At 36.4% G+C, this 144,179-nt stretch overlaps 1 protein-coding gene across 1 annotated transcript; it reads right to left on the bottom strand.

Moving 5' to 3' along the window:
- Nucleotides 1–70,992: 70,992 nt before the first annotated feature.
- LOC311605854 (prolactin-7A1-like) lies at nt 70,993–141,848 on the bottom strand (the record flags this gene model as incomplete). The annotated part of the gene is made up of 5 exons (XM_084796711.1): nt 70,993–71,211; nt 72,801–72,980; nt 74,744–74,851; nt 77,933–78,105; nt 141,818–141,848. The coding sequence occupies 5 exons, from the start codon at nt 141,846–141,848 to the stop codon at nt 70,993–70,995; spliced, it is 711 nt and encodes a 236-aa protein (XP_084652837.1).
- Nucleotides 141,849–144,179: the final 2,331 nt, after the last annotated feature.

The following is a 144,179-nucleotide window of genomic DNA, read 5'->3' as shown; positions in this document are numbered from 1 at the left end:
GACAGCAGAAGACAGAAGAAAGATTGTGGAGAGAAATGAGGGTGGAGAGAAGACCTAGGGAGAGTGGGTCAGGCAGACAGTAGACTTGCCGAGGAAAGACAAGCTGTGGATCGAAGCATCTCTGTTACAGGCTTGAGACCTACAATCAGAATAGGCACCTGGGAGTATATGAGGGGGACTCTATCTGCGACACCTGGTATCAAGGGCCACAGACCAAAGAGGACACCCTCTAACTAGACAAGACTTCTAGTGGAGGGAGAACACCAACCCACCCACAAAACTTCGACCCAAATTTTACCCTGCCTACAGTACCTGAAGGGACAAAGATATAACAGATAGAGTAGAGACTGAGAGAATGTCCAACAAATGGCAGCTCAAATGAAATCCACTCCATTAGAGAGAACCAACTCCTGACACTCTTATTGGTACCCTGCTATGGTTGCAGATAGTAGCAGAGTTGTCCTGTGATGGTTTCCACCCAGCATTGGTTTGAAACCGATGCTAAGGCTCACAGCCTAATATCATTTTTAAATATTTTTATTGAAAGCTACTGTACAAGGGTATGAGACAAGTTGATTAATAGTTTCAACATCATTTTTTGAGACATGTTGCAATGTTCAAAGATAATCTGAGTTGTCTTCTCTATAGAAGTAAGAGAAGGAGGAGGAAAGTGTTACTGGTAACCAATGAGTAGAAATGATGAGAATCATTAAACAGCCTCCAATGCATTGGACCCCTTCTAGAACAAATAAGACAGCTCAAAAGGATTCTGTTTGGGAGTTTGAGAAATTGGAAATTACTGAGGATGTAAAGTCATTGGGTCCAACTCATCTTACCTCAAGGCAGAAGAAACAGAATTTTGATTGTCAGTATTGTATATGAGCTTTCTTATTGGAATAAATCTGAAGAATCTGTAAGTTCCAAATCCTAAAGTAGACAAAGATAGCAGATTGTGTCTTATATTGTTTTACAGTTTAACACAAACCAAATGATATCAGAAAAAGAAGAGCAACTGGGTACTCACAAGTGATTTTATTGTAGGAGATATTTACTAGAAAAAAAGATGATAAAATATGTTTAAATGAAATAGGAAGACATTTTATGGTTGGTTTTTCAAGACAAGGTTTTTCTGTGTAACCTTGGTGGCCTGGGTTCACTTTGTAAACCAGGCTAGCCTCAAACTCACAAAGATCTGCCTGACTCAGCCTTCCTGAGTGCTGGGATTACAGGTATAAACTACTGCGCCTAGTTCATTTTGAAGATTTTAATGTTGTTTTGAAATTTTCATGCATAAGTATTGCATTATATCACTCATCCAACTCCTCACAAACCTTTCCTATGGTCTCTCTTATGTTCAGGATCTTTGTTTCTTTAATCATTACTGTTACATTTATATATAAATATAAACATGTAAATAACCTGTTAAGTCCATTCAGTGTTACTTGTATGCCTATGATTTTAGACTCTCCTTCTGGGTATTAATAAGTAATTACATGTTCTTGACTGCTAGCTCTTATATTCATTCTTCATCTTGCTCTATGATGTTCCCTCAGCCTTACATGTAAGGCTCATGTTGTCATGTTTAATGAATAGCAATTTTGAGGTTGAAGCTAACCCTGATCAATTCCAAAACTTTTGAGAGGGAATGATTAAGAATGAAAAGGAAGTAGATCAAATCAAGATTTTAAAGCTTCTACTATGGTGTGCAGCATTCTCTCTCTGACAATGTGACAGACAAGGTACTGATGTTTGGTGTTCTCATTTCTACATAGGCCAATAATAAGCCATTAGAAAATCCTTTTCACCATGTAAGCCTTCTTCTTCATGAATTTATTCAGATTACAATTATAATAATCTCATCGGTCCATAGAATTATTATGAAGACCAACTTTAAGGAAAATAATATGAATTTTTTGATGAAATTATACTGTGTTGAAAGTTTATCTTAGCTAACAATTTCAAACTGGCACCATATTATAGGACAGCATTCTCTGTCTTCTGTATTAGCAATCATCATGTGTTTACTTATCATCAAACATGTAAAGGAAAAAGCCTGATAACCTAACCTAACCTTATCCCATTGGTGCTGTCCAAAATGCTGACATCAGTCATGAAGTTAGAAGTACACAAATTCTTCTGCAGACAGAGCCTATCACAGTTGTCCTCTAAGAGACTACATCCAGCAGTGGATCCAAACAGATGCAGAGACTCACAGCCATACATTGGTCAAAGAGCAGGGAGTCTTGTGGAAAATTAGGAAGATTGATAGGAGAACTTTGAGGTGACAGGAGCACCACAAGAAGACCAACAGAGTCAACTAACAAGAGCTCAGAAGGGATTGTGGAGACTGAAGCACCAACCAAGGACCATATGTAGACTGGACCAAGACCTTCTACATAAATGTAGCAGATGAGAAGATCAGGCTTTATGTGGGTCCCTTAGTAATTGGAGCTGGGGCTCTCTCTGACATGGACTTGATTGCCTACATTTTGATAACTCCTCCAGCCCAGCAGGGCTAACTTGCCACCGGGGAAAATGACATTCTCAGTCCCGATGTGATTTGATCAGCTGCAGTGGGTGGGTAGGTGGTCCCTTTTCTAAGGAATAAGGTGGGGGGAGATGAGAAAGAGAGAAATGTGGAGACCAGGAGGAGAGGAGAGAGGAGGCTATGATCAGAATGTAAAGTGAATAAATAAACTAATGAAAAAGAGTAAAAAAAAAAAATCAAGAAGTTTGTAACTACAAATAAGATTAAACTCCAAAATCACCAAACCATCTTTTAAAATGGCTCAAATATACCAGTACATACTTAGAGTTATAGACATTTGTAAAATTTAGATGAACTTTTGAAACAATAAATGAAATGGAAAATCACCAGCTTCCCAAAATGTTATAGGGAAAAACATAATTACTTACTTAAATAGTCACAGTAATTTTATCTGTCAGGCCAGATATTTAATACCAAGTGATGTAGTAAAGCAAACTTTGGCCAAATAAAACTTTGCTGAATCAGTTGAGCCTTGAAAATCTCAGATTAATGCATCATCCCTAAGTGGCTCTTGTTTCTATGTATCAGGGACACTCCTGCTGCTGTAAAGCTGCATCAATGCATGTCAGACTGTGTGCAGGCCATACTGAAGAGGGAGGCCATAGGGTGCCCCTTGCGGAAACATGTAATGATGCATAAACAGAGCTGAAACCATCTGTAATCTTGCTGATGGAATATGTCCAGACTTTGTAAGTACTTCAACCTTCATACTAATGCTTGAATTTATTATAATGGAACAAAGTAAGCGTCATAACTCAAATATAAGAAAATGTACCCTAACTGGTAAAGGACGCATCTACTACTGAAACATGGACAGAGCCAACTGAACAGTTTCATGAAATTGCAAAGAATATAATGATTTCTCTACATTTTCTACATTTTTCATTTTAAAAAATACTAAAATCTGTAGTAGAAATTTTAAAAATGCATCCATATGAAGAACTGTCATTTCCTATTCCTCCATTCAGAGTCACCAATTTTCATTGTTTTAAGAATCCCCTAAATACTACCTATTGTGGTTTAAGGAACGAAGGAATTTCAGGGCTAGAGTTTGTCCTATATCGGAGAAGGATTACAAGTTTATCTATTCCCTTCTTGGTGATTTCTATATATCATTTCTCAAGGTCAGAAAATATGAGAGAAAATAAGCAAGCTTTTAATACAATGGGCATCAACAGACTGTGTCTCTGTTTGCAATAAACATGTCTTCATTTTAAAAAATTAACTAGATGTTATAATTTCCCCCTTAACATGACTCAGTTCTGCAATGAATTCTCTTCCATATAGTTTTTAGATATTGTAATTACCTCACTGCTTTCCAGCTGCTTCACAAAAGGAACCTCATGTCATTGATTGCAACTCAGATGCGGAAGCATTACATAATATCTTTATTTCCTGTTCTTAGCTGACAGTTTTTCAACATCCTAATAGTCATAATAATCTACCAACTTTCATAAATTCATTGATTATTATAAAAAGAAGATAGCTTAAGTTATCTATTTAAGAAAATTTAATTTATTAATCATAAATCAGTAATATACTACACAACATTAATATTTTTATATTTGGTTGACTTAGAGTTTACTTAGACTTTATTGTAAATAGTCTATTTCTTTCCAGTAATTTTATCACAACACGTACAATTTCATTCTAAAACTATTATTCTCTTTATAAGACACATACATATATATGTATATATACACACAGCCTTATATATATGTGTTGATTTATAAATTTATAATTCTGATATCTGGGTAAGTAGATATCAGCATTTATAGACAGAAAGTAAGAATGTTGACAATTATGTGCTTTGGCTTTATGCTAAAATAGTATAAAAAGATCATAATTAAAAACTTTAGTTCCTGATAAATTTACTTCTTTCATATTGTGCCTTCTAAATAGTAACTTTTAGGAAAAGTCATAAAACAGGAGAATAATAGAGAAAAGAGTTCATAAGTTAGTGAAAAGCCAAATTTATTTGTAAATACATAATGTAATACATTGGGTGATGGGCACTCTTTAAATTCCTTAGTATCTGTTTTTATAAAGTCCTTATTGCTAAAATTACATATCCATCAAAATGAATTAATATTGTTGCCATTATGTCATTTATACAATTTCTGAACTCTAACTGAAGTTTTGCCTTAATTTGCAGCTTTAAAAAATGACTAGGTTTGGCTTTGAAATCCTCGAGCACTTTAGTCTAGCTGCTCTTAATTTGAAAGGAGAGTGAAACAGCTATGATCACAGAAATTCCCTTCGGAGATGATCCAAAATGGCAGCACCAAGTACGGCAGTATCTGATATGCAAGACGGAGACTAGGGACCTGGTTGGGAGTTCTAGACCCCAAGACCTAGAGATCCCTCAGTGAGAGGGGTCCACACAGTGCGAAGCACAGGTGGGTCTGATCTCTGGCCATCCAACTGGGCCAGGAAGGTGAGTGCTCAGTCCCCAACATCTGGCCCCATACTTGCATGTGAGCTGTAGCTGTGCTTTGTACCACGAACTAGGTATCTGAAACTGAACTACTGGTGGTGAAGCACCAGAGTCTGGATATGCTGGCCTGGGGAGAACCCAGAGAAACTGGTAGATCTGACCTCAGACTGCCCTGCCAGTCCACAGAAATCCCCAGGGGCCTGTGAACATGTGGGCACAGTATCCAAAGCCCAGCACAGCCTACCATGTCATGCCAAAGATGTACTGTTTCTCTCTCCCTCTCTAACTGATCTGTGGGCTACAGAGAAACAGTGTCAGTGCCTGCTGGCCAGGGGTAGCCGAGATCTGACTTCAGATCATCCTGTCAGTCCATGGAGAGACCCACGGCCCACACGGGGGCCCAGGAAACTATGGACATGTTCTCCACCTACAGCTCCATAGCCACACTCTCAGGCTGACTGATCTAAGGAGGCGCTGAATGACCTGAATGGATGGGTCAGAAACCAGCTGTCACAACCCAGAGAGGGTCCCTGTGCTCTCCAATGGGACTAAACCAGCCTGAGCAGATCTGACAGAAATGCAGACAGCCTCCCCAACCCAGGGAGCTGTTCTCAGATTCTCAGGTGGGACTGAACTAGCCTAGCTAAGCACCACAAGCCAGCAGGGCTTCTGGCACTCTGGGGCAGACTGAGCTTAGGCCACCAAATCCCCAGTGCCCAAGGGCAGAGTTTTCTAAGCCCAGCCAAAGGCGGGATAACGAGCTATACCTACACTACCTCAAACTGATCCTTGGGCTGCAGAGCATCAGCACCTGCCAGGGCTTACCCAGTAGGGAGCCCAGAGTGTGGTACAAAGTTCCCTGGATCTGAAACCAGGTCACCTGCCTGATCCAGGGAAGGATTCCCTGATTCCAACAGATAAGGGTTCTCAACATGTAGACTCTCACCAGTAACTGCTCTCATCTACCAGTGAAGGACAGCAGAAATTATCTCCCAATGTCAGAGACAGCAAGAAGACTAAAGGCCAGCGTAAAAAACACAAACAACAAAACCCAAAATAATATGGCATCTCCAGAACCCAGCGATCCCAAGAATTCAACCCTGGGATCTGAAACACACTAAAGCACAAGAAAATGACCTCAAATCCTTAGTAATGAAGATGATAATGGAAGAAATGAGTAAAATCCATAAACAAATGCAGGAAGATGCAGCCAAAGAGATTGAGGACATTAAATAGAACTATATAGAGGAAACGAATAAATCACTGGAGGAAATTAAAGAAAACACAAACAATCAGATGAAGGAAATCAATACAACAGATCAAGATCTGAAGATGAAAATGGAAACAATGATAAAAGCACAGAAAGAAGAAAGCCAGGAATGAGAGAACTTAGAGAAGGAAACATGAAATGAAGAGATAAGCTTCTCTAACAGAATTCAAGAGATGGAGAAAGGAATATCAGAAATAGAAGATATAATTGAAGAACCTGATGCAACCATCAAAGAAAATGTTAAATCTGAAAAATTCCTGAAACAAAACATCCAACAAATAAAGGAACCAGGAAAAGACAAAACCTGAAGATAATAAGAATTGAAGGAAGAGAACATGCCTGGCTCCAAGGCCTAGAAAATATTTTCAGCAAAATCTTAGAAGAAATTTTTTAAAAAGGAGATGCATTTAAGCATAGAAGAGACCTACAGAACACCAAATACAACAGTGCCGAAAAAAAAAAATCCTCTCACCACATAACAATCAAAACATACCAAAACACAAAATGTGTAGCACAAAGGTAAAATATTAAAAGCAGCAAGGGAAAAAGGCCAAGTAACATATATGACAAACCTATCAGAATTACACCCACTTCTCAGCAGAGACAATAAAAAGCCAGAAAGGCCTGGGCAGAGGTACTGTAAACCTAAAGAGACCACAGATGCCAGGCTAGACCACTATACCCAGTGAAACATTCAATAGCCATTTATGGAGAAAACAGGATATTCCATGACAAAAATAAACAAACAAGTTCAAACAGTACCTATCCACAAATCAAGCCTTACGGAAGTTACTAGAAGGAAAACTCCAACCAAACATGACAAAATAAAACCAAAATTACATAGGAAATAGATAACTGTTGCAAAAAATAACCCCAAAAATTCTCTACTGGAACCCACATCAAAATCAAGGGACTCAACAGTTACTGGTTATTAATGTCTCTCAACATCAATGGCCTCAATTTACCAATAAAAAGACACAGACTAACTAAATGGATGCCTAAACAAAACCCAGAATTCTTCTGCATTCAAGAAAAACATCTCAGCAACAATAATAGACATTATCTCAGGATAAAAGCCTGGAAAAGGGTATCCCAAGCAAACAGACACAAGAAGCAAGCTTGTGTAGCCATTTTACATCTAATAAAATAGACTTTCAATCAAAATTAATCAAAAGAGATGAGGAAGGACATTCCATACTCATCAAAGGAAAATTCAACCAAGATGACATCACAAATGTAAACATCTATGCTCCCAATACTAGGGCCCTCACATTTGTAAAAGAAATATTAACAAAGCTTAAACTACACATTAATAGTGGGAGACTTCAACACCACACTTTTAACAAAGTATAGATCAACAAAACAGGAACCAAGACTAAAGGAAGAAATAATGACACTAACCAATGTCATGAATCAAATGGATTTAACAATATCTACAGAACTTTTCACCCAAACACAAAAGATTATACCTTCTTCTCAGCACCTTATGGAATATTCCTCAAAATTGACCAAGCAAGCATCAACAGATACAAGAAGATTATAATAATATCTTCTATTCGATCATACTACCATGGACTAAAGCTAGACGTCAACAACAAGAGAAATAACAGAAAGCCTATACACACCTGGAAAAAAAATCTCTACTCAATGACAACTGGTTGAGGGAAGAAATAAGAAAGATAGTAAGGACTTCATAAAATTCAATGAAAATAAAGATACAACATACCCAAATTTATGGAACACATTGAAAGCAATGCTAAGAGGAAAATCCATAGCACAAAGTGCCTTCATAAGGAAATTGGAAACATCTCATATAGGCAAATTAATGACACATCTTCAAGCCCTTAGGAAAAAAAAGAAACAGAAACTCCAAAGAGAAGGAAATGGCTAGAAATAATCAAAGTCAGGGCTGAAATCAATAAATTAGAAACAAAGAGATCAATTCAAATAATCAACAAAACCAGAAGCTGGTTCTTTGAGAAAATCAACAAGATAGATAAACCATTAACAAAACTAACTAAAAAGCAGAGAGACACTATCTAAATCAACAAAATCAGAAATGGATGGATCATTACAAACTCATTCTATGAGGCCACAGTCACTTTCATACCTTAACTGCAAAGAGACCCACCAAAGAAAGATAATTTCAGACTAATTTCTCTTATGAACATTTATGTGAAAATACTAAATAAAATACTTGCAAACTGAATCCAAGAACACATCAAAGATATTATTCACCAGGGCCACTCAAACTTCATTCCAGGCATGCAGGGATGGTACAATATACAGAAATCCACCAATGCAATTCACCATATAAACAAACTGAAAGAAAAAAAACCACAGGATCATCTCCTTAGATGCCAAAAATGCATTTGACAAAACCAACACCCATTCATGTTTAAAGGCTTGGAGAGATCACAGATACAAGGCACATATCTAAAAATAATAAAGGATATATACAGCAAGCCAATAGCCAACATCAAATTAAATGTAGATAAACTCAAGGAAATTCCACTAAAATCAGGGACTGGACAAGGCTGCCCACTTTCTCTTTATCTCTTCAATATAGTTCTTGAAGTTCTACCCAGAGCAATAAGACAACAAAAGGATACTAAGTGGGAGAGAAATGGGAAATGAGGAAGTTGAATAATCCCTATTCATAGATGATATGATAGTGTATACAAGTGACCCCCAAAATTCCAGTAGAGAACTGCTACAGCTAATAAACACCTTCAGCAAAGTGACTGGATACAAATTACTTCAAAAAAGTCTGTAGCCTTCTTGTATACAAATGACAACCATGCTGAGAAAGAAATTAGGGGAACTACACCATTCACAATAGCCACAAGTAATATAAAGTATGTAGGAGTAACTCTAACAAAGTAAATGAAAGCCTTGTTTGAAAAAACTTCAAATCTCTGAAGGAGGAGATTGACAAAGACATCAGAAGATGGAAACATCTCCCTTGTTCATGCATCAGGTGAACTAGCATATTAAAAATGTCCATCTTACCAAAACCAATTTACAGATTCAGTGCAATACCTATCAAAATATCTACACAATTCTTTAAAGACCTTGATAGATCAAATCACAACTTCATAGAGGAAAAAACCTGGAATAGCTAAAATAATCCTGTACAATAAAAGATGCTCTGGTGGAATCTCCATATCTGATCTCAAGCTGTACTATAGAGTAACAGTAATTAAAACAGCATGATACTGGCATAGTAATAGGCTGGTTGATCAATGGAATCAAATAAAATCAAAGACAAAGAAATAAATCCACACACCTATGGACACTTGATTTTTGACAAAGAAGCCAAATCTATTCAATTGAAAAAGGATAGCATCTTCAACAAATGGAACTGGTCTAACTGCATGTCTACATGTAGAAAAATGCAAGTTGTTTTATATTTATCACATGCTCAAAACTCAAGTCCAAGTAGATTAAAGACTTCCACATAAAAACCAGAGACACTACATTTGTCAGAATAAAAAGTTGGGAAGAGCATGGGAGTCATTGGCACAGGAGACAACATCCTGAACAACACCAACAGCTCAGGCTCTAAGGTCAACAATTAATACTCGTGAGGCTGAGAAGTTTCTATAAGGCAGAAGACACTGTCAACAGAACAATTTGATACCATACAGACTGTGAAAAGATCTTCACCAACTCTATATTTGAGAAAAGGGTAATATCCAAAATATATAAAGAGCACCAGAAATTAAACACCTCCAACCACAGACCTTGAACCAAAAAATTATCTATTGTCAATGCTCTTGGTTATTCTCTAGAACTTGATGGTAAAACAAAATCACTATGAATGTAACATTTATATAATTCCTGATTTTTCATTGTTCTTCTTGCTGTACGGAGTTTATTGTATGTATGTGTGATAATATAAATGTATATGTAAAGAAAGAAAAATAATTTTAATAAATTCAAAAGTAAAAAAGTAAGAAAAAAACACTATTGCTGAGGAGACCATGTGGTTTATTCACAGAACAAGGAAATATCAAGCTGTGGACCTGGGTGTTTCATCTCTACTGTCTAATGTTCATAGTGCTAGAAGGTGCTATGAATGATACAAGAGGAGAAAAGTATTGACCAGGCATACCCACATATGAAAATTGTGAGCTACCATAACAGCCTACCTGGAAAGGTATGCCAATTTGTACAATGATGGCATAAATGTCATGAGATTACCTAACCATTTTCTGGATGAATGTAAAGATTACTCCACATTACAGAAACAATGCTGGTGGTTATAATAGCCATCAAGGCCATAAACTTATAAACCGACAAGTCATATTCCTAGGGAAGAACCCAATACTATTTTTTCTTAAAATAAAATATAATATTACAATGATTCCCAATGACTTAATGTTATATGCCCAGATTAGTGTATCTTTCAGCCCTCGTCAGAGAAGCTTACTTTGTATAAAGTAGAGGGAAATCAACACAAACACCCATAACTGCAGGTGCTGAAGTTAACTGACTTTGTCATCTACAGTCCTAAATGAGGCATGTATATCACAGTTCCATTTCCCAAGGCTCAGGGACCATTAGGGAAGGGGATGGGAAGAAGACTGCCAAGTCCTGAGGCAGTATCTGGCTGCCAGAAAATAGTATTTTTAGCACATAATAGTATAGTTGTTGACATGACCTCCATAATGATTGTGACAGGATGGAAAATGCCAATAGGGACTCAAGAGAGACAAAATCACAACATGGAGAGGTGAGGTGGGCATGTGTCTAAAGGAGGAACCATTTATGACTGACAACTATCAGAGAGAGAGAGAGAGAGAGAGAGAGAGAGAGAGAGAGGAGACAGAGACAGAGACAGAGACAGAGACAGAGACAGAGACACAGAGAGAGACAGAGAATTAGCTTTCTTTAAAGGTGTGGCCCCTGATAGGCTTAATGTGCCCCACTTGGCACTATACAAATGAGTACATGGGCAACACTAATAGGACTGTGGGTGTTTTAAAAAGGATGACATAAAGTTAAGTGTATATGGATGACTGTAAATTTGGAAGGAATTGGTGCTTGAATATAATCAAAATGGAATGTAGGAAATTCTCAAAATCTAACAAAAGTTTTTCCACAAAGCAGGATTTTCTCTGCGTAGCCTTCACTATCTCAGACTCACTTTGTATACTAGACTGGCCTCCAAGAAAAACTGTCTCCTTAGTGCTGGGATTAAAAACATGTGCCACCATGCCTGACTAATGTGTGCGTATATATATATATATATATATATATATATATATATGTGTGTGTGTGTGTGTGTGTGTGTGTGTGTGTGTGTGTGTGTGTGTGTGTGTTTGTAGTTATATACAGTTATAGTGTATATATATATTTTTTCTGAGTGCTTGGATTAGAGATTTATGCCACCACACCAAGCTACCATTTTGGTTTTTATTTGAGTCTAGACATAGATTTTTCTTGGGCTAGACTAGCCTACTTTTCCACTGTCTCATGGAAGAAGTATAAACTATCCAAACTCTTGTGGAATCAAATATGTGCTTAAAATAGCATTGATTATTTATTGACTTCTCATAGCTCTATATATTCACTAAAGTTTTACTTTCACTTGTTCAATATTTAGTATATAAATACATTATAGTGTAGATTTAGATTAATTGATACATATTAAGTGTTTCTCATTTATCTAAAATCATCCTGTAAGATCATCAAAATCACATTTCATGGTCAAGCCCAATCAATAAGTTTTCTACTAAAATGAGCAGAAATATATCAAATCATGAAGGATAGATGGAGTTAATTTTCTCAGGCATTAAAGGAATAAGGAGTAGAGACTGGAAGGACCACCGCTTTGGGCTTGGCTATTCTACTGATAACAACATTGAATCTTGAGTTGCACAATAATGTGTTTTAGGAAACCACTAGTTCACCTCCAATATAGACATTGGGCACTTCCAAATAATATATTTTGGGTCATAATCAGAAATAAGTCTTTACTATTGTGTTATAAATCAATAATCGTGTAATTTTCTGTTTTCTAATCTCTAAGTCTCAAAAATGCAAAGAAATATAAATGTAGAAGGAAGGGGAAAAATGCTGTAGGATCTGTTCATCTCTGCCTTCCCTGCTATCTTACTTTAACTACCTGAAAGAGAAGGCAAAGTACTAAATACTGCCAGTGCAATTGAAGTTGCTACAATCTGGAAAAACCTTGTTCTATCCAACATGACTTGAACAACTGGACTTTTTCTAACATGATGCCAAGGTGGCTACAATTCAGAGGGACATGGTTAAAGATAGCTGTAGAGAATATCAGAGCCATTTCACATATGTGTTCTAATACACTTCAGATCACTGAATCTTCACAGTGGCTGTGGATAGTGCAATTGAACATTGCCTGCATTGTCAGTTGGTGTGCTGCAGAGTCTGATAAAGACTGATTGGCTTCCAATGTATTTTTATAGACATCAGGGACTGTAAATCAGTAATATTATTTTTGATTCTAGCAATTTTACATATATCAATATTCTGGGAGTATAAATTGAGTTGTGTAATGTGTTATTTGCATGCTTAACTTGTATTATTTGTGAAATATTTTGATTGGAAGGTGTCAGTGTGGATAGATTTTACACAAAATCAACAAAAGAAAGTTGAACCAATTACCTAAGACGTTAGCACTTCCAAAGAGTTTTTATTTTTAAAGAAGAGAGGAGAAGATATAAAGGGGGCTTTGTAGTAATGTCTTATCAAGGGGCATCTCTGAACCAGATGGTATAAATATGCTGTTAGCAGTTCATATCATTGGTTATTTGGTACTTGACGATCTCAACGAAAGTACTTATTTTTCGAACATCCCTGAGTACACAGCGTATCAGGTTATAAAAATAAAGAGTACGTTCGTCTGCATTGTGCATCTGCAAGGCTGACTCTCCAGACCAGGGAGCGAAGAATGCATTATTTTGTTCTTCCATCTGAACATGAAAATCAAAAGGGTAGTTAGCTATATATTAATTGTGTTTTAGATGTTTATTCCTTCTAAAAATTAAATGTAGATTGGTAAAAACATAGTCAATGTTGTAAAATAAATGTGGATTTTTTTCATGAATAGGCCTCTGTACATCCCAAATGAATACATTTTCTGGTAGATGTGAAGTCCTTAATAAAATGTTTCTTATGTATTTGCATATGTATTCTTAAATATAACCTGATCAGTCTATATAATGTTACTTGTATGCCTGTTTTATGGGTGACCATTTGGTTTTGGAATAACATTTGATGGGCTTTTCCTTGGAGAAGCTTGTTTCTCCTACTTTCACCATTCCTATGTTGCTTGTAGCTCTTTGTGTAGAGCTTTGTGTAGTCCCCATGGACCTTCCTCCCACGTCTATTGGTGTTTCCCTTGTTCATCTTATGTGTAAAAAGTCACATCGGTAAGAATCTATGGGCAACCTTCTGACATTCTTAGGGCACATTCTTAGAGCAAACTCTCTGACTCTCTGGTTCTTAAATCTTTCCTTCCCATCTTCTGCAACAATGCCCCAGTCTTAGATGTGGGGATGTTTGTAGACGTATCCACTGGGACTGGACTTCACAATAATGCATTTGACGGGTTGTGATTTTCTGTAATGGTTTGCATAACCTACATTGTTTTTATCCTTTTTTTTCAAATAAAACATTTAAAAATATGTTTCTCATCACACCCCACTGAAGCAGGAAGAACATTAAGAACTGTCAGTAGAATACTCACCACGATAAGCATTATTTTAATGCCATACATGAGGTCTATAAATTTTAGCTGAATCTGTCTGGCTTTGATGAGAAGAGCAGAAGTGTCTCCTTGCATGATGGACATTTCATCCACAAGCTGATGCAGCGTGTCATTGTAGGAACCCAGGATACTGTATGCCAAATTCAGCAGTTCTTTTGGCTAAGTAACCATAATTCAACAATCATATTAGAATAAAAGAAATGCAGTAGGATTATATACAAGGAGGTTTCCCTACAAAAGAGTATAAAGTAGCTATTCATGTTAATTTATAGATAATACAAGTTTTATGCTTGAAAAGTGTAGCCATTGACATTGTTCTGTGAATTTTTGCTGAAAACTAAACTAAGAACTGTCAGTAGAGTGTGCTATGAAGATGCTGGCAAAGTAATCTCTCTCAATAAATTAGTTTAAGTCTTTATTTCCTTCATTCAGATCATGCAAATTGTGTATATATATATATATATATATATATATATATATATATATATATATATATATAGAGAGAGAGAGAGAGAGAGAGAGAGAGAGAGAGAGAAAGAGAAAGAGAGAGACAGACAGACAGACAGACAGACAGATCAATTATACTGTATAGATATATAAGGGTATATGATAATGTTCAACTCAATTCTGAGATGAGTTATGGCAGAGAATCTTATATGAGAGATGATAACAATTATAAGTTGGAGGTGACATGATATGTAGACTTTTCTTCAGAAAGAGAGGATGATTGTATCCTGAAGAACAAGGTATAGGGATCATTGGACTCTTCTCTCAGGTGGCTTTCAGCAATAAAGAAGAGGTAAAAGAATCAGTTAGGGTTCAACACTTAGTAAAAGAAACAGATTAGAACCAGGAACTATTTGACAGTCAGAAATGAATAGATCAGTATGTACTATGTGACCAACTCAGGGCCCATCAGTAATCAATATAAATACAACTATCTTTGTACCACATATATTTATATTAATGAACATTCAACCATGAATGTTATTGTCAATTTAAATTTTTCTATAGAATAATAAGTACAGGCCCAGAGGTTTACAGTGGTAGAAGGATTTTTCTCCAAGCACAATTATAAATCATCTAAAACATGACTTGGCAGATTTCACTTGTAATTTACTAAGCCTGCAGTATGACTTCTTTATTGCTTATAAATCTCCCATTGTTGTGCCTTTGGCCTATATTTGTAGATATACTCTATATTTCTGGTGTTCTGGTAAAGAAATACAATGCATAAATACTTACATTGGTTTCTAGAGTTTCGTCTTTTGTGTCTGGAGTATCAAAAGCTTCAGTGTGGCAAAAGTCAGGCACTATGTTACTGAAACCCCTGCCCTGGACATACTCTTGATCCTGGAAATGATGAAATATAAATAATTTATATATTAAAATTTTATGAATGAGTCAATGACTCAAATTCTGATGCATTTAATAGATATTTAACTTAAATTCAACATAAGTGAGCTGATGCTTGGGAATATAGACCTAACCAACTATCTGTAGATGGAGAAATCATAAAACCTATTATTATCAGTTCTCATACCAAAATATTCTATAACTGTGTTGTAAATAACTCTCCATATAACTACAGGTAAGAGTAATTCTCATCCCTCACCAAAGTAAGTCCTTCTTGAAACAGAATAAGACTATTATAAAGATGCTATTATGTAACCAAAATGCAGAGAATCAGTGGCTTTGAGGTTTTCAACCCCCAATTGATATATCTTCAATGTAACCCTTAAATCTGACTTGTTGAAGTTATTAATATTCAATATTGATTCATATAAGTATTAAGGCAACATTTATTCCTTAATCTGCTACTTTATAAATAAAAGACACAGAAATCTTAACCTTTTAGTAGTACTTAATGTGCTGGGGCTGGACAGATATTAACCCTCTAAGCTGTCTTGTCCAAAATCCCCATAAACACTTGCTCATGTTTTCCATTTGACCTGCTTCTTTCCATCCTGCCTATCCACAGAGAAAGCTCTTCCTGGACAAGTGCTTCTAGTTTAAGCTAACCCATGGCAATCTGCTCCTTTCTTCCTTTCTCTGTCTCTGTCTCTGTCTCTGTCTCTGTCTCTGTCTCTGTCTCTCTCTCTCTCTGTGATCTCTCTTATTTGCCCAGTACAAACTGTATGTGACTTTATTTAGCCAATCAGGGATAATTTGGGAGGTACGGTTTGCACCTGGATAATGAGAATTTGCTCTTAAGGATTTGAAGGAGGGGAGTAAAACAATTCAAAATTGAGTATGTAATAACTCCAGATCAATCTCAACAAAAATCTTAAAGGGAAAATGTCAAGAGAAGAAGAGATAGAAAGCTTGTAAAAGCCTGATTCCCAAGAAATATGTTGCCAGAGGCCTTCCCCTAGACATGCAGGACAGGTAAAATGAACCCGTGAATTCTCAACAATATGATTGAGTAAACTAGACCAGCATAATGGCAATAGTAGTTAAAATGCCAATATGGTCAGGATAAATTCCACATAGTCCTAATCTTAGATAATGAACTACAGGGTTTCCATGGTGCTGAGAGAAGCAAACCATTGTTTTCTGGAAGGTCTCACATAGGTTTTATAACCCTAGGTGGTCAAGTAGGCAGCCAGACAAAAATGCACAAAAGCGACGTTAAATATGCACGTACATGTACACAAATATATATGTGTATATATACACACATATATGTATATGTATACATGTATATTTATTTAACAGCAGTATTAAGAGACCATGAATTTTGGTTGGAAGAATACTGTAAGAGTTAGTGGGGAGAGAGAAGGGTAGTATTCTCATAGACGCAGCATTCATGAAGGAAATTCTCAAGAAAATGTTATTAAAAATTGAAATTAACGTATTAGGAGAACAACTCTTTTGTCTACATTTTAAAACTTGTCAATATAGTGTCATTTTTCCACTAACTAACCCACAGATATCCCAACTTCCTCCCCTGTCTATTATTGTCAGACTTCTTAACAGTTCTTAAATCCAGCACCAAAAATAGCAAAATTACAAAATACTTAGTGTCATATCATCTTTGTCTGACACTTGTAGTAAATTCCATAGTAACTAAGTGTGTATATTCTCTAACTTACTTAGTTTGTTAGACATCTTAATATTATAACTTTCTTACAATTACTTCTGCATTTATAGAACTTACCAAGATCACTTACCAAGGTCATAATGAACTTGGAGTTCTATTTCACTGATTACACCAAGTCATAAAAACCTTGGAATAATATTATTGGAAGTAAGAAGCCAAGAGCTAATTAACATAGAAAACTATGATTTTCACTTATCATATTTATTCATTAATATACTACATTATAAGTATTTCTTGTAATCATTGTGTAAAACTTTTATTAGTTAAATTTTTGAGAACTTGAAAGGACACAGGATGACTTCAAATATCCAAGGCAGCACATAAAAGCATAGGAATGGCAGAAACAACAGTGTATCAAATGAGTGTTAGAAGTATGTGTGTATGTATGTGTTACGCAAGTGTGACTTATATTTTCATTGGTCATTGATTAGTATAAAACAGGTAATATAATGTTCAGCTTCCAAAGTGTCTGCATTATGAAGACTAGACCTGTTCCCATCTTTACAACAGACCTCCTTGTTATTACAAACACATAAGTTTGAATTATTAAAATGTATTCACTCAATTTTAATATTTGTCAAAAGAAAAATAGAAAAATTCTGTTTTCAATTTGCTGGAAAGAAATTCTCCTTTACTGCTTATCAATAATACGCTAAATAGAAAACACTATTGGAGACCAACCCACTAAATAAAAGCATAATAATCACACCCTTCTCTGTCTCATAATTTTATGCCTTTATGTCACAAAGTAAACTAAAATAAGACCAAAAATAGAGAAAATATTAACATTATATGATGTTTGGAAATAACTGGCATTTCTGGAGATTGTCCTTTTCTCCTGTTACAGAGGTTAATAGCTGTTGATTTCCTCTCCTTATAATGGTATATTGTTTGAAATGTGGTTCCTGATGCTTCCCTATTTAGGCTCTTCTACATCCCAACCAGTAGCATCAAGGGCTGTTTTAGAAAGAAACCATAAGTCAGAGGGGTACTTACAAATCTCCTGAACAGTTCTCCAACTTGACTAGTGAGGATGTGAGACAGATAGGTAGTCTTCTGAAGCAGTTTCTCCATGTACATCTCTGTTTCCTTATCCATGCTGACACAGGTGGGTGCAGAGGTCACATTCTGCCACAAAAGCAAGTAGGACACCAGGAGCAGGAGCAATTCCCTTGCTAAAGAAGAAGAGAAGCCACTCATATCTCTTCCTCTGAGATTAGCAACTTCACCCTTTCAATGGAGGCCCTATCACAGTGGCATCTTTTTCAGATTTTGGTAAGTTTAGGTGTGTTGAGTAATGAACATTTTCCACAGTGCAAGTTTATTTACATAACTATATTTGCACAGAGTTACATTTTGAGATATGGCTAAGATTCTGAATTTTTGTGTTATTTAGAGATTTTTTTTTAATGTTTTGTCCCCACACTTGGAGCTTAACATATATCAAGTCAGCATGATCAAATAAGATTTAGCAGGTCATTTAATATCTTGCAAATTTCTCTTGGTTTTCAGTAATAAGACAGTCAAGAACTTGTAACTTGTAGCTCAGTGTTTTATATTAGCATATTTGACTCTAATCTGGCAAAGGCAGCATGGACACATTTGTTTTATCTTCATTATTTATGAAAAGCATTATTTGATTTTTACTAATATAAATGATGAAAAAGTGTAGTCATAAAAATTGAGCCACAGCCTGATACTGTAAACTCAACTCCAAAATGCCATGTTCTTATTTCTGGGTGAAAAACCAAATTAGATATTTTTCTCTCAATTTGATGTTTACATAAGCCTGTGCAACACAGTTATAATGAAAACATAAGGAATATAAAAGCTGTATATGCAGCTCATGTGATTTTCTTATAATCCCATTGTTAGCAATTTTAGAAGGCAACACACCCACACTGAGGACTTTGCCCATCATCCAACACTCTGTATTGCCAAGGATTGTTGTCATTACATCGTCCTTGGTGACATGTCACCAGCTCCAAGAATTGTATTTTAATTATTTCATCTGCTCTATGTTTTTTGACTTCATCTCTAGTCCCTTTTAGTAGAAACCATGAAAACCTACTTCTGTATTCTGGCTCTACATAAAACATACCCACAATATGATCTCAAAATATCACATGTTCTTTGTGTCCATTCTTTTGTTTTGCCTAACTTCATTCACGTCTTTAGTAAAATATAACAGATTGCTTTAAATGTTTTTTGAATGCTTAGTGTTGGCTTCATCAATTCCTTTTCATTTGTCCTTTACACGAAGAAAAACAAAACTGTTACACATCAGTAGGTTGTGTTTATAACAGGGTGACACACCTTTCATTTATAAAATTAAAAGGCTAGTTACCTTTATAGAAATAAGTCTGAAACAAATTAGGTCATAAAATTTGACTTTCAGGACTATATTTCAATAGATCTTTTGTTCTAAGATTAATTCTCCCTTTGAAAACGCTAATCGCAGAGTGTATTTTCATCCTACAGCAATGATTACAAAGTATGTGTAAAATCTATGTGGCTTTGCTTCTCCTGGTTAGATATTAACATATGTCAAATTATCACAGAGAGGGCTACAAATACATTGATAAGTAAATTCCCAGTAACATAATGTTTAGGCATCTTTAGAAGAAATTGAATGAAGAGTTACTTACAGGAAAACCTTTGCGTCAAAGACAGTGGCATCCTTGAAGTCATACCACAGCTTGTCTGCAGGACTCGGGAAATCTGCACCACTCAAGTCTTTCCACCTCCTATATAGCAGAGCAAATGCTGCTCGAGGGCAGAAGGAAGTAACGCCTGAAACAGGGAGTGCAGCCTAGAGTTCGTGACTACAAACATATCTTCAGTGTTTATCTCATTTCTGAGCTGTTGCTAGTGTCCAAGGTATGTTGTACATAGTATCAGCCATCTCTAGTTACAAATTACTGATGGAAGTTTTATATTGAACTGGAAATAGCTATGGCCTAGACTTTCAGTTTTTCCTTCAGGTTCTCATTTATTTCTCAAGGGTCCTGAATTACCAGGGCTTAGCAAACAGTGTTTCTTCTGAACAGCTGAATGTTTGTAAGTATTGAGCAATAGCCACGGAATTGTATAAAAGTTTTGCTTGCTAGACTGATAAAAGAAATAACCGGTAAACACACAGAGGCAATTAGTAAAAAATATTATGTCTATTGAATCAAACTGCAAAATCCATCTTACTGTGTAATATGACATCCTTAGACACAGATTTTCAACCTGGATAATGTTATCATGGGTTCTATGCTGTTGAGGTCTAAAATCCAATGATAAAAATTTTTCTTCTGAGCATATACAGGGGGAGGAAATCCCCCTCAGGAACAGTCATAGGGGAGGGGAATAAGGGGAAAATGGGAGGGGAGGGAAGAATGGAAGGATACAAGGGACGGGATAACCATTGAGATGTAACCAGAATAAATTAATTAAAAAAAAAAAAGAAAAACATGAAAAAAATTTTTTTCTGACCTCATAACAGTTGTACAACTCCTGGCCCAGTGGCTCCACAGTATTTGCTGGGTGTTACAGTGTCATTTGACACATTGGCATTTTACTTCAGTAACTAGTGCGGTGCCATGGAGCATGAAGAGGGCTGGAACTGCGATGGGATGTCCACTCATTCTCAGTCTAATTACTTCATAACATGAGTCACGAAAATGTAGTGTCAACATTAAATTCTTACCACTTAGCTCTGGAGTGCATCAAAATCAGTGGCAATGCTTCTGTGGTATAGAATCCAAAGAGTGTGCTCTATCCAATGCCCAATGGAAATTAACAAACCTGGTCTTGGGGTTTTTTTTTTTTTCCGACAACTTAATGGGATTTGGTGCTACCTATTTTTTATCATGAATTGTTCCTTCTTGCACATTTTTCAACTGGTATAATTCCTATCCTTTCAGATTATTCGACAAATATATATGATATTAGATTTTGCCGTTATGAATGGATTCGCTACAGGTGGTCAGCAAAATATCTGAAGGATATCTGTAGTACATGTGTTAGCATTGAAATTAAACCTCTATAGCGGTGGTTTTCAATTTGTGGATCACAACTCCTTTGGGAGTTTGGTGACTCTTTCACAGAGGTCCCATATCACATATGAAATCCTGAATATCAGATATTTACATTATAATGCATATCAGTCGCAAAATTACAGTTGTGAAATAGTAGCAATAATAATCTTATGGTTAAGGTTCACCATGACATGAGGAACTATATTAAAGAATCATAGTATTAGGAAGACTGAGAACTACTGCTCTAAGGGAATAGGGAGGGGAATAAGGGGAAAATAGGAGGGAGGGAAGAATGGGAGGATACAAGAGATAGGATAACCATTGAGATGTAACAAGAATAAATTAATAAAAAATTAAAAAAAATTAGGAGGTGGTATCATACCATGTAAAGATCTCATGGTTCTTTCTTTTTTTCCTGTAGTGAATAATGTGTGTTATAACATAATATGGTAGATAATAACTTATTTATTTATCAGTAATGCACTAATTTTAGTTAAGATGCATCCATAATAACTTCGTATAGAATCTCCCATGATATTGTTGTTCATAGTCTATATCAGAAGCTTACCACAGAACCTGGCAGCATGGTATATGTGGCCTTGGTTTGTAGGCATAAATATAATCCTATAGGACTTGTGGAGACTTGCTTCAAAATTCTAGAATGTCAGTGAAGCTAAGCATTATGTGGCAGGTTCATAAGCCCTTTAAGGACTTCATAAGGCTTAAAAGACCATTGTGAATTAAAACCTAATATTAGGACAATACCAAGAGTATCAGATAGATGAGCTCCATGGGTTGTCTGTCTGCTCAGGAAAGTATCAGGCATTGGGTAGAGGCAGCAACAAAGATGGTAGGTCAAGGCTAGCAACCTAAACCTTTCTGAGTTCCATTGATTTTGTCAAATGTTCCATGTGTCACAAGATTTCAGTCTTGGTTTGGTCCTATCATTTCTTGATATAGTCACCAACCCCCACCCTTTGGACTGTCAATGTTGCTTCTTACTCCTGTACAATGGCAACCTGTATCATGTTTTTTTTTTAATTTTATAGGATTTTACTGTTGCTTGAGTCTCAGAGGAGACTTTAGATTCTGAACAGGACTGTTGGAGAGCATTGCCAATCTTAGGGAATTATTTAATATATTTATTAAGAAGCCTTGAACCTTCAGGGTAAAAGGGAGAATGTGATGCTTTAAAAGTTCCGTGCGTTGATGTCAAATCAACAGAAAGTTATATTTATTACAATTAATATTGAGTGTTTATTTAACAGGGCCTCAAATTATATATGTAATATAGGAGATAGCTAATTTAAAACAGAGTTTGTGATAAATGAGGTAGAAGATGCACTCTAAATTTAAGTGGAACATTTGTTGCTCTGGAATCCAAGACTGAGCCAAAGGGCAGAAGCAAGATGTGCACAGGCATTCATGTCTCTCCACTTTCTAATGCTTTGGAGAGACGAAAGTAGCTGCTTAATCTATATTGTCATGGAGAACTGTGTCCTTTTCCCAAATAGAACAAAACTAACTGTTGCTTCTGCAAACTGCTTGTGTTAGATATTCTCTAATATCAATGACAAAATTAATTATTACAACTATAATTCCCAATGACACATTAGCTTTCCCCACCTGACAGCATTTCAGCCTACAATACTATGACTAGCTGAGGGTAACAGGAAACAAGCCAATCCTCATCTATGCTGCTCTTTAACCTCAAGTCATTTCCTGTATCTGACTGCATTCCCTGACTTTTTATCAGCCATGTATGTTTCCTGATTTCACCCAGGGCAAGATGCACACCCAAAGCCTTTCACGTCCCACAGACACATACCTTCAACTTACATTTCCTATGTTGATGTGATAACTCTGAACTCTAGTCACTTCCTGCCCTCCAGAAGGACATCTGCCCTTAGCACAGTTTTTTTCATACGGAAAGGTACACTGTGTAATGTCTGTGAAAGAGATGTTTAAGGTCAGTTCTTTTCTTGTTCCTGTCTCTGTCTCCATATTCATGATCTGCTTTTTACTCTCCCCACTGTATTGTATAACTTTCATGAATTCATGCTTATTTACCTATAAAATTTAACAATGCACTCTATTGGTGGTTAACAAATTTATAATGTAGCAATGGATCGTCAGATGATCTGTATTCCCCTTACCTTCAGGCATCACTACCCATTGCTCAAAGAACTGCCTGGAGTTATTTCTACCCAGCTAGATGTCTTTCCACATCCTGTCTTGTCAGAGATGTGCCCTATAAACACTAATTCTTGAAGCTCATAAGCATTACATCTGACTCCATTTTGATATTTAATATAAGTTGTTTTTCAATACTTCATCCTCATCCTGATGTTTTATAACATTTTTTTTTCATTTTGTCCTTCCTTCTAGATTGTGTTGGCATTTTAGAAGCACAATTTAATGTGAGCCATTGCTAGTCACTTCTATCAAATATTTTCCTGTTTCTATGTGGGTATGGCTCTCTCAGGAGAAGAAAATTTCATACAATAATGGTTGGGGATTTGTGTATTTTTTATTTTTATTTTTATAATTTATTTACATTACATCCTGATTGTGACCCCCTCCCTCATCTCCTCCCATTCCCACCCTCCTTTCCTCTCCCTCCCCTGTCCCCATCACCTAGTCCTCTGAGAGGAGGAGCCTTCTATCATCTGACCCCAGCCTACCAGACTTTATTAAGACTGCCTACATCCTCTTCCTCTGTGGCCCAGCAAGGCAGCACCACCAGAAGGAAGTGATCAACTAGTGAGCACCAGAGTCCATGTCAGAAAAAGCCCCTGCTATCCTTACTTGGGGACCTTCATGAAGACTGAGCAGCCCATTGGCTATGTCTGAACAGAGGGTCTAGGATCTCACCATACATTGTCTCTACAGGCACGCTGGGTCCATATTTATTGCCTCTGTTGGTTTTGTGGAGCTCCAATCCCCTCCAGGCGTCCTTCTATCCCCCTACTCATTCATAGGACTCACAGTGTTTTGTCCAAAATTTAGATGTGTGTCTTAACATATGCTTTGATCTCTGCTGGATGGAGTCTTTCTGAAGACATCTATGGTAGGCTCCCATCCTGTTCCCTCTCCTCAACTGCTTCCAGTGTCTATTCTATTTGCCCTTCTGAATGTGAATCAAGCATCCTCTCTAGAGTCCTCCTTGTTGTTTATCTTCTTTAGGTCTGTGGATTGTACTATGGTTACCCTGCATTAGAGGACTAAGTTATAAGTGAGTATAAACTATGCATGTCTTTCTGGTTCTTTGTTCTTTCTGGTTCAGGATGATCTTTTCTAGTGCCATCTATCTGTCTGCAAATTTCCTGATTTTTTTTTAATAGCTGAGTAGTATTCCATTGTGTAAATGTACCACAGTTGCTTTATTCTTTCTTCAGTTGAGGGGCATCTAGGTTGTTTCCAGATTCTGGCAATTACAATATGTGTATTCTTAAAATACTTTGAAGTAGCTCATTGATAATTTCAAGTTTTGTACAATGTGAAGTTATCACATTCTCTGCACTAGACAGAAACTGCCCTTCTAACTTAAAAAAAATACTTTAAATAAATGGAAAAACAAATTCTCTTGTGACCCATTTCTGCTGAACAAAAAATCATGGATGAGTGGTCGGCCTTCCACTGAAACATGTTTTACTTGCCAAGGGCTACCATCAGAGAAAGCTGACCAAATGCCTATTAGTCTGAAGTTAGTGGTAAAACTTTGTTCCTAGCTACTCTCCTCATGCTGGGATTTGGCCTCGCTTGCACAGGGCTTCTGCAGGTCAGCGCTCATAATGGGATTTCACTTTGGAGCCCTTTCTGTCTTTAGAAGATGTTTCTCCATAGTCTTGGAGCAGCTCTGGCTCCTACACTCTTTCTGCACCCGAGACTTTGTGAAATTATCTCTGAGCCATAGGTGGCATATTTATTATCTATCCTTTTGAGGTTGATCATTCTTCAGTCTCTTTTTCTCTGCACCTTGGCCAGTTGTGGGTCGTAGCATTAGATATAGTCTACTACATATAGAAGCTCCTTAGATGGTTTTGAGATATGTGTCAAACTAGGGTTACAAAATAAGTCATTGGGAGTCTACTTAAAAGTATGTCAATTTGCCAACATAAAAGGAGTAGATTCACGATTAAGGACTACGTCCTGTGTAGCTATATGTTCTTAGACTGAAAATGGGTTTTGTTGGGGAATAGTATGATGTATTTTGATGCTAATTATAAAAAGCATCCCACCTGGCCAGGGATGAGGAGCTAGAGGTGTGGCTAAGGTTCCAGAAAGAGGAGAGAGGAATCCTGGGAAGAAGAAGAAGAAGAAGAAGAAGAAAGGCCACCACAAGGAGGAAGAAGAGGTACTCGAGGAGGAGAGGAAGGCTACCAAGGGTTAGGTGGAAGAGAAACACATGGCCAGCATGGATGAAAGGTTTAGCCCAGATGAAGAACATTAGCAAGTATTTGGGATTATGGATGGGAGGTTGCCTGATAGAAGTTATTAGAAGCAGATGATATGGGATGGAGGCAGGTATCACATACCTGCACCTCTGTGGGAGGTAGTTTAGAGGATTAATGTCCACCTTGCCCCAGGTTAGCTAAGGCTATTTTAAAATGTAACAAGGTTCTGTGTCTTAACTGATTGCTAGCTGTGCATACTGATAATAATAATAATAATACGGATAATTGAAACACAATAGGGTTTCCTCTAGTAGAATGAGAATTAAACCAATCAGGAAGTAATTAGTTATCCCAATTATATTCTTGCCGCTATCGCAACGATGGGAATTTATTGAGAGATCAGTCATTATGATAGTTTGCAGAGTTCATTCTGTAATTAATTATGTTCCTGCTCTGGTCATTTCCATTGTACCTTCCAGCACTATGGAAGAAATCCAGTAAGGATGAAACTTCCAATTTTCTACTAGCTTGTTTTTGCCATGTTCTATGACTCAAGTATATGTTGTCCTTAGTAATAATCTCATTATCAAGTTCCACTGAATGACCAAGAGCGGTAGTAGATCCTGTTACTGTAAGTTTCCAAACTTAAAAGACCAGCCCCAAATTTCACTGATTGTTCCAGTTTTTATTTTCATTGGTTGTTACTTTTAAGTTTTCTATTTCCTTGTTTCTTTTCTCTTTTTATCCTATAGTTTTTAAAATTCTTCCTCTCATTTGTTCTACAGACTATCATTTATATACATCTGTGTGGGCTTGCTGCTAATTTTGAAATGATACATTGTATATTTTACTAGCTTTCCTTGCTTTTTATTCTTTTGATATTTTGCTTATTGCCAGGGACGTTTTTACAAGTGTACTATTTAATAATTGACATTAGGTTATAATATTGTTGTATTTAGTTTATAGAATTTTGCTTTTTTTTTCATGACATTCTTTATATGATTTCATTATTTTATCCATACACATACGTTGAGCACGTTACTTATCACTGAATTTAAGCCATGGGTATTTAGAGAATATTTGTTTTTCTACTCAGCTCTCAATTTATTATACGGGCCACAGTTCAGACATTCTGTGTCACAGCACAATTACCATAAGATACTCCTATTATCTTCTCAAAGTGGAGATGTCATGGCCAAACGACAGTCACAAGGTGCATTCGCTAGTGCTTTCAGTACTTAAATAACTACACCCTGGATCTGTTACACCTCTTTTGAAATTAGTGCATATGTTGAAAATAATTGGACATGGACCTACTAAGGTACACTTCATGTGTAACTTCTCTAAATACTTAGGTTTGATTCCAAGTATTGTTTGGGTCATTACTGGTGGTACAGGCCTAGAATCCAGAATATGAGTCGTAGAGGCAGATCTTGAAGAGATCGACTTCTCCTTAGTTAGTGAGCTCCCAGATAGCTAGGCTAAGGAGATTGTGCCTTTAAAAATGATGACTATCTGGACAGTGGTGGCACATATCTCTTTAATCCCAGCACTCAGGAGGCAGAGACTGGTGAACACTGTGAATTTGTTGCCAGCCTGGTATACAGAGTGAGTTTCAGGACAATCAACACCACACAGAGAAAGACTCTCTCAAAAAAAATAAAAGAAGATTATGTTCTCATGCTCAGTTTGTGTTTTTCACATTAAATAATATCACCATGTCTTTTTAGCTATAATAATTGTGTATGAAAATCTGTACATGTAATGAACATGTATGCATATGTATTACTTTATGTGCAAATGGTTGTCAAACAATTTTTATTTTTATGAGGAGGCCTAAAATGTTGATTATGAGGGTCTCACCCAATACATTTTTACCCCATTGACAGACAGGGCTTATTGTTCTTCCAGGGGTTAACCAATTTTGCTAGCATATCAGACAATAGAGGCCAAGGTTCCTCCTTATTTATCTTCTACTTTCAGGCATTTATCTATAATTCCATGTCTGGTATTGTGCTTGGGTACATGGATATGATCCAGATATTTATGATATAAGCAGTAGGTATAAGTACTATACATATTGAGCCATCTCCCTAGCTCTATAATTTAATTTCCTTTGTGATAGAATTCAAGAAATACCTAGAGTCTCATTAGGATGTCCTCACATCTATCTGAATATCCTGGTAAGTGAAGACTTACATGGAAAATGCCTTTTGGACTAGTGCCCAATTATAAGTGAGTATATACCATGTGAGTCTTTCTGCTTCTGGGTTAACTCACTCAGCATGATCATTTCTTGTCCCATCCTTTTGTCCACAAATTTCAGGATTTCCTTGTTTTTAATAGCTGAGTAGTATTCCATAGTATAAATGTACCACGGTTTCTTTATCCATTCTTCAACTGAGGGATACTTAGGCTGTTTCCAGGTTCTGGCTGTTATGAATAAGGCTGCTATGAACATGGTTGAAATGGGGAAATAGAAGGACCCAAAAGATCCTAGAAACCTACAAGAAGAACATCGTGATTGGTGGATCGGAGCCCAGGGGTGTCTGCTCAAACTATTGCACTAACCAAGGACAATACAAAAGTAAACATTGAACCCCTACTCTGATCTACCTAATGGACAGGAGTGTCTCCACAGTTATGTGGAGAGCAGGGACTGGCTCTGACATGAACTCTGGTGCTCCATATTTGACCACCTCCCCTTGGTGGGGAGGCCTGGTGGCATTCAAGGAATCAGCAGGCTACCAAGATGAGGCTTGATAGCCTATGATCATATAGTTGGGGAGAAGGTCCCCCTCTGTCATAGACCTAGGGGAGGGGAATAGGGTGAAAGCAGGAGGGAGGGAGGAATGGGAGGATACAAGTGATGGGATAACAATTGAGTTGTTATCTGAACAAATTAATAAAATAATTCATAAAATACTGATATTGCTCCTTTACATCTGCATGCACATCTAGCTTTTCTAGGAGACAAAAACTAACAATATGCTTTCTTTTTTAGTGGTTCTTACAATCTTTATTCTCCTATTTGCCATAAGTCCCTGAGTATTAGGTACAGGAGCTGCATTGTAGTTGTATCAGTTGGAGATATGAGGACATGGTGGATGGATTAGCTAGAGGAATAAAACAAAAGGCAAATAAATTTTAAGGATTAATATTTCAAGTTGAATCTGCATGGAAAATAATGAACCTCTGTTATAATTCTTGCATCTAAGGATAATTCTAGCTTAATTGCATGCCTTCAATACTTATGTCTACCCAAGTACAACACATTTTACCTCTTAAATTGAAAGATATTAAGATTGGGATGAATAGCCTGGTAGGATTCATGTTCTTTAACAAAGTTGGAGAATACCTTTGAAAATAAAACTAACGCTTATGAGTTCATGCAAAATGAGAGACTTTAGGTGTCAATACTATTCACCCAGATCTGTGACTTTCTACACACTGAGAAGGACTGGAAACAGGATGTGGCCAGAGGACAAATCTAGATAAGTCATAAATAAGGATACAGAGGAGAGGACAAATTTCTAAAGATAATAATAGCCCAGTCTCTCATTTACCCAAAGCCAGGCAGCTGCCAAGACAAAGGTGGCTCAAAGCAGTAGATGGTGTGTCTCACAGTGATGAAGACTAATGGTTCATGAATAATGACATTTTTCCAAGTTAATTTTAACTTTATCATAAATTAATAAAGCAAGTTTGCTATAGAATAGTTTATTGTGAGGTATACTGCAAAGGGACATGTTTTATAATGGTAGGAAGCTGAGAAAGCTGATCTAAGTGATTTTCCCACAATCAGGAAGAAAAGGGATATAATGCTGTTCCACTTCCTTTTTCCTGTTTCATTTGTCTAAGACACAGCCTATGAAATGATTGATCCCATGAGTGGTGTGATATAAATATTCAAATAGCCATTTAAAGGATTCTCCCCATCACTGACATCCACAGAGCTTTCTCACCTACAATATTCTAGATGACATCAAGTTGCCAATCTTTATAAACCATCATAAATCTATTGTTTCTCATATGATGCAATGACTTGAGTAAATAAGCGCCCTCATGAAGCTTCAGTATTTCAATGCTTGGCAGCTGTTGATGCATCTTTGATAGAGAGAGTGGGTCACTGGTGTTATATAATGAAAATTCATAACAAAGAATGAAATACAAACAAACAAATAAACAAACAAAACCTTTGCTTATTTCCATTTTCCCCATCCTATGTTTTCTGCTAATGTTGTGAACCACCAGATTTCTCTTCCTTCTGCCATATCACCTACTTGTTGACATACCTTCACTCTTGGGACATGGAGTTCTATTCATCTGGAACCATAAGCTGAAATTTACTCTCCCTTCCTTATGTTGCTTTTGGTCATGATACCAATGACCACAATACCAAACAGTGACTAATAGAATAACATACATCTATGACATTGTGAAACAAGAGGGATTTCTAATCCCCTCTCAATAAGCTCATAACCTTCTTATAACACATGATGTCTAGAGGTCATTAATGTGTCCCCAAAGTCTTTCTCAGTGTCAATATTGTTCATAACGTCCACCACCTCTTTTGAGACTCAAGGGAATCTCTTAATTCTGAAAATGTATAAAATCAAACCATGACATATAGTTCCCATATTTTAATATACAATATCACAAAGGAAGCAGTACAATTCCAAAAGAGAAGAATCAGGACATTTCAAGGGTGATTGCACCAAAAAAATATGGAACCCTTGGAGAGCTAAGCAGTAAGTTCTGTCAGTCCATATGTAATTTCTGTGGCTCATGGTGAAATCAGTTTGGGCTCTAAATAGCTTGGGTAGGTCAGCCCCTCAATATCTGCAGATGGAATTATACAAGCTCCCCCCTAAGGCTTCTCACACTCCATGCCTGCAACATTTCTTAGTGAACAATTTCATGTCTCATTCAAAATCTCAAAATGATTGTACCATAACAAGGTACAACCTTGGTCTCTTCTGGAACATACCTTCTGTGTGATGACCCTAAAGAAATATTTTCCAGAATACTTCACCTCAATTATGTTTGTCTTTTTCCATAGTTGGCTCTTCAGTCCCAGCTGACCTGCATCTATTACTTCTGCCAAGCAAAGGCATTACTTTAGTGGTTCTGGGATCTTGTTAATCACTCCTGTTTCTTCAGCTAAAGCTAAACAGAACCGTAGAATCTTACCTCAGATTATGTAAAGGCCCTGGCAGAGTCTGAATGATTATCAAACTTCCCTCTGGAACTTCACAAACCAGGATTCCATCCTCTGCATTTCTTCCAAACTCCCACAGAACAGCTCACCAATCTTTGCACACTCAGTGACTTCTCTTGTACTAAGTCCTAAAGTCCTTTCACAATCCTTCCAAAAACAATATGGTTGAGTCTGTCCAGCAATATCTTTACAATCCTGGTATGACGTTCTGTCTTTGTTAGGCTTACTATTGCTGTGATGAAATACTATGACTAAAAGCAACTTGGGGAGGAAAAGGTTTATTTGGCTTATACATCCACGTCCCTCTTCATAATCAAAGGGAGTCAGGGCAGTATCTCAAACAGGACAAAAGCATAAGCGCAGGGACTGATCCAGAGGCCATGGAGGAGTGCTGCTTGTTGTCTTGCTCCCCATAGTTTGTTCAGTCTGTTTTCTTACAGAAGGAAGGGCCATCACTTTATGGTTGTACCACCCACAATAACCTGAGCTCTCCCACTCTCTGATGACTATAGCTTGTGTCAAGTTGACATAAAACTAGTTAGCACAAGTACTATACACAAGAGTCTTTTGAACATGATACTATGTGTTCTGGCTGTGACATGACATGGAAATTTCTGACTCATAATAGGTGGATGATCCCATGCTGGCCTACTTTCTTAGTGCCAGATGACACTATAAGAGTACTTAGAATGAAGTACTATTTAGGGACCTATTGGGATTATTCTATACAGTTACTAAGCCAAAGCAAAAATAATTGCTGATCTAGTATTGATACAACATTTTAGGCCTGTACAATGAAAGCTTGTGGGAGGTCACCAGGGTAAGGACAGAGATACATGTTGCATAGTCCCAAGCTTACAGGGCAAGATTGGGCTGGCACACCAGGGAACTGTTAATTGTAGCCTATATTCAAGTAAGATTAAGTCTTTTTCCATTGACAAAACTTGTATTTATTACTTTGACCTTGGCTAAAAATGTGACTGGGAGTGTTGTAGGGTCCAGTAGAACGGCCTTTGGTATTATTGGTTAAATGGTGCTCACATTTGCCAACTAAACATCTTTTAAACTTCTTCTTTTGTACCCTACTGTTTCCCATATATGTCTAATTTGTGTAGAGAAACTCTACAGTGTTTTAAAGTCATGGAAAAGACTTATACCTGTTGAGCTACTCAGAATAAGTGACTGTTTGCAATGTCTTGGTATTCCAATGTTGAAACAGAAGAAGGAAGAGGAGGAAGAGGCATAGGAGATTGGTTGAGGAGAGGAGGAGAAAGACAGAGAGAAGAAAGTTAAGAAAATTTGTCATCCATGCATACATAACACAGAAAATATATTAGAAGTAGTGGGGAAAATATATGAGAATTGGAAGAAAATCTAGAAAGCTTTAGAAACCAGTTAATCTCATCTGGTCATGAATTCCCACCGGCCTTCAGGGAAAAGAGATGGCTATGGTTTTCTTTCACACAATTTGGTCCCTAGTCAAATGCAAATATGTCTTGATTAGCCTTCATGTAAATAAGTAAGAGGAAATAATTGAATCCTCAAGTTGGATTCCCAATGAAGGGAACAGAGGAAGCCCTAGGTGAGTGAAGTCTTAAGTGAATGCACATTTGGACATTGACACAGGCTCTCTAGTATTACAAGACCAGTTGACACATGGGAAATTGGTAAAGCCATTATCCATGTAGGCCAGGCTAAGTAACTCTGGCAACTGTAGCAATCTCCCCACAAAAATGCCCAAGGCAAGACTATCGTGGGAGTCAACTAACTGCTTTCTGGCTGACTTAAATCCCTCTCCACAAGATGAAACATATGTCTTGCTGTAGAATCAGAGGACCTCTGGAGGCACTGTAGACAATCCATAATAGAAAAGCAGCATTTTAGTTTACATGACCAACAGGCATAGCTTCTCCCACTTTATTCCAGTGCATACCACCCCTATGTCATGGGCTGCAGAAAGAGGCAGGCCTCCGAAAGGACTTTTGGCTTGTTTTGTGAATTTACCACTTGTGTCTCTTCCTAAGTCTCCTCAGAATTTTCAAAAGCCAGTTCTTTTGTGAACACTTCGTTAGCTGTAAGGCACCCTGAAACTTTTACAGCCACAACGTTTAGGTTACTTTGCACCACCACTTTCCCATATCCCAGAGGTTCTCAGTTAAAAAAAAAAAACAACACAGCTTGGTTAAGAAACCTCAACTACAAGGGTTTTTGTTTTGCTTTTGAATAGCGGCAGGTTGATTAAAGCCAGGTTGGCATTCAAAGCTATCACGACCTTTTCCCTCTGACTATCTGTATTTCTCAGGCCAGGTTTTGATGCTAGCCTACAATTAGCAGTGCCCTGGTACTTCAGCCCAGCCTTGCCCTGTAAACCTGGGATGCTATAACACAAGTGGCTCTGTCCTTACCGTGGTCTCCTCCCACAAGTGTTCCTCAGACAAGCTCAGGGACAACACGCCCTGCTTCTGCTCCAATCACTTAGGCTACCCGAGGGCAATAAGTTCCATCTACACTGGTGGGTCACTCGCCTGTTTCCAGGGACCCAGTGGTCTCTTTTGGACAGTCCAGCTGTTTGCCTTAATTCCATGCCTTCCAAATTCTCCTTTTACATTATTTCCAGTTGCTGTTGTTCTCCTTCGAAGTATCAGCACAGAACTGCCTATCTGTAGATTTTATACATCATGGGTAATAAAATGAGCTGCTTTTATTTTTTTCTGTTTTGTTTTAACCTGTCTTCTTCATATGCATGCCTCTCCCCAGAGCATTCCCTCTCCTCGCCAAGTTCAGTTTCAAGGTGAGGAATGTCAATGTGAGTTCTGCATGGCTACAGGAGAAGAGCCTACGTCCAAGTCCTTGAGCCAGGTGCCACTTGCCAACACCTGCGTGGCTAGGCTTACAAAATCCTGGCTAAGAGTGACAAGGGAACAAAATAGGATAGACACACAAAGCCATGTAGAGTAAAGCTGGGATTTGGTAGGGCCCTCAAACTGATATTGCTGCACGCTGGAACCTTATATTGTTTATTAGGTACAGCAGAGTGGGAAGGCTTGGCTAGTCATGGGAGGAGGTCCCTGTATGTCAGCAGTCTCAGACTATAAGCATCTTCGAGGAGGAAGTCACAATTGCTTGTTTTTGCACTCATTGTTCAATACTTCATAAATAATCATGCTCCTACTACTAAGGAAATCACCCTTCTACTTTGGGGATATAGTTGATCACTACTTTCCTGCTCCAGTAGTTTGAAAAGCACCTCCCAGCACTATGGGAGTCATGCAGTAGGAAGGAAATTTCCATTTATCTACCAATTTCATTTTTCCATGTTCTATGACTTAAATATGTGGTATCCTCAGTAATGAGTCTTCTTATCAAGTTCTGGTGGGTAAGCAAGTGTGGAGGTTGATCTTGTTGCTGTACTAGAACTTTACATGCTTTGATTTTTTTTCTCAAAGAACCAGCTCTAAAGTTTGTTAATTTCCTCCATTTTTCTGTTTTTCCACTGATAGCTGCTATTGAGTTAATTATTTCCTTGTTTTTTTCTACTTTTTGTTTCTCATACATACATACATACATACATACATACATACATACATACAAGAATTTCAAAAATCTCTTCTTTTTTATTTATGCCATAGGACTGCATCTTCAGTATATCTATGGATGCATGCGGCTAATTTTGAAATGATACATTTTATGCTTTCCTAGGTTTTCTGTTTTTTCATTGTTTAATATTTTTCCTTGTTAAGAATGTTTTAGAACTTATTTTTAGTTTATAGAGTTATGCTTTCATTGCATGGCAGTGAAACCACAATGTTTATGTGGTTTCATTATTTTGTACTTAGAGACTTATCAAGTCAATCATATTGTTTATTATTAGTATAAAATGTAGTTTTTGACTGATTTCTATTTAATGATCTGTCATACTTGGCTATGGCACTGGCCACTTGACACAACCCAGTCATGTTTTCTCAAAGAGGGAGTGTTATGACCAAACTGCTGTCACAAGATCCATTTATTAGTATTTGTAATTGTTGGTTGCTGTTTTCTATCTTTTGAATTTACTGTATGAATTGAAGATAAGTGGCCATGTCGCTTCTATGGGTACCGTATGGGACAGTTCATCATTTGGACCATTCCTGCTGGCATAAGCCTGGAATCCAAGACCATGATGGGTAGAGGCCGGATCATGAAGGGATCTACTCATCTTTATCTACTTAGTGAGTTAACTGCAAGATAGCCTGGCTAAGCCGACTTTGTCTTTTTCTTTTGAAGTCATTATTATGTCTTCATACACAGTTTGTACATTTCACATGTTCTCCTTTATCTGTAATTATTGTGTGTGTGTGTGTGTTGTTTTGTGATGAATATGTGTGCCAATGTGTTACCTTATGTGTATGAACATATATAGCCATGTGGGTGGTGGTTGTAACGTCAATTTGATTGTACATTTAGAGGCTGATGATTTGAGTATGTTACTCCATAGCTTTTTCATTGCATAATGACTGACAGGGTCTTTCATCTTTGCACAGCTCACTAATTATGCTAGTATATCTGACCACAAAGGCCCGTAGATCCTCTCCTGACTTCTCTCCTCTGGTGTTTAGCACCCTAGGTCTCCACAGCTGGCATTTTGCTTGGGTATACAGATATGACCCAGACCCTCTTGATTTGTGATAACTACTTTACTTAATGAGCCAGCTCATATACACTCTAATAATTTCCTTAGAGGTATATTTCATGATATATTGATAATATTTCTTTAAATCTACATGTAGTTTACCCATACTGTTTGTTAGTGAGGGCATTTTCTCCAGTAGACATTTAGAATACATCAAAAATGATGCTTCTGTGTCATGAGTTTCTTTCTGCATCATCTGTGTTTTTTCATAGTATACAAGTCTGGTTTTTGTACTAGTACCAAGGGTATTTTTCTTGACTGTAGCTATGGCTCATTTTACATGCAGAATGTTTGTATTGATGTACCCAGAATTGTTCTCCTTGGTTAGGATTCCTTTGACTACTCAGGATTTATGGACTAATTTATTTTAGTTGGTTTTTCTCGTTCTGAGAAATCCTATTTGTATTTCATGAAGCTGCATTGAACCTTTAGGTATATATGAAAATATAAATATTTAACATATTAGTTCTGCATCAATTATCATGAGATGGTTCACTGAATGTCTTTTTTCAACTTATTTCTCTATATTTTAGCATATCTGTTGCTGAGGTGTGCTTTCCTACCTCACTTAACATTACTCCTAGTCATTTTTTTATCTTTCCGTATACTAACAATGGGTAAGTTTCTTGTTATTGCTATAGAAGGAAGATCATTATTATTATTATCTATGAAAGCTTCCTGTTTTCCATGTTGATTTTGTAGCTTGCTAATTTTTTATGTATATCTCATCATTCCGCTTAGACTTATTCCTGATTATTCCATTTTTAAGATAATTAAAAATTTAAAACATATTTTATTAATTCTTAGAGAGTTTAATTAATTTAGTTTTCATTGTGTTCACTTCCCTTTCTCCAGCTGCTCCCAGGACCAACCTTCATTCTCTAGTCCTTCATTTTCTTTTGAAAAAATACAGTGAGTTCAGTTAGTTCTAGCAATATACTCTTAGATGTGTAACCATCCACTGGACTGTGAATTATTTTCTGTCACTGGTGATAAAATTCATATCTGTAATTGTCTTACTGTATTATAAAATAATATATTAGTGTATTTGGCCACTGCCTTAAGCTTCTACAATCTTTCTATCCCCCTTTTCACATTGGTGTTTTGGGAGAAAGAGGTGAGGTATCTCATTTAGTGCTGACCACAACACTATCTTTTATTTCGTGCAATTTGACCAGTTGAAGTTCTCAGTAGCAATCTCTATCTGTTTTTTTTTTTTAAAAGACTCTTCTATGGTAAAGCTTGGGAGGCACATTCATATGAGTGTAGTATGTTTAAGTCACCAAGAACAAGTTTAATACTATGCCCACTTGGTAGAGTGATGTTGGTTGGTCATCTTTATAGCCTAATAACTGTTTGGCTACAAGTTCCAAGACTAATAATGGTGCTAATAAAAATTCTTTCTTTATGGTTTTAAATCAAGTAAAAAAATATTTGGTAAGGGATTTTCCCTTTTATTTTCCTATGGAGTTCAATATAGAAAAGCTACCATTTTTCTATATTGACTTGTATCTTACTAATGTTCAAAAGTATTTTTATAACCTGTGATAGTCCAATTTTAGAATCTTTAGGTCTTTTAAATATAGAATACTGTCATATGAAAATAAGGATACTTTAACTTCTGTTTTTTATATTTGTACCTTTGGTGTATATTTCTATTACTTATTAATATAAAAAAGACTTCAAATATCAAATAGAATAAAGTTGAGGTAGTGCATGCTCTTGCTTTCTTACTGATTTTAGAGGGAAAAGGTTTAATTTTTTCTGCATCTGCTGCCATGTTTCCTGTAGGCTTGCCACGTACAGCTCCTAATGCTGATGTATGTTTCTTCCATTTTTAGATTTCTAGGAACCCTTTCACAAAGAGTTGTTTGACATTGAATCTGTAGATATGGTCACATGTTTTGTTTCCTTTGCTTTACTCTAATACATATATTGAGTCACAAATATTGAACAATCTTTAAGTACTTGAGAGATTCTAAGCAGAACATGGTCAATGATCTTTCTGATATATTATTAAATCTTGTTCACACAAATATTATTTTAAAATTAGCTTCTGTTTTGTTCTCAAGAAAAAATTCAATAGTTTTATTTGTGCTGCATACAACAAATAGCTTAAGGCAGCTGCAGAGTTCTTGCCATTAGTGGTGCTGTGAGATAAACTACCAAGGCAGTTTTGAGGACTGAATAGTAGATTAGTAGCTTTCTTTCTATCATTGTAAAGAGTCAAATAAATTTACATCCCTGTTACTGTGTTCATTATTTTGAAAAGTAGAAAATCTTAGACTGTAGTCTCATTGTTCTGAGGGAGTCATCAATTCCCAATCACTATGAGATTTGGAGAGAGAGAGAGAGAGAGAGAGAGAGAGAGAGAGAGAGAGAGAGGGAGAGAGAGAGAGAGAGAGAGAGAGAGAGAGAGAGGGAGAGAGAGAGAGAGAGAGAGAGATTATTTATGGTATGTCTTATCCTGCCTGGAGTACAGAATGGAAACAGGAGAGGCTTTTGTGGATCTCAGTAGCCCTGACTGTAATACAAATTGGGATTGAAATGTAACTATTCAATTGAGATGGGATGAATAAACACAGGAAAAGAGAAACAGTTGGTCAGACTTGGAGTGGCTTCAAAGCAGAGATCTTAGGGAAAGTTTGACAGAAGGCCAGATGCTACATGTGGCTTTGGCAGTCCTGACTTTAATGTCTAGAGGAGATTCCATGAAGACAGGAAGAGTTAGAGGGTTTTGCGGTGGATTTCCCACTGTGATGTAGGAGATATCATTGAATGGGAACAATTCCAGGCAGTTCCTTAAAGGAATGGGCAGTGCTGCCTGAACGTTTGGGCTTATGACACTATTAACTGGACATACCTGCTGTCAAATTATGAATGTATCCAATATTTATTTATCATTCTTAATACTTCTATTTTGTGGGATATTTCAACCAAGTATGTAGTAATTTAGCTAAAATTCATCAAACAAATGTTTTTCATGGTATGGATAAAAGACAGAAAGATTAAGATTTCAGTTCCAGGCACTGTAGTGTACACCTGTTATGCCAGTATTTTGGGAGGCAGAGAGAGGTGAATCTTTGTGAGTTTGAGGCCAACCTGGTCTACAAAGTGAGTACAAGATGGCCAATGCTACCCCAAGAAACCCTGTCTCTAAAAGCAAACAAGAAGAAGAACCAGAAACAAACAAACATAAAAGAATGAATGATTTCAGTTGAGCCACAGGTAAAGGTACGGGTACTTTATGTCTACTCAATTATAATACTGTTTACCTCTTATACTGAAAGATACTAAGTTCGGCGTGACATGCTGGTGGGATAAGTATTGGATAACAGAGTTGGGAAAATATCACCTTTGAATACAAAACTAACAGAACTTATGAATACGTGCAAAATGAGAGCCTTTTGTGTGATTATTATTCACTGAGCTCTGGAATTTCCAACACACAGATAAGGGCTATAAACAGGATGTGTCCGTAAGGCAAGCCTGGAGCAGTCAGACCTAAGGAGCCAGGTGAAATGGCAAAATTTTAAGGCTAATAATGGATCTGGAATTCCGATTACTCTGAATCAGGCAAAGAAATGGTAGGTATCAAGACAGAGGCAGCTCAATAGTAATAGATGTGCCTCAAGGTGATAAAGACTAATAACTTATGAGTAATGACAGTTGTCCAAGGTCACTTTCACTTCTACAACAAATCTAATGAAAGCAAGTTGTCATAAGGTATACTGCAAAGAGACACATTTTTAACCTGGTAGAGAAGGTTAGGGTTTTGCCCTGAGTGTTTTCATGATTCGGAAGCAGAGGGATATAATCTTGATTCACTTCCTTTGCCCTTTTTATTGGGTCTGAGACACAGACCATGAAATGGTGCTCCCCACCTGTAATATTTAGGAGTCTTCTCTCCTAAAATAGACCAACATTGATCTTACTCACATACATGCAATGTTCTCTCATAGTTGATTTAGATGGCATCCAACTGACAATCTATAATAACTATCATTAGCTAATTATCAACATAATGCGGTGTTTGAATAAGTGAAGTCTCATATATGCTTCAGAATTTGAATACTTTATTGCCAATTGGAGGAGCCATTTCAAGATATTTTTGGTGGCACAGCCTTGGTGGACAGAGTAGGTCACTGTGGCTTGGCATTAAGAGTTAAAAATCTGAGTGCCACCAGCAGGCTACCAAGAAGAGACCTATGAGCATATACAAGGGGAGGAAGTCATAGGGGGAGGGGAGTAAGGGGAAAATGGGAGGGAGGGAGGAATGGGAGGATACAAGGGATGGGATAACCACTGTGGTGTAATATGAATAAATTAATAAAATAAAATAAAAGTTAAAAATCTTTGTCCAATTCCATGTTTCTCTATTTCATGCTTCCTCATAAGACATGAACTCTTAGCTTTTTACTCCTTCAGTAGTAATATCTCCCAATTGTTGACATGCCTCCCTTCTGGTAACGTGTACTTTTTCCATCTGGAATAAGAAAACCAAGATAAACTCTCTCTTCCTTATGTTCCCTTTGTCAGCACATTAGAAAAGTGACTAGTAAACTGATGTATCACTATGCAATTTTTAAGCCAAGCCTGTCTACTTTTTTACATTCAAAACATTGTTATAACTTGTAATGTACTGATTTTTTAATGAGCCCTCAGAGTCTTTCACAGTGTTTACACTAATCACAAGTCCACTGTCTCTTTTGAGACTTAATGCAATCTCTAAATTGTAAAATTCAATAAAAACAAACAACATATATAGTTTCAATATGAGATATGACTAAGAGATCATGGGTGTTTCAAAAGGGAGGAATGAGACATAATCAAAGAAAGACTGAAAATTTGGAAGGCAAAGTAGCAAACCCTGTCATTTATATGAAGGATCTGGGGCATCTAATGGGATCATTTGGGGTTTAAATGGCTTGGGTAGCTCCTGCCTACAGCACACAGACTCTTTCTGAGGCTGCTTGCATTCCATGCCTGCACCATTCATCAATGAACAGTGCCTTGCATTTATATCTCAAAAAGTGAGGTTGCTTGCAGTTTAAGCTTCACCCTCCTAACTTCACACAATGTCTTTCCTCCAGGGCATCAAATTATCCTATGAATTGTCATCCCTTGAGGACTCTGTAGAACCTGCAGACCAGCTTCAATGAGTTCTTCAGGCTTGCCCTTTTCTTGTCTTCACAGCTAGTACTACTTGTACACTGTTGTCCTGTACTGTGGCAAGCTTGGGATATATCCTGCCCTAGTCGATTCAGAGTCCCCTAGGCTGACTATTATCCATAGCAAATGAATATCATCTAGAATGAAAAAAGGTCACATATGGAGAACATAACACACTGCCCTTAGGAGAAAACAAGTGAAACCAGCATTCTGAACTTTTCATGATTTTAATATTTCTTAAATTTTAATTTTAGTCTAAGATTTTAGATTTCTAGTAGGTGCTGATTTACAATTAAATTGTACATTTATACTTGTTTGCAGCCATGGACATTGTGATGTCAAAGACTTTGATGACTATCTGTAAAATTTATATCGTATAACAATATCATTTAGTACCCTACAGATTTGGAAAAGCATGTAGGTGAAAACTCCAGCAGTCATAATGTGAAAGTCAGGACTAGGCATAGGTGGAGTAAGTATGAAATGAAACCATAAAGCAACTGATGAATTCCCAAGGCCAACTTACTTAGCCTCTTAGGAGCTACCTAACATTAGAGGCTCAGTGGTCAGCCTTGCATTACAAACTGCTGCCAACATGGTGATGAAAGCAGTACTAAATATAGAAAATGTTTAAACAAGATCTCATGTGTTGTGGTTACATGGCGTGGAGACATTTGACTAGGGGAAGATACCATGCTGGTGGCTTACCTTCATAGTACATGACACTCCTCTGGCTACTGCAGGGAAGTGGTCCTAAAGGACCAAGTCCGTTACGAGCATAATTACTGCTCCAACGGCGGCACAAATTTCATAAGTGTATTTCCCTGTTTTCACAATTTTAAAGTCCTATTCCTTAGAAGGAACTTGTATTTGTTTGTTTGTTTTTAATATTATCTTTTTAAAATTAATTTATTCATATTACATCTCACATGTTAGCCCATCCCTTGTATCCTCCCATTCCTCCCTCCCTCCCGCTTCCCCCCCTACTCCCTTCCCTTATGTCTGTGACTGAGGGGGACCTTCTCCCCCTGTATATGCTCATAGGGTATCGAGGCTCTTCTTGGTGACCTATTATCTTTCCTCTGAGTGCCACCAGGCCTCCCCATCCAAGGGACATGGTCCAATACTGCAAATCTGGCTTAAAAAAAATTGTGACTGGTAATGTTCTAGAATCCAATTAGAAGGCCTTTGATGTTTTGGTTAAATGGTGTTAAGATTTGCTAACAAAAAAGTCTTCTCAATATCTGGTTTTTGTGCCCCACTCTTACTCTTATATGCATAATTTGTAAAGAAAGGTCTACAGTGTTCTGCGGACAGGGAAAGGGTAATATTAAAGTCCTCAGCATGGGTTGCAATGCAAACTTCAACAACACAAGTAAGCAAGTAAGAAGAAATGAAGAAAGAGAAGAAGGAAGGTAGAAAAGAGGAAAATAAAATCACCCCATACATAATACTACAATGAATATTATGAAGAGGTGACCAAAAATATATGGAAATCTGACCTGCAGTGGCCTTTTGTAGACATGAGATAGGACCTGTCCCTGCTTACATAATACTCTAGTTAAGGTGTCAGGTTATCTCAGCATTTGTCAGAGAACCCTGCCTCACCCTAGCTTTATATTACTGGTGTCTGTCTTTTCTTTGTACCCTTGCCTCTAAAATTAACATTTAAAATATACTCCCAGACAAGTGGTTCTCAGAACAGTCTTCTTAACTTGGAAGAATATGCCAATATCTAGAGACATTTTTTACTATCTTAATTCATCTGAGGTATGAAAAATAACACTTATTAGCAGCGTCTACTGCTAGAAATTAGTAATGTGTCTACTGAACCTTTGTATGTACAGCACAGATCCAGAACCTTAATTCATTCATCTCAAAAAGTCAAATTCTAGAATTTGAGGCATGAAACTATGGTTAAATTTGTCCCAACTCCAGAAAAAAAAACAAAATAATGAGGCACTTCTATCAGTTTTTGGTTGAATAAGGTGATATATATGTATATATTATATATAATATATATGTGTATTACATATATATTTGGGTATAGGTGTAATGTATATATCCATGTAATGTAATATTATATATTTTAAATTTTGTTACTAATGTAAGCGTGACTAGAAGATATGGATGTATATCACTTTTATAATTTCATTCAAGCAGAATACTATTTCAGATAAAAGCACAGCACAGCTATTAGTTGCTTTTAATTCTTTGAAGAATGAAATGGGGATTTTGAATGGTTTATGTTGAATCTATAAGTTTCTTTTTGATAGGATGGAAAAGTCATTTTCACAGTATTAATGCATGAACTTGGAAGATCTGGCCATTTACCAGTGTCTTTCAATCTCTGCCCTTAGAAACTTGAAGTTTTTACTGTAAACAATTTATTCCTTTTTGATTGGGTTTATTTCTAGACATTTTATTTTCCCAGAGGCTGTTGATAATGTGAGTGTGAGCACAATCTCTTCCTTAGTGAGTCTATTACTGGTGGATAGGTAAACAATTGTTCTTTGTAAACTGAATCTATTTCTTGCTACTTTTCTAAAATTACTGCTCATTTTAAAAAAAAAATTCTCCCTGTTCATTATTTATTTTGTTAACTTCGGCCATCTCTTCCTTTCTTTTGTGCAGTGGGCCAAAAAAAAGTCAGTCAATGTTAAAATTACTGCTCATTTTTAGAAATAAATTTCCTGGAATTTTGAAGATATCTTCATTTAGAATGTACCATCTTTGTATAATAATAGTTTTACTTCTTCCTTTTCATTTGCACCTCTTTTCTTTTCTTGCATTATTGCTCCAGCTAGTACTTCAAGAAGTATATTGAGGAAGAGTGAGAAAGCAGACAGCCTTGTGTCCTTGTGATATTAATGGTGTTGCTTTAAGTTTTATTCATCTAGGATGATGTTGGCTAATCAGTTTGTCATATACAACGTTTGTTACATTGAAATAAATGCTCTCGTCTTAATCTGGTAACTTTCATGAAGACATATTGGATTCAGTAAAATCATTCCTCTACATCTATTAAAATGGTTATATGATTTTTGTCTCATTGTGTGATTAGTCATGTATATTTACATGATTCATAGCATTTATTTACTTATGTGTATTTATATCCCTGACTATCTCGGATGAAGCAATTGTCATGGTGGCCAACATTTCAGATATGTTGGCATGTTCGCATGAAGTTTACGAATATTTTATTGAGAATTTTAGTATTTATGTTCTTCATGAATATTGGTCTGTAGTTTCTTATTTGTTGTGTCTTTACCTGACTTTTACTGTCTTACTTCTCAGGTACTATTTCTACTTCTGTTTCCTTTTTTTTTTTTTTTTTAATAACTAAATTGTAGAGGGTTGGCTTCTCCAAAAATCTGGTAGATTTCTGTGCCTGGGATATTTTAAGGCAGCAGTCTTTTTTTTTTTAAAGATTTATTTATTATTATATATACAGTGCTCTGCCTGTAAGTCCACCTGCATGCCAAAAGAGGACATCATATCATATTATAGATGGTTGTGAGCCACCATGTGGTTGCTGGGATTAAGTTCAGGACCTCTCTGGAAAAACAATTACTGCTTTTAACCTCTGAGCTATCTCTCCAGGCTGGCTTTTTGTCTTCTTCTTCTTCTTCTTCTTCTTCTTCTTCTTCTTCTTCTTCTTCTTCTTCTTCTTCTTCTTCTTCTTCTTCTTCTTCTTCCTCTTCCTCTTCTTTTTCTTCTTTTTGTTTTTCTTTCTTTCTTTTTTCTTTCTTTCTTTTAAATCACCATTTCAGTCTTTTCATTTGTTTTAAGTCTTTTTTAGGTTCTTGACCCCTTTTTTATTTAACTTTTGTAATTTGGGAGAAATTTGGAATTATCCCATTTCTTTTAAAAATTTTCAACAGATGTTAAAAGTATTCACTCATAATAGTCTGCATATTTGGAGGTCTATGGTGTTTCCCTATTCATTTTTTTGTTGTTGTTGTTAACTTGGGCCACCTCTTTTTTCTCTTGTGTAGTGGGCCAAAAAAATGTCTGTAATGTTAATTTTGTTTATCTTCTTAAAGAATCTGTTTTTAGATTCATTGATTCTTTGTATTATAGTCTTTGTCTCTATTTTATTAATTTATGCTATGTTCCTTTAGTTTTTCAAGATTACTGAGACTTGATCTTGGGTCCTCTGTAATTTTAACCACTGAACCATCATTCTAGGCCCTCTTTCTAAAAATTTTAATGTAGGCACTTGAAACTACAAATTTCTCTCATACAATTGCTTTGAATACATATACCCCAGAGGTTTTGTTTTGCTGCATTTCAATTTCACTTTATTACAAGATTTTAAAATTTCTTTTTTCATATTTCTAAATTTCTTCAACTCATTCATCATTCACTATTGAATTGTGAAATCTCTGTCTGTTTGTACCAATTAGAGAATTGTTTTCAGGTGATTTTAAGTTTTAGTGCATCATCGTTATGTAGGATATACAGAACTAATTCAAAGTAAAATCAATTGGCAACAAGCATGAAATTATTTTATGGAATATAAAATTGAAAGCTTAAGTTGCTTTGTACTCCTCTTGGACTTTGAAAGTTCTTCACATAATCAATAGGAAAATTAACTTAAACTTATTTTAAACATAAATATCTGTCACAGATAAAATAAACTTGGGAAAGTATATTAGTCAGACACTGCTTCTGATAATTTCTGTCTTCGTTGGTTTTCTAGTGCTGTGATTAAAAATTGCTACCAAAAAACTTAGGAAGGAGAGGTTTATTTCAGCTTACATTTGTAGCCTATAATGAAAAGAAGTAGTCAAAACTTAAGGCAGAAACATGCAGGAAGGAACCAGCGTAGATTCGTGGTACAAGGAAGCTTACTAGCTTGCTGCTTTTGGTTTTCTGAGTTTGCATTCTCTTATAGGTCAGGTCCATTGCACAGAGAGGGCACAGCCCACAGTAGTGAGGGCCTTCCACACCAGCTCCACACATATGGAGCAGATATGCAGCTTGGTCATCCTGTGGGTTCCTTAACTATGGGAGTAAGGGCTGTCTCTGGCTCTGTTGCCTGCCTTTGGTTCCCTTAGCCCTAGTTAGGCTGCCTTGTCTTGTCTCAGTGGCAGAGAATGAGCTTAGTCCTGCTGTGAGTTGAGTTGCCTCCCTTCTCTGAGGAAAGGGACAGAGGAGAATGGGAGAAGGTGGACCTGAGGGTAGAACTGGAGGAAGAGGAGGTAGGGGTTGGAATTGAGCTGTAAAGTGATTAAATAAACAAATAAATAAATGGGGGAATAAGAGGAAAATGTCCCACAGGTTTTCTATAGGCTAATCTGATTGAGGAATTTTTTTCTTTGATAACTCTAACTTAATCTATTGACAAAAAGATAGTCAGCACAGAAAATGTCATGATTTGGGGAAATCTAAGGTCTACAGTAAGAATATTCTGAAAATAATTATTTTATTTTATATTTGAAACACTGAGGTTTTTATTTTTGTATGTTGTACTGTTTTGACTATTTGAGGTTAGGTTATTCATTAAATGCATCTTAGCAGCCTTTACAACAGAAGATTTTCAAGATAGTGTCATTAAAGGTATAACAAATTTATTTTGATTCCACATGCTCTCACACTTTTACCAAATCTCACCCAATTGAACAGTGCAGTTGCTTTGCCATACTGCTAAACAATGCAGGCACTTTAATAGATGTGTACCCATATCCAAAGGAAAATGAAGGAAAGGTGAATAATGAAAGGAAAATCACATTAATATAATTCTTTTTATGTAAAATTTGCTAAGTTAAGTGATATGTTTATAGATCTATTAACTGTGCATAGATTCGACCCTTTCACCAATGAATACACCCAAGTATGACATTATTCTTTGTAGGAGTTTGAACTGATATTAACATCCATGATTCAATATACATTAGTGTGAGCTTATGTAATGCCTATGGACTTATATTTTTCATATGTCACTAATGGGCCCTGTGTTGGTAGCATTTATACCACTGACCAATTCACCATCTTTTCTTGGCTTTCACATGTCTACTGATTCTATTGTGTTTATTTCCCTAAGTGTTCACTCCTAACTCATTAGCTTTTCTTGGATTTCTGTATATTAACAGAAATCTGTGTCCTAAACAAAATAGCAACTTGATACGAAGTCTGGTAAGAACATATTTTGTTCAGGATTTTATCTTTCCCAGAAGATGTACTCTTTCTAGGTTTTGTGGCCCACATACTTGAAAATCACTGTATACTTAACAATTTTAACATATAGGAAATATCTTACTGAGTTTCTAGTCAACATTTATAATAATAAGGCACCCCCAAGACTAAAAATATTATTAGTACTTGACTGTCTTTTCAGTGACTAGGCTTTGATTAGAGATGAAAGAAATGAGAAATATGCTACATATGACATCGTATTTATCTCTCTGCTGCTTTTCCCCACACAACCACTAAAGATTCAGTTCAAAGCATAGTTTTGCTAGAAAAAAGCAGGTTGAAAAGAATTCCCCAGTTCACAAACACCTGGTAGAATAGCACTGCATCACTCTTGCTCTCCTCCTGGGTTCTTTATCAGTTATTCACTTGGATCCAGAGTTGATTAGAAATTCAAATTCATGTGCAGACATTACCTGAGGAATGACATGCCACTCTGTTCTGCTTTTGTTTGACCTCAGGGGTAATTTCCATAGAGTGGGCTAATAAGACACTTTCTCTCTTCAGTATAGATATAGGTAGTTGTTTGAGAAAGAATAGCTTGGCTTGTCTCCTGCCTCTACACACTGAAGATTCTATCTTCTCTCACTCAGATCTTCCAAGGTATTATAATTGACAGGCTGTCTCCCAGCATATTTCTTGACACTGAAAGATATTCCAGTCAAAATATGTGTATATTTGGAATAAGAAGTTGCAGGTAAACTAAAGTGAAATTGATTGTGGAGTATAAAGAGAAGAAATGAGAAAACCCAAAAAGATAATTAGGAAAAGACAGAAAGCTATATGCTGGTATAACATTAAATATGGTCAAAAAAGTTAAATCTACCTTAGTATTAAAGTCTATGGTTAAATTCTATCCCTTGATGACCATTCAAATACTTTATTATTCTCAATTTTCCTTAAAATTTTATTGACCAGAAGTCACCAAACAATAAAAAGTAAAACAAAGCTTGAGGAATATATATATATAATGCCATGTGTTTTCCAAGCATAAATATGTCTTCAGTTGAAGCCAAGTGGTAGAAGTCCTCTGAATTACAGTACTATTGAATTCTGCAGTGTTCAGACAAGGGGGAGTTGAGCCATGTGTGTTACACTTAGACAGAGTAACAAGAAAGGATATTTGAGACTGTCATTTCCATCTACGTCTTGGTTATTTTCATTAAGCTCTGGCTCCAGGGAGAACAGAGAGGATCCTTTCATACCATTCATTTCAGTCACTTTACGGTGAGAAGGGTTGATCCAGGCGCCCACCATATTAATCATCACATCCATAAGGACACATGCCTAGGCAAACACAACTTAAACTAACATTAAAATTACACAAATAAAGCAATTTTAGTTACATGTGATCTTTTCACAAACAGGCCAAACTAAAATAATTAGTTTTTTAACTGTGTCTGCCTAACCCATTTTATATGGATGATGCATATTTTTAAAGATAAAATCTGGGCCATTGACATACACTTTGCTGTAATAAAGTGTTTTGAGATATATTTTTAAAACTGACTTTATAATAAGAGGGTCAGTTGATCATGTATTGTCTTCCATCTAAATTCTGTCATTTGCCCTTCAGGTGAGGTCTTTTCTATTTGCATTTTTGCAGGAATAAAGTTTTTACTGTCTCTCAGTAGGAGCCCACATGCCCTGATTCATAGAAACTGTATAATAATACTGCCAGTGGCAAATGACCCAAATCATTTTTATTCAAAAATACGCACATAGAAATAAATCAAGTCACCCACTAATATATTTGTTTTTACTTTTAGATTATTTCAGAATATTTTTTAAATAAAATAGAAACAGAAAGGCATTCATGTATGTAACTTCCTGAATTCTACATGATGCCTTGTCTCTTGCCTCTAGCAAAGCAATTCAATTTTAGCATGTACCTATGAAGAACAGTGACACAACATTGCTTTTAATAACAATATCTTTGGAAATTACTATGGTGTTTTGAATCTTAATTGTGTGTCAGCTACCAGGAGTATATGTGAAATGCATGCCTGATTTAATATACTTAAGAAATTGGTGCCTGTTATCTACTCATAATAAACATGAAAAGTAGGGATGATATGAATAAACTTTGCAAATAAATATGTACAAAGGATATTGAGAACAGGAGTATGTCAAATGGGAATTAGAGATTTTTGAGAGCCTTGGGGCACATGATCAAGAGTAAGCCTCCACTTCCTTTCATACCCACCATGCAAGGGGTACAAAGGCTGTGTGACTTTTCAAAACCCCAGTTTCCTTATATAAGTCAGCTTTTATGAAGATCAAATGTAACATTGCCAGAACAGTGCTTTGTGAAGTGGATGGGAAATGAATGGACCAACGGTGAGTAGAACCGAAACTATGGTGTTTTCTGAACTATATGTTAGTGATCTACAGTTATTGACATGAATACTCCTCTTTAAAGAAGCTAGAAGGACGTAAGGTACTTACAGATTTAGGGAGATGTTTTAAAGAGAATTCCCTGATGAACCGAGGTGAAAAAACTGCATGAAGATGAAAACTCAAGAGTGAACGAACAAAATGAGCACATATTTATTGCTAAAGTGACATAATCTCTGGATACCGGTGTTATACTGAAGGCTTGTCTCCTTTTCCCTTCTTGATGTTGTCTGACATTGGACATACAACATATAGTTATCAAGAAGATAGCACCTATTTCTACCTAAACCTTACCTATTGAATAATATGCGTAGTGTAGTGCAGTAAGTAAAAACTGATGTACATTTTTGGAGCAAGTTCATAGATGTATTCAGACACAATGGCCAAATGGTCAACAGTTCACAGAAAGAAATCTTGCAGTGGCTGTCTTCAGTGTAACCCTCAGAAGTGTTCCACAGCATCAGGCTTGACACAAGGTGCAGCAGGTGTCCCTGCTAAGTAGAAACAGGAGCCACTAAAGGATGATTCATTTACCTGAGGTTTTGAGACTCATCATCTGGGGGAGGAGACTGGCAATGCATCCTTGGCAGTATGGATTGCTACAGTGAAGCTAATACAGTGAAGAAAAGTCCTCTGCTGTGAAAATGTAGATGGATGATTATAGTTGCTTTGCTATGTAGCTGAGAGAAATGGCAAATTTTCTCATTTTTTTATTACTCCCTGAGTGCTTGGAGAACATTACAGACACCTGGAGCTTAGGTTAATTCTGAGAACTCTCTGCAGATGGTTTCATATCTTGAGAGTTTATAACGATGTTTTTTTTCATTTCCAGATGCTGGAAATGTTTATAATGATTCAGCTAAGTACCTCATAGTTGCATTTTTGAGCACTGACATGACGAGAACAACACAGTTCGTCTCTTTGCTTTATCTTTATGCCTGACATGACTGATATCTGACTGTTGATTACAAACACTCAGTATGAAGAGAATCTGTCTTCAGAATGATCTCATAGGTGGAATTTTCTACTTTTAAGATAAAAATGCCATGTATTTGTCATTTTATCAAAAAGCTTTGGGTTACATTTCTTTAAAATTGATCTTAACAATAACCCTGTGAGTAGATTGTGCCTTTGTAACTGTCCTCAAATTGTCCTGATAAAAGAGAAGGTGTTCATGGGTAAATGATTTCCTCAAAGTCCTGTTATTACACAGTAGGGGATGCAAATTACCCACACAGGTCGGCTAGACACCCCACCTTGCCACATCTTACACACCTGGGAGCGTTCCCTGTGTGCCCGAATAGAAGAACATCACTTTTGTAGTCCCAATGCTCAGTGCCTGCAGAATGTGTTACCATTATTTAAAGAACTAAATTTACCTGAAATTACAGATAATAGAAGACCCAGGAAACTTGATTTTACCTCCTACCTCTGCTCTCTTTAAGATTGTTGACAGGGATCACTGTTAGTTTTATCCTCAATTTAATATTTTAGCAAATGGATAGAGACTGGCTAATATGTCAATAATTTATCCCTTCTTGCCAATAGTACTTAAAAAAAGAGAGATTCTTCAGAAAAATTTTCTGTTTCCAATATTTTTGGCTTACACCATACTCACCAAAGTTATGGCACAAATATGCTCCCATTATACAAGTAGGTTTCAGAATGAAAAGATTCCTTAGGCCTTTTCAAGAGGAAAAATAATGTATGAAATCCAGTTTTAAAAAAAGCAATAACTCTGTCTGTACTTGCACAAATATAATATCTTAATCATTTTAATGATTTATTTATTTCGGTTTTTTTTTAAAACATGCATTCATGTTTTGCTTGCATGGACCCCTGTGCAAGAGTGTCAGACTTCCCTGCAACTCGAGTCATAGTCTGTTGTGAGCTGACTATCTGAGTGCACTGTATGAGTGCATTGAGCCTGGATCCTGGGGAAGAACAGTCAGGGTTCTTAAGCTCCGCGCCACTTCTCCAGTACCTATGTCTTAATTCTTATATTCTCAATAACGTGGCTACTCCAGTGGCAGTGAAACTAGTGAAGAAGTCTGAACCTTGCAAAGGACAACACTAGAAGATCTAAAGGGAAGGGAGAGTACAAATGGTGATGGGCCCCGGGAGCATTTTGTCATATCACAGACAGTGAGTCTTGAGTTGGAAGAAGAGCAGACTCCAGTTCTTCCTGGGCATGCTTGGGGTAAAAGTTCTGTATTTACCTAACAAATCTTCAATTTACGTTTTTTTTTTTAAAGCTAGTGTAATAATATTACATTCTGTGAGGACGGTGGAGTAAAGTTAGTACAGTATTTTGGAAGTGTCTGCTGATGCATAATGTTTCAACAAATTTCATCACTCCTTTTCTTCACTTCTCATTATTACTTCAGTATGATGTTTACATAAAATCAGTTCAAAATAAGTTGCGGCGGAGAATCAGACAGGATATATTGTAACAATTATAAATTATAGCCTCTATTATAAGTTGATCTTCTCTTCACATTTAAAGGTATAATTTCGTCCTAAGGGACATGTACTATTTTCTGAGTCTATTGGTAATATATAGTAAATAAATCTGTAATTTCATATCTCTACATACTCATAATGTATACTTAAACGTAGGTGGCCAATTTAGATCAAAGTTTCCAACAGAATAATAGGTAAGCTAGGTAACAGAACATTGCTAATGTATTGACAATTAAATGGGTAATTTATATCAATGCTGTGTAATTATTTTAAAATTATATTTTGTTTTTCATTAACTATAGAAGATGACTTTTTCACTCATTCTTTTCAGACTTCCCTGAAAGAACAAGTACCACACCTATCATGACGCTTATAGTAATCTACAGAAAGACAAAGCCTGTGTATTGCTTCAGCTGTGTAGGATGAAACCACAGGCTGAAGACTTACTAAGCTCTTTTCAGATTCCTCTTTTTTATTCGGTGGGTTGAGGGAAGAAGTGTGGCAGCTCTTGAGACTCTGGAAAACTGATTCCTTACCTCTGTTAAATTGCTATATCTATAGAAGTTGAAATAGAAATCAAGTTAGTTAGAATTAAGAATATGGCAAAAGAATCCCATGACCAGAATATGAATGCTTTAAGAGATGTGTAATTTTTAAAGTGATTATTGTAGAAACTCACAATTAAGAAGTGACATAATTGTAACCTACCCATTTTTTTCATGAGATCGATAATATCATTTTGTTATTCATCTAAGTTTTTACTTGTGAACAATTTCCTCTCGTACTACTTATTATCTGGTCTTCTCACCCACCCCAAAATTTACTGTTCTGAATTAAGTTCTTCTTAAAAAGGAAGACTTAAAAAGATCATCTTATAAGATATGATCCAAAGTCATAGTACATACAAATCTATGCTTAGTTCTCTTGTTTCCTGTGGCTCAAAGCTGATGTGTTTCCTTTAACTAGGTATTGAAAAAATTGACTCTTCTTTTAATAATATTGACTATATATACTTATACCATCTAAGAATTCACATGAATTCTCAGTGAAACTGAATTATGCAAGACAAAATTAGTTGTCTAATCTTTGCATCTTGAAAAATAAATAAAATATGAAGAGTTTAAAATATAAAATTGTAATATGTATTTATTCAAAACACATAATTCTGTAGACATGTTTGTGTAACAATGTTAGTAAAAATATCTATTATTTGAAATTAATAGTCAGATTTTTGTGAAACTTTAATAAATCACTGGGACATTTAGGAATTTAAAAGATTATCAATTTAAAATAGAGAGTGAAAAGAAACATGTGACCTAAAGGGTAACATGAGTATACAATTATTTAAAATTCAGGAGCACATTCTAGAGTTGCACTTTGTTGGATTGAGGCCTTATTTATTTTCTCCTCTTTCACACTGACTCACCTAGAATTTATAACATTAAGCTATCAAGCAGAGAGAACCTATCCCATCCCAGCAGCTAAAACAGTTCCTCTCTTTGAATAACCTCAAGTAAAAGAAATCTCATGGAACAATTCCTAACATTTTGGAGCTGCTGAAAGCTACAATTTATCCCCTACCCCAAACCTAACACAGTGTCAGTTTAGGTTAGCTCTACTCCATTGTGGACTTCATTACACTAAAATGCTTGCGTCTTGGATACATGCAGTGTGCTCAGTGAAGAGTGCCAAAGAACTGGTTCCCTACAAGCACGATCAGGACAACAGAGTGTTTCCCCTATGACAACTTTTAGAATGTTAATTTACAGCATATTTATATTGATGCATACACTTAGTGAAAATAAATTAAGAGACCACTGGAGATATCTCTGTCTCTACACTCATTATAAAGCTGAGATCCCCTGAACTGACTTACTCATTTGCACAATTTGTGGCTGATGTTTCCTTTACCTAGGGAGGTGTCCTTTTGGAAATTAGGCTCATGACGCTTTCTCATCTAATCTGCAGGGCACCAAAGTCATTAGCACAAACACTTTTTTTGGAAAGAAGCTTGAAGTAAAAGATGCACTTACAAATTTAACAAACATTTCTCATGAGAAGGGATGGGATAGCTGGAATAAGACGAGGGGAACAAATGAAAACCTCATGAGTAAAAATCAACATAAATACATACTTTATGCACGTGTAAAGATACCTTTTATAGGATATCCATTGTGGCACTCCTTTGGTCTAAGCATTATATGATTGTGCACAGGGAGTGAATAATAAGGCTTTCTGAAAATCTATTAATTTTTTCTATCCTGTTTAATTAGTATAATTTAGTTCGATTCTGTTCACTGTGCCCTTCCTTATTAAATAACAACAAAGCTTTAATGAAGATGCCAGGTGACACTGCATCCTGCAAGCAAGATGAGGCAATCAGATCTCCACTGTGGCTATGCGTCTCTGGATTCTATGAAACAGCTTTAAAGGGAAATGTTTAACTTTTAATTAAGTCATTTGTTGTAAATCACTGAGAAATCACAATTGCCCCATCCTGCTTTCTCCACAGAGGTAGGGGACTTATTTGATATGTGAAGGCGTTTTACCTAAAATTTGATTTATGATGATTTCTACTCAACTATAAGGCACTACCTGTACTCGTACAGACATTCATTGTTGAAAGATGCCTGAAGCCACTGAGACGCAAATATCCTCAGTATTTCTCTAGCAAAGCTACTGATGTGTGGAGACAGCATGACAGCATCGTCAAGAAGGTCTTCCTTGACCCTTTCACTAAAGCCACATTGACTGTTACTTGTGCTTGCACAGGCCACATCCTCCCCAAAGAGGAAGTTTGACGCCAACAGCATTTACAGTGTTTCTGATACAGAGAAACAGAGCTAAGCTGAGATCCATTTATCTGAGGTTGTTAACAATATCTCTGCTTAGTATTTCACAATGCATTTTCTGCCTCTGTGTTTCTGTGGTATGATTTCACAATCATAAACTAAATACTTATACATATTTGCACAGATACATAGTTTTAAAGGTTGGACATTTTGTACATTTTAAATTGCTATCAGAAAATACTTTAAAATTTCAAATGTTTTCATTTAAAAAATAACGTTGAGTGGTCTTCATAAGCCATCAAGTATCGAAAATGTAATGTTTCTTAGTGTTCAGATTCTCCAAGACATTGATTCTAATTGAATGTGCATTTAGACAAGAGCAATACACAGTATCTATTACTGCTATCTTCATGCTTTATTGGATTAAACTCATGACTACTCTGAGCCTAATAGTGGAAATGAAGAGAATAGTGTCTGGAGAAGGGTAGCAGATGCTGGCTTTATACTTCACAATAATAAAGCCATGCAATTCTGTTTCTTTTATTTTACTTTTTATTGATAATATTCATATTGCATCTCAATTGTTATCCTACCCCTTGTATCCTCCCATTCCTCCCTCCCTCACTCTTTCCCCTTACTCCCCTCCCCTATGACTGTGACTATGGGGGATCTCCTCCTCCTGTATATGATCCTAAGGTATCAAGTCTCTTCTTGGCAGCCTGCTATCCTTCCTCTGAGTGCCACCAGGCCTCCCCATCAAGGGGACATGGTCAAATATGGGGCACCAGCGTTCATGTGAAAGTCAGTCCCCACTTTCCACTTAACTGTGGAGAATGTCCTGTCCATATCTGTTTCATGTAAGGCTTCAGATTGATTTTTCTGTAAATTTTAGTTTCATAACACCACTATGAGTAGGGTGTGTCATTGTAACATTTCCAAGCTCAACTGGAGAAAGGGATGACTAGGGTTGAATGATTGTCCCTAAATCCAATTAACAGTTGGTGAGATAGGGGCGATGCCATAATCTATGGCTGTCATTAATCACACTCTCTTACCAGTGCCAGCTACAGAGCCTTAGCACGATTAACTGTGCTAAATTGCACCATTATTTCAGTATCATTCAGTTTATTGCAGAACAGCCAAGGCTGTAAGACACACATCCACTTTCACTGTCTACCTTAGATTTTTAAGGCCAATGTTTCTTTTTAAATAAGTATTGTTTTGTTATGTATAAATAAACATATGCAATTGCTATAACTACAAAGCTATGCATTAGCAAGTATACTAGAATGATTTATAGAAGGTATAAGTAATAGACAAGTCATTGACATTTGTGTTCCCAGTAAATTACCACTTCTTAATTTTTGCAACATTGATCTCTTTCTCCTTTTGAAAACCACCATTACTTATGAATATTTTTTAACATCTATGGTTTCTAACTAATTAGATTGTATTTCTCTCTCTCTCTCTCTCTCTCTCTCTCTCTCTCTCTCTCTCTCTCTCTCTCCTTTCTCTTGGTGTGAGTGTGTATGTGTTTATGTGTGTAATCATAAGTATGTGAGTGTGTATTTAAGGCAGAGAAAAACTTCAGGTGTTATTAGTTAAATACCAACATCATTTGTATTTTATATTTTTAGGATGAAAACCCTCACCAGCCTGACACTTGCTAAATAGCTCAGATTGGCGGGCCAGGCCAAGATTCCACCTCTCTCTCCTGGCCCCACTTGGAAATTATGAACTTGTATCACTACACCTGGCTTCCACTGTCCCATTTCTTCCATTACTTCAAGTAGGACAAGAAATGCTAATTAGTTACTGTCATTTGACATAAGGAAAAAGGGCTCCCATTTTTGCAAAACAGTTTAAAATGTCTACCATAGCCTTATAAATATTCTTTCTAGATTTTATTTTTTTTTTCTAATGTCGTGTTACTTGAACAAATACAAACATCTGTTAGCACAGGAGACATGAGAGAGGATTCTGGCAAAAGTATTCCATCTAGTAGCCTGGAGAACCAACACGTTGGTCAGATCTACTCAGAGGAGTGTGTCTCAGAAGTGCTTACAGGAGCAGTGATAGCTGCATCTCATAAGAGTTCCACCACTGTCTGAGGGCCACTAGAGAATGCTGTTGAGCTGCAGTCCTGCTGTCGCTCTACTCTTTGCCGCTACACACTCTAGCAGATTGCCCCAAGGACACTCACGGCTGTAACAGGAAGCAAATAAGCTATAAAACCATATATATTTTTCCGATGATCCACATCAGATAATGTCAACAGCATCATCACTATCACCACACTAATATCTATCTACAAAGACAAGTTGATTTCATAGTTCAAGAAGAACATGTCAGACCAGGCGTTATATACCAATAACCCTGCTTCCCCTTACTCTTGAATTTGTTCTTTAACCTTTTGGACATTCCTTGCTTTTTGAAGCAGTATAATTTTTTCCTGAACATTGGACCACCATGTCACAGCATTATTCAAAGAAAGAAGAATAATTTGTGAGTCTAGTTTGAACCCTTATAAGGTACAGTTTTTTGTTTTTGATTTTCGATTTTTTGTTTTTACTCACATTATAATGAAAAGCACGAGTTCCATCCTTTAGAGTGGTCTTTAATGAAATCACAAAGTTGATACTTGCTGCCAGAACTATTCTACCAGGATTACGTTGGTCTTGCTGTGCTTGCTTCTTGCCGCATGTTGTGAGTCTTGGTACTGGTGACAGTTGTACACAAGAAGACTCCCTAGTTTCTACTCAATTTATTCCACCATTTATCTACCTGACAGTAGCCTCAACAGCTTGAATGATATGGGGAACCTGGGAGACCTTAAACCTACTCATTCCAGACACTGGCATTATATTAAATAACCTTCTGCCTTTTGGGAATGCCTTTTTCCATATAATTTTGTAACATCTTACCAATTACCCACTGTCTTCATCTGCTAACCCATCAGTTGTCTTGCTATTCACTACCAAATGAATAAGGCATTTAGAGATCAGATTTACATGTAGATTTGGAGAGTGTCAGTATCGTCCTCAAAGACCTAGATCTTCCTACTTTATGAAAGTCTAAAATGACATCTGCATTTCATATCTTTATGGATACTAAATGAAATCCTTTCAAGTACTTAATAGAGTATGAGCTGGTCCCATTCTCATATCTTTTTACTCCTCCAAAAAGAAAATTGGGGCCCCTATTTCATAATCTATCTATAGTTAACAATTATTCTTCACGAGCTGTTGTATCATGCTTTGCCATGGCCTCACTAACCCTGCTAGGTGTATTTCACATATGCCACAGACAGTTCTCTACTTCTGACTCTTAGCTGTCCCTCTTTGCAGGAGCTGTTTATCGGTAGTAATTTTCTGTTAGGGCCTGGGTCTAGGCAAGCAACCTCTTCTCCCCAGACAAACTTCTGGGGCCCCAAAGATTGTCTAACAGTTCTCAACCTCAGGCAAAAGTATTTAATAGCAGATTAAAAACTGTGGAGCGGAGGTTCAGCTGAACACCCTTGTGTAATACCCAGTGTTCAGGACAGAACTGTACACAGTGTCCTCTTTGAGGAAGGGGTCGTACTAAGGATGATGTCCATATTTAGGCTGAGCTTAGCTTTGTTCACCTTCACTGCTCTGTACCTATCCATCCGTGGTTGCCTGTAGTCCAGAGGATTTTGATTTGAGAATGTGTCTCTGATTAGATTATACTTTGGAGAGCTTTACATGTTTCCCATATCATTCTTTTTAAAGTTCCATCAGCGAATATATTCTATATTAAGTCACTTTTAGATAAGGCACACTGGAGACTTTCACTTCTTCTTTGTAATAGAAAAGTTGTGTCTGTATGTATACATAAATATATATATATATATATATTCATATATAAACGTGCTTGCCCATTTTCATCTAAGGAATTTAATAATCTAAAATTAAATAATATAGAAAAACAACTTTGTTATACATCTTATAAAATTTGCAGGTGTCACTAATTCTGTTTTATTGCCAGTGTTACCTGTAAATCGCAGGCACCAGAACACTGTTAATACCACAGTGTCATCCAGTTTACCCCAGATTGGCAAAAACTGTAATATATACACTGCCTACCTTATGATTCAACACTAAATTTTTTTTTTTTTTGGTTTTTCGAGACAGGGTCTCTCTGTGTAGCCTTGGCTGTCCTAGACTCACTTTGTAGACCAGGCTGGCCTCGAACTCACAGCGATCTGCCTGCCTCTGCCTCCCAAGTGCTGGGATTAAAGGCGTGCACCACCACCGCCTGGCAACACTAAATGCTTTAAGGTTTATTCTAGTAGGCAAATTCTCAAGACTAAAGAAACAAAAACCAGGTTTTCCTCTTCTTGTTAGAGTTGTAACAATATAAACACATTTACACTTGTGTTCGCAAATAACTACCATTTCTTAATCTAAGCAACACAAACCATTCAACTGTTTCCCTGGTATTTGAAGAGTTTTCAGCAGCAGCCATGGTTTCTAGCCATTATACACCACTATATATGTCCCCTCTCTTATGTGTTTGAGGGTGGAGAGCTGTTGATTATCACCAAGGTATGAAAGCCTCTGCTGCACACTTAAAGTTATTATCCATGATGGTATTTGTGAACAGGACTGTTAGCTGAGGGTTTTGTTGTGTTTTTTTTTTTAATGCCTGCATTGTTCAAGGTTAGGCTTTCAGGTCTTAATTAAGCTTAGAACACCAGACCAATCGATAAGTTGCCAAATTTTGAGTTTAAAATTAAACGTCGATTAAACTTCTTTGGAAATATCTTACTAGACCTCCTGCAAAGTTATCTTATAAGTGATTATAAATCCAGTCAAGTTAACCATGAGGAGTAAAAAAAAAAACCACACTTTTTTTCTATATGGAACATTTTTTCCCATGACATCAAAGCCTAAGCTGTATTTCATAGTGGTAACGTTTGTCTTGGACATTAGTCAAGCAGAGCCTGTTACATGTGTATGTTTTAGTTCTGTACTCATCACTATAAATAAGACATAAAATGGAGGTCTGTGATCTCAGTGAAGTCTCCAAACAATGGGGGAAACAGAATTACAGCTGGCCATCTTCTGTCACCAAATGTTCCAAATTTAAAAATCCAAAGGTTATTTTTGAACCATAGGACTAGGTTACATTATATTGTGTTGTTGGCCAAAGGGCTTTCCCAGAATCTACAAATAATAGTTTGTTTCTCAAATCAATAGGTTACTCCCAAATAACTGACAAGAAGGTCCCGCTGCTGAAGACACAGCTCATTGGGCAGGTAGAGGCTGAGCTGGTGCCTAATAGAACTATTGTCTCTATGCTTTAATGCCTTGGGTACAGGAAGATCCTCTTCAGGCTACCAAAAAAGAAACATAAACATCAACCCAGGAAATAACACTTTAATCTGTAATACTGCCCTGCCTGCAAAATAGGCTAGATCTCTGACATTTTAATCATATCAAACTTTGAAAATTTTCAAAAGAATACAATGGCTATGAAGGTACACCAGCAACCATGTGGTATATATGTTTTCTTCAAAGCATTTTATATCAGATAATCTCATATTCTTGAACAATAATTGTACTTTAGTGGACTCACATAATATTCAAGAACTATACAAACTATTTTATTGGAAAATATAACTCAATTTAACATAATTATTAGTTACTCAAAGGAAATACTGAAAAAAAAGAGTTACATAAGGTCCTCCATACAAAATAGCTGAAAATGCTATCTTTGGAAGAGACATTTTAATCTCTCCTGAGTGTTACAGACTCTTCAGTACCCTTAAAATGTGATTAGCTGATATTTGCTTCATTCTGAAGGATTAGTTTTGTACCGTAGAACCATGTAGTAATTAAAATACGTAGAAGTAACACAGTGACTGATAGAATCTGATAAGAAATAGAGTGCTACGATCAGATGTATTGTGCTTTAAATTTTTGACTAGACTTTTTAATTGGACTAAATAATATAATTTATTATTGCATTTCATGCATGAACATAATACGCTTTGATAATCTTCATCTGTGATGATCGTGTCCAGCTCTCCCATTCATTGGTATACGTTCTCTGCCTCTAGTGTTTCCTTCCACTGTGTTGTGTCTCTTGACGCCTTTCTTTTCCTTTATTATGATATATGTAATAATAAGTAAATATGCATATATTATAATATGTATATACATAATATACACATGAAACATTTAAATATTAGACCCTAACCCACTGAGTCTGGTTAGTGTCCCTCATATACATGTATGTATGTATCTTGGATTAATAGGTAGGGTATCATTCCATGGAAAGGCCGATTCTTCTTCTTTCAGTAGTTACTAATGGCTTGTAACTTTTAATTTAATGGTGGGACTTTTGAGATTGTTTTTCTACTTATGCTTGAATGTCAACTTTGATCATGTTTAGGCAGCAATACTGATAATATTTTATAAGTACAGAGAACCAGTCCCATATAGGAGACACAATCTCCACAGAAAACCTGCTGGTCCTCTAGATTGTATAGTCTCATTCTGCCTTCTCTTCCAAAATGTTCACTGATCTTTAATTATAGGGGTGTATTTTATAGATATATCAACTGGGGCTCCAAACCCCATGGTCTGTATTCTCTGCATTTTGAATAAGCATGAGTTATGTAAAGATCTCTGCTACAAAAACAAGTTTCTTTGATAAGAGATGAGAGCTGTACTAGACTGTGAGTATAAGAGTAAATATTTAGAAAGGATTTACAAATTGTACTTATTTAAGAGGTGACTATGGTAGGCTTCATGGCATCACGAACTGTGGGTATTTGGCTTGGCTGATGTTCTTGGTACAAATTTCCTCCTATGGAGAAGTCCTTGTGGTGATTTGAATTAGAATGGCTCTCATAGGTCATTTGAATATTCCATCCTTAAGTCATGGAATACTTTGGCATGCGTCTGCAGGTGTGCTCTCTTTGGAGGAAGGATGTCACTGGGGATTGGTGAAGAGTTTGAGGTTTCATGAAGACTTATGGCATGCCCAGTGCCCGCTGGATCAAGAGTCCTAGGCTGTTCCTTTGCTCCACTATCCTGGATTCTAACCCTCTAAAATCATAAACCAAATTTCAAAGTCATGCCTTTTATTTATTTATTTATTTATTTATTTATTTATTTATTTATTTATTTATGTTTGGTCATGATACTTTATCATAGCAATAGTAAAGTAACTAAGACTGAACTTGGTACCCAGCAGTGGGCTATTGCTCTGACGGGCCTGGCCATGCAGCTAGAGTGTCATCCTAATAGGATCTTAGAAAACTTTAGTGCTCAGGGTAATGTGGAATATGAAGGCCCAGCTCAAGAAGTTTAATAGAGAAACAATATTAGCAAGTAGGCTACAGACACATCTAGATCTATTTTTGACAAAGTATATAGTTGCCTTCTGTCTTATAAGAAACTGCCTGAGGCTAAATTTAAAAAGTTATCAACTTTTCAAAAAGAAGATTTCAGGACAGCTTAATACTAATTCTGTCATGTGATCACTAATAAAAAGAGCAACTAGGACAAAAAGAAATAAACAATGTACAATTTAAGGAGAAAATGAAGACCAGGAAATATAATGTTAGAGCCAAAACTTGTTCTAAAAGAGATTAGAATCCATGGTATGGTCTGACCCAAGACTCTAAACAGCTCATCTTCCGAACCTTGAAAGCAAGTCTACAGAAATTTTCTGCTCAAAAAACCTAAGGAAAGAATTTCCAAATGGTATTCAAGGTGGGCAGACTCATTCTCAATGAACAGATGAAATCTGGAGAGTTGCTCACATGGTTGTGGTTTTAGAATCATAAAGGATATTCTAGTAAATAGTTTGAGAAATCTTTCCCTACCATTAATGAGAGCCACTGGGGCCATTCTTTGGGTGGTAGTAGTATACCAGAATGGAAGCCCTGACATTCTGGGTCTTAGCAGTAAAATAAAACCTGGGTATCAATGGAGACCCCAAGCTGTAGAAGGTGCCAGAGCCATTCAAACTTACCCATAAATCCAGACTGGAATTATGTTAGTCATGACAACATTAGTTATTAAATCTGAACATTTACTAAACAGTTGGAAATTAAAGACAGAAAAATATTATTTAGTACATATATAATTGTAATAATAAATATACAGTATTTAATAATGTAAAATTTTAATAATTAGTATTCAATATAATTTTAAACACCATTTACTTAACTGTAGAGGCACATCTTATGGAATGCATGTGGTTGACTCAAGCCTTTTCTCTTTTCCCCTCCCTTGTCTTGATTGATTTTGACCACATCCCATAATTATCAGGAAGAGACAACTTGTTTGTTCAGCCTTACTATTATCTAAACATTTTCTACAGGCATGTACTGGGAATGTCTAAACAAAATTTCCACACGCTTAAAGGCTTCTGAAAATCTATGACTTTTATTTCTGATCTTGAATCTACTGCAACTTTATATAGTTCTATTCCATTCACCCAATTCAAGAATTAATAAGCCCAGAGCCTTAGTGAAGATGCCAGCAAACACTGACCTCCTGCAAGCAGGATCAGGAAATCATCAACCCTTCACCTATATTAGGAAACAATTGCATCTTTGATATAAAAGTATTTTTTCATCCAATTAAATTATTTGTTGGTAAATCTTAATGAATGAATGGACATGTCACATTTGCCTTGTTGTGCTACCCAGGGGCTGAATCAGGAAGGTATTAATTAGTTCATGAAAGTTGCTTCATGTTCATTTCTGTTAAACTGCAATGAACAACAAGCACCAGGGGGGATGTACCTTGTGAAAAGATGCCAGAGGCAACAGAGGTACTAACAAATATCCTGTGCATTTCTATAGGAAGGCCACTGGTTTACTAAGACAGTATGATGCTTCATCAAAAAAGATTCTTGAGGGCCATCTCACCAAAACCAGATCCACTGGCATTCATGAGTGTGGGAGCCACATTCTCCTGTAGGAGTAGGACCAGCTGTGCCCCTAATATAGAGACACAGAGCTAAGCTGAGATCCATGCAGATGAGGTTATCCACACTAGCGATATCTGCTCCATGTCTTCCACTGTATGATTTACCTCTGTACTTTTGTGATAGTAAACTACTGCATTTTACAAGGAACCTGATTATTTATACACAGCTGCAAAGATAGTTTGAGATATTGACAATTTCCTACATTTTAGACAGCTATCAACAGTGATTTTGAGTATTTCAAATGTTTTTGTTTTAAATTAAACTTTGTCTTTTAAAATCATTGACTGTAGTAAGTTTAATGTCTTGGAAAGTTATCCTTGTTTGTCAGTCATCATCTTCTCTAAGAATTGGTCTTTCAGTGGTCATAGTCTCCAAAAATTTGATTTTACCTCAGTGTGCAATATTTTTTTTTGGCAAGAAGTTGTCCACTTTTTAATCTGTGACTTGAATATTCATGCCTTAGATAATGACGCACTTGGTTTCCCTGTGACTAATAGAGAAAATCTGGTGAATAAGGTCATCTGATAGGTCATAATAATAAAACTCTGCATTTCTCTTTCACTCATATTTAGTTTACAATATCTTTGTGAATAGTTTGGTCCTATACAACATTTTCAAACTATACTGAACAATGAGATGCTTACAGTGTTAGGTGATTTTCCCTAACTCCATTTCATAGCTGGTAAGATAGGTGAGATGTCAACAACATGAAATTTTCTCTCTATAGTAATATGTCTAATATGATTTGTGGCTCTCATGAGCATTTGGATGTCAGAAACCACATCTATCATGGTGCAAGACTCAATGTCTGCAAATTTCTTGCTTCACCTTTCATCACATTATCACATGAGCACAGAAGCACTGGTAGTCATTTCATCTACATCTCTATTTCCTTAAAATGTTTGAGTGTGATCATTGTTGGATTCCTCACCAACTGGCTGATTCAACAGATAGACAGTGACAGAACTCTAACATCAAGGATCCTATTCCTAAAGTTTAGATACAGATAGCTACCATCCTTCATCAAAAAATCCTCACTTTGAAAAAAAGTGTCACTTTTTTAGTTTCAAAGTATTCAGCATTTCAAATGTATTTTCTTTCTGAAAGCCCCCACAATGTGCCAGATTTTTAAATGCCATGCATTTTAAATTAAAGGTGTTTAACCATTAGAGACCATGACTGTTGTCCCATTTCCTATCTGTATGTGTCCATGAGTTATCATGTGTTACATATGCAGAGGTGGGTAGAAGGCAGGTAACAGCTTAGGTGTTACTAATGAGATATTCTTTCTTTCTTTCTTTCTTTCTTTCTTTCTTTCTTTCTTTCTTTCTTTAATGTATCATCTCTCACTGGCCTGAAATTTGATAAATAAAGTATACTGGATGTTGAGCCAGGCTCCAGGGCCTGCCTTTCTCACAAGCAAGAGGATAAAATAAGTTACTTCACACAATGTGAGCAGAGACTGTCTCTAACTCTTTTACTTCTTTTAGGGACCCTTTTACTCCTACTGGGTTGCCTCATTCAACCTTAATTTGAGGGCAGGTGCCTAGTTTTATTGCAACTTTGGAGGTTATTTTTTTCCCCTCAGACGGTGGGATGAGACGAGAGCTATGCCGAAGATGGATCAATACACTGCATGGGCTGAGCCCAGAGCTTATCTTTCTCTGTTCTTACTGTCCCTAGGCCCAGATCTGAAAACTTTAAGCTTCTGTAGCCTGTGATTAGAAGGCTCCAAGACTTACTGCTGAATAAACTCACACTTGCTGCCTAGTTCAACGCAGATATCCTGCCTCCAGTTTCTCTCTAAGCTGACTGGTTCAATCAGGCTTCCCTCAGTTTCTGACTGAATTGCTCTGCTTGTCCTCAAACTAACTCCTGCAATACGTTCTGGCTCCTTCTTATTCTCTGGCTTATACTCTCTGCCCTGTCTCTATAAAACCGTCCCAGTAAAACTTCCACACACACCTCTACTGCTACTCTCTCTGCACTGCTCTTAAGTAACCTCTGTTTCATGAACTGTTCTCCTAAGAGTTGGGTGTATCTCATCTCTGACTCATTCTGTCAAATATTTCTTTGATTCATCTCTTCATCTGCCCCTCAATTAGATGTCGCTTTTAAACATGGGTGCTTCCTTCTGTAAACTAATCTTGCTTTCACTGATTGATGCTAACTGTGTGTACTAATGTGGTGCCTGTATTTCAGCCAGATCATACTGTAATCCAGGGCACGTGTATATCCCAGCCAGATCACATAGACCTAGAAGGTTTTAGGTGTGATCCCTTGCCAGAGAAGCCATGTTGCTGAATTAAATTCCTCTACACAACTTATATGCCATGTCTTGTTAGTATCCCCTGAAGGTCTGCCCTCTCCTGAAAGAAAACACAGGAGTAATGGATGTGGGGGAGACAGGAAGTGAAGTGAAGTGACTGAGAATGAAGAGAAGATATAGTATACGACAGAAGAGTTTTTAAATTTTATTTTATTAATTTATTCATATTACATCTCAATGGTTATCCCCTCCCTTGTATCCTCCCATTCTTCCCTCCCTCCCATTTTCCCCTTACTCCCCTCCCCTATGACTGTGACTGAGGGGGACCTCCTCCCCCTGTATATGATCATAGGGTATCAAGTCTCTTCTTGGTAGCCTGCTGTCCTTCCTCTGAGTGCTCCAGCACACAACAGAAGAGTTTTTTTAAAGGATACTTAACACTATTAGTTCTTGCAACTGGTTTCAAAGAAAGGGTTTCAAGGGTTGAAAACCACTACAAAATATCTGTAATGCGTTGTGCAGATTTATTTTAGATTTCAAATATCTGCTAAACCCTGTGTTGGATTACTTGAAGAAGGAAAAATGTCTGGTAATACCAGATTCGCAAGACATAACTTTAATGAAAAAAAATCCTATCTAGTAAGATTGAAGAACTAATTGGTGTCTCAAATAATTTACTCCGAAGAGCATGACTTTGGCGTTACCTACAAAAGGATGGCTGACTCAGTGACAGCTTTATCTCAGAGAAATCCCAGAACAGGATGTGGACCACGAGGATGCTGCTGCGTTAGAGTGCTGACTTTTGACCTCCTATATACTCCAGGAGATTGCTGCAAGCCACTCACTCATGGCCGCAACAGGAAGGAAGTGAGTAATAAAACCTAAGGTATTTTTCCATTGACTTGCCTGCTTCAGGTGATGTTAGATACAGTGTCACTGTTACCAGAGACCTGCGTGACTGCATGTTCCTGCATCTCCCAGGACATGTCCAGGCTTTCAAACATTTTCTATAAAGCCACATTGACTCCATGGTCACTGATGGACATTGTCAGATCTGGTGTAAATTGCTGTTCTTTATCTCATCCCTGCTTAGCCTTAATTTTGTATTTTTTTTCTGTAACAGTTTCTACATTTCTTTTCTCTTGGAGAGGTTCAGATATGTATTTTACTTTGTTCCAAATATTGCCCACCATGGCACAGCACTAGTCAATTGTTCTCAGAAGTTTAGGTGTAACCTATGACTACCATAAAGGGTGTTTATTTGCAAACTAGGCATAAACAGAACTTTATAAGACAGCTTGACAGATACATCTCATTAATTCAATAAGAAAACAAAACAAAACAAAAAAACAAAAACAAAACAATGATATTATCTTTGTGTTGTCTGGAATCTCACAAGAAATATGCTTTTACTTGGATTGTCATTCTAAATATATGTTGCTTCATGTAGGGTTGGTCCTAAATGAAGCAGAAAGTTGTTGGTTTCAAGCACTGTTGTAGCAGAATTACATTGGTAGGCGTTCCTTTGCTCTACTTTCTCCTGGTGTTAGTACATAACTGAGTACTCCAATTGGTGTCAGTTCGTGATGGAATTAGAACTGTGGAAGCCAATCGTCATGGAGAAAGATTTCAGTTCAATCCCTAGTTCTACACTGTGATAATAAACTATATCTTCAGCAATCTGGTCCCATCAGATTCTTCTGACAGGTATACAATACTATCCTCAATGGTCTGAATGCCAAGAAGCTTCATACAGACCACTGCTATCTACTCAATGATAGTGATGTAACATACTCCAAATGCTGCCATTTAAGTCCACAAACTTATAGGTAGCAGAGGTGCTTGTTCCAATGCAAACATGTAACCTTTCACAAATAACTTTTCCCTGCTGGCTTTATATATTAATTCATCAGTTCAGATTTCACCTGATGCTTTATTAAATGAATGAGAAATGTAGATTTTTATTTTGCATGATAGCTCTGAAGAAGGTCTACGGGCTTCCTGAAGTCCTAATACTTTCTGTTTCACGAAACTGTGAAATGGCTTCTGAATTTTTTCATCTATATGGATGGTAAACAAAAAATTTTATGACGGTTGAGTTACACATGAACTTGTCTCATTCTCTTGTCAATTGTTTTTTTTTTCTAGAGCTCCCAGTTGGGTACAGTAGGAAGGTTGACAGGCACTACTTGTTTTATCTCTCTATAACCCATGATTAGTCCTTATGATCTGTTAAGTTTGCTTTCACTGAGGCTTAGCCATGGCTTCACCAACCTGCTTTGGTGGACTTAGGTCAAGTGGTTAGGTGGCCTTACCAGGAACTAAGAAGCAGTAGGCACATTAACACATGTAGTGAGCTGTCTCTATAACTGGCTCTTAGGTAGGCCTTTCTCCATGAGCAATTTCTTTGCAGTGATTGCTTTCCGAAAAGGCCTGCGGCTGGGGAGGTCATTTCCTCCCTATAATTCACTTCAAGGAAAACAAAAATTGCCTGATTGCTCTCATCCTCAAGAAAAAAAACATTTAAAATATTGATGTCAGTAGATACCTTGCTGTATATCCTCTTGAATCATATATATTCAGGACATGTTTATAGCAGTGTTTTCTCTTAAAAGTAGCTCAGAGTCCACACTTGTGACAAATTGAACCTTCTCATGTTCTGTTCTCTGTGCCCGTATTCCTAAGAACTTAGCATTTAAAGTAAATCTTTGATTTAGTATATACTTGCGCTAATTACAGATATGTTCCCCTTTACTTTTAATTTTTACTTTATAATTTATTTTAACTGAAATGTATCATGATTTTCACCCCTACATTTCCAAAATATTCTCTTGATTCTTTGGAACCACTTTTTCATTTCTGTCATTGCAATCACTCATTCTGCAATACTTCACAGAGCCATTCTCTTCACTATTGTCTTAGTTAGGGTTTCTATTCCTTGAAGAGAGGCTATGGTCACAGCAATATTTACCAAGAAAAACCTTTCATTGGGGCTGGCCTACAGCTGCTGTGCTTTAGTCCATTGTCATCTTTGCAGGGAGCATGGTGGCACATAGGCAGACTTGGTGCTAGAGAATCAGATGAGAGTTATCCACCTGAATCCTCAAGCAGCAGAGTGTGGCTTGAGCATCTGAGGCCTCAGCACTCACACTCAGGGACACACTTCCTCCTAAAGCACAATATTCACTCCAACAAGTCCATATCTTTTAATATGCCCCTTTCTATGAGCCTATGTGTGTCATTTTTACGTTAAAATACCACTCTGATACGGTGTCTTATTATAGGCTGATCTCCTACTGGATGGTATTCAACTTCCCAGCATTTTCGCTGTTACAGAAAAGAGACTACATCTCCCATTAGTTAACAGTTTCCAATAGCTCCTTGGTTTTACTTTCTTTCTAATTCCCATTGGTATCTTTCACCATTCTTATGCATGTTGTTATAAATTATTATGTGTTCTAAGTGAAATTGCCCTGTTGCATACAGAAGATATTTTTCTCATAGTCCTCTATCTCCCATTGCCCTAAACATTCCAGTTTCACCTAATTCCCCTATGATGCTTGAGCACTGGGAAGATGAGGCGTAATAAATATTAGCAATTCTGTGCTGAGCATTCTACAGTGTTTTCTTCATTGTAGATTGGACATCTACTGAAAATAGAAGTCTCTCAGATGAGGCCTGAGAGATGATCTATAGAAATAATTAAAAATCACAGGGAGATGGTGTAATACTACGTCCATTTAGAAGAACAATAGGTTTGATTTTTCCTCCAAGTTAATGAAGTCTCTAGTCATAGAGTCTTGGTTCAGTAATGGTAAGTATTTTGGGATTCAATTTGTAGACCGAGACTTCAGTGCAATGTGAATGTCATTGGTAATTCCAATAGATGTACACAACAGAGGCCATGTCATTATTGTAGCTTCTATGAATCACAGTTGGAGAAGACTGATGCTTGCTTTCTCCCATGATACTGTGCATAGTACTTCTACCACCATGAAAGCTACAGAGTGGAGAGGAAGCTTCCAAGTCAGTACCAGCCTATTCTAAGAATCAAGTATGTGATGTCTGATTGATTAAAATGCAATGAGCTAATGTTTACAAAGCTATATTATATAAAAATATATATATTATATAAATATAAATTCAACCTTACTGGAAGGGGAATGGGAAGGAGAGCATGTGCTGTGTGGGGAGAAAGAAACGTAGGGGAAAGGGAAGGAGAGAGGACAGGAGGGGGAAAGAGACAAATGGCAAGCAGAACCAAATGTCTTATAGTGAAGGGTCTCTGAGTGAGAGGAAGCACTTCCCCTAGGTAGAGGCCAGTGCATGCCAGGCAAGCCCTGTACCAGGACCTAACATCCCAGCCTTTTGTTGATAATAAATGGGCAAAAAGTGAAGAAATCAACTTTGTCGGCTTCCGGCTGACATTGGGACATTGACTTTTGGGGAGTGGGGAACAAAGGCTAGGATGTTGGCCAAGTTAGGATGAACAGGCTGTTATATTTGCTGTTAAATATCTGTGATACCATCTGTGGCTAGAAAACTGCAGGCTCAGCTGATTCAGTCTGTGAGGTTTAGGCCAGAGCACATGAGTTCTTTATGCAGCAGCTGACAGGATGTTGGAACACATATATATTAGGAGCAAGAGATAAAATTAAGGAGTTTAGGAAGAGAAAAATTTTTCTTAGTTGTACATTTGAAACTTTTATGCCCATGGTCTTGGTGCCTCTGTACCTGGTGAGAAGATAATGACGTTAGATGACAGAATACGGTCTGGAGGACAGAAGAGGCTGATCATGCACATAGGATGTGACTCCAGATCCAAACCTGACTATTAAAAAGCATAGGTAATGCTCCTAGACTAGACTTCCTATTTGAGGATTGTGGTGAGTCCTGGTGACCTAAGGATAAAAGAGAACACATAACAAAGCTGAACCAGAGTGAGGGTGTGCTGGCCTGACAGGACCTGTTGGGAGGCTATGGCATAGAGTAACAGGATAGAATCCAACAAGCTGAATTACTTTCTGGAGGTATAATAACATTGAAATACTTCCATCTGTTACTTTATTCTCTGATTCTAACCACTTATATCAACAATAATGTGGGAAGTTGTGGATTACCCCATTTACCAAACTTCTTAAAGATATTAACACATTAAATACTAAATTAATAAAAGTTACTAACAAATTTTAACTTTGTGATATACACAATGTTTATTTTTATTTTAAAGGACACCCATTATACTCACTCATACCTTCATAATGTATAAAATGAGTCTATTTAACATGATACAGCATCATGGATCAGCCTTATTTCTTGAAGATGAGCAGATGTCGCTGTCAAAAAGCACAATACACCTCAAGAACTTGAGATAAAGGTCGACTGTATGCGTGTCAACATGTAAGCAATAGGATAATTTACAGAGAGCAACAAATTGAGATAATTCATCAGATGATTGAAAGTCTTCAAAACCAGACCAAAGGGCATAATCCACATCTTCTGTTGTTCCATTAATCTAAAGAACAAAATGATAATCAGTCAATTCTTCTTTATAGCTTATATTTTCTTTTCCATTCCTGCCTAGATGTAAAATTATAGTTAGAGAAGTAATAAAAAATATGAAACTTCTTTCAAGCAGGTGTCTGTTTTAGGCAACTTGTCTGCAAGATATACTGATCAAATAGTTCCAAAATTTAATAGGAGTAGCCATCTATACTTTGATTGGATCTAAGAACCACCTCATGAGATAGAACCAATACTTGACGCATTTAATGAGGACCGAAGACCAGATAAGTCACAGGTCTAGTGAGAAATCTACTACTATTCTTCTGCTAAATGAACATAGCAATACAATATTGTGGTGCCCATAGTCAAGAGTATTTCTCATGTTCATCAGATAAGATTGTTCTGACAGTAGCAAAGAGATCCACAACTGACCAGTGTGCAGAGAGTAAGAGACTCTGGACCACGCAGACCTAACTAAGAAGCCTTTATGAAATTTCTCTTCTCAGGGCTCTAGTATCTGCATGGAAGTGGAGGTAATAAAATTGTAAGAGGCAGACATATTAGATGACCCCAAGAAAACAGCATCTTAAGGATGTAATAGAACTCATACTTGTAAAACTTGACAGAAATTTTGACAGCATGCACATAAGAGCTACATAGTTTCAAATCAGACAAAATCACAGCACTGAAAAGGGGAAGTGAACACAAAATCCTATCGCTAACAAATACCAGATGAAAAGGATAAAAGTCAGTTTTCTCCAAAAGATTATCAACGGGTATACCAACTGTACTCTAGGTCAGGCCTCATGCCCAATAGTAATTAGCCAACACAAACCATACTCCATGAGTTTTTCTTTTTTGTAGAGATGGATCTCTAGGTTTTTTGGATATTTTTGTCTTATTGTTCCTCTTTTTATTAGTTTGCTTGTCTGTTTTGATTTTAATTTCTTCCTTTATGTTGTATTTCTTATTTTATGGGGAGGAGAGGGAAAGTGAGTCAAAATTGCATAGGTAAGGTGGTAGGGAGAATCTGGTGAAGATAAGGAAGGAAAACAATATGATCAAAACATATTGAATGAAAGGTATATTAAATATAAATTAAGAAAAGAGAACCTGTTGTCTCAAAGAAAAATAAACCAATGAGACAATTCAGTCACAGGCTTGTATTTTCACATGTCTAGCATGAGTTCTGTTAATATGTCAGCCATCTACAAGTAAAAGCAAGACCCCTGTACTTATTTTCGCATATTTATTTGACTTCACATGAATTTGTGTATTTATGAATCTGAAGATGGAGGATCAAGATTTGATATTTGAGCATAGATGAGTATTTGGCCTTGGTAATGAATACTGATTGTCTAGGAGTCATAGTGATATGAGTCTCTAATGACTTAGTCTGGAATATTTCACTCTGCCCAGTGCAATAAGAACTACTCAAAATATTGTGAAAAACTTATCCTTTCAGGTTATGCATTAGTTCTGAGAATGTCTATGAGAATAGCTGCCATTTTTTCTTGCTAAGTGAATGTTTCATAATAAGTAGCTATGGCAGAAGTCAAATCATTCATGAATTAGCAATGTAGAAGGAACCCTACTCACCGAGCTGAGTATACTCTTGGTGGCTTCAAGAAGCTCTGCATTTTCTGTCTCAATGTCTTCAACTAATGATATGACATCATCATACGTTTCTGGCATACTTCTAAGAATTTTTAGCAGGTTTGTAAGAGTGTTATTCCAAGTCCACATTCTACTGAGTAGCATTTTTGGAAAGTCTTCAAGCTAAGCAGCCATGTTTCAGCAATTACATTATGATAAGGGAAGTAAGGAGAAGAATTAGTTAGTGTGATTTTCTATGAGACAGGCTGAATTAAATATGCATTTGTTACTTTTTTGGGCAGGCAGAATTGTTTGTGGAAATAAAATAATATGAACAAATAAAATATAAACATTCAGTAATTTGCCATTATGAAATAACTTATGTAGATAACTACTATTTCCAATAATCTGTTTTATTTTATTGATCGTATTTTGTTTTCCATATAAAATTGTGCCATCTGATTTTCCAGAAAGGTCTTTCATACTTCATTATATTACTTGTCCACGAGACCCCAAGATTTTCTGGGACTTAGTAGGTGTTCTGATTCAGGAAAATTAGGTACCGCCAATCTAAGTGGCAAGACATTTAATTTAGATTGATCACACAAATATTCTACTAGATTTTTCACATTTATACTTACGTTAGCCTATTTTAAGATACTAATAACATATATTTCATGAAGACCACCGCATTAATAAATGTGGTTTTTCAGTCTACAGGACTTTCTCTCTTTGCCTGTAGCAGAGCAGCACATTTGTTGGAACACATGAGTGAAGAATAATGGAAACAATGGAATGTCATTTTTTTAAAATTAACAGCACGAATAGAAGTAACGTTGGAAATTTGATTTCCATGTTCGTTCCAGTATATTACATGAAGCTCATTTCTGACTTCACATGCTTCGTATGCTGATTTAGCTGTCACAGAGGCATATTTAGCTATCATAGAGACAATGAAAAGAGTAGAGAGAATTCCAGTGGACATTGTGATAGAAATAGGAAAAATTAGTGATGGAAAGAACCAGATCCAACTCTGTTGGCAATATAACTTCCTGGAATCATTGCTACATAGAATAAGAGTGTGAGGATCTGGATGGAGGGCAGCATTCACTCTTATGGAGAACGTGAAGGTCCAAGTTCCATAAAATCTTCCATTGACACAGTGATAGAAGTCATGGAGAATGGATGGGTAAGGGAGAAGAGGAAGTAGAATCAGAAGAGTCTTGAAAATCAAGGCGACTGAACATGGTGGTCAATATGTGAGATTTTCCACTTAGAAGCCATTTACTAGTAAGATGTAAAAGGAACACACGACTGTGTTTGAGTATACTGAGAGAAGCCTAGGAAAGAAATCATAAAACTAAAACACCCATAAAGTACAATTTAAAGGCCTGCTATAATATTACTTAACATTTGCTTATTTTTATCAATTCTCTAACATGAACATTTCATTGCCCATTATCACTCCATTTTCCTACAGTTGTGATTTCTACATCTCTTATAGTACTTACAAAAACCTGCAGCTCGACAAAGCAGAGGTAGTCTACTGTTTCAGATATTTAGGTGAAATCAACTAAAGACTCACAGGGAAAATATAAGCAGTAAACTTCGAACCCCTACCCAGGCCTAGCCGATGGACAGGACATTCTCCACCATTGAGTGGAGAGAGAGCTCTGACTTTCATACAAATTCTGTTGCCCCATTTTGACCACGTCCCCTTGATGGAGAGGCCTGGTGGCACTCAGAGGAAGGATAGCAGGCTACTAAGAAGAGACTTGATACTCTATGAGCATATACAGGGGAAGGAGGTCCCCCTCAGTCACAGACATAGGAGAGGGGAGTAGTGGGGCAGTGGGAAGGAGGGCGGAATGGGAGGATACAAGGGATGGGCTAAGAGTTGAGATGTAATATGAATAAATTAATAAAATATTTTTTAAAAGACTCACAGGGATTGTTTGGGCTTCATCCATGTTTTCTGGAGTTTTGATAGAATAATTGTGGCAGCAGGTGAGAGACTTATTCAGTAACTCCTGATCCCCAAGAAACTCAAGCATCTGCATGTATCAAATTTAATATTGACTTAATTGAAGTTTGGAAAACAATCCAATGAATCCACAATCCAAATATTAATGTACTCAAAAGATGTGTGCTTTTTACAGATAAACCACATAAATTATATGATTAAGAACTTAACAGTGTGAACACATTAGTTCTTTTCTTCCTAATTGGATCTGTAATCTCACTTACTTTTTCTTCTAAATGTCAACCCCAAGTCTTTCTTATTATTACTCTTCTCTTACTTTGTTTTTTATGTTCACTATATTTTCTGTATTGAAGCGAAGGCGTAAGAATAACAAAACTAGACAATACAAAGATGATCTTTCTTTAGAATCTTGGCCTAGTGTCATGGTATGTTATATTTATATTCATTAATATCTTGTTCCCTGTATGTCCAAGCTGATAAGGATCTTTTACCTAGATTTTTTAAGTGTAAGTTTTTTTTCTTTTCACAAGTGAATATGTACACATTTACCCATCCAGTGTTTAGTACAAACCAGACTGGAATTGTGTCAAGTTTGACAAAAGTAGATAGAACAAACTGAACTTTTTAGGGAATAGTAAGCAAAAAAATTAAAAAACAAAAAATATTAATCAACGATTATGTATTGATCAATATATTTTTAAAATATTATATTTCAAATATACTATAATAACTTACTGTTTAAAATTGATAATCAGGTAGGATGTAAAAGCTTAATGGATTACCAGGAACGCTAAGAATTTCAAAGAAGGTGAATAAAGAATGGGTAGTGAGAAACTAATTTGTAAAAATACAATGAGAACACGTCTACGCCAAATGCAGAGACACATTCTCTTGATATCCATTGTTGCACTGAAGCCTTATATTTTTTGTCGGTCACATTGACTGAATTGAACAGATGAGGAACAGGAGGAGGGAGCCTATTTTCATTTGTCAACCAGCCTCCTAGTGATTAAACTCTAACACCAGAGATCTCTGAAAGGAATCCTAGCATTGGGGATCCTAAAGATACATTGTTACATTTCTTCCCTCTTGATATGCTTTCCATTTGGATTGCTTCTACTTCCTATGCCCAACTGGCTAAAATGCACTTCCAACCTTCTTGAGCATCTGCAGTGAGCTAAGTGGAAAATGCCAATATTTTCTTCTTCCTTAAAAAGCTATGTTCATATATCAGAGCTCTTCCATAGCCACAACAACAATTATACTTTTAGTTCACAGTTGTAATTTTTAAATTAGAAAGTAAATAAATTCATAGGAAATCTATCACATGATTTTTTGCAAGCTTCTCAACTCTCATTTTTCTTTTGATGTCAGAAGCTCTCTTGTATAATAATACAAGAGTAAAGTGTCACAATAAACCTGTGAATATGTCTTACTTGACACTTGGCCTTTGATGCCTACTGTTTTAAGTTCAAGTGATGTCGTTAGCATGAAGACATTTGGGAAGAAGAAAGTGGAAATAAGTAAGATACTTACAAATTGGTCATAGAAGGCAAATGATGAATTTAGCTGAATCAGGATACAGGGAGAATGGTTTTCAAAAGTGAGTAAACCGACAACAAAATTGAATATTTATTACAATAAGAGACATTTGCTGGGTGCCCATTATTGGACTAAACCGTGTCATGTGTCTCCTCCTTGACATGAACTGACCTTGAACAGACACATACAGCCCTCATGAACAGTGAACCAATTTCTTTTCTAAATCAGTATTCCTGGTGAATAAACTTCAGCACCAGAAACCTTCAAATATGATGGAATTATTATTCCAGCATTCAGGAGTTATTGAGAAGCTAGGATGTTGTTGCTGTTCACATTTCCACCCTCTTGAATTGTCACAGTTCGGATTCATTCTCTCTAATGGACTTCTCTACTGGATATCTTCAGTGTGCTAGGGAAAGAAGTCAACAGAGACTGGCTCTGAAGAAGCAGAATCGTGGGATGGGGGTTCTTCCCTGGACATAACTATTAAAATTTTATGCTACAAGTGCAAATTTTTAAAAAAATAAATAACAATTATAAGGGGGAAAGAACCTTAGATACCATTGTATTCCATGCAAACTAGAAGTTCCCTGAAACTTTCTCATTATTGTTCTGATCTTCCCTGGCTGGCACTTCCTTTTACCCATGGACATGTATTATTGGAAACTGGCATTTGATTCTTTCCCATGACATGTCCAAGCAAAGTCATTAGCCATAAGGGTTGGGGCCTGGAAAGAAGATGGAAGTGAAGTACTTACAAATTTATCAAACAGTTTTGCAGATAACTCACTGATGGTCTGAGACAGGAAGAGGAAAATGAAACAAAAATTAACCAATTAAAAGATGACATACATGCATATTTATTACAAAACAGTCATCTGTGTGCTCATTTCTGTACGGAAACCTTGTCTACTGTTGCCTCGATGATTTTGACTGAGCTTGAGCAGAAAACATGCAGCCCTCAGAAACAGAGAACACATTTCTCTTCTATACCAGCTTCCAAGTGAATAAATTTACGCACTACACCTCTTTCTGCCTGTGTAAACAAGGACTCTCAGCTTTAAACATTTGAGAAGCTAATGTCTTGCTTGGTTGTTTTTTGTTTTGGTTTGTTTGTTTTTATATGTTTTGTTTGTTATTGGTTCGTTTTTCCTTTTTCTTTCTTTCTGATTCTGCTCTAAGAATATCATCACAGTTTAAACTAGGTTTAGTTATTTCATGGGACTCACTGCGGTGCACTTTTCCTCTTTGGCTGTGCTTCTCTATGTTAAGAGAAGATGCTGAAAGAGACTGTCCTCTGGCAAACAAGGTAAGCAAGTCAGAGCTCTCTCTCGGTTTTGTCTAATTAGATTTTTATGTCACAAATTGAATTTTTTTTTAAAAAAAATTTAAAGTAGGGAAAAATTCGAAAATCACTGAACTCTTCAAAACTTGGTATTTTATGAAGCGTATCCTATTTCTCTTACTTCATTTTTCAATAACTACTGCTTGAACTTATTATTATGAAGGCATATTATTAGAAATTAGGCTCACTATAAATGTGGTACAATATATTTTTTACATGGAGGTTGCTGTATGAAAAAAAATCAGATGCAAATAAAGTACTTACAAATATCCTGCGCAGTTCTACGTTGTGGTCACTGATGTTCTGGGTAAGTGTCATGGCGTGATCAAACAGCTCCTTGAGGAATAGTTCATCATCATCTGTCTCATTGCTGTTCAGTGGCACAGAGGCCACATTCTGCCATAAAAGTAGGTTTGACACCAGCAGCAGAAGTGACCCTGAGAACAGAAACAACGGCATTCAGTTCCATTCCTCCAAACCAATCAAAAGCATCTCTATCACTTCTGTCCAGAGCCTTTCCTGTGTGGTTTGATACTGTGTAGCAGTGGTAGTGAAAAGACAGCATGAGGAGACTTGATACCCTATGTGCATATAAAGGGGGAGGAGGTCCCCCTAGGTCACAGTCATAGGGGAGGGGGGTAGAGGGAGGGTGGGGGTGAGGGAGGAATGAGAGGATTCAGGGGATGGGATAAGCATTGAGATGTAATATGAATAAATTAATAAAATTAAATTAAAATAAATAAATAAAAGGCAGCATCTTTCACTATTTAGTTACATTTTCACAAGTACGTAGTGTAAGAACTTAGTTATTTCCCACAGTTTGGGATTGATATCTGAACTAATGCTGGAATTTTGACACAATTAGAGATTAATTTAATTGTCTGTTAGAACTTACGGTTCTTTTCAATTCTCACTTCCTCCAAGGTATCACTTGTTCTTTAATTTTTGGTATTATACTATAATAACATCATTTATCTCTTTCATTCCTTCTTCTAAACACTTGATTTGCCTTCATTTTTAAAATAATGTTCTTTTCCCTCATTAATTGTTGTTATATACATATATGTGTATGTATTTATACATACAAGAATACATGTGTATGTATATCCTTAAATACTTAAGTGCAGGCTGTATATTGTTACTTACATGTAAGAAATTCAGAGAGGACCATTTGTTATTAGTAACCAACCTAAGTGCTTTTCCTTAGGGAAGACTATTTCTCCCACTCTCATGATGCCTTATTGGCCTGCAGCAATTCATGCAGACTTGAGCCATCCTAGGAATTCCCTCATCCATGTTAGCATGTCTATTGTTTTTGTTTTTAATCAACTCATGCTTAGGCAATCATGCTTGTGATACTTTATAAATCTAGCTTCTGATGGCATTAGGAGGCACAGTTTCAGAGCAAACTCCCTTTTTCTTTTCATAAAAAACACACCTAAGGCTCAGAGATCATTCACAAGATGGGAATAATATGTCCCATTTTATAAGGATAAGCATGGTAGCTTTCATTTTATTCTCATTTCTAAAAAGAATAAATACAGGAGTTCCCATTTTTTAAAACTGAGGATGACGAGAGCCTCACTATAAAAAGGAACCTCTGGACTGGCCTCACTAGCTTACAGTAATAACTCTATGCACTTGCCAATTTACAAAAAGCATCAGTTTTTTTATATAAAGTTGAACTTTACAATAACACTCTCGATAGGTTTATCCTGTGTAATATCATCAGGTTGTATTGTGGAAAAGTGATGGCTGTTGACTTAATTGATTTTTCTCTATTTCCTGTTATCAGCTATGTAGAAAAGATTGTCAACACCTTGGGTTTTGTATTATGCATTATTTTACAGACCTAAGCTGTCTCAGTTATAATTGGGTCTCAGGGAACGCATCCACAATCTTGGGGCTCAGTGTTAACAGAAGTTATTACTTGTAGACATCAAGCTTTAATTTTAAGCACTTGACCACAGAAGACTGAGTACTCTTTATTTTATTCACTTGTATTGCTCAATCGTAACACCTCTTTTAGATGAATTTTCTTGACAATAAAGTGTTAATGTCATCATCAAATTACATTTTTAGATGTACAAAGCAAGAACTCTAACATTTTGCTAATCAATGCTCTCAGGAGGATGAAGAACTAGGTAAACAAAAAATGAGAAGTCTATTTATTATTTTTTGTGAGCAAGTCTGAAATAATGTCTTATATATAGAACATTTGCTAAATATTATTGAAAAATGTTCAAATTAACATTCAGGTACTGGTGATATTCATTAATAGAAAAAACACTAACCACAATTATTCAAAAATAACTAAAAATATCAAAAAAAGATTGCGTAGTACAAATATCCCTATCACCTATTTATAAGAAAGATTAAAATCAATTCAGATAAATCCATTTAAAGTATTTTGAGATTATGATAATTACAATTCCTTCTTTTCTCGCTTTACGCTAGACATTTCTACACGTTCCCTGGAATGAAGACTCCTTTTAGGGACCTTTGGTCCAAGAGTGTGTGATGTATTTACTTTCTATAGTAATGACTGGACAGTAAGTCTCAGCTTTATGCGATTTTACTTGTCCTGATTAAGCATGTACAAATGTCTGGTCACTTCCTATATGGCAAAAAAAAAATTACACCAAAAAATGTAAAATGTCTAACAGATATTCTAAATGAAAGCAATGTTTAAGCTTATTTATTAGAAAATGAGGAAGGAGTTACTCACAGGAGCACAGTTGAGAGAAAGACAGTGACATGTCTGAGGAGTCCTGGCACAGCCTGTTTCCTTCACCCAGCCCCAACTCCAGGAAAGAGTCTACCTCCTATATAGGCCATTGAACTGTCCCCAAGGCCAGGTACTGCTAGGAGGCAACAAAAGGTACCATGAAGAAGGAAGGTGAGGCTCATATGACTCTTTAACTCCAGGCTGTGCTAACAGCATCAAGACCAGGATGACTCAAGTGGTCAATATAACCCCTTTAGCTTATTTTTAAGCTGTGAATATGGTCCAAATTAACCGGCAAATTACTATAGACATCACTTCTCTATAAAAGTTCTTGTGAATTTCATGACTTAGAAGTGTATCCCTGCCACAAAGTTTCATTTTTCTTTAAATAATTACATGTTTCTCTTACTGATTCTATGTTAGGGGGACTTATTTTGCTCTTTTTGTACTTTGGAAAACAAAGCCGTAGGAACAGTCGTGAACTTGGACCAGTTTAACATAGTTTCTTTTCCCGGGTCCATGGAACATGCTAAAGTGTTCCTACATATTAGGCGCAATGGGTCAGTAATGTAAGGTGCAAATCCTAATGTGTAGAGTGTATGTGTGTGTGTGTGTGTGTGTGTGTGTGTGTGTGAGAGAGAGAGAGAGAGAGAGAGAGAGAGAGAGAGAGAGAGAGAGAGAGAGAGAGAGAGAGAGAGAGAGAGAGAATTGTTGTTTAAGGATTTTTGTTGATTTTTGTGGGCAAAATACTTTCACTCAACAAACCATCACGTCAGGTCTTCATGCTGGAGCTGAAACTATTCTAAGTCACAAATTTTCAGCTTGGCTTACTTATGCAAACATAGTTTCTTCATGGAATTTTGCTTTAATCTAATCAGAAGGTACTAGGTTGCACCAATAACAATTGCACTACAATTGATTGAGCATAGACAATAGGATTGGTTTGAAAGTTGCATTTATTGCCTCCATGCACGCTACTTTATGACACTGCAAAGCAGTGGCCAGAGTACCTCATCAGAAAGTAAAGCAAAAGTGTAGAATCATAATTCCAGTCACACTTAGATATCTCTTTCTCATGCAAATATAGCATGTGCCATAGCATTCCCTAGTCTATTAATTTTAGTGTTGTTTGCATCCAACACATTGTCGATAGTCTATATTACATGAATAAGCACTTTTCCAGAAAGCAATAAGGGGTCAGGTGTGAACAATTATTCATTGATTAAAGGAGACAATGCAAGTCATCATTGCCTGCTAGCATACAGAAGCTGGCACTTTGGTAAAGAAGGGACAGTGAAAAATCACAAAATTTATTTTAAGCATTGAAAAAAAGTGGGCAAATTTGGAAATAGAGCCACAAGTGTGGAAATTATTTAGCATCACCTGTGATGAAAAGTATATTGCCAAGATATTATATCGTATGCCTTTTTTTTTTTTAGTAAAAGAAATGCTGCTATGGATATTATTCTCCTGGATATCTATTTTTATGACTTCTTAATTATCTTTAGAGCTGTCTTAAGTGCTTATCGTGATATATATTTATTACTATTCATTAACTGGTAGATCTAGGCTATTTCCATTCTTGCTTATTTTGCACCAATAAATATGGATATAGGCATATCTATCTAGTAAATAGATTTTTGGGGTATACACCCATGAGTTGTATATTTAGGTCATAAAGTGGGTCAATTTTAATATTTTAAAATATAGTTTACTTTTATTTTATGTACATTGGTGTTTTGACTCCATGTCTGTCTGTCTGTCTGAGGGTTTCAGATTCCCTGGAACAGAAATTAGAGACAGTTGTGAGCTGCCATGTGGGCGCTAGGAATTGAACCAGTGTTTTCTGGAAGAACAGGCGGTATCCTCAACCACCACTGAGCCATCTCTCCAGCACCAAAGCTTTACTTTTGTTGTGTTTAGAGATCAGGTTTCTCTGTATAGCTTGCCTGTCTTGAAACTTACTCTGTAGATCAAACTCAAATTCACAGAGATCCTCCCCTCTCTGCCTCCCAAGTGTTGGGATTAAAGGCGTACACTACCACCACCACCACCACCACCCATTTCCATATTTTTGAGGAAGCTTTATATCAATTTCCATAGTGGATACACTTTATTACAGTCTAACTCCTAGGTTATCTTGATTAGAAGGCCTTCTTTAAATTTTGGAGACATCATTTCATGGACTGGGAATAAAAAACAGAAAAAAATAAAGCAACATTTATCTCTCTATTTCTTCGTTGTGGAAACAATGTTACAAGCAATGTCACAATCCCTAATGAACTGTATCCACTTGAAAAGTAAGCCACAAGAAACTTCTGTAGAAAAGCCACTCTTGTCAGGTCTTCAATCACAGTAAAAAAAAAAAAAAAAAGCGGGGGCGGGGGATGGTTACAAAGTCATTACCTAGGAGTATTTAGTCTTCACTTTCTTGAGGCATTTCCACAAGATTGCCTTGGTCCAGGAAGTTAACATTATGTGTATTTGCCAGGAGTAAATGGGAGGTTGATTCAATTTTTATCTACAGAACCTGGGTTTTTGTGCATACCTAGCTCCAGGCTACCACTATGGCAACATCCTGTTTCTCACCCAAGTCTGTCTGCTGAAACGGCTGAAGGTTTTATGAACATTTATATTAAAAGTCTAATTTCTTCTAAACAATTAATTTAAATTTAATTTCATGATTTTGCATGATATTCTCCAATATTCAATTGTGGTATATATCTTGTCTCGGAAAAAGATAAACTACACTAAAATTAATATCTTTCTTTATAAAATGTGTACTCTATAGCATATGTTGTAGTCTTGATTACCCTCTAGCTTAAACAAAATACATTTCAGCAGAATATATATTATATATAATACACATATATGTATGTGTAAAGATATTAATTAAGGAATAAAATACATTAAATTTGTGAGGGAGTTTACAGATGTACCTGGGAAGGGTCAAAGGAGATTAAGAAAGGAGAAGTGATGTAATTTTCTATCTCCATATTGATAGTTTATTACTCACTGTCTGAGCAATTCTAAGATTCTATGTGCTCTATCTTCATTTGATGATTGCTATTATTACTGTGAAAATGGTATTTAATTTCATAAACTACCTTTTGTTCATTTTTGGGATTATTTATGACTACTGTATCTTTTTATATGTAGTTTTTACTTTTATTTTTGTTCAAAGTCATCTTGTTTTCTACCGTTCAGTTCTTACCTACATTGTTTTATAGTACTGAATTACTAAACTAAATTTTGTATAGACTGAGAAATTAGATATAGATTTTTTTGTTCTACATACATGTAAAATTTTTATTCACAGCATATATTAAAGGATTTAAGTTTTCTACTATGTATTTTAATTGCTTTGTTAAATAATTAGGTGGATATATGGTATTTTACACATGACAAACAGGAACAAATAGAGGAAACAACACCCATCATAATGGCCACAAATAATAGAAAGTATCTAGGTGCAAGTCTAACCTACCAGGGTAACACCTGTATGACAAGAACTTCAAATCTCTGAAGAAAGAAACTGAAGAAGATATCGGAAGATGGAAAGAGCCCCATGCTCATAGATTGGTAGGTTTAAAAAGGAAGAATGGCCATCTTACCAAAAGCAATCTACAGATTAAATGCAATTCCTATCAACATACCAACACAATTGTTTATTTGTTTGTTTATTTGGTTTTTTGAAACAGGGTCTCGCTGTGTTAGCCTTGGCTGTTCTAGACTCACTTTGTAGACCAGGCTAGCCTCAAACTCACAGTGATCTTCCTGCTTCTGCCTCCCAAGTGCTGGGATTAAAGGCATGCACCACCACCACCTGGCTACGGACAAAATTTTTTTACATACCTGGAAAGAACAATTCTAAACTTCAAATGGAAAGACAAAATAAAATAACCCATAATAGCTACACCAATACTGTAAAATTATAGAATCTCTAGAGGTACCTCCATCTAAGACTTAAAGCTATACTACAGAGTAATAGTAATACAAATTTCATGGGCCTGGTATAAAAAGACAGCTTGATCAATCAACTCAAATTGGGGACCCAGAAATAAACTCACACTCCTATGGACACTTGATTTTTGAGAAAGGAGCCAAAATCATAAAATAGAAAAAAGATAGCACCTTCAACAAATGGTACTGGTCTAACAGGATTCTTACATGTAAAAAAATGCAAATAGATCTATATTTAGCACCGTGCACAAAACTCAAGCCCAAGTGTGTCAAAGACCTCAACATAAAATCATATACACTAAATATTTCAGATGAAAACATGGGAATCAGACTTGAACTCACTGGCCCAAGAAATAAGTTCCGGAACGGAACACTGACAGCTCACACTCTAAAGCCAACAATTGATAAATGGGACCTCATGAAACTAAAAAGCTTCTGTAAAGTGAAGGAAACTGCCAATAGAACAAAAAGTCAATCTACAAATTGGGAAAAGATCTTCATGAAGCCTACATGTGACAAAGGGATAATATCCAAAATATATAAAGAACTCAAAGCATTAAACACAAACAGAATAGCCCAATTTAAAAAATAGGGTAGAGTTAGGCAGAGAATTCTCAGCAGAGGAATTTCAAATGGCCAAGAAGCATTTAAAGAAATGCTCAATGTTGTTATACGCCAGGGAAATGAAAATCAAAAAGATTCTGAAATTCCATCTAAAATGTCTCCATTGCTAAGATTAAAACCTTAAGTGACAACACATGCTGGCTAGTATGCAGAGAAAGGGAGATACTTATTTCTTCATTGCTTGTGTGAGAGCAAACTTGAATATCTTCAGAAATCAATCTGGTAGTTTCTCAGAAAACTGACAATAGCTCTACCTCAAGACCCAGCTATACCACTCCTGAGCATACACTCAAAAATTGTTCAACCATACAAGAAGGACATTTGCTCAACTATGTTCATAGCAGCTTTTTTCATAAATTCCAGAATCTGGAAATAACTTAGATATCCCCCAATCAAAGAATGGATAAAGAAACTGTCAACTTTTACAAAGTGGAATACTACACAGCTATTAAAAATAACAACATCATGAAATTTGCAGGCAAATGGATGGAACTAGAAAAGATCATCCTGAATGAGGTAACTCTGACCCAGGAAGATATACATGGTATGTACTCATTTATAAGTGAATTTTTGTCATTTACTATGGGATAAACACTACAAAACACAAACCCAAAGAAGATAAGCAACAAGGTGGGCTCCAGGGAGGATGCTTAAATCTCAGTGAGAGGAAGAAATAGAAGAGACACAGGTAGTAGTTCAAGAGAATAAACAAGGTAGGAGAGGGAGTGCAGAGAAAAATAAAGGTGAAGATGAGAACTGGGGAAGGTACAGACAAGAGGACAGAAGGCCTACAGAAAAAAGAGACACTGTGTATGGAGCATCTATGTGACAAGCTGGAGACCTAAGTCTGGGAAGATGTGAGGGGAACTATAGCTGAGCCTCCTAGTAGCAGGGGCAATGGAGACCGAAGAGAACACCCTCTAACAAGAAGAGACTCCTAGTGGAGAGAAAAGAACACCAAACACTCACAATATCTCTGATCCAATACTTACTCTGTCCTCAAGGCATGCAGGAATAAAGATAGAACACGCAGAGCAGAGATTGAGGGAATGAATGCCCAGCCAATGCAACCTATGTACTACCTCATGGAAGAGAGCAAACCCTGACACTATTAACTATACTCACGACTGCCTAGGGGAGCCTATCAGAGCTGTCCTCAGAGACTCCACCCAGCAGCAGTTTGCAATGTGCTGAAACTCATACTCAAATATTGGGGGAAGCATAGGGAGTTTAGTGGAAAAGCAGGGGTCAGAGAAGGATTAAAGGACCTAGAGGTGATGAAAGCTCCACAAGAAAACAAACAGCCAACTCACCTGGGCACAGAGGGGCCAGGGAAATCTGAAGAACCAACCAAGAACCATCCATGGACTGGACCTTAGTCCTATACCTATGTGTAGTTGATGGGCATCTCAGGCATCATGTGGGCTCACTGGTAATGGGAACAGGGATTATCTCTGACATGGAATCTGTTCCCTGCTGGCTTGGACTTCCTTGAGTTGGTGTTCATGGGTGGAGTGGCTGATCTTTTCTGAGAAATAGGTGAAGCAGGAGGGGGGAAGGAAAAGTGGGTGTGGCAGAAGAGGGAGGGGCTATGTCCAGGATATAAAGTGAATAAATAATTTTTTAAAATGTATGTCATTTCATCAGTTCTTTTGAATCTTTCACATGCTCATAAAAGTCTGTGACATTTTTGCTTTTATGAAAATAGCTACCGCTCCAATAAAATATACCTGGATTTTTACTTTTTAATGTATTTTAACTGAAATATAACCATCTCACTTCCAAAGCTACCTTTTCAAATTATTCTATTGATTCCTTTTGAACTTTATATCACGTCTTTAATAATAGTCATGCATCTCCCTAAAACTTCCCAGATCGTCTCTCTTCACTATTGTCTTAGTTAGGGTTTCTGCTCCTTAATGAGAGAAGCATGACCACAGCAATGCTTAGAAAGAGAAACATTGCATGGTAGATGCCTTACAGTTTCAGAGGTTGAGTCTATTATCATCACTGCAGGAAGCATATGGCATGCAGACATACAGACAGACAAGGTGCTGGAGACTCAGCTGAGAACTCTACACCTGAATCCTCAGGCAGCAGAGCATGACTTGAGCACCTGAAACCCCAAAGCCCACACCCAAGGACACATTTCCTCACAAAATTCAAGACCTACTCTTCCAGGGCCATACCTCTTAATAGTATTCCTCTCCATGAGTCTACCACCACACCTACCAACCTGACTGTGTGTGTTGTTGTTTGTTGTGGTGGTTGTTAAACCCATGAAGACTTATTTGAGATGTCCAAATATTTCTGTATGACCTCCCACTGGAGGGTATTCAACTTCCAAACACTTGCATTCTTACAGAAAACAGACTCTACATCTCCCATTAGTTAACAGATTCCAAAAGCTTGTTGGTTTTAATTCCTTTCTAACTGTTGGTATTTTACACTATCTTTATGGATATTGTTATAAAATTATGATTTTTTTTACAAGTGCAGCTGCCCTGTTGCATGCAGAAGATACTTGGCTCATAATCTTCCATCTCCTGTTACCCTAACATCCCATTTTCACCTAATTCTCCTATGATTGTTGAGCATTGGGAGGAAGAGGTGTAGTAAATATCAATTTATTGCTGAGCATTCTAAAGTGTCTTATTCATTGTACCTTGGCCATCTACTGAAAATAGAAGTCGCTCAGTTGAGGGTTGAGAAATGATCCATGGGTATAGTGGCAAATCAAAGAGAGTTGGTATTATAAATGTCCACTTAGAAGGACAATATGTTTGCTTTCTCCTTCATGTTAATGAAGTCTCTAGCCATAGATTCTTGGAGAAATAATGGTAATTATTTAGGGTTTCAACTTGTAGACTGAGACTTAAATCCAATGTTGATGTCATTGGTAATCCAATTGATGTACACACTAGTATTGTGCCAGAGGATGTCTTTGAAAGCAAGTTATTAATGTAGCATCTATGAATCATAATTGGATAAGACTGATGAATACTTTCTCCTCTGGTATCATGCATAACACCTTCTTTGACCATGAAAGCTATACTATGGAGAGGAAGCTTCTGGTTCAGAAAATGCCTAATTTAATCATTTTTATATGAATCAAGTATATAGTGTCTTTATCAGTAGGTGGTATTAAACTTAAATGATCAAATGTAATAATAGTCTTCATCACTTTATTTGTTTTAATATGTATTTATCACTATATAGTAGTGTTTGTTATTCAAACATTCACTGAACATCCCAGTCTTATCTCTTTCACCTAGGAGTCTTCTCCATTTGATCATTCACTTCTATATATTCATTAGTTCTTGAAAATGTAATTGGATTTTGGTAGTTATCACATTGTAAGTAATGAAACTACAAACTGATTTTGATACTGCAGACATTTTCAGAATATAAAATCTGGCCAACAGTTATGTAGTATTCTAAGTGATTTAAATTTTTCAATGTAAAGGCATTTTTCCTCCTTAATTAGGCTTTCTCCTACATATATTTTAGGGATGTTAATGCCGTTATTCTGGCTTTGTGGTGAAAGGTAATTTATTTCTTTTCATTGATCCCATCTCTTAATTCTTTTTTTTTTACATATTTCTTGGTTAACATTAAGAACAAACAGCTCCCATGTTTCTGTATAGACTGCAAGAACAAGGTCTGTTCCAAATAATCAGATACGTGCTAACAAAGCAAACTGATGATGTGCATGCTGAAGGAAAGGGGACACTCAAGGACCATGCTTGGTCTTGAAGCCACGGGATACTGAGAAATCATTCTAGTGCAAAAATTAAGCATAAGCAAATATAATTGTTTCTTCCAAATTTGAATTTGTATCTCTTTATCAATTTTCTACACAAAAGGTCTTTTACAGTGAAAACCATAATAAGCTCACTTCAACATGTAAATAATTAAGGATTTTTCTCAGATTATCTTGGAGTTGACACTCTTCCAGAAAGGATTCTATTGTGAAATTTGCTTATAATTCATCAGTGCATGAATTTTTGATTGAGTAATATAAGGCACAATGGTTATTAATCATTTATCTTACAAAATGTATGCATTATGTAATGAAACTTGAATATAGTTATATGTTTATAGCATCAAAGGTGCTTAAATTTAAATTATATGTAAATTGTCTGAAAAACATGAAGTGTATATTTATTTATATGTGTAGGCAATGTTATTTTATAGACTTTGAACCTGAATGTTGTAGAATGGGGATTTCTATTAGCAATATAAAATGTTGTTAACTCACTTTCTGTGACTCATTGGGCTGTTAAAAAGATGTCAGTCCCTTATAATTAGGATACCCCTCATTTTCCTGGAACCTGGAATGAGTCTAAAGACAAAGAGAATTATCATACACTAATGGTTAGTATTTGCTGGTCATTTTTCATTCAAAATATTGAATGAATATTTTTGTGAAAGTTAGGATTGTAAAACTCAGACAAAGGCATGAATTCTCACTGGTCTAGGTCAGGGTAATTTAAATATTCTCGCCACCAAAGTTCTACAAGAGATAGCCTTGAATATATTTTTTTGCATTCATTGTATCATGATGAAGGGTTTTATTGTAGTAAAAGTTACACAGAGTAGCTAACAAATTCTAGTTTATGGTATATGTGGTTCTTATAAAAAGCAAGCCTTTGAATCATTGGCAAGGAGACAATTTCCTGAACAGAACACCAACAGCCCAGGCTAGGCTCTAAGGTCAACAATTAAAAAATGGGACCTCGTAAGTGAAGGCTTTCGTGGGACATGCCCCTTGAGCTAATATGCAGATATAAGTGAGTATATACCATTTGAGTCTTTCTGCTTCTGGGTTAACTCACTCATTATGATCATTTCCAGCTCAATCCATTTATCCACAAATTTCGGGAATTCCTTGTTTTTAATAGCTGAATAGTATTCCATAGTGTATATGTACCACAGTTTTTTTTATCCATTCTTCTACTGATGGACACTTAGGCTGTTACAGAGGAGAGGACATTCTATTGGGACTCTAGATGAGAGAAGCATGGGAGAATGGCAAAGTAGAAGGATCCAAAGGGTCCTAGAAACCTACAAGTAGAACATTATGATAGGCAGATTTGGGCTCAGGGGTCCCGCTCAAACTAAGGCACCAGCCAAAGACAATACAGGCGGTAAACCTTAAACCCCTACCCAGATCTAGACAATGGACAGAACACTCTCCACAGTAGAGTGGAGAGTGGGATATGACTTTCTCACATACTCTGGTGCCTCACCTTTGACCATGTCCCCTGGAGGGGGAGACCTGGTAGCACTCAGAGGAACGACAGCAGATTACCAAGAAGAGACTTGATACCCTATGAACATATACAGGGGGAGGTAATCCCCCTCAGGAACAGTCATAGGGGAGGGGAATAAGGGGAAAACAGGATGGAGGGAAGAATGGGAGGATACAAGGGATGGGACAACCATTGAGATGTTACAAGAATTAATTAATAAAGAAAAAAATAAATAAAATAAAATAAAAATGAGACCTCATAAAACTGAAAACCTTCTGTAAGGCAAAGGACACTGTCAAGAGAACAAAGCAAAAGCCTACAGACTAGGAAACAATCTTCACTAACCCTACATCTGACAAAGGGCTAAGAAACAAATATATATAAAGAACTCAAGAAATTAAGTACCAACAAAACAAATAACCCAATTATGAAATGGAGTTCAGAGCTAAACAAATAATTCTCAATAGGGGAATATCAAATGGCTGAAAAACACTTACTTAATGAAATGCTCAACGTCCTTAATCATCAGAGAAATGTAAATCAAAATGACTTTGAGATTCCATCTTACACCCATCAAAATAGCTAAGATCAAAAACTCAAGTGACAGAACATGCTGGTGAGGATGTGAAGAAAGGGGGACACTCCTTCACTGCTAGTGACAGTGCAAACTTGTACAACCACTTTGGAAATCAGCCTAGGGGTTTCTCAGAAAACTAGGAATAGGGCTCCTTCAAGATCCAGATATTCCATTCACTGACATATTCTTGAAAGATTCTCCGCCACACAACAAGGACATTTGCTTAACTATGATCGTCGCAGCTCTATTTGAAATACCCAGAACCTGGAAACAACCTAGATGTCCCTCAGTTGAAGAACGGAGAGAGAAACTGTGATACATTTACGCTATGGAATATTACTCAGCTATTAAAAACAAGGAAGTCTTGAATTTTGCAGGCAAATGGATGGAACTAGAAATGATCATCCTGAGTGAGATAACCCAGACCCAGAAATCCACACATAGTATATAATCACTCATAAGTGCATGTTAGCCCAACATGTATGTCCTCTGAAAGTGTTCACTTAGTGGGGGACCAGAATAGGATTCTGAGAATCACTATTGGATTCCAGGGCAGAGGGGTATGGAAGAATGGGGAGATAGAAGGATGCACAGGGTCGAGGAGCCCCATAAGAGGACCATCAATACTGCCAGAACTGGACCTAGGGGGACCTGCACAAACTGCTGTACCAAACAAGGACAATGCATGCAGTAAAGCTAGACCCCTGTTCAGATATAGCCGATGGAGACAACTCATTCTCCATGGTTGTGGGGAGAGCAAGGACTCCCTCTGACATAAGCTCTGGTGCCCCACATTTGACCACTTCTACTTGGTAGGGAGGCCTGGTTGTACTCAGAGGAGGGGGAAGCAGGCTATCCAGATGAGTCCTATTAGGCTGTGATCATATGGTGGGGGAGGAGGTCACTTTCTATGGGAGGGAAATAAGGTGGAAGAGGGAGGGAAGGGGAAACAGAAAGACACAAGTGAAGGGATAACAATCAGGATGTAATCTGAAAAATAATTTTTTTAAAAAAAGAATAAACTGTATTAGAACGGCAATTAAGAAAGTAGGAATTAGGAATGTACCAAACAGTATAAAACAGGAAAATGGCAGCAATTAAAATATGACTTTCAAAAATATGTACAAAAAAAGTCACAGTGTAAGAGTCCCTGTTAGTTCTCTCAGGAAGCAACTGGTCCTTAGTATGTCACTCATTTATATTTTCCTAATTATGGAATGAAGGCTCTGACCTTTCTACTTCTCTACCAAATCTATTGTCTACAAGATACGTGGAACAAAATTCTCAGTCTTTGTGAGGACTGCACTTGACTAATATAAATGTTTATTTGGTATTTGGATAAATGAAGTATGAATCATTCAATAACGTATCCAAGAGAAGGCTGGTATTGCCAAGAAATATTTAGTACCAAACTTATTATTATTATTATTATTATTATTATTATTATTGTGAAGTTCATGTACAAACAAGTACATGTGATTGAGTTAATGGCCTTTACATATCAAAATGATAGCTTTGCTCTGGTGCTCCTCAGTCTCTGTCTGAACAAATTTTCTACCCTACTTTTACAAAATAGCATCTAAGCTTTGGGATTGCTGTAATATAGATATCCCATTCATGGGTAAGCATCCCATTGATTCATTTTTCTGGACTTTTACTATTTGAGAGAGTCTTCACTTGTCACCATTCACTGCACAAAGAAATTTCTCTAGTAAATCCTGAGAGTTGCAGCTAATCTATAGGTATTTGAGAAATTTCAGATTGGGCAGGTTTTTTTTTTGTTGTTGTTGTTGTTTTTTTTTTTTTTTTTTGATAAGGGGTGAGAACCATACTTAACTGTGACTATATGGATAAGTTTTAGCATGCAGATAGGAATTAGTGTGGTCTATTAAAATGGTGAATTTGGGTTGGTGAAAGAAGCTGAGGGACACTAGTAGCAGGCAAGGCCAGAACACAGTGTGGCCAGCAGTACTTGGAGTGAAGAGAATGCCACGGAGTGACAGAAAGAGGTCTGATGGACAGAAGGGGCTGAGAGTTCACCCATGGTGTGAATCCTGTCCCAACCTGAAGACTTGAAGAGGTCTGATGGACAGAAGGGGCTGAGAGTTCACCCATGGTGTGAATCCTGTCCCAACCTGAAGACTTGGAAGGCATGAATAGGGATCCAAAGACTTGATTGGACTGCTGAGTGTTTTAAAATGGCATTCTCTTGAGGATTGTGGTAAGTGCAGGTGACTTAGGGAGTAAGAGAAAATGAACAACAAAGCTAAACCAGACCTCAGGGCGTGCTGACCTGTCAAGACCTGATGGGAGGCTCTGGCACAGAATAACAGGATAGGATCTGGCAAAGTGAATAATTTTCTTGTACTTATTAACATGGAAATACTTTTACTTGTGACTTTATTCTCTGATTCTAGTCATTTATACCAGCAGCAATATAGTAAGTTATAAATTATCCCATTTGCCAAACTTCTTAAAGATATTAATACATTAAATACTAAATGAATAAAAGTTACCAACAATCTTTTAACTTTGTTATATATATATGTTTATTTTTCTTTTAAAAGACACCGATTTTTCTCATGCATACATTTATAATGTATAAAATAAAGATTATTTAAAATGATACAGCACCATGGATCATCTCCCTCTCATTATATAAGCAGACTTCACTATCAACAAGCACCACACAGCTCAAGAGCTTGAGATAAAGGTCAACTGTATGCATATCAACATTTAAGCAATAGAATAATTTCCAAAGAGCAACAAATTGAGATAATTGATTAGATGATTCAAAGTCTTGAAGACCAGACCAGTAGATGTATTCCACACTTTCTGGTATTCCTAAACTCTAGGGAAAAAAAAACACAACCAGTCAGTTATTCTTTATAGCTTGTATTTTATTTTCCTTTCCTTTCTACATGTTAAATTATGTTTAGAGAAATAATAAAAAATACAAAACTACTTTCAGGTAGGAACTGTCTTAAAAAAACTGCCTGCCTGATATACTGGTCCCATTGCTCTAATTTTTTTTTGGAGGATGGGAATAGCCATCCACACTTTTATTAGATCTAAGAACAACCTTATGAGAGAACCTATACTCAAAATATTTAATGAGGCTAGGACTCAAGACTAGATAGGTCACATGTCTAGGGAAAAACCTACTACAATACTTCTGCTAAATGAACATAGCAATGCAATATTGTGGTGCCCATAGTCAAGAGTATCTCTCAAGTTCATCAGAGAAGATTCTTCTGACAGTAGAGTAACAAAGAAATCCACAATTCAACAGTGTGTACACAGTAAGAGACACTGGACCACTCATCTAACTAAGATGCCTCTATCAGATTTCTGTTCTCAAAGCTCTAGCATCTGTATGAGAGTAGAAGTAAAAAAAAAATTGTAAGAGGCAGAGGTGGTAGATGACCTCAAAGAAATGGCATCTTCAGAATATAATAAAACTGACATGTACATAAACTGAAAGACACATTGACAGCATGCACAAAACCTGCACAGGCTCAAGCAAACCGAATCCCAGCAGAGAAGGGGAAACAAACACAAAGTCCTATTCCTAACTGAAAATCTATTTGCAAATGATACCAGAGGAAAAGGAGATAAGCCAGTTTTCTCCAAAAGAGTATCAGTGAGTATACCAACTGTACTCTAGGTCAGGCCTCAGGTCCAGGACTAATTAGCCAACGCAAACCATACTCCATGAGTTTTTCTTTTTTCTTTTTTTTTTTTTAATGTGGAGATAGATCTTTGATTTTCTTTGGATAGTTTTGTCTTATTGGTGCTCTTTTAATTACTTTGCTTGTCTGTTTTGATTTTAATGTCTTCCTTTATGCTATATGTCTTGTTTCATGAGGGGAAGAGGAAGAATGAGTCAAAATTGAATAGGTAACATGGTAGGGAGAATCTGGTGAAGATAAGGAAGGAAAAGAATATGATCAAAACATATTGAATGAAAGGTATATTAAATATAAATTTTAAAAAAGAGGGCATACTGTCACAAAGAAAAATAAATCAATGAGACAATTCAATCATAGGCATGTATTTTCACAAGTCTAGCATGAGTTCTGTTACTATGTCAGCCATCTACAAGTAAAAGCAAGACCCCTGTATTTATTTTCTCATATTTATTTGACTTCACATGAATTTGTGTATTTATGAATCTGAAGATGGAGGACCAAGATTTGATACTTGAGCATAGATGAGTATTTGGCCTTGGTAATGAATACTGATTGTCTAGGAGTCATAGTGATATGAGTCTCTAATGACTTAGTCTGGAATATTTCACTCTGCCCAGTGCAATAAGAACTACTCAAAATATTGTGAAAAACTTATCCTTTCAGGTTATGCATTAGTTCTGAGAATGTCTATGAGAATAGCTGCCATTTTTTTCTTGCTACGTGAATGTTTCATAATAAGTAGCTATGGCAGAGGTCAAATCATTCATGAATTAGCATTGTGGAAGGTAAGAACACTACTCACCGAGACTAGTATACTTGTGGTGACTTCAAGAAGCTTTGTATTTTCTGTTTCAATGTCTTCGACTAATGATATGACATCATCATACATTCTTGGCATACTTCTAAGAATTTTCAGCAGGTTTGTAAGAGTGTCATGCCAAGCCCATATTCTACTGAGTAGCACTTTTGGAAAGTCTTCAAGCTAAGCAGCCATGTTTCAGCAATTACATTATGATGAGGGAAGTAAGGAGAAGGATTAGTTAGTGTGATTTTCTATGAGACAGGCCAAATTAAATATGCATTTATTACTTTTATGGGCAGGTAGAATTGTTTGTAGAATTAAATAATATGAACAAATAAAATATAAACAGTCAGTAATTTGCCATTATGAAATAACTTATGTAGATAACTAATATTTCCAATAACCTATTTTATTTTATTGATCATGTTTTGGTTTTCCATATAACATTTTATCATCTGATTTCCTGGGAATCTCTTTCTATTTCATTATTTTACTTGTCCATGAGACCCCAAGAACTTTCTGGAGCTTAGTAGGTGTTCTGATCCAGGAAACTTAGATGTTCCAAATGTAAATGCAAGACATTTAACTTAGATTTATCAAACAAAAATACTACATTCTTCACATTTATACTTATTTTAGGTTATTTTAATATACTAATAAATTTATATCATGAAGACTTCATGTTACTAATTGTGCTTTCCTCTGTCTAGAGCATTTTTTCTCCTTGCCTCTAGCTGGACAGCACATCTGTTTGAATATATGAGTGAAGAACAGAAGAACATGGAAAGGCAACATCTTTAATAGCAGCATAAATAGAAATAAAATTGGAATTTTGATTTTCCATTCTGTTCCAGGATCTTACACGAAACTCATTTCTGACTTGAAATGTTTTATATGTTGATATATATATATATATATATATATATATATATATATATATATATATATATATATATATTAGCTATTATAGAGACAATGAAAAGAGTAGAGAGGATTCAAGAGGACATTGTGATAGAAACAGGAAAAATGAATGACAGAAAGAACCAGATTCAACTGTGTTGACAATATAATATCATGGAATCATTGCTGCATAGAATGAGATTGTGAGAATTTGAGGTGGATGGAGCCTAACACCCATTATGATAGAGCGGATGAAGGCCCAAATTACATAAAAGCTTCCAATGCCACAGTCCCCTTACCTCAGTTAGCTTTTCTGAATGATAATTGCAGCAATGGCAACAAAGCCCTTTGTTTAGTGTCCTGCCATGAAGTGCATATCTAGAAACATTGTATTGCTCCTTCTTGTGTTATTATTTTCACAGGATGCTTAAATCATGAGTAAGATTTAAAAGATAAGTAAGTTATGGAAAGGAATCATAAGGAAATATCATAGCAGTTATGAATTAGAGCTTTTATGATATGTAGACATTCTCATTACAACTGAGGACATTGCTCATTATGAGAAGCATTAGATAGTGTTTATAGCACTCTCTTCTCCAAGGTCTTTTAGGTAAGATACAGAAGAAAGCACAGAAGTCATGGAGAAATGAATAGGAAAGTGAGAAGCAGAAGTAAAATCAAAGAGCCTTGAAAAATCAAGAAGACTGAGCATGGAGGTCAATCATATGAGATTTGCCAGTAAGGAACCATTCCCTGGTAACATACAAGTGACACAATTGTGTTTGCCTTTATTAAATAAAGTCTAGTAAAAAGATATCATAAAACTAAGACCCTCTTAAGGATAATTTAAGGACTTGACATTTGTTTATTTAATATGATTTTTCTCTGTCACTCCATTATGAAAAATCTTATGATTTCCACATCTGTTCTAGTACTTACAAAATCCCACAACATGACAAAGTCTAATGCTTCATCTCTATAGATAAAAAATCGACTAGACTTACAGGAATATTTTGTGCTTCATCAATATTTTCTGGAGTTTTGATAGCATAATTGTGGCAGCTGGTGAGCTTTTTATGCAGTAACTGCCGATCCAAAGGAAACTCAAGCATCTACATATATCAAATTTAATATTGAATTAAATAAAGTTGGCAAAATAACTCAAATATACAAATATAATACAAATATTAGTGTACTCAGTAGATGTGTGATTTTTACAGAAGAAATTTACATAAAATCTAAGATTAAGAACTTAATGATGTGAACACATTTTAACTTCTTTTTTATTATTTTTCTTTTTACATATATATTTATATTATTATACATATATACAATAAACTGCTTACATCAAGAAGAACCATAAAACAATCAGGAATTATATAAATGTTATATGTGTTTGACTATTTGTATTTTGCAACCTTCATGAAAACATCTTTCCTATCTTCATATGTATAAAATTATGACTGTAAATCAATATCTATTGTATCTTTGTCAATTTAAAACATCTATCTAGACCTACAAACATCTTAATCCCTAAACAACTAACCTTAGCCATGAAACTGAATTATCTGGTTGTCAACCCTATCAGAGACTTGAGAAGGAATAAAATTAATTATCTGAGTACAGTACAGGCGAGCTGCTTCCAAAATGAAAAAATGACAGAGACAATTTGCTGCCTGAATTGTCACCCAAAACTCTCTATAACGTTGGAGCATTATTTTTAGCCATCTGGCCCAGTAAATCTGACAGACATATTTGTGAGGCAGAAACTATTGTGGACTTGCTTATACTGTATGGGGAGAGTTTGGCTGTTGACTCTGCCTGCACCCAAGCTTGCTCAATTTTAGGCAGAATTCTGTCTGTGGCAGAAATGAGGACATTTTTCTCAGTGGTTTGTTTGCCTCGTTTGAAGCTATCTCCATAGGGATGTTCTTTGATGCCCATATCTTCTTTGAGGTAGGCTGGGTGGTACCAGGAGTTAACCTGTCTTGTTGTCAAAGAATCTTTAAAATAATAAAACGTCTTTAAATGTCACATTCTGTAGGTCTCTGGGGTTTTTGAAGACATCTAACCATATTCCTTTACCTATATATAAAACCATATCTATCTGTTAAACCTAGGATACATATTCTTGTGATTAAAAATAAACTAGAAATTGACTTGGCATAATTTGATCAAATAACATTTAACTTGTACTGATTATTGAATCTATTCCTCAACTTAAGGCCTTAATAGTTACTCACAAATAAGGATATTTTTAATTCATTGGTATAGAGTTTTGTATATTGATGGAAATAAGTATAATTTTGATACATTAATATAGAATTCAAGTTTATGATCATTTTCACACACATTATACGTTTCTAATCTAATATGCAATATTGTACCCATACAACTCAATTATAATACAAGGTTTACATTTGTTTATTTTTATCAAGGCTCTATCTAACATGAAATTTCTTTGTTCATTCTCACTCCATTTTCCTGTAGGTATGATTTCCACATCATTTATCGTACTTACGAACACCCGTAGCATGACAAAGAAAAGTTAGTCTACTGCTTCAGCTAGTAAGGTGAAAAATCAACCAAGGACTCACAGTCATCTTTTGGACTTCATCCAGGTTTTCTGGAGTTTTGACAGTATAATTTTTGCCACAGGTGATAGTCTTGATAAGAATCTCCTGAAACTCAATAAATTCTTGCACCTGTGTATATCAAAATTAATACCCAGTTAACTGCATTATGGAAATATAAGTCAATAAAATTACAACCAGAATATTAATGCACTCAATAGGCGTATGCTTTATAAAAATGAAACATGCATGAAACTTAAAAGGTAAGAACAATGTAAACATTTTGATACTTATCTTCTTAATTGCATCTGTAATCTCATTTTGTTTGTTACATAAATGTCCACACTTAATCCTTTTCCCTATTTACTCTTGTCTTATTTTTTTTATTTTTCCTAAATCTTTCTGTATTGAAGAGAAGTCTTTAAAATAAGAAAACCACACAATACAAAGTGTCTTAGAGATCATCATTCTCTAAAATCTGAGCCACGTATTACGATATTTTGTATCTAATGCATTAATTTCCTGATTCCTCTTTGTCTTAATTGATGTGTATCTTTTAAGTTAGAAGTTTAAAATTGTTTGTTTTCTTCTTGCTACGAGGAAACACATATACCTGTAGTATTCAGTGTTAATAAATTCTGACTGAAATTGTGTCAAGTTTGACAGAAGTAGATATAGCAAACTGATCATTTAGGAAGTTGTAAGCAGTGGAATTAAAAAGCAACAAAATATTAATTCATGTTTAGGTATTGATCAATATATGTTTTAAATATTGTACATTTAATATTAAAAACTTATTATTTAACACTGATAATCAGCTAGCATATGAGAACTTCCTGGTTTGCCAGGAATTCTAACGTGCCTATCTCAAATGCAGACACACAATCTCTTGATTCCTATTCTTGTACTGAAGTCTTTTATTTTTCTCCTTCATGTCGAATGACCTTGAACAGATGACATGCAGTCATCAGGAGGAGGGAGCCTATTATCCCTAATCAACCAGCCTCCTAGTGATGGGATTATAGCACTAGAGAGCTCTAAAAGATATCCTAGCATTGGGGCTCCTAAAAATAAATTAGCATTCTCTTCCCTTTTGATGGTTTCCATTTGGATTCTTTCTACTTCCTATACCCAACTGACTGCAATGCAATTTAACATTCTTGGGTATCTGAAGTGCACCAAGTGGAAAACATCAATATTTTGTTGCTCCTTAAAAGCCAGATTCAGATATCAGTGTTCTTTCTTAACCACAACAGCTATACTTATAATATTCAATTTCTTATTTTAAAAAAAAAGTAAATAAATTTATATAAAATCAAGCAAACCATGTTTTTGCAAGCTTCACTATTCTCATTTTGCTTTTTACTTTCAGAGGCTCTTGTATAATAAATACAAGAATGAAGTATCACAATACACCCATGACTGTGTATTATTTGACAATTGGTCTTTGATGCTTTCTCTTGATAAGTTCAAGTGATATCACTAAAAGGAAAGCTGTTGAGAAAAAAAAATAGAAATAAGTATGGTACTTACAAATTTTTTATATGACTCTGAAGTTGAAGGTAGCTGAATCAGGTTGAGGATAGTGACAAAAAAAATAGTAAGTAAAGAGACAACATAATGCATATTTATTGCAAAAAGAGACATTCTCTGGTTACCCATGTCAGTAATGAAACCATGTCTATTGTCTCCTTCTTGACAATAACTGACCTTGAAGAGATAACATATAGATCTCAGAAGCACAGAGCCTTTTTCTTCTCTAAACCAGGCTTCCAAGTAAATAAATCTGTGCACCAGAAACTTTTAAATATGATTCTTAGCATTTAGGAGTTTATGAGAAGAAAGTATATTATTCTTGCTGTTTGCATTTCCCCCTCTTGAATTATCACAGCTTGGGCTCATTGTTTCATTCTTTGTGACTCACTGCTGTGTCCTTCTTTTCTATTGGATGTCTCCAGTGTGCTAAGTCAAAATATCAAGAGAGACTGGCTGCATAGAAGCAAAATCATGGAACCAGAATTCTGCTTGAGACACACTGTTAAAATATTATGTTTCAGACACAAAGATTTTTTTTAAGTAAACACCAATTTTTTTTAAAGAGAAAGACCCAAAAATAATTCTATTTCTTGAAAATCAGAAATTTTATGATGTCACCCCATTCTTATTCTGTTTTTTTTTTTTTTTGTTTTTTTGGTTTTTTTGTTTTGTTTTTTTTTTTTTGCTGGGTAGAACTATCTTTTACCCATGAAGGTGTTTTACTTGAAACTTCTACTTGATTCTTTCCCATGCTAAGTTCAAGCAAAGTCATTAACATGGAAGCTATTTAAAGAAGATGGAAGGAAGTGAAGTACTTACAAGTCTACAGTTCAATTTTTCAAGAACGTACTTGGTGGTCTGAGACAGGATAACGAAAACAACAGAACAACTAGTGAGTTAAAAAAGAACATTAATGCGTATTCGTTTATTCCAAAAAGAAAAACATTATCTAGGAGCCCATTTCCTGCACAGAAGCCACGTATACTGTTTCCTCCTTGATATTGCTAGATACTGACTGAGAGTGAACAGAAAATATACAGCTTTCAGACACAGAGAACCCATCTCTCTTCTACACCATACTTAAAATAATCTCATAAATTGTGCCTCTTTAAACAAGGACCCTCAGCTTTTAAGCATTTGCAAGGCTAATATTTGGGGGTTTTGTTTGTTTGCTTGTGGGATTTGGGGGAGGGGATTTTTCTCTTGCCATATCATCACAATTTAGTTACATTTATCCCATGTGATTCACTGCAGTACATTTCTCCTCCTCTATTGATGTGTCCCCGTGTGTTAAGATGCTGACAAAAAATGCAAACAAGGTAAGGAAGATAGAGCTCTCCCCCACTGTGGTTACTAGATTTTTTTTTATGCCAAAAACGACATTTTAAGAAAAATTAAAGATAAGTAGGAGAAAATTCCAAGGCTTATTGAATTCTTCAAATATCTCCGATATTTCATGAAACTTACAGCATTCTCCTAACTTTTCAATAGCTGATGCTTTAGTTTGTTATTCATGAAAATGCCTTTTTTATTTCCTCAGATGAGGGCATGAGATGAGAGCCGTACTTAAGCTTTACTAACACATGGCTTAGGCTGAGCCCATAGTGTTTCTGTCTAAATATCCCTAGGCCTTGGCCTGGAAGCTTCTGGCCTCCATACAACCTAAACTTCTATAACATGAACCTTGAAGGCTTCAGCTTCCAGCCTCTGTCTGCCAGCTGAGGCCTGGTATGATTTCTGCCTCTGAGGCTTACAGCTGAATAAACTCACTCTTTCCAGTTCTTTATGAACTCTTGGTGGCTGGTTCAACTCAGCTGTCCTGGCTCAAAGCTCCTCTCCAAGCAGACTGATTCAAATTGGATTCTGTCTGCTTCTCACTGAATTGATCGGCTTGCAAAGAGCTCCATGAACTGTACTTCATGAGCTCACTGGCAGCAGCTGAACTGCACTGAACTGTGCTGTACTCCTAAACTCTAGTGTGCTCTCTCTCTCTCTCTCTCTCTCTCTCTCTCTCTCTCTTTCTCTCCCACCCCCCCTCCCCGCACCCCATTGACACTGCTGCTGCTGCTCTTAAGGAACTTCTCTTTCCTATCTCTTCTCCTGAGAGTTGGGCATAACCTATCTCTGACTCAATATGTCAATTCTTTCTCTGATTCATCACTTTGTCTGTCCCTCAATTAGCTGTCATTGTTTGGGATTAAAGGTGTGTACTAAATTCCAGCCAGAGGGATTTTTCTAAGGATGTGTTTGTATTCCAGCAAGATCACATAGACCTAGGCCCTTAACAGAGCAGATATGCTGTTGTTGGATTAACATTGCTCTATAACTAGAAAAGGGCATTAGTAGCACTTTGGTTCATGATAACTGTAGTGTAGTATAGAACAGTCTTTAACAGGGAGGTTGCTTTATTAAATAAGCCAGAGCTAAGTGAAGTACTTACATTTATCCTGTGCAAGTCCAAGCTGTAGTTACTGATATTCCGAGACAGTCTCATGGCATGATTTAACATTTCCTTGAGGGTTAGTGCTTCATCTCGATCTTTCCTCATACTAATTAAAGGCACAGAGGCCACATTCTTCCATAAAAGGTGACTGGACACCAGCAGCAGCAGAAGTGCCCCTGCTAACAGAAACAAGGACCATCAAAGTCCATTCCTCCAAAGCACGCGCACGCGCGCACACACACACACACACACACACACACACACACACACACACACACACACACATATCACTCAATATAATATTATTTGTATGTGTCTTTTTGACTGACCATTAGATGTTGACTAGAAATTGGTGTATTACTCCTTGGGGAAGACCATTTTCTATTGTACAACTAAATATTCAAAAACCATGTTGCTTTCGCATATTTATTTTATAAAAAATGCATATGTTTACATTAAGTACATGTACACTCCTTCCATTTATCATGTGAAAGATATTTGCAGTTTAAACTGAGTTTGAGAAGCTAATGGTATTATTTTTCAATTTTATCTCAAATCCAATTTGTGTTAGTTATCAATGCATTTAATTAAAAGTTTCATCAAAGAGAGAAGGTAAGTATTGCATAGTATCCCTTTTGAAACATATTTTGAATGAATGACAATCCTAAAGCTGTATAGATAGATACTCATCTTCTGCCCTTGGGTACTAAGTCCCCACATTAGCAAATATGATTAAGTTCACTCAAGTCAAACATCTCACAGCAGGAATCTAGGAACTAGAGAATGTTCCATTCTTCCTTCTACCACTGTTACAAATTCAATTTAAAAAAATCTGTTATTATCTCATTTTGGTGAAAAGTCTCAATTTTGTAATTTGACTTCTTGAGATTAATCATTCCATGCCCAGGTCATCTGAGGTTGTGTAAGCAAAATATTACCATTAGATATCAACAACTTTCCTTTTCCTAGCAATGTCAATTAAGAAACTACAGTGTCAAAGGTGAGGCACCAGAGTATGTGAGAAAGTAATATCCCACTCTCCACTCTACTGTGGAGAGTGTTCTGTCCATTGGCAAGATCTGGGTAGGGGTTTAAGGTTTACCGCCTGTATTGTCCTTGGCTGGTGCCTTAGTTTGAGCGGGACCCCTGGGCCCAAATCTGCCTATCATAATGTTCTACTTGTAGGCTTCTAGGACCCTTTGGATCCTTCTACTTTGCCATTCTTCCATGCTTCTCTCATCTAGAAGGACAGCAGGTTACCAAGAAGAGACTTGATACCCTATGAACATATACAGGAGGAGGTAATCCCCCTCAGGAAAAGTCATAGGGGAGGGGAATAAGGGGAAAATGGGAGGGAGGGAAGAATGGGAGGATACAAGGGATGGGATAACCATTGAGATGTAACAAGAATAAATTAATAAAGGAGAAAAAAAGAAAAGAAAAGAAAAAAAGAAACTACAGTGTCTCTATACATTCCTATATGTCTCCTGGAATTAAGAATCCTTTTAAGAACCTCTGATCCAAGAATGTGCAATGTATTTGTTTTCTAGAAAGGTGGTTAGAATTTATTTTTCAGCTTTAATTGATTTTACTTGTCCTGCTTAGACATGACCAAGTGTCTGTTCACACCAAATAAAAGCAAAAACGGCTCCAAAAATGTAAATTGTCTAAAGAATATTGAACATCAATCATCTGTCTTAGCTTACTAAGAAGAACATAAAGAAGGAGGTACTTACAGGAGTATGGTCGAGAGGCTGGTAGTGGCATCTTTGAGGAGTCCTGGCAGAGCTTGTCTGCTTCACACAATCCTACCTCCAGTAAATATTTCACGTCCTATATAGGCCATCGAACTATCCCCAAGGCCACGTACAGCTAGGAGGCAAAAAGAAAGATCATCGTGAAGAAAGGTGAGGATCATATGACTCTTCAACTTCAGACAGTGCTAATAGTCTCATGACTATGATGAATGCTTTAGCTTATTTTAATAATATAGCTACAGTCCAAATTATGTTGCAAATAACTATAGCTATCCCTGCTCAATAAAAGCTGGTATGAATTTCATGTCCTAGCAAAATATCTGTGCCACAGACATAAGTTTCATCAGATAGTTACATCTTTCTGTCATTGAATCTTGCTTACGGTGACATATTTATTTGAACTTTTCTGAACATTTGAACACAAGGCCACAGGAACACTCCCAAATTCTAAACAGTTTATCATCTATGATTATTCCAGGTTGCAGGCAACATAGAAAAGTTTGTTGTTTCTACATGTTTGTTTGATATCATAGGCACAATAGATCAGTAATGTAATGTGCAAATCTTGATCTGTAGAGGCTTCTTTTTTAGTTTTTCTGTATGCAAGGTACCTTAACATAACAAAATATCATACGATGCCTTTATTGTAGATTAGAATATTCTGTCATAGATTTTTCAGCCAGGCTTAAATATATAAACATAGGTTCTTTCTATGAAACTGTGCTTAAATCTAATCAGAATGCATTTGATTGCACTTATGACAGTTGTACTACAGTTGATTGAGTATGAGCATCTGGATTGTATTCTCAACTACATTTAATTTTTCTAAGCATTTCCCTTTATAATACATCACAGTAGTAGCCAGCATAGTGTTACCTGAAAATAAAGTGAGAATGTGGAATCTTCATTTCAGTCACAGTTAGAAATTTCTTTATTGTGCAACCATAGCATGTGTTATACAATTCCATAGTCTGTCAAATTTAGTATTGTTTGCATCTAAAACATTATCATTAGTATATATTGCATGGATAAACATGTTCTCAGGAATAATCAATAGGGGCTGGTCAGAAAAGGGCTTGTTCAAATAAATGTTTGACTTCTGGTGTACAAAAGTTCATGCTTTGGTTAAGAACAGGCCAATGAAAATCACAAACTTCATTTGGAGCACTAAAGAGAAGTAGATAGATGTAGTGGATATAATTATGTTTTTGTTTTGACCCCAAGTGTGGGATGTGAAACAGACTCGTGAGAGAAGAGGTGATGTTTGTTCACTAGAATAGGAACCACATCTTGTGGAGGCATGGTCTATGGCAACTGATAAACATCCTAGTTTGGACATATATATGCCCAAAACAAGAGGCTGGGCTTCCTTTTGGTCTTGGCATCATTTCCTATTGTTCGGTTGTTCATCACTCCCCATTGGGACTCTCCTAGAGATAATCACTCCAGCGAATGTTTTAAGATTCTGGCTGCTGCTCTGGGTTTCAGCAGCTGTATTTGCAGTCACCATTGCTGAATTCCTGGTTTGTTGTTTAATGAGTCTGCTGGAATACTGCCAACTACATCAGTGAAATTGCTCCAAGGAACTGAGCCTAAAAAAAGTCTACTTTTTCTCTTCCCATTAATTCCTTTTCTCTCCTGTCTAGGACAGATGGGTTGAAATGGAAGTATAAGGAATAAAGAATCTCAAACAAAGTAGGTTTGAAAAAGTTCAAAGCTTACAGGTGGTGCCCAACATGCCTTGGGAATAATGGGTAACTTCTAATGCTATAGAGAAAATTACAAAATTTGAAGGTATAAAGATACTGTTTCAGGGTGTCAGCAAAATGGCAGCTTCTGTTGCATGGTTCTTTCCTGCTTTGTACTCAGAGGGAAAGTTCTTTTTTTGCTTTGTCTTCTTTCTATGTTCCATTTTTGTTTTTAAGCCTGGAAGAAAGACTGATGAGATATGAAAACTAAATTCTGTAGTTCTGGAAAAGATTTCAGAGTTGGTACAACAAGACAGTTTACAAGTAAATAAGGAAGCGTATCGGAAACAAAGAGCACCATTGATAAATTAAGAAAAAAGTGATTAGATTTGGTGATAACTAAAAGTAGGAGCTCTCTTCTCTTGCCGAAAGGGTTCCAGAAGAATGGAAAGGCAGACAGGAGATATGGGCTTTGGAGGCATGTGCTCAAATAAAGGAATTCTCTAGGGCTACACAGACACCGTCAGCCTTTCCAGTCTTTGTGCAATATATCCTGCTAATGATGGTGATGAGGCTTATGATGAGACAGCATGAGGTCCAGGAGATATGTTAGATTTAAAGGATTTTAAAGAGTCTGTTGTATGATATGGATGCATTTAACTTTCATTAAACTAATATTAAGTAGCTGGGCTACAAAGCATAGATTTACTCCCCAAGATTGGAAGAGATTGTTGTCAGCTGTGTTAGAAGCTGCTCAACAGTTACAGTGGTTATCATGGTAGAGAAACACAGAGACAAAAATGGAACAACAAAATAAAACAAGGAGGATAAATGTTGTTAAAGATCAATTGCTTGGTGATGGGTGTTATGCGACTTAAGAGTACAAACCCAATCTGAATGTTTAGTAATTGAACAATGTTGTGTTGCACCCTTAAGAGCTTGGGATATGGTCCAGGAACCCAGTAAAACAACCATTTAATTTACTGTGGTATTTCAAGGCCCTAGAGAAGCCTTCGCAGAATTCTTACAGAGATTGGGTTCATCTCTAGATAGAGCCATACGAGATCCAGAGACCAGACAAGCCTTGTCACTGATCATAGTGTGTGAGAATGCAAATACTGAATGTAGGAGAGCAATTAGATCATCAAAAGCATGAGGATCCCAATTAGATGAATGGGTAAGAGAGATAGCTAATCTTGGCTCTCAGGAACAATCAAACCAATATCGTGAGACAAGTGGTAGTAAGAGGTCTACAATATCAACACACCCAGTGCTTGGCCATTTACAAAGAAATTGTAAAGTCAAAAGTTCCAAATATCAAAAAAAACAGGTGCACTAACTCAGGAGAAAATGATAGTGTAGAAGAGAACAAGGAGATTCTGGTTGCTGGTAACGACTTCCATGGTATTGTAGCCACTGTGGAAAAGGAAAACTTTGGTCTAGGGATTTCCAATCCAAGAGAAACATAGAAGGTAACCCCTTGCCACTTGGAAACAAAAAGAGGGGCCTGTTATCTGGAGTCACTGTAACAAACAATAGTAGCTGTCTTTCTTTGGTCAGCCAGGAGGTACCTGGCTGAGAGACCAGTTGCAAATTCTGAATGATTTTCAAAAATTCATGGGAGATTAACTGTCTGAGGCCTACAATTACATAGCTACTTATGGGTTAAATAACTTGTTTCAAATATTATGAGGATATTCAGATTAAAGACTATTCAGGCAGCAAACTGTCTCTATAATCTTCTCTTTTTGGAGCCTGCTAATCTGCATTCCCTGTGTAATCGGGTAATTAATTTTATTCCTTCTCAAGTCTCTGATGGGCTTAAGATCAGATAGTTTAGTTTTACAATTAAGCTTAGTTGTTTAGTGGTTAAGATATTTTAGGTCTAGACAGATGTTTTAATTTGATAATGATGAGGTATGATAGATAGGAAATATGTTTTCTTCAAGTTAGCCAAATTCAAATAGCCAAAACACTATGAATGTTATATATATATGTGTATAATAATATAAATGTATATGTATATGTGTAAGCTCTATTTCTTAACAATTAAACTTTATTATCCAACCCAACTACCTTACACAAGAGAGAAAAAAGGTTAAAGGGAAAAAAGAGTGAACCTTCAGGTATCCATTCCACGGGATGGGTTCCTAGGTGTCTCTGGCCTGAGTGCTGGTCTGGCCTGTTTGCTGATTCTCCTGAACCTGCTGCTGCTCTCTCCTCTCCACCTGCCTGTCTCACATGGGAAGGGCGGTCTCCTTCTACCATTGAGGGTCAATTAGAAAAACAATAGTCCAGGTAGAGTCTCCAGGTCTGCTCCCTGAATTCCAGGCCCAGGATGGCTCCACCCAGTCTATCTCAAGGTTAATCTCAGGGAGTATCCATGGTGTGTCCAAGGGTAAAGCCTGCCAAGACTGCTTTCACCTGGGACAAAGCTTACAGTCTTTCCCACATATATGGAAATGTATATGTGAAATATTTAATAAAAATATTGTAAAAATAAATCAGTGCACGGTGCCTATTGGCTGAAGCACAAAAAGAGCTAATTCTGTTAGAACAAAGACTACAAGATGCATATGTGGATAGAATTGATTCTAAGCTTAATTTTATTTTGGTTATTTTACCTTCAACTCATTTTCCTACTGGGCTCATTATTCAAAGGGAACAAAAATTTCTGAATTAATTACAAAAGGTTGATTATGACTGCATGAACTATCAGGAACAGACCCGACTGAAATTGTAGTGCCTCTTACTAATGCCAAGGTTATGTCATTGTAGGTAATCAATGAAGACTGGCAAAGAGCTTGTAGTAACTATTTGGAAGAATTTAATAACAAATACCCCAAAAGAAAAGAAAACACATACAGTTTTTAAAAATAACTAATTTTATTTTTCTATGTATTTTAAAAGGAACGCCAATTCCAGAGGCACCAACCTGCTATACTGATTCAAACAGGTTGAGAAGAGTAGCTTATACATCAAATAAAATAACCAAAGTGATCAAAAGCCCACATACCTCAGGGCAAAATTAAGAACTGTATGCAGTCCTTATGGTGCTATTAGAAAGGAAGAAAAAGGGAATGATAAAAGGTGGGAATATAGAATCATAGGATAGAAGCTAGATTATTGGATCTACTAGCCTCAAATATTTTACATTGGTATTGTATATTGATAGAACTTTAAGATTATTATGTTCAACTTTTGCTTAATGTATTGTAAATATGTAACTCACTTGAAAATATGATGTGAAGTTACAGTCTTATGAAAGTGAACTATTGCAAACTGATCAGGGTGGTTGGATATGTAGGTTAGTAGCTAGGCACCTATAAATCTTACTTGTAGTCTTGTTAGACTAGTTTAGTTAATTACAGAAAAAGCTTTTTAGTCTCTTGTATACACTTTCCAGGGTAAGCAGATAGTACATAGCTAGAAACAAGTAGTGTTTGTCTATTTAGATATACTGAGAGAGAGAGAGAGAGGGAGAGAGAGAGAGAGAGAGAGAGAGAGAGAGAGAGAGAGAGAGAGAGAGAGAGACAGAGACAGAGACAGAGACAGAGAGACAGAGACAGAGAGAGAGAGACAGACAGACAGACAGACAGATGATATGATTAAACACTACAGTAAATATATAGATGGTCTTCAAACACTTCAGAGATATACAGAATATGGCATTTAACAATTAAGGGATTTCTGATAGAGAGACACATCTGCTCCTGGCATCACCTGCAATCTATTTCAATGAAGATAATGGGCATCAAAGAAACAAATGTGGCAAAAGAGCCACTGGAGCAAAATACTGTTCTTGCCTCTACTGCTGATAGCAGACTAACTGTCCTAATTGTGCACAAGGATGACACTAGGAAATTGACTCTCCAACTTGGCAGAGACTAGATGCCCAATCCTTCAAAATTTCAGCTTTACAGGAAACTCTGTCAGATATTCTGAACCAGTAGGCTGAAGATTGGATGCCTCAATGATACAGAAAAACATTTAGTGACTGTCCAGGCACTCAAATGTACTATCATGTCTGTACTTTTGGAAACTGTACTTCCTACATATTGGTAATATTTCTTTCTTAAGTCTCTTATGAGGTTGAAAACTAGATAACCATAGTATTACTACAATTAAGCTTTAATTGTTTAAGAGAGAGAAACCTGCTTTTAGCTCGATAAATGTAAGTTTTTGGTCTTGGTATCATTTCCTATTGTTTGGCTGTTCTTCACTCCCCATTGAGACGCTCCTAGAGAGAACCATTCCAGTGAACGCTTTGAGGTTCTGACTGCCGCTCAGGGTCTCAGTGGCTGAGGCTGTAGTCACCATTGTTCAGCTGGTTTGTGGTTTAATGCATCTGCTGGAATCCTGCCAGCTGTACCAGTGGAATTTTACCACGGCACCAAGTCTAGAAAGGTCTACTTCTCCTGTTCCCATTAACCTCTTTTCTCTCTTATCTAGGATAGGTGAGTTGGAAGGGAGGTCTCAGCATTAAAGAACCCCAAATAAAGTAGATTTGAAAAGTTTCAAAGGTTACAGGTAGATTTGGAAATAGAGACACAAGTGTAAAAATGATTTAGAATCTCTTATTTAGGAAAGCCTTTTGCTGCACATTTTGCATTCTATGCTGCTGTCTAGTTAAAGAAAATACGCTAGGGACACCTTCCAGCTAGATATCATACTGTATACCAGAATTAGAAAAATAATGCCTGAGTATAATATATATAATTTATGTATATTTACAAATATTAATATATATTAATATGTATATTAAATGTAATTAATATCAACATATACTAAACTATTAAACTTACATTTTGTAGGAAAGGATAGCCTTTAGAGTGGACATTGTTCTTCTATCACTGGACCCATCCGTCATTCTGATCTAACTAACAAAGAAGACTTGACCGAAGGGCAATCTAGAGCCCACGAAAACAAGGGTAAATCTAAGGAATGATCCTGTTAAGAATAGACTTGTTCCCCGCTCATCCATGACTGTGATGAGCTTGAATTCCACACGTATTGCCCATTCACTGGAAGAATCCCATGGTAATAAACCCCAATCCTCATTGGGAACGGAAATCCCCTATAGAGAATAAAATGTCCTTGTGATTCCCATTCAACCTGCTCTACTGGTCATTCTTACTGAGAAGGTACAACTGAACAAAGCAATAACTCTTTCATTGTGTTAGTAACAACTTGCTAATATTTTATTAATACTTTTAATTATCAAATTACAATTTCAATTAGCTTCTGCAATAGTACGTGTTGTTTTTTTAATATCAATAGGGCCTAATAATTGTTTATTACTCCAGTACAACTCACCAGCAATCAATCAAGATATAGACACTTGTTATATTGTAAAATAGCCTTAGTTAACCTAGGGCAGGGCAGACATTAATTCTCTAAACTACTTCTCACAGTGGGGCAGGTACGGGATACCTGCCCTAATCCCATGCCATCTGCTTCCAATAACTTTTATCAAGTTACCTCCCATCCATAATGCCAAATACTTATTAATGTTCTTCATCTGGGCCAAATCCCCATCCACACCGCCACGTGTTTCTCTTCCATCTAACCCATGGCGGCCTTCTTCTCTCCTCTCTCCTCTGGTCTTCCATCTTCTTTCTCTCCTCTCTCCTCTGGTCTTCCATCTTCTTTCTCTCCTCCTTCTTTGCAGAATTCTTCTCTATCTCTCTAAGCCAGGGAACCTTAGCCGTACCTATCTCAGCTGCCCTGGCCAGGTAGGATGGCTTTTTATTAATTAGCATTAAAATATATCAGACCAACCTCCAACATTTCCCCCTTTCTGTGTCAATTAAAAAGGCCACATTTTATATACAGGAAGTACAATTATGAGAAATTATAAAAGCCAATAGGTAAGACTTAAGGGACCAGAGCCAAAAGGTGTGTGTCCACATAGACTTCAAATGTTTTTAGTGTTAGTTAACCTTCTCTTTTAACCTTTTTTCTCCTGCCCTCCTATCACCACATCACTTAATATGTCTTCCCCTATTCTTATTCTTTTCTCTTAATAGCATCTATGTTTTACTATCTTCCCAGGCTTGAAATCTTGCCACTATCCCATATACCTATTACAGTTTCTTGAATACTAAAGGTCCTTCAACGTAGCGTACATGTGTAAAGATTCACTGATATTGAGCTGGAGAATATACTGCTCTTCCACAGGAGTTGATTCTTACACCCAGGACCCACTTCTGGCTGATTAAAACTGCCAGTAACTCCAGTTCCAAGGGCATCAAACTTGCTGGCTTTAAGCATACCTTCACTCACTTGTACATAATTATACTCTTACACATAGTTTAAAATGACAAATATAGGATCCACCTATGATAAAGAGCATTTGATATATGTCTTTGTGGATCTGGGTTACCTAACTAACAATGATTAGTTTTAGCTACATCCATTTCCCTGATATTTTTGTTATCTTTAAATCTCACTAAAAACTCATTGTGATGTTTACCACATTCATTTTCATTATCCATTCATTAATTGATATATGTAAGCTATTTATACTTCTTGTTTATTTTGCATAAAAAGAAATAAAGAAGTATCTATCTACTAAGATATAGGGTACTCTGGGTATACACCTTGGGTTTGTATAGCTGGACCATAAGGTAGATCAATTTCAATGTTTTTAAGGAACATCTACATACATTTACATAGTGGCTATACTATACTACATTCTCTCAATGGACTGCCTTGGAGAAAAGACCTACCTAAGCTGCTAGAGACAACATCTCATGGGCTATGACCCAGACTGGATTAAAAAGGACAGAAGAAATCAAATGATAGCATTTGTCTCTCTGCTTCTTGATTATGGAATCAGAGTGACAAACTATCTCACAACCCCTGACCCAATGAACTGTGTCCACTTGAAATGTGGACCACCAGAAACTTCTTTAGAAAAGCCATTCTCATTAAGTCTTTGATCATTTGATCAGAGTAGAGAAGGAGGGAATTTGTACAGAAGTCATTATCGAGGAGAGGTGAGTCTTCACTGCCTTGAGATAATTCTACAAGACTACTTTGGTACAGGAAGTAAACACTGTTTGTATTTTCTAGGAGTGAATGGGGTGATATATTCCTTCTTTATCTACAGAACCTGGGTTCTTATGTATAACTGGATCTAGGCTAGCATTATGACTACATCCTGTTTATCACTCATGTCTGTCTGGTGAAAAGGCTCAGGTTTTGTGAACCTTTTCAGCTAAAATGCAAATGAAAACAAAGTTAAAAGTGAAAGACTTATTTCACATGAACGCTTAAGTTCAATTTATTTCCCCATCTTTAGGTGATATTCTCCAAGTGAGGGGTATATTATGTTTCCCATCATGACAAACTACCTCAAACCTTTATCTTTAAGTACAAAGTATACACTGCCTAATATTTTTATAGGCATGATTACCTTCTAGCCTTATTCATAATAGCTAGAATCTGGAAACAACGTAGGTATCCGTCAACAGAAGAATGAATTGAGAACATTTACACACCACTCAGATATTAAGAACAAGGAAATCTTCAGATTTGCAGGCAAATGGGTGGAATTAGAAAAGATCATCGTGAGTGGTAACCCGGACCCAGAAAGGCACACGTTGTAGATACTTACTTATAAGTGGATATTAGCCCAACATAGATGTCCTCTGAGAGACTCCACTCAGCAGGTGTTTGGGACAGATACTAGGACTCTCTGCAAAGTGCTGAGAATTATGTGGAAGAGTGAGGGGATGGAAAGACCTGGCGGTGTTAGGCGCTCCACAGGGAGACCATCAGGGATGACACATCAGGACACAGGGGGCCTGTAAAACTGATGGAACAACTAAGGACAATGCACGCAAAGAACCTAGTCCCATGTTCAGAAATGGCTGATAGATAACTGATTCTTTACGGAGCGGAGGCAGTGGAGGTATTGCATGCAGCTGAACCTCTGTCATGCACTCTAGTGCTCATAATTTGATCACTGCCCCTCAGCAAGACAACCTTGCAGATATATAGAGGAGGGGTATGTGGGCTATTCTGATAAGATATTATAGGCTGTGGCCCAGCAGTGAGATAGGAGGGCCCCCATGTCAGAGGTTTAGGTGAGGAGAATAGGCCAGAAGAGGGAAGGAGGGTGGGAACAGGAAAATAAGAGTGAGGGGCTAACAATTGGTATATAATGTGAATAAATTAAAATAAATAAAATACATAAAAATCATCCTACCTCCCTTTATTTATTTTTCTTTAAAGAAAACATTCAAACAAACAAAAAGGAAAGGAAAGAAAAAAACACTAGAAACACACATACAGAGACACACACAAAAGCAAAACTCATAAAACCAGAAAATCGGAATCCATCACATCCAGGCAAATGATCAGTAAAGAAAAAAAGAGCCCAAATACCCTTACAAAGGTATTATTCATCCCAAATCAGCTGGAAGAAGCCTTAAGAGCATGATGCCCCATTTCATTTAAGGGGGTGTTAGGTAGGTTTTTGGTTGCTTTCTTGAGCTTTAGAGGGTTATTTTCAATGGAAGTTGGTTACAAGTTATTATTGGTCTTATTTAGAGTGAAAACAAGGTTGGACTCACACACACACAAAAAAAAGCCCAAACAAAGTAATATAAAACAAAATATCTACATAAGTAGTATAGAGTTGGTTTTGAGTTGGCCTGCTACTGCTAGAGGTGGGGCCTATCCTTAAGCGTAATCAATTTAACATACCAGTGAGACTGCACTCAAGAAAACTATTTTTTAGGACCCTCGGGATCCTTCTACTTTACTATTCTCCCATGCTTCTCTCAGTCATAGGGGAGGGGCATAAGGGGAAAATGGGAGGGAGGGAAGAATGGGAGGATACAAGGGATGGGATAACCATTGAGATGTAACAAGAATAAATTAATTAAAAAAGGAAAAAAATAAATTAAAAAAAAAGAAAAGAAAACTATTTTTTAGTAGATGTCAATTGGGGATAATTTTTTATTTATGTTATGTCCACTTCCTTTGTCCAGTGCTAGAAGGTTGTCTGGCTTGAATGTATGAAAGCCTTTTGCATGCTGCAATAATCTGACTTCAAATGTGCGTCAGTCCTGATGTCTCAGGATGACAATACTTGCTTGGTGTCATCCATCCCTCTGGCTTTTACAGTCGTTCTGCCTCATCTTCTCATAACTCCCTGATCCCTGAGGGGATTTTTCATAACATTCCCAAACTCTCCTATGTTCTTTCTAAGTTTATACTCTGTCTTCCATCTAGTTAGCTCTACAGAGTGCCTGTAATGTATAATTTTGTATTTCTTGAGGTAAATATATTTCTATCATTGTTTCCTTTCTCTTTTGACGTCACTGTTGCTATTTATGCAGCAACAGAGACATTTCTTCAAATGTTCCCTTACATTAAAAATCTATGTAAGAAAGTTTACTCACTCTCATTAGAGGAGAAGTTGTTGTGTGTATGGTTTTGTACATCTGAAGTATCCTTTCTAACTACATTTCATGAAATCTTTACAATACTTACAGCTCTAAAAAATCCTCACTGATCAATTTCAGACAGATGTCATTAGAACCAAGGCCTTGGACTATTGGAACTTGGATCCAGGAAGGCGTAAGAGAGACAGAGTCACCAACACTGGAAAATGCCTCTGGAGATGAGCATCAAGATGTAGATCTAATATTTTTTTTTTTAATTCTCAGATTCTTTTTCTTTCGTTATGGACTTTATTTATTTATAATAAACTACATTCAGTAAGAACAGTTATGGAACAATCGCTAAAGCCATATATAAAAGTTACATTCAAATTGTTTTGCTCATATATTTGGAAACTTTGAATAAAATATTATCTATCCTATATAGGTGAATCTAAAGTTTTGTTCCTAAATCTTTGTCATATCATGCATTTAATAACCTAATAACAACTATCTAGACCTTAAAACATTTTTAAATCCTAAACAACTTAAGGCTAACTGAAAGTATAGCTAGTCTTCAACCATTTCAGAGACTTGAGAAGGAATACCATTATTACTCAAGTAGGAAGTGCAGGCAAGCAGCTTCCAAAACTAAGAGATAACAGCAACAGTTTACTGCATGGTCACATGACTATGTCCTGATGGTGGTAGGAAAATGAAAATAGAGAGGAAGTGGGTGAAAACAGTTATTAGAGAAATCTAGTACCATTCCATGTTTATAAAAATACTACTTTCGATTAAAAGTTTCTTAGTCACATGCAAATTGTATTTTCTGTTATTACCCTGGAAGACGGTTTTTAAAAAAATGCCTGACATTCTTAAGGTATTCCAACCTTAAGGTGTCCATATTATCAGTGGGTTTGCTATATTTTCAATCATGATCTCTTGCTCTGATTTTAATAACTTGATCGACATTACCTTATTATGACTCTAAATTTCTAATCAAATCTTCTCTTTTGTGATAGGAGGATTTCAATGTTATGGTTACATTTAGTACTAAATTTAAAAAAAAAAGATATTGATAAATTTCTTTTTATACTTTTAGTAAATCTAATGTATCTCCTTATTTCTTTAAAGAGACCCCTCTATATACATGCATGTCCTCAAGTGTGTAAAATTATAAACAGTCATCAAAAGAGTAGATTGTAGGGCTCATTTCCAAACCCTCATGATGAACATGTGCTGTCACAAACACATACACAGATAGGTACTTGAGATTAGGGTCAGCCATGTATGTGTCCATCCCCAAGCCAAAGGTCAGTTTAGATAAAGCAAGGAGGCACGTTTTCTTCATCAGCTGCCTGCGAGGATTCCCGAGCTCACCACACAGCGTAGTGCTCAATTTTAATTCCAGTATGAATGTAATGATCAAAATGGTAGCCAGTCATCTATTACTTACACGATATGTTTGTTTGTCATGTTGCCTTTTAATATCGAACTGTATTTAGAGAAACATTAAGAATGTGAAACCTCAGTTGTAGATGGTGAATTTCATGAGTCCAGCACTGGGTACTCTGACATTGTTAACTATCTAAAAACTAGCATCAAATCCCATGTCCATAATTTCTCAAAGAGATTTAGCTGTAAGGCAATTGTCAATTAGTTATCAATGGGGGATGGCCCAGCCTTTTGTGTGGGGAGTCATCCCTAGGCTGTTGGTCCTGGGTTCTATAAGAAAGCAGGCTGAGCAAGCTAGGTTAAGCAAGCCAATAAGCAGGCCCTACTTCATGGCCTCTGCATCAGCTCCTGCTTCTAGGATCCTGCCCTGCTTCAGTCCCTGCCCTGAATTCCTTCAATACTGAAGAGAAATAAAACTTTTTCTCTGCATCTTGCTTTTTTGCATAGTGTTTCTTAGCAGCAATAGAAACTTTAACTAAGACAACATGTGTTTCAGTAATACCAGGGGATGCTGATAGGCTAGAGGTTATTAGGAGATCAATGTATTTCACACCACCTAGGAATAGTACAGTCCAAACTATGGTGGGAAATCTTTAAATATTTATGTCAATTCCTGGTTTTTGTTTTGTTTTGTTTTGTTTGTTTGTTTTAATCAATTTAAAACAAGCTAGAATTATCTGGGAAGAGAGGCCTCAGCTGAGAAAAGACATATACCACATTGCCTGTAGGCAAGTTTATACGCATTTTTGAGTGTAGGGTGTGTGCCATTCCTGGCTGAGGTGAATCTGAATCGTATAAGGAAGCAGGCTGAGCAAGCCAATAAAGTGAGCAGGTAAGCAGCATTCCTCCATGGTTTCTGCTTCAGTTTCTGCCTCCAGGTACATGCCTTTATTTTCTGAGCTCACTTCCTTAGCTGACAGAGAATAATCTGGAAATATAAGTGGAAAGGAAAACCCTTTCTTCCCTAAGTTACTTTTGGTTATGGTATTTCATCATAGCAATAGAAACCCTAACTAAGACAATCCCTTAAGTGGCTAGGCAGCATGCAAGATTGGCTGATTAAATTTTGTTCCTGCAAAGTGAGGTGTTTCAAAATGTATTATTCAGATGCAATCTATTCAGTCAATGAGAAAAGTGGATTGTAAGAAAACTGCTCACCCTATCGAGTATCCAAGAGATGATTCTAGAAGATCTCTAGAAGATCGAGAATAACCCTCGATATTTTTTGCTATGGACAGGATAACATTATTAGCTCCTGGCATATCACTGAGTTTGGTCATTTGGTAATGCAGAAGGTCAACCCAGGTTCCCTTTAGAGTCAGTATTATATTCAGAAAGTCTTCAAGCTACGCATCCATAATTGAACAATTACATTAAGAGAAATAAAATACAGGAAGATTGGTTACATTTGATTTGTAATCAGAGAGACGAAACTAAAGCATCCATTTGTAATTTTGATGAGGATACAGGATATCTTTATATGTAAAAATGGGGGAGAGCTTTAAACTTTCAAACATTCAACTACAGTCAGCTAACATGAAATATTATGGTATATAAATAATTAATTTTAAAATGAGAGTCATGTGGATTATGATTTGTTTTCTACCTGTATTATCCAATCTGACCTCCCTCTAAGTTCTTATATATTAGAATGTTTTCTCTGTCATGAGAATTCACAGCTTTGGGGGGACTAAGTATGTGACCAAAGGACCTGATTTAGGAAATATATATATATACACACTACTGCTGTCAATGACAAATTATTCAACTCAGATTTATAAAACAAGTAAAATATATTCTTTGAAATCATACTTATTTTTAAGATTATTTTGGAATATTAATTCAAAGATATTATTAAGACAATTCGACATTAATAAATGTGATTTCTTCAGTCTCCATGAGTCCTTGACTCTTCTCTCTAGGTAAGTGACAATTTAGATGACAAGTCCTAATGAAAAACCATGCATTACTTGGTCTTTAATAACAGTATTAGTGGAAATTTCAAAGGAATTTGGAAACTCCAGTATGCAGCCACTGCCAGTTTCATGAATGGAACTCATTTCTAAATTTAAAATGCTTGCTATGTGTCTTGTTTACTTTGGTAAGAGGGATGCAGTGGATTTGCAACAGAAAGATACAAATGATGAAGAAGAAAGGAACAGTTCGAAAAGTAATGCCAAATAGCTTGTTGGAAGCACTGTGATTTAATTAATAGCAAAGGCTTGAGCTGCCTGAAGCCTGTTTCCGTTCTGACAGCATACTGGCATTATAAATTCTTTGAATGTTTTCTAACCTTCTGTTTCCTCATTCCAACTGGCTTTTATGAGGGTCAATTCATGCAGTGTCATTAACAGACTTTGTGGAAAGCCTAGAGGTTGAGTAAATCTCTACATTTTTCCTTCTTTTACTTCTTCTTCCTTCACTTTCACTTATTATTTTCACATGATATTCAAATCAATTCCTTTGAGGATAAGTTATATTAGGGAATGTAAAATAAAAGATAATAACAATTGTTAATTACAATCTCTGTGATACATAGAAATTTCTCATCGCAACTGAGGGCATGATTAACTTCGGAGGATTATTACATAGTATTTGCTGACTTCCTTGTTCAGGAGCTATCATTTAAGACAAAGATGTATAAACTTACGGAAAAGTGAGCACAGAATTAAGAAACCAATGTAGAGCCAAGATAGCCTTGGCTTTCAAGAAGAGTTATCATGGTAGCCAGTAATGAAAAGTGTGACAGCAATGTTTAACATATAATGAAGACAATTGCATTTGTGTGTCTTAGGTATACATATGAAGGCAATATTCATATAATTATATCCTAGTCTGTTCAAAGTTTCCTATGGAAAAATAAGTCAATTTCCACTGACAAAATATTGGTGAGATATGATCTTCTACAGGGTCAATTTATGGATATCTGCTACAATATTATTTAATGTTTGATTTTCTTATAATTTGCCAACTGTATATGATGATTTTCATTTCACTGCCCACTCCTGTGCCCCTGTGGATAACATACCTGTTGTAGTGTTAAAGAAGCCACAGCAAGGCCAAGCCAGTGCACTGCTTCAGCTGCGTAGCCAAAGAGCTGAGGACTCACTGATAACTTCGGGGCTTCCTTTATTTTCTTTGGAGTAATGATGGGAAGAGGATGGTAGCTGTTGAGCATCTTGGCCATGTTCTCCTGATCCCTGTGCAACTCTAGTATCTGCAAACAGTAAATATTGTGACAGAAAATTAATTCACTTATTACATGTGTAATTTTACAAATAAACACTGCATGAAATCCAATATTAAAAGAGTAAACACTGCATCAGCTTTCCCCTCTTAGTAAGTAATCTCATTTGATTTTTTTTTAACCTTTCTAATCTGTCATTCATTATTCTCTTGTCCTGTCACTAATTCTTAGTTTTTATATGATGGAAAGCCCTAGAAATAGAAAAGTGAAAAACAAAATGTGTTTTAAGAGTTGTTTCTCTCTTAAATTTGAGTCTACTGCCATAGTTAATATGTATCTGCGCTTACTAGTCTTTTCCTGATGGTTTGAATTTATTTATTTTTGCTAGGCATTGTAGAATTACACATTTTTTTCTGTTTTCAATGAATATATGCAATGTATCATTTACACTTAATCACAATTTTGATTAGAATTTTGTCAGTTTTGACAAAAGAAAACATAACAAACTGGCCATGTGCAAAAATACTAAAATATTAAAAAGCTTTTAAATAAGTGGTTAGTTATTACATATTATTTTATATATAATCATTTAAATACTATACTTAATTAAATTTATTATTAAAGTACACATAGATTAAATATTGGCAATCAGCTAGTGTTTATAAATTTAATGGATTACCAGGAATGTTAAGAATTTGAGCCAGCAGTGGGGGTACACACCGGTAGGATTTGTTGAAGGAGGCGGAGGCAGGAGAATCACGAGTTCGAGGCCAGCCTGAACTACACATTCTGAACTCTGGTGCCCAATATTTGATCATGACCCCTGGATGGGGAGGCCTGGTGGCACTCAGAGGAAGGATAGCAGGCTACCAAGAAGAGACTTGATACCCTATCAGCATATACAGGGGGATGAGGTCCCCCTCAGTCACAGTCATAGGGGAGGGGAGTAAGGAGAAAATAGGAGGGAGGAAGAAATGGTAGGATACAAGGGATGGGATAACAATTGAGATGTAATATTAATAAAATATATTTTAAAAAGGATTTGAAAGAATGTTAGTCAAGAATGAGGAATGAATAAACAGACAATATGAGCAGGTATTTATTGCAAAGGCAGAACACTTTCTGTGGATGCTCACTCTTATACAGAAGCCTCATCTAGTTTGTTCTTCCACATCAACTGACCTTGAACAGGCAGCATGCAGTCACTGGGAGGAAGGAGCCTGTTTTCAGTTGCCAGCTAGACTTCCCACGGAATAAACCGTAGCACTGGAGAGCTTTAAACAAAGATTTGTTCTTAGTATTGAGGGTTTCTGAAAGGAGTGCTCCTCCATGACATGGGTTTAGTTCAGTGTATTTCTGTTTCCTATATACCCCAACTATAATTTAATTTTTCTTTACTGGATTGCTACAGTGTGGTTAGTGAAGTATGCCACTCCTTATAAGTAAGACCAGAAAATCATGTTTCTTCTTCCACCACAATTCTTACAGCTTTATATCTCATGTACAAATATAGGTAAAAGTTTAAAGTATGTTTATTTACAGAAAGTATGAGAAATCATATTAATCTCTATAAATGAGATTTCCTGACCCTTTCCCATTCTTTTTGTTTTTGGGTTTTGTTGTTGTATGTTTGTTTGTTTGTTTGTTGTTTGTTTTTAATGACCATGGCTTCTTTTACCTGTGAAAATATATTATTTGGAATTTGGTTAATGACATTTTCTTACTTAAAGTGTAAAGAAGTCATTAGCAGAGAAGTTATACGGGGAGAGGTGATGAAAATAAATGAGGTACTCCCAAATTTCATCAATGTTTTTGAGGAGAAGTCACTGACCAGCTGAGACATAAAGAGGGAAGTGAAAGAGAAAGCTGTAAGTAAAAAGCAACATGAATGCATCTGTCCTATAATTTCTGAGACACACTTATTATGTGGCCACTGTCATACTGAAACCATGTCAATGCTGCATCCTCAACACCCAGTGACTTTGACAGGTAACATGGAGGTATCCAGAAGACTGAACCTCTTTCATGTCTAACCCAGCCTTCCCATTGAATGACTCATCCACTGAAATCTTTAAACAGCGACTCTCAGGTATAAGGAATTTCTGTAAAGCTAGTATATTTGTCCGTGTCAACACAGGAAAATAGATACACTCTATTAATTCTAATGGGATCTATGCAATGCACTGATTCTCTATTGACTATGTGCAATGCCCAAGGGTGGATGTCAGTGGAGACTGGCTGTGTGCAAAATAGATGAGGAAATCAGAGATTTTCCTCAGATCCATCTTGTGGGTTTTTATGTGACAATTATGTTTTAAAGATAATCTTTCTGTAGAACTTGAGTCATATAGTATTGTGCATGTGTATCTCTGTTATTTAACCTTTTGTTCTTATTGGTTCAAACTGATGTTTTGAATAGTTAAGTAGAAACAACTTTAAAAATGATGAAATGCTTTGTATATCCTTAAACTTTCATGAAACTATCCCAGGTTTCATGTTCCATTTTTCTATAGCTATTTTTTTAAGTCTGTGGTAGACAGTTTATTAGGTGTGGTGCAGCATAATTATTGACAGCAATTCTGGAAAGTTCCGAAAAGAACACATGGGTAAGTGAGGTGCTTACAAATATCTTGTGCATGTCTCTATTGAGTTTACTGATATTATAAGTCACCATGATGGCATACTAGAACAGGTCCTTGAGGTACATTTCCCTGTTGTCAGCTCTATAGACATTCACAGACAAAGAAGCAACATTCTCACACAGAAGCAAATGTGATACCAGTATCAGCATGAGTGTCCCTGCTGGGTAGATACAGAAGGTTGAAATCAGCTTATCTAAGGTTATCAATGGGACTTGTCCCTCTTTATCAAGAGTAACTTTATCTGGCCACAGAGTCTGCCACTCTATGGTCTGGTACTTAACAGTTGTGGGAGTGAATAAGTCTCTTCCACTGTAAGAATATAATTAAAGAAGTTGCACAAGTACACAGTCTGAAAAAACAGTTATTTCCCATGTTTTCAGACTGATATAAAAAGAAATGTCAAACATTTATACCCCAAGTTAATTATGAGTGAGTGGAGTGTTTTGAAGTCATTCTTTGTAGATAATTTAATGTCTTGAGAATTTAAGATGATTTTCATTGGTTACTGTAAAAGTTGTTTTGCATACAGTGAATAATATTTGCAATGTGACAAGGTCAACATAATCTGTGTTTGTATCATTTTCATGCCTAGTAATAATAAATTCATTATTGTCTATTGCCTAGTATTGAGTCTGAACAGACTCCTATCATGCAAAGCATCCTATTGGCAGCTTTTACTGAGTCACTGTAATTATTCTATGCATTGACATTTCACTATAAATTTTTATTAGTTTTAAAATAACTCCCTGGGTAGACTGATCTTAAGTAATATCATCAAACTATACTGATAAAAAAGAACATGTGAAAGGTTAAGTGATTTTCCTTTTGATCGCTTGATCAAAGAAGCCCTAGTAATATTGATTGTATCTGCTTCTCTTTATTTTTAAATCTATCTCCTTTAAATTAGTATTCATACAATGATCATCATCGTGATTTCAAAGCCAACTGAACTTTTGCCGATAGACAAACACAGAAGCCTAACAATAATTTACACTCCCAACAAAATGATCTGCAGGAATGTTTCAAAACGAAATGCCTGTTTACTTTAGTGACACTAGCCTGGAAAGAATTCTGTTTCACAGAACCTCAGATAAATACAACTGGAAATGTGTAACAGAATTTAGATAACTAGTAAGTTTTAGTCAAGAAAAATATCTAGACACAAATACTCAAAATAACTAAAAAAAAAACCACTATGTAACATACAATATAATCTTCAATATTTCACATGCAAAAAATAAATATTATTTTAGATAATTTCTACTGTAGAAAATAAATTTACAAAGTTCCATATGCTTTCCCAAAATTATATATACATATTTATGTATATAGGTATGTTATTTACCATCTGAAGGACAGAAAGTTGAAGACAATGAATGATTTTGGCTTTTCACGTCATAAAAACCAACATATGATCCAGGCATGGTGGCGCGGCAGAGGCAGGCGGATCACTGTGAGTTCAAGGCCAGCCTGCTCTACAAAGTGAGTCTAAGACAGCCAAGGCTACACAGAGGAAACTCTGTCTCGAAAAACCAAAAAAACAAAAACAAAAACAAAAACAAAAAAAAAAAAACAAAACAAAACAAAACAAAAAACCATATGAGCCTGGCATAGTGAGGCATACCTTTATTTATTTTATTTTATTTTTTAATATTTAAATCTTTAGTTTTGAGAAATTTATACATATATAACATAAACTATGATTATTTTCACACCTTTTCTTTTTATATGAATTCATATTTTTCTTTTTTATTAATATTTTATATAGACATTTATATAATTACATATATATACAATATACTACTACTGCAAGAAGAACCATGAAATAATTGGGAACATACTTTAAATCTCAGTATTCAAGAGACAAACGCATGCGGATCTCAATGACTTTGAAGTCAACCTGTTTTACACAGTGAGTTCCAGACAAGCCACATTTATGTGGTGAGGCCTTGCCTTAATATACCCATGTTTGGAACTGATTCGTTTTACTTAGAAATGTTATAAGAATAAAAGTGAATAATAATATAATGTTCTTATTTTAAAGAGTATTTTCCTTTAGTTACATTGTCAACTGTGTACAGATAGATCCACATCTGCTAGACTTATTTATTATGTACCTATAATTAGCACTTTGATTAAGTCCATTCCAGATAAGCAGCTCATAGAAACATAAAAGCCAGAAAATGTTACTTTCTTCCTTCCCAAGTTGTTAAAATTCAGCCCATAGATTATTATGATCTCATTACACAAAGATGAATAAATGTAAGCAATTATAGCTTTAGAAGATATACCATCCCATGTTCTGGAACACATTTGGACATTTGAGTTTTATGAATCCAACCCCTGTCCTATCATTAGATGCTGGCAGTAATCTTCCTTTCTACCTTAGGTCAATTATGGAAATTCAAAACATTTGTAGACATATCTAACCATCTACAGCAAAGGAGAACCCTAATCCAAAAATGTATGCTGCATTCCCTGTTAGAGCGATGATTACAAAATACTTCTTGGTAAGTGAATACTTTCAAAAGACATCCCTGTTGGCCTAGTGTCCAATTATAAGTGAGTATATACCATTGAATCTATCTGAATCTGGGTCAACTCACTCAGTATGATCATTTCTAGTTCCATCCATTTCCCCACAAATTTCAGGATTTCCTTGTTTTTAATAGCTGAGTAGTATTCCTTAGTGTAAATATACCACTGTTTCTTTATCTATCCTGTGACAGAGGGACATTTAGTTTGTTTCCAGTTCTGGCTATTACAAATAGATTGAGCATATGTCTTTGTTGTGTGGTGAAGCATCTTCTGAGTATACTCCAGGGAGTGGAATAGCTGGGTCCTGAAGAAGCTCTATTCCCAGTTTTTTGAGAAAGCATCAGATAGACTTCCAAAGTTGTTGTACAAGTTTGCATTCCCACCAGCAATGGAGTGTTTTTCTTTCTCCAGCATGTGCTGTCACTTGAGCTTCTGATCTTAGCCATTCTAATGGGTATAAGATGGAACCTCAGAGTCATTTTTATTTGCATTTCTCTGATGACTAAGGACGTTGATGATTTCTTCAAGTGTTCTCAGCCATTCGTTATTCCTCAGTTGAGAATTCTCTGTTTAATTCCAAGCCCCATTTCTTTATTGGGTTGTTTGGTTTGGTGGTGTTTAATATCACGAGTTCTTTATATATTTTGAATATTAGACCTTTGTCCAATGTAGGGTTGGTGAAGATCTTTTCCCAGTCTGTAGGCTACCACTTTGTTCTGTTTGCAGTGTCTCCTGCCTTAGAGAAGCTTCTCAGTCTCATGAGGTCCCATTTGTTAATTGTTTACCTTAAGTCCTGGGCTGTTGATGTTATATTCAAGAAGTTGTCTCCTGTGCCAATGAGTCCAAGGCTCTTTCCTAATTTTTCCTCTAACAGATTTAGTCTCTCTGGTTTTATGTTGAGGTCTTTAACCCACTTGGACTTGAGTTTTGTGCATGGTGATAAATATGGGTCTACTTGCATTTTTCTACATGTAGACATCCAGTTAGACCAGCAGATTGGGATAGATGCGGGGACCTCCTATTGGGATTCTAGATGAAAGCAGTACAAGATAATGGGGAAATAGATAGATCCAGAGGGTCCCAGAAACCTACAAGAAGAACATCATAACGAGTGGATCTGGACCCAGAGGTGTCTGCTCAAACTACTGCATCAACCAAGGACAATACATGCAATAAACATTGCCTCTAGCCAAGGGACAGGACATTATCCACAGTTGTATAGAGAGCAGGGAACGACTCTAACATGAAGTGTGGTGCCCCACATTTGACCACTTCCCCTTGGTGGGGAGGCCTGGTAGCACTCAGAGAAAAAATAGGAAGGCTATCAAGATGAAACCTGATAAGCTGTGACCATATAGTGGGGAGTTAGGTCCTCGTCTGTCACAGACCAAGGAGAGTAGAATAGGGTGAAAGAGGGAAGAAGGGAGGAACAGGAGTAGACAAGCCAAGGTAGAACAATTGAGATGTAATCTGAATAAATTAATCAGAAAGAAAGAAAGAAAGAAAGAAAGAAAGAAAGAAAGAAAGAAAATACTTCTTGGCTCTATCTGGCTTTGTCTGTATTGGTTAGGTAGGCACAAGTGCCCACTACCTTAGATAGCATAAAGATTATATGAAAATGCAAAACGTCCAAACAAGTGTAAAAAAAATTTCAATATTTAAGGCACTTAGAGGAACTTAGGGAGAAAATAATTTACAGAGCCATAGTTAAGTCAGCAACATAAAAGTCTAATCACAACTTGTCTACTGACCCAGGACAGCTGATTCACACTGCAATCCTGCCTTCTATACAGTCCAATACACCATCCCTAAGACCACACCCTGCCTGGGTACAGGAGGAAGTAATCTCTGGAATCTAGATAGGGATCCCATGATTTTCCAATGATAACACTTCATTACCATGATGACTAAAGAAGCCATATAAGCATCATTTAGCTAATTTCAGGGACATTTCTAGAGATCCAGTTAAGTTGTAAATCACCACAGCTCTCTCTCTCTCTGCTCCATGAAGTCTGAAGGCAATTTCATGCTGTCAGGAATTAGGGTAGAAAGAGAATGTGCTGCCTAAATAGTCACACAAAACTCTCTATAACGTTGGAGCATCTTCTTCAGCCCTCTTACCCAATATATCTGACAGACATATTTGTGATTCAGGAACTATTGAGGACTTGATTACCTTGTCTTGGCAGAGTTTGGCCATTGAGTCGGCCTGCACAAGTCTCTGATGGAGTTCAAGACCAGGTAGCTTAGTTTTACAATGAAGCTTAGGTTTTTTTTTAATGAGTTAACATGTTTTTAGGTCTCGATAGATGTTTTAAGTTGATAATGGCAAGATGTGATAGATATTGTTTACATTCAGAATTTTAGACACACCAAGATAGGACAGATGTTTTCTTCAAGGCTGTCAAATAAAAATTGCCAGAACACTAAGAATGTACCATTTATGTAATTCCTGATTGTGTTATGGTACTTCTTACTATAGGTAGTTTATTTTATTTATGTGTAATAATATAAATGTATATGTAAAAATAAAAGATAAAAATAACTAAAAATAAAAAAAGGAATTAGTGGTATCCTAGATGGGTATTCTCTTCTTCAGTTTCTTATCTATTCCAGTTCTGAAATGTTCACAGGATCTGAGATGTGAGGACGTAGGTTTTTAAGGTTTGGGGTGTTTTGTTTGTGTTTTTGTTTTTCTGAACATTGAAACAGAGGCCACAGGAAGGGTTGCCCATATCGAGAATTTAACATTGTGATTTTTTAATCACTATCAGTGGCATAAGCATGGGATCTTCTCCATTAGTCCTAATGAAATTTCTTCTAATAATGCAACATAACAAGGGGCATAGCATTACATGGGATCTTAGATTAAATTAAATGTTGTGTATATCAAATACATGGTCTGTATAGTGCCCATGGTCACTTAGGTCTCATTGTTGAACAAATCTTAGGAAGCTTCTAAGACATAAGATCTGACTGAAGAATGACTCAGTGGTTAGAGGAAGAGGTGCAAACTATGGTTTATTACTGATGTGAAAAAGTAATATGGTGCTTTGGTGAATGTCCAACCAATGACAACCAATCCTTGATAACCCCAAATACTCTTGGTCCAGTGAGCAGTACTTGATGGACTTAGAAACAGAACGAAGATGATAAGCATAATGTGACATTTCCTATATTGGGAAATATGTTGCCACAGAGACCATAAAGCACATGTTAATGAAAGCATGTGTAGGAATACTTTCCTACTGAGGTCATAGTTGGACCATAATTTACAAGTCTTGCCTTTGAGTATGAAATGTAAGTTAAATTTATGTATTTAGAAGAAAGGAGAAAATAGAGGATAGACATTTTTATCCAGTCTTTGAAACTCTCAGCAGGCAAACTTCCTTGGCCACAGAGCAGTCTAAAGGCCATGAGAATTAGGAAAAGTTCAAAAAAGGCAACTGGTGAGGCATGCGAGAAAGGGCCTGTTACTGACTGACCCCTGACTAAGCTGAGCATGTGAGTTCTCAAATTATCCATTCGTTTGTTCATGAAAATGGACTCCAAATATGGAAGCCAAATGCCTCATTGAGACTCATATTGTCTTACAGGGGCCTAAATATAGAAATGACTCCCAGTCATCATTCTCAACATTCATTTTAGAAAAAATAAACAACTAAAGGAAGCAACAGAAATTTCCATTATTTCAATACAACTTAGTAACATTTTAAAAATATTTATTAATTTATTCTAGTTACATCTCAATGGTTATCCCATCCCTTGTATCCTCCCATTCCTCCCTCCCTCCCATTTTCCCCTTATTCCCCTCCCCTATGACTGTTCCTGAGGGGGACTTCCTCCCCCTGTATATGCTCATAGGGTATCAAGTCTCTTCTTGGTAACCTGCTATCCTTCCTCTGGTGCCACCAGAGGAGGTCTCCCCCTCCAGGGGACATGGTCAAATATGAGGCACCAGAGTTCGTGTGAAAGTCATACCCCACTCTCCACTCAACTGTGGAGAATGTTCTGTCCATTGGTTAGATCTGGGTAGGGGTTTAAAGTAAGGAATTGTTAAAAGTTACTAAGTTGTCCACTCAAACTAAGGCACCAGCCAAGGACAACTTAGTAACTTTTAACAATTCCTTATATTCTGAATACCGAAATCAGCTCACACTTGAGTCAGGTTATAATGAGCTAATACCCAATCTTTGCAAGCATTCTCCACTGAGTTAAGCCACCATCTACTGTTTCACTGATGTGAACAACCAAAGCTATCTATAAAATTAATAAGAATAAATATGGAAGACAATAATTAGAAAAACACCACACATTTCGGGAGTATGGTACATCCCAAAACACAAGGTTATTGTAAAAATACAAGCTAGAATGTCTACCTTTTTTGTTGTTGTTGTTCTGTTTTATTTTTTGTTTTTTGTTTTTTGAGACAGGGTTTCTCTGTGTAGCCTTGGCCATGCTGGGCTCACTTTGTAGACCAGGCTGGCCTTGAACTGACAGCGATACGCCTTCCTCTGCCTCCTGAGTGCTGGGATTAAAGGCGTGCACCACCACGTCCACCAGAATGTCTACCTTTTGACTAACCTAAGTTTTAGTGTTAATATTAGCCAAGAACCAAAGTGATTACAGCAGAACAAGATAATTTTATATAAGATAAAATATATTTTCCCAACTTATGATAGTTCCAATAACTTTGAATCACTTTCAAGCTTCTTGTGGAGTTTAAACATTGATTTCTATAGTGGCTGCAACAGCTTTGATTCCTACCATCTAATTCCCGTACAAGTAATGACTCATCTAAAATGTAGAAAGGCCCATTGCGTTAGTTGTGCTTCCCACTAAAAGGAAAAGACAAAGGAAATAGAGCAATGGCATTCACATCATTTTCCTAGTTGTAGAAGCAGTGTGGCCGGCCACCCATCTCACTTTTATTGGCAGGATGAACTGTGTCCCTTGGTATTTAAGCCTCAACAAATTGTTCCACACCAAAGTTTCTTTTGTTAGGTATTTAATTACAGCAGTGAAAAAATAATTTGTATAAATGGTTTTCGCCCAAAGGTCATTAGTGTTTATTGCCTTGAGAAACCTGCACACATCACCTGAGTGGCCTTAGTGTAGAGAGTTCACACTGTTTGTAATGCTCAAAAACTAATGGGGGATTGGACACATACTCATCTACACACAGATGGACCTTTAAGTATGAATGACTTTAGGCTGCCCTTGTGACCACAAATTATAATCCTCAGTTATCTTCTAAAAAGGGCCCAAAACAATGAATCTTATTCCCATTAACAATCATTTCCTCTTTATTCCATACCATCAGGTGATACCCTACCTACTGTGGCATGCATCATATTTCCCAGTAGCTCCATGACCACAAGCTTAATGACCATCAGGATAAGATGAAAAGGCACACTGTATATGTTTGGTAGACATAATTGCTCATTATCACTCAAGCTATTGCAATTCACTTTAATGTCTCTACCTCTATGCTTGTGCTCTCTTGCTCATGTCTCTGGTGAATTTCAAATTTGCCACGAGTCAATGTTCAATAAGCTATAATATTTTAGTGAAATGTCCTCTATAGATTATAGTATTTAAGAAACATATGTGCTCCATCCTTCAAAGACCATATCAAACTTCCAAAAATATCTTTTCCTTCTCTCTTTTTTTTTACTTTTTTCTTATTAATTGTATTTCAAAGTAATTTAGCAAGTTGCAAACCTGATGTATATTATAGTCATTTTTTACTTAGTGTGACTGAAACCTCTCTATTGTACTATTATTGAATTCAGTATTTGAGGACTTGGGAGTTTTAAAAGGATTCATGTTATCCTGTCATTTACATTTCTGTTGTGACAATTAGATCATAGTTCCTCATTGTTGAGCAGTGGAAAATCTTTCCTTGTGGCACAGCACATACTCAGTGATGCCATTTGACTCTAGTCAGTTGTGAGATTTACTTCATCTGGAATGAATGGCATATGCAAAAACTGAGTTCAAATACTCCTGCCGGAAACCTATCTTCATCCTCTCTCATATACTCCAATCATGATTATTTTCATGTACTTTCATCATGTAAAGCCTGACATTTTCTTCTGCCCAACATCTTTCTCTAAAGGCCTGATGATGCTTCTCTGGCTCCTACATCATTTCATTCAGTCCTCATTGGAGAGCCGTTGTTGAATCTCTCTTGATTTTACTATTGAATTTCAACTGGTCTTTGGCAATCTTTTTTTCTTTTTATACCAGCTTCCCTTCACTCTAGATGAAGATAAGTATTTTCAGGTGTAGGAGTATCACTTTCATGCATTATAACCTGCTGCTTTCCCTTGATATCATAGGTTAAGTACAAACTCAAAATTAATATATCATCTATTGTAATGCAAAACACATTATCACCCTGTAGTGGTACCTATTTTAGTACCTGCTTTCCAATAACCATTAATTGCTTACTAATGCCTTATACTAAAACTCAGTTTTTCTCATGGCAATTAAGATATACTTATGTTATAGACTAAGTATAGAGAAGTGGGCCTATATGCTGCTCCAACTTTGATGAATCAGCATCCTGTCAAACCTTCAAAACTTCACCTCAAACCATCATAATCCTGAAACTTTGGCAAACCTTTGCTTTTGCTTGTCATTTTCTGATTCATTTTGTAGCTACTTTAACAGAATCCTTTACTCTGTTATTAGTACAAATTATTGTACTAATGCATGTTTATATACCAACTTACTATATATAAACATGTACTAACTACATGCTTATATATTCCTCACACATTCAGCTAAACTACTGAAAATACATTTTTAATCTTCTTTTTGGAATACGTACTGCTCAAGGTACTTAATTTTCAATTTTATCATATCAATCACTTTCTAGGTCTTGTTTATTTCTTCTTTTTTGACTCCACTGCTGTTATTCCACTGTCATCTTAAACTGAAATCTATAGACGCTATACTAATCCTCATTAAAGCAGGAATGGCTGTTATCTTTCTCTGAAATATGTTTCGTGTAACAACAATTGCTAAACCTTATCTTGAAATTTAGATTTCAGTTATATGTGGATAGAATAGTCTATACAGGGAGTCTTTCTGAGTGAGCATGCCATTCACCGAGTATATGGGGAAAACACTAATATACCCCATGAGAGAAGGAAGGCCTTATCATCTTCCAACCTGGGACTGGGTTATATCTAATTTATTTGTAGGCCAAAGAGGTTCTATGGGAACATCCAAACAATCCAGGCTGTTGCTTTCCACAAATAGGCAGAAAGATGCCATGGCTGAAGACAACACCTATACAACTAACTCATTGAAGATGAAGAAATTGAGTGGGTGCGTATCTAGAGCCTTCACCTCTATGTTCTAGCGTTTTGGGTATATGAAGGTGCTTCGCATGCAACAAAAAGAGAAAAGGAAACACCAAGACAGCCAAAAACCTTTGATCTACAATGTTGTCCTCCCTGAACGACATGTGAGGGCAATGCAAGAACAAAGATTGTTGGAGTAATCAACAATATCTGTTTTGACTGAAGTCCTACTCCATGAGCTAAAACCTGACCCTGGGTAACAAATAACCTGAGACTAGGTAGCCCAAGGACCTAGAGAAAAACCTAATACTATTATTTTAAAAAGACAAAACAATCCAACAAAAACAACAATAACAAAACAGCAATAAAATATCTTCTACTGCTGGCCTGTTATATTCGTAGATCAGAGACTTGCTCAACCAGTTTCAAAGAAGTTTCCTCCTTCAGCAGATGAAAAGAAATGTGGAAATGTTCAGCTGTACATAAGCAGAGAGGCATAGACCTTGGAACACACACTCATACATTTGAAGTCTCTAGCAAATCTTTCTATTCAGGGCTCAGGGAACTCCTTGGAAGAGGATTTCCCTGTGAAATAGTCAGAGGGGGTGAAGGACACCAAGAAAACATGGCCTTATAAATCAAGATGGTCAATACTTAAGTAAATTCACAGAGACAGCAGAAGCATTCACAAGGCCTGCATGGTTCCGTACCAGATCCTTTGTGTATATATTATGCCTTATAGTTTAGGGTGTATATGGGATTACACAGTGTGCAAATGAGTACCTCTCCATTTTTTTTTTGTGACTTCTGTTAGGCTCTTTCCCTGTAGTTCTTTTGTTTCACCTGATTCTGATGTGTTAGTTTTTGTTTTATCTTATTATGTTACATTTATCTCATTTTTTATTTTATGTCATCATTATCTCTAAGAAGCCTATTTGTTTTCTAATGAAAGAAAAAAGAGACTGTATTCAGAAAGGAAGGAAGGTGGGAAGAACTGAAAAAAGTAGAGGGATGTGGATAATATCATGTAATCATGATATAGTATATGAGGAAAAAACTATTTTAAATAAAAGAAACATAATTAAAAAGACCTTCCCAGCAATCAGTCTTTCCTTCTGTTTTAATCCTGACAAAGTCAAAGGAACATATATACAGAGGTAGGAAGAGGACCACGTTTGTAGGGATGGATGAACTCAGCCTTTCCTATTGTATGACTTGAGGTACAAGAGAAGGGGGCAATATAGTAAGTAATTTAAATAATAGATGATGTAGAAACAATAACAAATGAGACTTCACAGACATAGAATGAAGAGAATAGATTGAAAATATCTAAGATGTTGCTAAAACAGAATAACTCAGAACAAAATGGTTGAAGATAGTAAGACGAGAAATGGAAAGCCATTTTACATGTGTATCAATTAATTCACATATATTGACATATTTAAAATTAAATTTTTCTGAGCAGTTAGTCATCATGCAGCATCATAGCAAATTTCTTTTATGGAATTTTACTGTGAACATTGTTTTAGAGATGTGGCCAACTTTCTTAAAATACCCCAATATCTTCAAATCTGTGATAGTACTTTTAATAGTGATCTCATTCATTGATTCTAATAACTTTGTCTACATTAGCTTACTGTGGTTCTAAAATAAGCTATGAATTAATTGGCTCTTTTGCCAGTGGAGCGCTATGCTTTTGGATACGAAGATCTTGATGCTATCAATACATTTCCACCCAGTGAATGAAAGGTAACAACAAATTTTCTTTTTATGCTTTGACATATCTTTTGTCTCTCTTTATTAACAGACACACTGTAGTTTAGAATATATTCAAAGGGAATAAGACTAAAAGAAGCTTCAAAAAGGTGGATCAGGTAATATCTCAAGATTCTGAGTTGTAGCAGAGGTTACCATGAACAAGCAGACATCTCAGAAGGTTGACATGAAAGTTAAGTATTTGTAGGTCCATATTCAGGCAGTAGGAGAATGTATAAAGAGCATAAAATCGAGTTTCCTCATTATCTGACCGCAAAGAGTCCAGAGCTGACCAAACCGGGTAGTCTCCATTTTCTTCAATTGCAGGATTAACCTATTGACCAGGCACGATACTTTGTTATTATCAATGTTTGTATTAATTTGGCCTTTTCCCTTCTAAATGTTGAATCACAATTAAGGAAGTGTTATAAATGTGAACTTTCAGTAACAGGCATAGATTTCTATGTTTCTGTCACAAGACACTGAAGCCCTTTTTGTCATCTAGAAGCAAGACTTATATACACCTTTTTTCACGAGTTAAGTTGATGCCTGATGAAGTATGTTATTTGAAATTAGATGGACAGTATACCAGGATCCAGCAAATTGGGCACACACTTGTATGTGTCCAAGGGACAATGGAAACACCGAGGACAGTTATTTCACTTCAGAAGCAGATCATCCTGGGGTGAAGGTTATAAGAATCTTTAATGAGTTACTTGTGGGTATTTCACTCAGGCAAGGAAAGAGGCTGTCCAAATGACTTCGAGGACTTATGATGCTTTTTTGTTTGTTTGTTTTTTGTCTGTCTTGTGATGGAGAGGCTTAATACAAGGTTAGATGCCGAAATTTTGTTCTTACAAAGTGAATGGTTTCAAAATGTATCACTCACTAGAGAAGTCACATCATTCATAAAAAAGACAATTGGAAGGTGAGAAAGTTGCTTACCTTGGATATGATCATCATGATATGCTCAAGAAGTTTTCTGTTTAGGGCCTCAGTGGCTTTGGCCTTGGATAGGATAGCATCAGGGACTCTTGGCATAGCACTGAGTTCTGTCACCAGGTGTTTCAGAGGGTCTTTCCAGGCAAGCAGTGTGTTGAGTATTATTTTCAAAAAGTCTTCAAACTGCATAACAGTTAGTGAACAATCATATTAAGATAAGTAAAATACAGAAGCATTAATTACACATGACTTTTAATCAAAGGACATGAGCTAATGCACCCATTTGTTATTCTTATAGAAAAGTACAGTTTTCTTGAGATGAAAATGATTTAGCAATGTGAAAGTTAAGCTATTAACCTATAGCTTGCCAAGATGAAACAGTTTACATAAATATCAATTTGTAATAAACTATATTATTGAACATGGTCTGTTTTCTGTCTGAAATTCTACCACCTTTCTCTTCTGTAAAGACCTTACAAATTTGACTGTTTTGCTTGTCCACGAGACCATAATGCCTTCTTAGGACTTAGGAGGTGCCCATTGGACCTGAGTTAGAAAGACTGATTCTACTGGTTTCAATTGCAAATCATTTAATTCATATTTACAACATCAGTAAACTAGGATACTTACAAGATACTCATTATTAATTTTAGAATATTAATACAAAAGAAACTTGAAAACAACATTTCATTAATAAGTATGGTTTCTCGGTCTACAACACTCCCCCGTTCCTCTGCTCCTCCCTCCCCCTCCTGCCTGCAACCTCAGACAGAACATAACATTGTTGACAAGGATAGCTGAAGAACAGAGGGGCTCATTGCATGTGTAGAAATCACAGATGAAATTTTGACCCTTCGGTATGTGTCAAGATTGTATACGCACCTCATGACTGATGTGAAATGTATGCTGTGTTGTTGTCTTTTAACTAATCCAGTGACAATAAGAATGAAGAGCAGAGCTGTAGTCAGTGGATAACATAATCGAAATATGAGAAGCATATGAAAGAAAGGAACAGGTGAAAGTATGGCCATTCAGGTTGCTGGGAGCATGAGTAAGAGTAGGGGCTTAAGTTGGATACGGCTCAGAATTCTATTATGACTGTGATTAATTGAAGCAATGACAATAAACCACTTTGTGACATTTACACAGGAGAATAAGTCTCCAGCACATTAGGTCTTCATCTTCCTCACCTTTCACTTTGTTATTTTTGTGTGACGTTTAAGTAATCTTTTGTCTGTTTTGTTTGTTTGTTTTTGAGACAGGGTCTCTCTGTGTAGCCTTGACTTTCCTGGACTCACTTTGTAGACCAGGCTGGCCTGAACTACAGATTTCTGCCTGCCTCTGCCTCATCTAGTGCTCAGATGAGCATGTGCCACTGTACCCGGCTTAAGTAATCTATTTGAGAGTAAGTTATGGCCATGGGTTAAAAAAGAGAGATTGTGACAAAATTTAAGTAGAGCTGCTGTGATGTATAGAGCATCTCATCACAACTGAGGAAATGATTTCATTCTGAGAATCAGTAGATAGCATTTTTAGGACTCCCTCGTATAGGTACTTTCAGTTAAGACACAGAAAAAATTGTAAAGTTATGGAGTTTGGGACACATAGGTAGATGTCGAACCAGGAGAAGCCTCAGACTCAAGAAGAGTTAAGTTGGTCATAACTAATGATGAGCATGTCAAAATGGAGACATTCTTAATTTATAAGAAAGACAGTTGGGTTTACTTATCTTCGGTATATACAGGAATGTGTTTTGAAAAATAGGTGCTCAGTTAAGCTCAAAGTGTTCTACAGAATTAATCAGTCAATTCCTTGTGTCCGGCCATTGCCAAAATAGGACCCTTTAAATGTTCAGTTTATAAGGACTCTGCTACACAATTACTTAATATTGAATTTTCTTTATAACATGTCAAGTGTATATGATGATTTTTACTTCACTGCTCACTCTGACTCATATGCCTGCTCTTCTGATTACCCCCTTCTCAAGCTCATAAGAACCTACACCATGGCAAGGCCAAGAGATTTTTCAGATGTTTAGATGAAAAGTTAGGACGTACAGAGGTTTTTATGACTTCCTCTTTTGTTTCTGGAACGCTGATGGGAGCAGTGTGGCAGTTGTCGGAAAACGTGGCCATTATCTCTTCACTCTTGAACAAATTTTTTCTCTGAAAATGTTCAAAATGTTTGAGTTAATTTCAATTTGAGAATTGAAAAGAATAGAACCGGTGACCAGAATATTAATGTATTTACTGGATAATGTAATCTTTACAAATAAGTGTTGCATGAGATCTAAAATTAAGAGAATGCCATTTTAAGTAATATTCTGTTTAAATCAGTAACCTCATTTGTCTTCTCTCCTAAATTTTTAGTCTTCCATCCCATTTTCCTACTTATTATTCCAATGTTCTGCCTCTAATTCCAAAATATACTATATAAATTGAAGAAAATCCTAAAAAAAAATTACAAAAGTAAAATCATGGAACATCTCATGAATCATCTTTCAGTATGATTTGAGGCCAAAGCCATAGTATTTACATGTACGTATAATTATTTATTGATTTTTGTTTGCTATTAGTTCAAAATCATTCTTCTTTTAGCTAGGCAATATAAAATTATTCATTTTCTTTCTATTTTTCAGTGAATATATACATCTATAGCACTCAAAGTCTTTCATAAATTCAGAATGGAACTGTGTTAATTGTAATAAAATTAGACATAAAAGGTGGCCATAATAAGCAATGATGAAATTAAAAACAAAAGGACACCAACTAACATTTACATATTATTGACCATATATTCAAAATATTTTTCTGGGGCTATTTTTCACCCAGAAAGGTATTTCATTTGGATTTGGTCTTGTGGCTTTCTCATGCAAGTTACAGTGCACCAATAATCATGGATGCTTTGGAGGAAGAAGACAGAAATCAGTGAGGTACTTACAATTCTCTTGAACATAGCTGAGGAGAAGTTGTTGGTGAACTAAAACAAAATGAAGGAATAAAATAAAATGTGAGAACAAACAGCACGAATCTATTTTATTGTAAATGCAAGACATATTTCCTCTCTCATTAGAGTTTTTACAAGTGCAGAGGCACATACTCCTGTTATTAAAGCCTTGCCTGTTGTATTCTTCTTGACTGACCTTGAAACACGTAACCTCCAGCCTATTCTACTTCTATCAAAGTCCTCCCACTGAATAAGCTCATTCACTGGAAACCTTTTAAAAAGCGACTTCTTCTAGCTTGAGGCATTTTTGAGCAGGCAATATATCTATTTCCCTTCTTGACATCTTGCAAGTTTAGATTAGTTCTATTTATTCTATTCATAACACATTTTTCTTTTGTGATATGAAGTATGCTAAGTGAAGATGCCACAGACACCGAACTGCAGCAAACAAGTAAGGAGGCCAGATTTCTTCACCAGCCACATCTTTTGGGTTTTATGCCATGACTTAAATTTAAGAGATGTTTTTCGTGTACGTATGCTGTTTAGAATAGTTACATATAAGCAAATAATTAAAAATAGTGAATAATTTTGTGGGTCTTTAAGATCTGAGACTGCTCCATTCTCCTTTTTTTCCACTTTTAAGTACTGTAGACTTTCTTTTATATCTAAAAATATATGAGGCATTTGTTGCATAATGCCTTCCATTAAACTATAATGCAGTGGCACTAATCAGCTGAAAACTCCTTTTGGGGAAAATCCATAGGTTATGCAGGTACTTACCAATTTCGAGCGCAGGTCTAAGGCAGCATCAGAGATGTTGCTAGAAAGTACTGTGGCATTATCAAACAGGATCCTGAGGGTATCATCACTGAGGGCAGCCTCACTGATGTTCATGGGAGCAGAGTCCACCATTTCCCACAAGAGGAGTTTTGACACGAACAACATCAGGAAAGTCCTGGCTATATAGAAACAGAAGGTATGTACAGCAAGAGCTATTCACCTGAGGCTTTAATAGTAATATCTCTGCTCGTTTTCCTCCCTTGTATTATCTGGCACTGTAGAGCTGTGGTAGTAAATAACAGCGCCTGCTGGGGAAATGCAGCTAAATAATTACTTTGAACAAATACATTGTTTGAGAATTTGATGACTTCTCACATCTTTGGATTTTCATCAAGTATGATTCTGAAATTTCCAAACACTTGGAGCTTACACTAATTGTGAGTGAGTCTATGGTTAATGTCTTAAAGCCTTATTTTGACTCTCAGCTGTCACTCTCTGCAAGACTTTGTCCTGCACTCAGTGGAAACATTGTGTCTTTACAAGGACAGCAAAAAAAATTTTTTTACTGTGTCTGTTACCTGGTAGGAATGAACACATCACTGCCCAACTCTCAATCATAAGAGTAAGAGACTCCTAGCATAAGAAGGATTCTGTGTGCTGACTCCACTTTCCTTGAAAGCCCCTAATTGTTTTCTTTGTTAACTTGCCATATAATCCTATGAGTCGAAGAAATTTATGTAATATCATCAAATTATCTTGATGAAAATGAACACTTAGAAGTATAACTGATGTTCTGTAGTTTTTTGATTGTGTGGTGGAGAATGCTAATTATCAAGAGTATGGATATTTTGCCATATGTAGACATATCTTATGTGTACCTTGGTCTATTATGTAGAATCATGTCTACAATCTTGGGGCAGAGTGTCAGCAGAAACTACTAATTGTAAATAACAAGTTTTGCCTTTCATCACATGGACCCAGAAGATCTATTCGTCTTGGTTTTATCTACTTTCCCTATCTATAAAATAACTAGCTTTAAATTTTGATGTTTTTAAATGACCAATATTGAGTTCATCATGTTTCATTTTTCAAGGGTAAACAAAAATCCAGGATGCTAACATATCAACAATGTACTTTCTTAAGAAGACAAACCAGGATCTAGAAATCAAGAGGCAAGATCCACCTATCTGAGGAGACACTAGTCTGAAAAACTTTTGTTGTACAAAATCTCTAATAAATAAATTGGAAATGTGCATTATAAATTGGGGGATTTGAAAGGCTTACTCGTGGAAAATACCTAAATTCAAATACTCAAAAATAATTTAACATAGCAAAAATATATGTAAAATGAAAACAATTTTATGTAGACATCTCCCTTTGAACACAATAAACTTATGGTCTCCCAAATTAAATTTATGCACAACAGATATTTATGTTTAGCATAAGAGTACATACTGCCCTTCCATGTATTATCTGAAGGATTTTCACAGTCTTAAAGGAGTACAAGGAGCCAATGATGTTAGTGTTTTTCTTTGTATAATCCAACTTATGGTTGTTATCCAGGATTTTACTTGAAAATATAGAAAAATGCAAATATTAACATATTTTCCATTTTTGAAAGAATATGTTGCATGTATATATTGTCAAATTTTTATAGATCCATTTTCTAGCCTTGGCTACTATGTCCTCAAATAGAAAACAATATTTAGTTCATTCTTTTCAAACCAGGACATGCTAAAGTTTTCATTCTGCATTTCCTATACACAAAATGTATAGACTAATGTGGTATCATTCCCACCGGATATCTCAATTTCTGAAATTCTGGCTTTTTGAGATAGATCATTTCTTTTTTTTTAATTTTTTAATAATTTATTCTAGTTACATCTCAATGGTTATCCCATCCCTTGTATCCTCCCATTCTTCCCTCCCTCCCATTTTCCCCTTATTCTTCTCCCCTATGACTGTTCCTGAGGGGGATTTCCTTCCCCTGTATATGCTCATAGAATATCAAATCTCTTCTTGGTAACCTACTGTTCTTCCTCTGAGTGCCACCATTATGATAGTCAGATTTGGGCCCAGGGGTCCCGCTCAAACTAAAGCACCAGCCAAGGACAATACAGGCGGTAAACTTTAAACCCCTACCCAGATTTAGCCAATGGACAGAACATTCTCCACAGTTGAGTGGAGAATGGGGTATGACTTTCACACAAACTCTGGTGCCTCATATTTGACCATGTCCCCCTGAAGGGGGAGACCTGGTGGCACTGAGACATAGATCATTTCATGTTGTATGTCTCCTGACTATTCAAGGTTATGAGGCTATATCATGGTTTCTATTACAAAGTGTTACTAATATTCAGTCACCTAAAATAATGCAAAATATCTCTAGCCACTGTTACAGGACTCCAAGCTAAGATTAATCCTCTTTAAGAAACAAAAACCTCTAAATACACTGTGTATTTGCTTCTAGAACAATGATTAGAAAATATTTCTCATATCCACTGGCCTTTACTTCTCTTGGTAGGCATTAATGATGTCCTACATTTCTGATAAGGAAAAACATAACACCAGAAGAGTAAACTGTCCGCAACAACTTTGCAATATAATGCAGTGCCTAAGATCACTGGAAGGAATTGGTAAACGGTTACTTACAGGAGCATGGTTGGACCAAGGACAAGGGCATCTCTGCAGAGTCCCAGCACGGGCAGCTGTAGACTCAAGGAATGTACTTCACTGCAGTCCTGCCTTCTACTGCTTCACTCTCTACCTCTTATATAGTCCACACAGTACCCCTAAGGCTACACAGTGGTATGAGGAAAAGGAAGCTTACTTCCCAAATCCACCCTCAGGGCTTAAGCAGGCTATTTGCATTGAGCCCTAATATAGTTCCATGTACACAGTTTACCTTATTTTTAGGATGTGAGTAAAATATAAATTATGCTGTGAGAAACTCCAGATATTTCTTTTTCATAAAGCTTGACATTAATTTCATGCTTTAGGTTAAAGCATGACATTGCCATCGGTCTTCAGTTTTTTCCTTCAGGTTCTTATATATTTTGATAATTTCTTCTGAAATGTTCAGTGAAACTTGGATGAGGGTCATATATATTTTATTGTTTTTAGAGCATTGGGACAGATAAAAGTCACCTATACTGAGCAGTTTTACTCTCATAAGTCTTGAACAACATCCAAGGAACATCGCAAATTGTTCGCTTTTCCGTATCAGGTACATAAATGTGGTAATTTACCATACAAATACAAATTTCTAGGATGTCATTTTAATAGTGATATTATATTAATTTAGCCAAACAGTATCCAAAGCCTCCATTTTTGGAGCTGGGAACATCTCCTGTCACAGATTTTCTTCAAAGCTTAAAAACAGCAGCGTGATCCATGCAACTGGCCTCAAAGCTAATTAAAACATATTTTATTTCAACTATAAACAACCATAGTAATAGAAAACAAATCAAAATATGTTCCTTGGTTTTTGCAATTATCTTAACCTGGTTAATAGGCTTATTACTAACATTTGCCAATGGTATCCAACATAGTGACATGGGGCGCTATGAAAGTCTGCACTCGGAAACCTTCTACCTCACTACAAGTCCAATTTACTCTTATGTTGTCAGAACATAGGAACACTTTATTATCTCTAATATTTGCTCTGGTTTATATCCAATGCACTGGCAATAGTCTGTTTGCATAAGGTTACCAAAGCCTCACTGGTGATCAACTCTTAGGAATCTAAGTAATGTGGCCTTACAGGTCCTCAGATAGTCTGTGGTTTTATAAGTACATTTTCCATCCATGACTGGTACCTGCTTTCATATTCTTGACTGTGGTCTTTCCTTTCCTTGTAAAACTTTTTCCAGGCCTGTAGGACATTATATCCTATCTCTGTATAACCTTTACCAATGCAACCTCTACAGATGTTCACCAAAACTGCTGAAGTCCCAGTGTTCCCTGGTGCAAACGAGTACAATTTTAATAGACTTCAGCATCAATTGAAGTCCTTAAAAAGCAACAACACTAATTACAACAGCAGCAACAACACCAACAAAACCACCTAATGGTCGGAGTGTCCCTTTTAATTTTTTCTTACATACAGATATGTTGCTTATCATCTCTCTATGTAAAGAGTTACAGAAAATGCCATATTTAATTCCAAATAATACACAGTTGCTTTGCTTAATATCCTCTCTCAACTTGCTTGATCTAAAAACATTGGAGACTATAATTGTTAGATCAGGACTGACACAAATGATGTGTAAATAAAATAAAGAAAAGGTGGCTCTTTAACAGGAGCTGCTGATTGTCATTTAATTGGAACGATAAAGAGTGGCAGTCTGTCCACAGGGGTATGGATGGTAGGCATGGGCCAGAGGGGCTTTGGGATGTTATGGGCGTCAAGCATTGGTGTCATGAAAAATTGTATCTGCAGATCACTTTTCCAGCAGTCTCGAAGTTGTAATTGCCAATAGAATTTGTTGTGGCCTTATCAGGGAGGTGGATGTTCTACTTGGAAGAAGGGAGGGAAATTTATTAGTATATATCTCACCGTCCACTGGGGTCCCTTTTCAGAAGATGGCAGTTAGTGTGAGCATGCCTTTAGCATAGGAGGTCATACCACTGCTTTAGACTTCCTTGGGATCTGGCAGCCTGCAGGTGTTAGTGACTGTCAAAAATTCCATCTCACCTTAGGGTTTAGCACCATTAGCACTTTGGTGATCCAAGTGGTGAAAAGGAGCCTATCTTGCTAAAGAAGTTGACCACGTTATACAATAAGTACTAGGTTTTTAAGAATGGAAGAAAGAAGAATGACAGCACCCTTTCAGCTTTTTCCCAAGCTTACAGAGATCCCTTGAGGCCAGGCAATGTGTGACATGTCTGTAGTCTCTGTAAGGAAGTTTAAAAGACTATTGTGTGGAATGATAAAAGTTGGAACTTAACTTGCAATATCAGAATGTGGGATACGTAAAATTCATCATAATCCTTACTGAAGCTGAAGGCATAG

This window comes from Acomys minous, assembly GCF_964271855.1.
Source record: "Acomys minous genome assembly, chromosome: 9".
NCBI lineage: Eukaryota > Metazoa > Chordata > Mammalia > Rodentia > Muridae > Acomys > Acomys minous.
The sequence above is the reverse complement of the archived record's forward strand: the minus strand, read 5'-3'. Positions and strand labels throughout refer to the sequence as shown.